This window comes from Macrosteles quadrilineatus, unplaced genomic scaffold (genome assembly GCF_028750875.1).
Source record: "Macrosteles quadrilineatus isolate MER2022 unplaced genomic scaffold, UCM_ALF_1.0 Scaffold_3__2_contigs__length_128488019, whole genome shotgun sequence".
NCBI classification, from domain to species: Eukaryota; Metazoa; Arthropoda; class Insecta; order Hemiptera; family Cicadellidae; genus Macrosteles; species Macrosteles quadrilineatus.
The window spans coordinates 79,787,592-79,906,620 of NW_026542596.1; the positions used below are offsets into that span (position 1 = coordinate 79,787,592).

General features: G+C 35.5%; 2 protein-coding genes across 3 annotated transcripts; one reads left to right on the plus strand and one right to left on the minus strand.

Moving 5' to 3' along the window:
* The first annotated feature begins 12,436 nt into the window (after positions 1–12,436).
* LOC128990606 (chloride intracellular channel exc-4-like) lies at positions 12,437–80,458 on the plus strand. Of its 2 annotated transcripts, none has more exons than XM_054413074.1 (6): positions 12,437–12,632; positions 68,882–69,024; positions 73,101–73,263; positions 74,816–74,990; positions 75,643–75,782; positions 79,345–80,458. In XM_054413074.1, the coding sequence occupies exons 1-6, from the start codon at positions 12,561–12,563 to the stop codon at positions 79,429–79,431; spliced, it is 780 nt and encodes a 259-aa protein (XP_054269049.1). In that variant the 5' UTR covers positions 12,437–12,560; the 3' UTR covers positions 79,432–80,458. The 2 variants fall into 2 exon arrangements, with proteins under 2 accessions (XP_054269049.1, XP_054269050.1); XM_054413075.1 differs by having other exon boundaries at positions 79,348–80,458.
* Positions 80,459–85,951: 5,493 nt separating this feature from the next.
* On the minus strand, positions 85,952–117,123 carry LOC128988923 (uncharacterized). The gene is made up of 12 exons (XM_054410704.1): positions 116,919–117,123; positions 109,804–112,606; positions 109,043–109,182; positions 107,784–107,928; positions 107,073–107,255; positions 105,745–105,872; positions 104,821–104,958; positions 103,827–103,954; positions 97,989–98,113; positions 97,013–97,293; positions 96,138–96,320; positions 85,952–88,478 (listed from the first exon to the last, which is right to left on the minus strand). Exons 2-12 carry the CDS (start codon positions 112,484–112,486, stop codon positions 88,053–88,055), a joined length of 4,560 nt encoding a protein of 1,519 aa, XP_054266679.1. The 5' UTR covers positions 112,487–112,606; positions 116,919–117,123; the 3' UTR covers positions 85,952–88,052.
* Between the last annotated feature and the right edge of the window lie 1,906 nt (positions 117,124–119,029).

The window sequence follows — 119,029 nt, forward strand, 5'->3', positions numbered from 1 at the left end:
TTTCAATATTGGATAATATATTGACGGGGAGTAAGGTGTTGAACGTGGGGAAACTTACCCTCCATGCGATACAAATGGGAGAAGGGGAAGAAACCAGAAAGTTAATGACCCCTGAACTTCTGTCTTGGGAACCAAGACTACTTTACAGAGTGCATGGTTCTCATGGATAGTATTACTGTAACCAGAGTGTTGATATTGACTTTTGGATCACGGCCACCTTTAACTCTAGGTAGAATTGGCAACGTCGCAAGTAGTCCTGTATAACGCCAGAGCAACAGAGCTGTTTAAGCTAACATGGCAGACAGGTGACGCTCTCTGGTTTGATCACGTGTTATTCATATTGTTGAACAGCACTAATGACAATGTTGCCACTTCGAACGCCGCGGCCTGGAGCTAAAGGTGGCCGTGTTTGGTTGCTGAAGTAGATGTTGCATCTAGATCATGTTTAAACAATATTCTATTCACAAGGAATTTAGTTGAATAACCAGCTCATAGATTGTGCAGCGGCCTAATTGTGATTCCCTCCTCAGTTTTGGTTTCTGTGATGAATGAACATTGAAGATACAATAATGTCTATATGATGCTGTAGACACAAAAAAATTGTATTTTTTATTGGCAGGGTTTAAAAATATAGATTATTCTACATAAATCAATAAATTACACCAGCGTGCTCTAATAGCTGTGTTCTATGTTTCGATTCAACTTACGTCCATCTTTCCTCTAAAGCTGCATCTTTAACATTGGGATGGAATGTCTACTTCTTAACCACAGACTAAAATCTCTAGCAAACATGTCCTCATAGTGATTGCAACATTTGTTGTTATCGTTATTTTACTAACCCAATAAACCTTGCAGATCCAGTAATGCATCTATATTACAGCAAGTACTTGAATAAGTGTAATAAAGTGTAGTAACCCACCTATAGTTTTCATAATTTATGTAAATTTACACTTTAATATTCAATAAGGAACAAACCAATTTTCATTTCCATTTCAGTAATATCTTTTGAATCAAACGTTTTCTTTAATTATGTTATTTAATTGATTTTTTCAAATGGAACGGAGAAGACTAACGGATGTTTCTATAACTACTAAAAATAGCAAGAATAAAATAAAACAGAATTATACAAACTTAATATTTTTAAGTTCATATATTTGATGGAAAACAACGGATATACGACGTAGGTTTGATCGGCTAAATATTAAAGAAAAAATAATTAAATTTAACAGTAACAGTTTATTATAGTCCAAAGAATTATCGTAAACTCTTATGAACACAGTATTGAGAAGATCTTAAAAATAAAGATGTATTTTACGTTTGCTAATAAACAAGTTTCTCATAAAATACCTAGTAATGGGTTAATACATACAAACAATTAATAAAATTCAATGCATTAATAAATTTTGCCAAAATCTTTATTCAGATCCCAGCAACCCTACAAGCAAACTTAAACACTCGTTTTCACCACAAGCAGTATCTCTGGAAACTTTTTGGGAGTATTGTTGAAAATGGGAGTAAAATTTTTAACTATTGAACGTTTTGATAACTCATTCTTGAGAAACTTTAGGACAGTTCTTACATCAATGTTAATCAGGGAGTGCTAAAAATTTAATTTGTTTGTATTTATATATTTCTTCTTATCAAACTTTCGGAACAGGTTTAATGGAGTTTGTCTCCTCGGCGTAGATAGTGAAAACTGCCAAAATACTTGCAAACATTGAAATAATTATGGGGCTTTTAGTGAATTTTCCTTTAGGGAAGTAGCTAATACCGTAGGTGACACGGCGAGACCTGGAGCTGGGACCAAGATATACTTTTTTTCATTTTAATGTCCTTAGAGGCAAAAAAAAACTATGTCCGCAAACGCGATAACTTGAGTGATTTTTGTCCGATTTTAATGACATTTGGTTTGAAGGTGTAAGGCTGGATAAACTTGAATCAGTTTGCGAACCAGCATGATCGGACCATGGGAACGGGGTTTTACTGAGGATTTTATTGGTGTAAAAATTTGATTTTCTAATTTTTGACCCTGAAAACACAAAATTTTTCAATTTTTATCTAGGCCCAGACCATTTTAAAGAACTAAAAAAAAATTAGAAAACCAAAGTGTTTTTGTATGGTTAACTTATTGGTTACGGAGAAAAGCCAAACAAAATTTAATTTAAATTTTCTATGTTATTCTTATGGAGAATATTGTAAAAAGTTGTAGTTTGCTTGTTTATGGAAATATTTTGATCAAACTTGGCAAATTTAATTATTTTATATCAGTTCAGGCAAATGGAAATTCGATTAAGTTAGTCTGCAGGTTTGCTGCAGCGCGGGTAATTTATTGTAAATAAATATAGGCTGAAAATGGTGTATGACACATTAACACAGTATGAATTCAAGAAACGTAAATTTATATACATTTTTAAATAGTACCCTAGTTGAATATACATTTTTATAAACTGAGTTTGTTTACGAACTGGTTAACGCTTAGCCTTTTCATGTGCTTAGTATAATCTGTTAAGGAGCTCTGGCTCTAACATAAACACATGTAAAATATTTATTTCACGATTTCATTACCGTTTAGTAATTGTATATCTTAAAAAATTAGCCCACGTGAATTATGGATTGACCATGGATTTAACATAATTCCTTGTAAACTATTCTTATGGGTTGGATGAGAACTATCCGTAGGTATGTCTCTATCCGGTCACTATTTTAGTTTAAAGTATTAAACTTGTATAGTAGTTTTTTTTTTCAAAATCCTGGTCTCACAAATATGAAGCTCTACCAAAGATAGTCAGACCGTTCGACGACTTATTTACGTAATGGTTAGTATTAGATGGCAAAACGTAACAACCATAACTTAACGAAATAAATTGTATTAATTTCAAAAATAATAACATGAATCAACAACTTGCGGTTTTTGTTGAGTGCCTATCAAAAGACCTTGACATGACTTAACTATACAACATAAATAATATTGAATAAATTCAACTGTGTTCCTAACTGTGGTCGCTGGTTCCTAAAGAGGAATTTACAATCTGTTAAAGACAATCCTGCACAGACACCAAGATAAACTACCTGGATCGTTTGTTAAAGTAACATTTGATTCACAAAGTTTAGTTAGTTTAACATGTTTGTAAAGCTCTTTATCTTAAACATGCACAAAGTAGCTTTGATACAATAAATAGCTAATTACCTAAATCGTTAATTTTGTTTCTACATTTAAGGATTTTGGAATACTGGATTTGATTCAACAGTCTATGATTCTGTAATTGCAATACATTTGGAGATGTTTTTATAACAATGTTAAGTACATTGTAATGATTTAACTTGCATTTTTCTTACTGGAAATTTCGTCGTATTGTAAATTTTTATGTATCTCGATTTACTGACCTATTGCTAGAAGAAGTCTATTTTACAGAGTCGTGTTGGAAAAATTACGAGAAGCTGATCTTTTTTCGTCAAAAGTATAAGGTAGGTAGTCAATTCAGTATGTGTAGATTATTAAAATACAAATTGATAATCATAGAAAACTGTATGTTTACAAAGGATTGGATTTCAGTAATATTTCAACATTTCTATTGCCTGAAAGTTTTAAATGTCAGGAAAAAATAGTAGCCTACCTCAAACAAAATTGAACCTAATATACACCTTACTAATAATGAAAACAAAACGAAAACAATATCCCGAATGTAGAGATGAAGTACAGGTGACGGCGACACATGGTGAAGAAGGGGGCGAGTTTTATAACTTTACACTTCACTGTGGACCTTCAACCTTCATATTGGACTGGGACTGATGATGGTCATCAGATGGACACCTTCAATATACAGGCTTGGTGTGATTGGAAAGATAATATACTTGATTCTCTAAAAGATAAGTAACTTAGAAGCCTAAACCCCCCTGGTTCAAGCGAGGCATATGTAATACATTTCTAACCTAATAGTGTCTATAAGTGATTTAGTTTACCACAAGTACAATTCGACCCCATTAGTCAGATGGAGACGGAAAGTATACAGTATAACTATAATGCCTGAGATACATCTGAGAGGGCTAGGATAGTTGTTGTGATGTTAAGAGGATTATTGTTAGAGCCTGGTCCCTATAAATCCCTGGTCAGTTTAATCAGATTTGTAAACCCAACTTTGAGATTGCATTATTACTTCTAAGGAATCGTTACATCGACTAATACAGTATATGACATGTTTAAGAAAAATATATTTCATCAAAACTTCAGTAAGCTTTGTATTTTGAATGAGTACCTACCCAATTCAATATTAACCCCTGCACTTAATTATCTACTTAAAGTACCTACATTGTTGTGACAGTTCTAACATTTTCGTTTTATTTTATCAATATCAAGAATCACTGCCCACTTTTATACAAACTCATAATTAGATTTAACAGTTTGGGCAGCAATAAGGGTCTATATACTAAAGTTTTATGATTCTATGATTTTATGATTATGAAATATAAGAAAACGTAAAGTAAAACTTCTGAAAACTACGATATACCATTCGATAGAAATATTAAAAGACTATCTTATACATGTACTTGTATTTCATTATAAATACGATTATAGCTATGCAGAATGTAAGCATATCATTTAGCAACTATATTCTCGGGTATGAAAAGAGGGGGAAGTTTATTTCGAAATCAAGTTCTGCTCGTTCTTTGAACGTGTTTAAAATGTTGGCAAACTTGTGTTCAAGCAGTGTGAACTCGTTAAACCTCTAACTTTCTAGATTTATTATTCACTACACAAAGTTCGCATTTTCTCGATGTATTATTAAAGTTAAGGAACATGAAACGAATCTTGACGAAGCCCTTATTAGAGTCAATGTATTCGAATTTATAATATCTTATAATCTAAAGGTTAGTTTGAACGTACACTGGTACAACTATTTCCATCTTTATTTTTTACTGTATATTTTTAATACGATTCGTAATGAAATTCAAAGCCTATCTCCTTTTGGTACTTTACTATATTAACACCTTTTACTTTGCCAATGGTGTATGTGTCTATGAAATAAATCTTCATGAGAATTGGAATTTTTCGTTTACTAAATTAATGGTAAAACGGTTTACTCGACATTAAAGGCCACACACATAATAGAAAATGTAATAACTGATAAGTAGATCTTTTATTTCTTACTCTAGGCACTAATGCCATACTTTTGGATTCTTCCAGTCCAGATATTTCAGATCTAATGGCGACATTTAAGTCATAAAATCACCCATTAAGAAAGCGAGGCACATATCTGAGGGCGTTCAAGAAAGATATATGAAACTATCTCTACAACGTTGCCTACAAATGTTACCATTCTTATCACATTATGGCTTTATGGAATGAAATACTTGTAAAATTATTTATTTGCACAACATTCATTGTTTTCTCTCTTAAGAAACAGCTAGTTCCAATCTTCATAATTTTTTAGATATTTAAAATCCTTTAGTTGCTTGAAGGACCTTAAATACAAATTTCAACACGTCGTACATCAAACAACCTTATTTTAAAATATTATTTTGGCCAAGGTTAAGTGGGCATATTTTTATTTTAATGGATATTTGAATTCCCCTCCCTACAGGGAAATCTTAGTAATATTCACCCTAACGGAAACTTACAAACTTGAAAGTTTACCCCAGCTACAAGTGAATGCCATCAGGCTAGCAGTTGATCCCTTCTTGAACAAAATACCTTCCTTCCATACTTCCCCTGAGCAAAGTATTGGTGGGCCCATTATTTAGTCCTTAAATATTGTTTTTATACACATTTGGTACATGATATAGGTAAAAAAGTTAAGAAAATCAATAAAGTATATAAACATAAGAATGGATAAGGGGTGAGTTTTGCTCTTGACTTTGGAGTTGTCATATATTTTGGGGGAGGGGGTCAGATAAGTAGAAAGTAGACCACTTTACTAATTTACTTTTTACAATTTCTTTTACACAAGAATAAAACAAATTTCGACTTCAAATAAATTTTATTTTGTTAAATAACAGTATGTAAACGAGAGTGGAAATAATGGTTTCAATTCCATGTTATTTTATCAATGTTTAAGAAAAAACAAACAACAATTTTTTGCAACAGTCGGCTACTTTTTGACTACTTGAAAACTATCAATACCAACAAACACAGATAGCTCAGAGGTAAGGTAGGAGGCTCACAAGACGAAGGTACTGGCTCGAGACCTGTCCGGGCAGAAATATTTTGTTCGTTTTTTTTATGAACTATTTAATCAATTTACTCAACTAATAATTATGCTTTTTATACTAAATCTTTATTATTTAAAATATTTAAATACATTTTTAATAATTTTTAATAACATTTATAAAATATAAAAACAAAATATTTTATTAAAATATTTTTAGGATACATTGGGGGTGGAATAGGATGCATTTTTAAAATACAGGGTGTCCCGGAACTCTCTACCAATATTTTAGGGCATTGCTCCTGGGTAAGAAACATACCAAAATATCATATTTTAATTGTCCGGAAGTCCTTAGTTACTCACATAGCCGCCATTTTGTTTTTTCCACTAATTAATTTGTTTCTGAAAAGTGGTTAAACATACGAAATTGAAACTTTACACAAACATTTATGACAACTAGACAAAGCTACCAAAAAATTATGACAATTTTTCAAATTCATAAAACAAAATGGCGGCCATTTAAAATTTTGTTTCTTAAATAACTCAAAAACCGTTGATTTTACCAAAATTTTAAACGGCTGCCATTTTGTTTTATGAATTTAAAAAATTGTCATAATTTTTTGGTAGCTTTGTTTAGTTGTCATAAAAGTTTGTGCAAAGTTTCCATTTGGTATGTTCAACCATTCTTTAGAAAAAAATTAATAACTGAAAAAAACAAAGTGGTGGCTGTGTGAGTAACCAAGGACTTCCGGACAATTTAAATATGATATTTAGGTATGTTTCTTACCCAGGAGCAATGCCCTAAAATATTGGTAGAGAGTTCCGGGACACCCTGTATACTTTAAGGATTAAAAAAAATTTTTTAAACATCCTGTGCTGTCTGGGATTGAATTTGACTTTTAGCAACTCAGGCGACAGTCTAAAAACCAATTCAAATTCTACCGTGATAACAAAACTTTAAAAGGGATTCAATTCCAACCACTTTAGAGGAGTGTTTCTGTCACTGAAGTAGACAAATGGACTCAGGACACAAAATGTCCCCTGGGCTTCCCCCTACGGTAGACTACTGGGGGATATTGGGATAGATATCACATTGTCACTACCCATGCAGTGATATCTATGTTTGGTCTTCTTTTTATTATCTATCTTTGTTGTATGTTTGACTGTAGTCAAAAAATGTTGGTGTTGTATTTAAGTAAGGATTGAAAAAATATTTATAAACAAAAACTACAGTCCTAACAATAGTATGAAAATAACAGAACATACTTAACAGGAATGTGTGACAATTTTAAAACTTTTGAAGGAATCACTTTATCTATCTTAGAATGCAGGTCAACGATGCAGGTATCCAATATTGAGCGCTATCATGCTACAAATACTGGATTAATATATTTTCGGCGAATTTCCCCTATAGGGAATAAGCTATTACCGTATGTCTCATGGTAAAACATAAATCGGAGACCAACTTTCTTAATCATTTTGAAGTCTCCAGAGGCCAAAAACACAATCTGTTCAAATACATAAATAGATACATAGATAGATGTTTAAGGTCCTATTTCGGTTACTAAATTCTCAAATCCTTCTCCCTTTCTTGCCCGCTGTGGTATGAAACATATGCTTGCAAACCCCCCATTGCCATAGCTAAAGTATAAATTAAATTATACTTATAAATTATAAATTAATTAAATTATATTATATATAAATTATTTGTCTAATAAGTGTTAAATAATGTAAGTTATGTGTAGTGTCAATTGACAAGTATATTCCAGTGATGAGTAACTGGCTGAATAATGTTTTAAATTTGTGTTTTATCCTGAACAAAACAGAACTGTATAGTCATAATAACAAATCTTTTAATGTGTTTGTGGTCTTTCACCACCATTTGCTTTACAGGTTAGAACACATACAAATCTACAAAATCTTTGGATTTGGAAAATGACAGTTACTGGAAGCCCACCCCAGGACGCAGATGTTCTGTTCCCCTTGTCCAGTAAAAGTTCAATCAAGAAGGGTTCCAAATCTCAGCCCCTGGATATATTTCAACTGCAGCTGTGTGTGGAAGTGTCCAATTATTGTTTCGCAATAACAGTTTTATTAGCTTCAATTACAAGAAAAACTGATTGTTTTAGGGGTTTGGTTCGATGGACTCATATAAGAAAATCTCTCTAATATACTTGCTGTTCAGTTATGTATTAAAACTGATAAAACATACTCCCTTAGTAGATTTCCCATCCTTATGGAACAGCTGAAGCCAATTTTATCGTTAGTTCTGTCCGGTGCACTGTAGATGTCGTGTTTTGCTTACGATTTGTATCGTGTTGTTTCAGTCAAAACCCCCGTTTAACCAAATAAAACGACATAATCATAAACAATAACTCATCCTCTAGCTATACAGGGTGGCTGAAAAGTAACTTAACTTTTTAACCATTTGAGATATTTGAAATCTGTTTGCGGCAACCTTCTTAGATATGAAGGGCTACAATTACTATGGTCAATTTTGGAAATTTTGCCCTTCAGTGGAGGTAGCTCAAAATTTTCAAATGACAAGTATATTCGAGTTTGGTATCATTTTACAGGTCTTGACGAAACATAACAGTTGACATAAAGAAAACCCAAATCGACCCACTAATACCAAAATGGCGCCCTAAAACGTTTCAAATCCAAATAACCACGAGGGTGGCTGAAAATTAACTTCCACCCCCCTTAACTTTTTAACTATTTGATATATTTGAAATCAGTTTGCAAAAACTTGTTTGGATAAAAAGGGCTACAATAATTATGGTCAGTTTTGAAAATTTTGCCCTTAGGGGTAGCGGGGGTAGGGGCTAGCTCAAAATTTTTCAAATAGCAAGTATAGTCGAGTTTGATATCATTTTACAGGTCTTGACAAAACATAACAATTAACCTTAATAAAATAGAAATCGGATCATTAATAACAAAATGGCAGTTAAAAATAACTTTTAAAAACCATTGGCTTAATCATTTTTAGCTGCTATTTTGTTATTAATAGTCCGATTTCTGTTTTCTTTATGTTAATTGTTATGTTTCGTCAAAACCTGTAAAATGATGCCAAACTCGACTATACTTGCTTTTTTAAAATTTTAGCCACCCCCTGGACCCCCACTACCCCTAAATGGCATTTTTTTAATTGACCATAAATTATTGCAGCCCCTTATATCTAAGAAGTTTGCCGCAAACAGATTTCAAATATCTCAAATGGTTTACAAGTTAAGGGGGGTGTAAGCTACTTTTAAGCCACCCTGTATAACCAGACAGTAAAGCACAAATCATCAAATTAACTCTAAAATAATAGAAACAAAATTTCGTGGACACTAACCACCAGTATCACCGGGTATGAACTTGACACGAAAAATGAGCTTCAAAATTTACTCTGGAATGGGAAGTTTACAAGACTTCCCATCCCATTTTAAATTTCGAAGCTCGTTTTTCGTGTCTAGTCCATGTCCGGAGGTTAGTGTTGACGAAATTTTGTTTCTATGAGGTTAGAGAATAGATTGAGGTTAGAAAATAGGTAGCTTAGAAAATAGGTTCAGAAACATGCTTGCCTAATTAATATATAGATAGATGGATGGATTTAATTTGACGAGAGGTCGTCCAGTGGTCGAAACTCGACCAAAAATATGTAATGTACTCACTTAACTATTTTCACCCCACACTGTAAATAAAACATGTGATTGGAGTTTCCTCCATTTGTTTTGATTTTCTGTTTATATTTCGTTGTTATTTTCGTTACCAGCATGGCAACGCATAAGATCCATGTTAATATTTTCAAATTTTTAAACTCATTTTTTGTGCTTATCTTTGAGCCTATTTAAATTTATAAAGGGATTCTGCACACCTACAGGAAAATAGTTTTCTAACGGTATGCGTAGATTTTCCCTACGATGAACACGAGCTGAGAAAAAAGGTTTTAAAGAAACATGCTTGCCTATTAATATATAGATAGATAGATACTGTTATTTGAGTGAAATCTGATGGTCGACTATAGACTGTTTACATTTCAACAGCTGATGAATATCTCTTAATAGACAGATTTAGGCAATAACTAAAATTAATAAACGAACAAAAAATAAATATAGATATTATAAAAGCATACAACTATAAATGATTAAGGAAAAAATTATAAAAAAACTTCGTTTGAATGAGACTTTAAATTAAAAATGGAATTTTTTTGCCTTTGAATCTTACCCCTCTGGGAGATGTTAACGTAATTGTGACAGGGACTTGTCAAAATGCACCCAGCACAACGCTTTCCAAAATTGTCGTCGTGGACCATGAACGCTCCAGTCAACCAGCCACCACCACGCACTATAATGACAGGAAGCCACCCCAACAACCTGCCACCTCAGTTAGAAGTCGGTGCACGGTCCTGTCAAAGTGCCACCACGTCAACTCGTCCCATCAACTTCTTCTTTTTGGTGGCAGATTGTCGGGAGGCACATTGTCTCGTTGGGTTGGTACATTTACGTGTCCCTGTCATTACTGTAATGACCTCACCCAGTGATGGATTTACCTAGTGGGGGCTGTAGAGTGTAGACCCCCCTTGGCTGTCCAATTTACACTAGATAAAATGGGTAATCTTCACTGAGAAGAATTAAAACTTATCTCAGGTCAACCATGACCGTAGACCGATTGAACAGAATTGCACTGGCTGATATTTATAAGGAAAGGGAAATCGATGTAGATTCCGTACTTGAAACAAAAGGTTATCTTCAAAATCCTTTTATTTTTTAGTCAATATTCTTGAGTCAAACCAATAAACCATAGCTTTTTTCCACTAAACTGTGGTTAATAAACAGTTAAAAACTACCTAAAAATGTGTCATTTTACACTTACATTTTGAATATTTTCTGGGGGAGGACCCCCAGGCCCCCCCGTATTTTCACCCCCCCCCCCCCCCAAACGCCTAGCCACCCCCCTTTTGGCAAAAGGGGGGTGACTAGGCGGCCTTTTGGCCTATCCTGGATCCGCCACTGCCTCACCTCAGTTGTTCAGTTCCCAGGTTGGATTCCACAGAAGGGTGCTATCCCTCTGTGTTTAGGCCTAAGGACCAAATTAACTGTAGATTTTTCAATTCTTTTTATTTTTAAGGATCATTAATTTCGTTTGTTTTCGATAGGGACTTTTTAGCTTATCGATTGTTGAATAGTAAAAGAATTAAATTGAAATATTTAACAGTATAGAAGAAAGCTCTCAATTAGGGAAAATGAAGACATATCTAAGCAGATCATTATCATTGTAGATTACAGTTATTTTCAATAAGGGTTTTGTCATAACATTATATACATATATAAAAAATACTTAGAGGTCTCTGATGTTATCCCTTTGCCTCTCCGTTGTCGAAAGTTTTACTTCTCTCTCCAATTTAGTTGCTCTTGATTTTGAGTAGTTCTTGTTCTTGCTTTCTTCTACGCTCGTTCTGTGAGTTCCAGTGTTGCCACTTTTAGGGTAATTACCCTTTTTTAGGGTAATTTACTGGTCTTAGGGTAAAGTTTAGGGTAATGGTAGATTTAGGGTAATTTTAGGGTAAAACTAAAAGTTGGCATAACAATGGTAATTTTACTAAAAACATGAAAAAAACTTCAAAATTTGGCAAAAAACGTTCATTACATACTATGGTCAAACCATCATATTCGATTCAACCGGTTTAAATCGATTGCTATGATGAATTTTTCATCAAATTATCCTAATCGATCTTATCAATAGTTGGGAAAATTATCTGTTTTAGAATGTATTCGATTCTACAACACGTTATAGGCCTAATAAAATATTAAATATTGTTCATTACTGGGTTTGATATTTAATTATGTGATTAAATTGAATTAAACTGGATTATTTTTTAAATTGTGTCAAGAAATTACTACTACGTATAGATTAAAGCTTTGGTGGTACCGTACTGTATTTTAAAGATATGATTGTCCAAAAACATTAGTAATGGGTCGATACAGTAAAAAATAAGATAGTTCTTGATTCGTTATTTTTCGTTATACGATAGAGCTGATCAATATCAACATTTTGTTCTTCTTTCGGGTGGTTTTTTAGAATCGAGTAAAATTTTATGAAGATTGTTTGATATTGGAACTTCATTTAGTATAATTAACCACCTTATGTAAGATTTATATGATTTTAACAATGTTTTATAGCATTAAACGCAAATATTAACATTTAGGGTAATTTTTAGGGTAACTCAAAGTAAATTTAGGGTAATTTAGGGTAATTTTAGCCCGCATTTAGGGTAAAATCGCAACAACGCGGTGGCAACACTGGTGAGTTCTGTCGTTCTGTCTGTGTTTTGTGCGCTTCGGCTTCCGAATAGCTAACGTCAAACATAAACTTGTAAACGGATTCTGTCGGTGACGTTGTGTATTTAGTGCTTTTATTTTATTGCAATTCAAAATGTCTGAGGATCACCATCAAAACGGCAACGAGGAAAACGGTGATGTTCCCGAAATTGAACTTATTATTAAGGTGAGTTGGATTTTAATAAGCAATAAAAGTAAACTGGAGGCGTTACAGCCAAGTTTTGCCAATGAACACTTATCATGTGATAGGCCTAGTCAGTTACCTTTACTAGCAATAATGGTATCAATAGCTGCATTTACTAGCAGCCTAGTCTACTTATAAAGATGTACAATCGTATCGTTAGAAGGTGTTAATAATAATTTTTGTAAGCTTTTTATTAGACATGATGTAGCCTAGGTTTAATGGCTATGGAGAATCGTAGTTGTTTATCACTTGTAGGCTTTATGGTAGTGACGTTCAATGATAGGCCTACGTTCCATGTGTGATGCCATTTAGGCCTACTTATTTCGATATAGGCTGCTAATATTTAACCTCACATGTAAAACTTAGCCTAGAGTCATATTGCTTGCTCAAGACTTGTCAGTCAAGTTTGTTTTATTACTTTTTGGGTGTTTAAGCCAGTTAGCTTAACCCACTAGATAAGACCGTTCTTCAAAACTTAGTAACTAGCCTACCGTAAGTTATCCGTTGTCATAAACAACCGAATGAAAAATTAATTGATAAACCGATTATTTAATTCCATATCTTGTTTGGTTGGTTAGGTTTCGTCAACCTAACTAACCAAACGATAATTGAATGAAATAATTGATATATCGATCCATATTTTCATTCGGTTGTTTTTGACAACAGATAGGCCTACAAAAGTCTACCTCTAGTTTTTAAAGAACTGTCCAAAAGTGTGTCTTAAAGGTCAGTTTATTAAACAGACGGCTGCACTTTACTTGACGTCCTACACTCATTCGATTGGTTTTTTTCGATTCGATATTTTCATTCGATTCTTTTATTCGATATAGCCTATCGTTTGGTTAGTTAGGTTAGGTTAAGGCTGCACTTTACTTGACGTCCTACACTCATTCGATTGTTTTTTTCGATTCAATATTTTCATTCGATTGTTTCATTCGATATATCGTTTGGTTAGTTAGGTTAGGTTAACCTTACCTAACTAACCAAACGATATATCGAATGAAGCAATCGATTAATCGATATACTGATCGATATTTTCATTCGAATGAGTGTAGGACGTCAAGTAAAGTGCAGCCTAGGTTAACCTTACCTAACTAACCAAACGATAGCCTATATCGAATGAAGCAATCGATTAATCGATATATCGATCGATATTTTCATTCGAATGAGTGTAGGACGTCAAGTAAAGTGCAGCCAAACAGACCTACCTACTTAATAAGTTAAAAAGACTAAAATAGGCTACCTAACTAAAAATTTAGCCTGACTTAATTTTCATGGATTTTAAGTTAATTTGATTTACAGTGTAAATCCTTTTGGTTTAGACTTTCACTTAATTATGCAGGGAATTTTATGTAACTTAAGCCCAGGCTAAAAATTTGAAAAAAGTGTCAATTCTTTTCTGGTTAAGATTACCAAGAATTTCCACAGGCATACATCTATAGTATTAAGTTATGTTAAGTTAAGTTACTGAACGTTCAGCCACTAGGGTAGGCCTACCTTGCTCTTCTCATTTCTTTAGTTAACCTCATTCGAAGTTTCTCTTAACTTAAGTTAAGGTAGGTGTCTTCTACTACCCTCTGAAAGAATTACGGCTCCTATTCCTCCAAGTAAATCTGCACCTTAAATTTTCTGTCGGCCAGAAACCCACAGATGTCTTACTTTAATGCTGTGTTCGTTCTCAACTGGGTAGACAGTTCCATAAATTAGGTAGGCCCTACCATCATAGATTTCAGGTAGACTCAAAGCTACCATGATAGCCATAAGTTACTCAGACATGATGATTGGCCTACATCTCATCTCATCTGCTCTTCTTAGTTGGAAAAGAACACATCCTGTCTATCATATCTATTCCAGCCTGAAATAACTTCTAGGATATACCAGAATTGAGTGCAGAAAGCTTGAAAAATAAATTCTACGCCCAAAAACGTTTCTGATCTTGTTCCTTCCATCATCATATTGGGTTACGGTATCATTAACATATAATGAGCCAATGTAAAGAAAGTTCTCGTAACCCCCGATAAGATGTTACGAGCCATTCTCATCCTTCTCTAGATGTTCGTCATGTTGTCCGTTGTACAGTAATTCCTTCCACCCACGCCATGGTACCAACGCGTGATTATGTGGGTCTTACTAGCATAATATTCACCTGATTAAATTTCGATTTTTCTAGCATACAGTAACTTAAGTTTTAAAACTCCTTCACATCGAGCCATTACTACCACAGTAACTTTTATCCAGTTCTATTCCTAGATATGCTATTTAATTTCCATTGTTCATCCCAATTCCATCCCACCCCATTTTTAGCTGTAGTCTTTAAACTTCTCAGATTTCTCTTCTAATTGAATTGCACAAAGTGCAGTCCGGATAATAGTTTTTCCGGCTAGACTGACGTACCGGTACATTAAAACTTGCTAACTTAAATTATGAACGTCTAATGTAGCCTAGGCCTATTCAATATAAGCCATTAAGTTAGTGGATGATTACCCATGCGTAAAAATAATAGGCCTAAAACTAGCATTGTTTTTTTTTTGCACAAGATCACTGGGCTTCAAAATCTTTCTCACAGAAATTTTTTTTCGGTACTGTCAACCACTTCCTGCCAATCCAGTCCAGTAAAACCGATGTGCTGATAAAAATTGTTTGGTTAAAAAAGGTATGCTACTTTCGCCGAGTGCCAATAAACTGATGTCAGGGTAAAAAAGGTCCGGATAAAATGGAGTCTACTACTAACTAGGCCTAGGTTTGCCGCATTAGGGAAGATAATAAATCTAAATATATAAAAGGCAAAGCCCTCATTAATTAATTAATTAAATTGCGTTTCTGTGTTTTGTATAGTGAATTTTAGTTGCTTAGTATAGCATAGGCCTACAATTAATTAACTAGCCAGAGTCGACAAAAATATGTCCATTGACAAGCAAGCTACGACCATTACTTTACTGTTTCTTATCCATTGAATGAAAATTTTATTGCGGTATGTTCATACCATTTTAATTGAAATCTGATTATTGTAAATTACAGACTGATATAAATCTGAAGGAATATTTGTTTTTGGTCTCTTAATTGATCAAACAAAAAAGTAAATTCGTCCTGGGACTAAAATTATGTCTTCCTGCACCACCTACAATCAGCTCTACCCTACAGGGGAAATTTGCTAAAAGTTATTGCCAAAAACTCTATTGTATCCTATTATTGTATTATTGTATCTTATTATTATTATTATTGTATCTATTGACATCCTCGTGATAAAATGTGTTGATAAGTCATTAAGGAAACCAAGCAGCCTTGGTCAAGGTCATTTTGGCCTCATGATATCACCAGACTCCTTATCAGACAGTTAGATTAAAGTCTCATTCATTCATTCATTGACCCTCCTAAAAGTCATTACCCTTATTTGTTTTTGACCTGGACAGTAAAATAATAGTGGAGGAAATATTTACTGAATTGTTTATGCATGTTATTAAGTCCAATTTTATTTAGTTCTTCAAAATGAAACCCCCATTAAAAATTAAATCAGCAGTGTGTACAAAGTTTTAATCTCATAGGATAGAAAAAATTTAAACCCTTTATAATTAGTATTAAAACTAGATTTCTGGCATAGGATGGATTTGGTTAAGTTGGAAGTGAACTAACATCATAAGCAACATTAGAATAAAAGTCCTTGACCGTTCAGTACCCGAGTAGCCTACTTACTTGAAAAACTAATAAGGTTAGGTATTGCTCACTTAAAATCAACTTGAATCACATTAAAAAATTTGTCAAGACCATCTTGAAGCACAGTGTTAGAGATATCCTTAGCTTTTTGATAGTTTAAAACTGATTCTAGCTATCGCTGCTCATTGGACTCATCAATCATTGATCTGACATAAAACCAACTTGCCTTAGTAACAAATCCTGTCATCCTTCTCTCTTCTTCGCCTTAGGTAGCCTATAGTTCACAACACAGTGTGTTGGTGTAGTACTTACTGTCATATAATAAACTCATAACACCTAAGTTTTGCTTTAAAGTGCATTTTAGGGATCTATATAAATTTCTTGAATGCTGATTAACTTATCCACAACAGTGTGATATTACAGTAAGTAGGTCTTATGTGAAATAATTTTACCCTTCTTGGTCTCCACAACAAAGCGACAGCGCCTCCATCTGTGTCTGTCCTCAGCATCTTCTTGAATTTCCAAAATTCTCTTGTCTTGCTAGACCTGATCCCACCACCTTGTTCTTAGTCTATCCCTGGGTTTTCTTCCTGCCACCGTTCACTTCAGGATGGGTGAGGTTCATGGACTCCAAATTTCACCAAGTCCAATAGAGTATTTAAATTAAAAATAAGATTATTTCACCATTTCACAAACTCCAAATTTCACAAACTCCATGCGTTCATGCGTTGTTAGCCACATGCCACGAAACAACATTGTGGATCCGTTACATTAAACTGTTTGCTCTTTAAATTAATACCATTGGAGTTTGTGAAACGATTATTTTAAATCTAGATGCTATTTGGCGTGGTGAAATTTGGAGTTCCTGAAATGCTCCCTTCAGGATGTTTTTCAGGTTTGATTCTTGTTTTCTTCTTAGTAGGCTACGTGTCCAATCCATCTAAGCACAGACTATAGAATAGTCTGTGATCTATGTCTCCTGCTTCTTAAATCTCTACCAGACTGCACGCTTTTTTAGAACTATGTTAATTCCTGGTTATGCCTTATCCTCCATTCACCATTGTCTTGTGTTGAGCCAAAAGTTTTCCTAATTTAGTAAATATAAATTGAGAACTCTGATGACTTTTTAGGCTCTGACCGTACTTGTGTTTTCTTCACTAAGCACCATAGATTGGACCCAGGACAGTTTATGGATGCCACTCGATATAATAACTGCTATTGCAGATAACAGAGAAATGATTATAGCACTCCCAACATCTGAGGACAAGCAGGTTCTGCCAGTTGTTCACCATGAAATGTTTTGACCCCAGATCAGAACCTGATGTTGAGTTACATTACTTACCACATGTTTAAAAGTCTGCTTTATCTGACAGCCTCGAGGCTTTGCAAAGGTTCTGTATCTGCAACACCTTATTTACTGATACTATTTTATTTTTATTAAAGTCTTATGGCTGTAGTTTTTATTATTTTTATAAGGGTTCAGATAATTAATAGAACATTAGTTAGATCTTCAAAATGTATAATTTACTTACTAACTACAATAAAATTTTATATTTTTTTAAAGAACCGATTAACAACTTTTTCTTCTTAACACATGCACATAATAATGTTGACATTAAAATGAAGGTAGCCTACATTAAATTACATTTACCTGTTGCATCCCTGTGAAATTAAGTATTATATGCAAAGGGTCTACGGACTAAAGAAATACTTCAACACCTAATTGATCGATTCCATTTGTCAAAAAAAATTAGGGAAGCTTTATATATATATATATTTTTTTTTTATAGAGTCACCATGTACTAGTTTCCCTTAAATTTTACAGTGCAACCAGCAAACAATGCATCAGATTTTGACCCAGGGTGGGACAAATCAGTACCTAGCTTTTTTCTGTAGATGGGCTAGATCATTCTTAGTGCATTTAAATATATTGTACTAACTTAATGCTCATTTTAAAATATTCGTGTTCCATGGCTTTATTTTTCTTAAACTTTTACCAATGTCCCAAAACATAATCATTCCGCGATTTCTTCAATATTTCAGTTTTCAAATCGATCCATTTTGTTGCTGGTGATCAAAGTCTATTAGTGTGTACTAGGCAGTGCAGATGATGTGATTTTACATTATCTTGATGAATAAGAAAATCATGCTTATCATTACTATCTGTAAATAAATATGCCATCAACTAGTTTCCCTTTTTAAATAGGCCTCAACCATTAGGCTCAAGTGTTTTACCTACTCCTATTTTTAATTTTTTAAGTCGCTTTGCGTAAATAAATATCGTTTGAATTTGTTTGTTACATTAAAAACTAATGATAGGGTAAAAACATCTTCAAACTATGTGTATTTCTTAAAATCCAGGATAGGGTGTAATGAATCATATTGACAGTTTCTGCAACAACTAGAAGGATACAGTTTTACCCTGGTTTTCCCCAGCAAAGCTCAGCCCTCACGTGCACAGGCTGGCAAGAAAGGAAGCCTCAGCAGAGTATGCAAGAGTAGAGCAACAGCTGATTGAAAGGAGGAGAAGAACGGCGGGGCAAAGGTCGCCACTTTCACGTTTACTAATTCAGCGTATAAGGAAACCAAGGAATCATGACAGGCTCTACCACCTGGCTGTGTGGAATGTTTTTAGAACTTTTTGCTTCATTTTGGAAATTGATTTGTAGAATAGATCATCATGTATATACTCATTTAAACTTTTCTATCTGCCATCACCCAAGATGTGTTCCAAATTGCGTGAAACATTGACTCCTTGTAAAATCAGTTGACGTTCTTTCCTTACTCCCAGCTTGCGTATAAGAGTAGAGGAGAACAAGGCGGTGCCTGGGGCCCTGCACAGTCGTATTTATTTATTATAAGGGGCCCGCTATTGAACTTCACCTTGGGCCCAACAATTTCTAGGGCACCCACTGTATAAGTGAACTTAACGAATATTCATAAATAAGATTTGAAACACATTTTTACCTTTCAGATATCTTACACGTATTATAAATTCATTGAATAAACAAATACCACTATAACAAAGACAAATAATTAATTTGGTCTAAATTGGTTGGAAAATGGAATTTATTTTTTTTATTTTTGAAACTGTTTCTAAAAAAGAGATATTATTTTGAAGGAAAGAAGATAAAAAATGAATTGTGATGATGGATACGAAGTAACTGTGAAATTACCCAATTTGGTTGTCGAAGTGGAGGATTGAGATAAAGTTACAGTACATAAATGACTAACTTTCAGGGATAAGAATTTGATGGAAAGTTCCCTGTGATAGTAGTAACCATGACTTGATGTCATACTTGAGGAAAACTTAAACAATGAATTATAAGTGTGTGGATCATATTTGCCAAAAGAATGGAGACACTGGAGCTGCTGTGTGTGGCGTTCATTCATCATTGTGCCTCGGGTTACTACAAGCTATGTATTGTGTATGGACGTTCCAGCTGACTCCTTTGACTCTCCGACAATAGCAACAACAAACAAAACACCCGAATGTGACCACGGACTGGTCCTTGTGACTACCTCTCACGTTACAACGACAAGAATACCTGTTGGGTAGAGTAAGGTGTAGAAACTGACCACAACATTAGTGTGTAACCATTGCAAGTAAGCATTACGAATTGTCTGCAAATTTCTAAATGGGTTTACAGATCCATTCAATGAATTTGGTCAAATAGAGTATTTATGGGTAAGTAAGTTACATTGCAAAGTAATCCCCAAAGATGTGTTTCAAGGAACATCAAATAGCTCATCAAAGTGTGTTAGGAGGGAGAGTTATGGTGATCAGAATTTACACATAGAGGATTTTTACTGGTCTTAACAAATTTTACGATATGTTTTTAGCGAACTTCCCATAAGGAATAAGCTAACACCATAAGTCTCATGATAATACACGTAGACCCAGGACTGATTTCCTTTATGGTCTTGACTCTAGAGGCCAAAAACAACATCCGTTAAAATTTATATATGTATGTGTGTGTATCAAATTGATCAGAAAAAATGATCAGATTTTGATGAAATGGTATAAATGTGTAAACCTAAATTTATTCAAACGAGTTGGCTAACTGGCATGATCGGATTATGGGAACAGGGGTTTATGGGGTGAAAATGTGTTTTTCCCTTGTTTGACCCTTGTGTTTTCCCTTGTTTGAAAACATAAAATTTTCTAATTTCTCTCTATACCATTTTGAAGAGCTTAAAACAGATAATTCATAATCTTGAAGAGTTTTGGTTTGTCAAAAAAAATTACATTTTAATTCCCATGTTATTATGGAGAACAACTGTTGTAGTTTGCTTGTTTATGTATATATTTTGATCAAACTTAATGGCAAATTTAATTATTTCATACTAAGGTATTAATATTTTCTAACAACAAACGTTATTACCCTCCCTGTAGCAGCAAACCTAGGTACTCGTTAAACGTAGGCCTAATGTAGTTGAAATGGATTTAATTGAAAAGAAAATCAGGAAAATGGAAATTCGTTCAGTCTACAGGTTTGCTGTGGCGGGGGTGCTGAGCAAGTATAATTGCAATATCAAAAGTTAATGATGTAATTCTTACTTTAAATATTAATATCACACTCATTGGTGGTGATAGGATGAAAAGTGCTGAAATGTGTTGCGCATGCGTGGTGCACGGAGATGGGCGCGGCGGCGTTGTGATCGTCGACGCCCCCCCCCCACGCCAATCGCCGCTCCCTCAGTATCACTTTCAGCAGACCGGAGAAAGTATTCGCACAATCCGCTCCCACCGTTTACAACACATTGTCTCCGGTCGCTGACAATGGAAATTAATAATGTAGTAGATTCTTGTCACGTCAACATACCGCTGATGTTACCCAATCGGTTGTATTACCAAAGTGCCGAACGTTATCCGGACAGTTTCTTGATAAAGTTGAATGTAACCAAGTTTTGTAGGCATATTTGGCTTCTGACCAAAGCTGTTTTAACGAATTTTCCCCTCACAACCTATGTACTCTGAGAGAAGATTATTTATATTTTTTGGTTCCCTATGAACATAGTCATAATTTTAACGTCTATATTTTCATCATCCGTCTTTGCTTTCCTTGAATTATTCCTGGTGTAAAAGGAGTTTAGGGAACACTGTCTGAATCCTTCAGATAATTACGATACATTGATTATTTAAATATTATCCATAAAATCCTTTACGTTAAATTTAAAATTTAATGGAATTGCCATTCGTGATTAGTATGCAAATTGTCAATGTTTCCAAGCAATACTGAACATTAATTGAATGCGATTTAGCCTATCGCTCTAAAGGTTTGCTGTCCACAGGGTGTCTAGTAGTCGGGAAAATCGGGAAAGTCGGGAATTAGTATTGAATTTCGAAATGGTCTTGAAAAGTCGGGATTTAGTCTTAAATTTGATTTCAAAGTCGGGAATTTTCATGATTTTGCCGCGATCGTCGTCTTGCGTTTACGTAACCGCGAAAGCCAATGATGATGATGTCTACACGGCCTCGAGAAATGTTCACGATTTTGCCGCGATAGTGGACGACGACGATGACGTTTCCAAAACCGCGGGAGATGACGATGATTTTTCCGTGACCGCGGGAGACGACATTGATGTCTACACGGCCGCGGGAAATGTTCATGATTTTGCCGTGATCGCGGACGACGACGATAACGTTTCCGTGACCGCGGGAGATGACGGTGATATCTAAACAGCCGCGGGAAATGTTCATGATTTTGTCGCGATCGCGGACGACGACGATGATGTTTCCGTGACCGCGGGAGACGACGATGATGTTTCCGTGACCGTGGGAGATGACGGTGATATCTAAACAGCCGCGGGAAATGTTCATGATTTTGCCGCGATCGCGGACGACGACGATGATGTTTCCGTGACCGCGGACGACGACGATGACGTTTCCGTGACCGCGGGAGACTACGATGATATCTGCTCGGCCGCGGGAAATGTTCATGATTTTGCCGCGATCGCGGACGACGACGATGACGTTTCCGTGACCGCGGGAGACGACGATGATATCTGCTCGGCCGCGGGAAATGTTCATTATTTTGTCGCGATCGCGGACGACGACGATGACGTTTCCGTGACCGCGGGAGACGACGATGATATCTGCTCGGCCGCGGGAAATGTTCATGATTTTGTCGCGATCGCGGACGACGACGATGACGTTTCCGTGACCGCGGGAGATGACGGTGATGTCTAAACAGCCGCGGGAAATGTTCATGATTTTTCCGCGATCGCAGACGACGACGATGTCGTTTCCGTGACCACGGGAAACGACGATGACGTTTCCGTGACCGTGGGAGACGACGATGATATCTGCTCGGCCGCGGGAAATGTTCATGATTTTGTCGCGATCGCGGACGACGACGATGACGTTTCCGTGACCGCGGGAGATGACGATGACGTTTCCGTGACCGCGGGGGAAGACGATGATGTCTACACGGCCGCGGGAGATGTTCATGATTTTGCCGTGATCGCGGACGACGACGATAACGTTTCCGTGACCGCGGGAGATGATGGTGATGTCTAAACAGCCGACGGAAATGTTCACGATTTTGCCGCGATCGCGGACGATGGCTATGTCGTTTCCGGGACCGCGGGAGACGACGATGATATCTGCTCGGCCGCGGGAAATGCTCATGATTTTGTCGCGATCGCGGGAGTTGACGATGATGTTTCCGTGACCGCGGGAGATGACGATAACGTTTCCGTGACCGCGGGAGATGACAATGACGTTTCCGTGACCGCGGGAGACGACGATGATATCTGCTCGGCCGCGGGAAATGTTCATGATTTTGTCGCGATCGCGGACGACGACGGTGAAGTTTCCGTGACTGCGGGAGATGACGATGACGTTTCCGTAACCGCGGGAGATGGCGGTGATGTCGAAACAGCCGCGGGAAATGTTCATGATTTTGCCGCGACGCAGACGATGACGATGACGTTTCTGAGACCGCGGGAGACGACGATGATGTCTAAACGTACGGTATGCAGAAGATTTCATGATCAAAAAAACCAAATTTGCTAGTTAGAATTTTTTATTGCTGCATTATTTCTTTACTTTAAAACACCACATTATTATAATAGGTACTACTTTATGACAAAGACAGGGGTTGGTGTAGTATTATTTAGAGAATTTGGTTAAGCTATAAAAATTGGTATCGGTATCAAGAATCGAGAATCATTTTGGTATCAACACCCACTTATTGTTGAAAAAACTAGTCTTGAAAAATCTGGAATTAGTCTTGAAAAGTCTGGAATTAGTCTTGAATTTGATAATGGAAATAAACTAGACACCCTGTGTCCACACCCAATTTGACTAGTCCAATAAAATGTTGAAACTATATTTCAAAAGATCTAAAGTATTTGCACTGAAGTCCGCTTTATTTTTCTTGCGTTGTGTTATTTTTCTTTCCCTAACCAGTGCACCAGTGACGTTCCGCTCTCCGCCCGTTCCTTGCCCAATTCTGCCGCGGGGAAAGGTAGAAGCGGTGGAACGATGGACCGAAGACGTTGGCAATAATTACAAGCATGACTGTACCGCCGCGAGCGTCTTCGCTGCTTCTCGTAAAAATAGACCGGTTCACCTTGAACTTCACAAGGCTGGTCCGTGTTGATGTCATGCGAAAACCACTCAACCTAACCCTTTCCATTAGGGTAACATTCCATTGAGAAAGTCACCAAGTGGTTGTGACAGCGGACACTGATGAGCGTAGAGTTGACAGGATATGTAAACAGGGTGACATTGCCAGTGTGGGTCACAGTCACACACGCTACTTTCACTGCTCTCTCTGCGGGATCAAAATGTCAACTCGCAGTTGTGTTGTCGCTTTCCTCGTTCCAGCACTAGACTGGTCCAGCCTCACTTGGTGCTGTGACTGACAGCTGAGTAACTCTGAGGTAACGGCCTACTTGGCTGGAATCACCAACGAGAACAAGTCTTGTACACGTGGGAACTTCCGTCATTGCGTGTGCTAATCCGCGGTTACACATGTTGAAAAAAACATAGGGAGCCATATCCAACAAACATTTATAGACATATCGGTCTTTGTTGACATTGAAATGCTTGGTTTGATCACTTTTCTGAGTTAGTGTATTTGGGCAAACTTAATAGGCCTATTACCAGATTCCACTACTTAACTCAAAATATCGTGATTTGTTTGCTCAAATATCAATTCACAGCTTGTATCTAACTTTTTTGTTGGGGCTGATTCGGCTTTGGTACTAGACACGTCACCCACATTGTGGACTTTTGACTTGACTAGTTGTGTTGGTGATTGCCCGCTTCATAGCTCGTCAAACTTACAATAGGTACCTTACTCGTCAAAGGTACCTGATGTACTGCAGCATCATGCAGAGGGGTCGCAGTATCCTCAGATTGTCCACACATGCTTTGATTCGTCTCTGTAAACTAAAGCTATGCTGTTGTTTCGTCAGGTGACAATTACATTTTACCATTTCAGTAATATGTTGGATTAGCTCCCAGTCTAACTGATCATGTTAAGAGGCCATCCTCTGAGACTAGGTGGATGACTCGACTTGTACCTATTGAGATTCTGACCCCAAGCCAAACTTTTCCTTTTTCTTTCATGCCGTTTCAGTAGTAGTCCACTAGCGCTGTACCAGGACTTGCCTTTCTTTAGCCTACCTCATCTACTTCTGCATTCCTGAGCCCGAATGGCATACTACGTGAATTTCGTAGGAAGGTTATACAGAATGGCCTCTTTAATGTGATTTTGTCAGTCAACACGATATCAAATATAGTTGGCTAAATTTGTTTGATCCTTCAGGGAGTTGTAACCTGTGCACCTTTCCATTAAATTTCACTTAATGTTCTTCATATTTGATCGATCAAATCCATGGGTTAGTTTCTATAAAACTGGAAGTTGGTGACTACTATTTTAAGAGAGCCGATAACGGCTCTACATGGAGATAGTCGAGCTCGTGTTCGTGTCCATGTTCACAAGACACGCGCTAACGAGAAGAGCCACATCAATTATCTTGTCAATTAACCACTGAGTTGCTGATGATGACAAGTTTCTTTGGCGGTTGGCTTCGTCATTGGTTGTAATTCAATGGGTTGTGTTAATTAGGTATTCATTGGACGGTTGTTTTGTGGTGTCGTTTCTATTAGTGTTTGCAATTGATAAGTCCTACCGGAGTGACACACACTTTCGACGTTTAGAATTTTCCAGTTTTCTTTAAATAATGTAAATAGGCTCTGTTAAGATGTTTGGTTATGAGGATAAATTAATTATGTGGTTTATATTTCAAAAGAACTGTGGGTTGCTAGAATTGTCATGGGATCTTTTTATATTTTCTCACCATTTCCATCACTAATGCTGGCCAAATAATATAAAAATCCAAATTAATCAAGGTTTTTGTATTCGAACGTTTCTAAGATGATTCTTTCTCTCATTCGTGCTTCTGACGAACTTAAGTAGTTGTAGAACTAAGGGACCACTGACCGTTACCTAGTAACTGGCAACAATTAGCTTGAAAAAGATCTGGTCAAACCCATGAGGAATAATAATTAGACTTTGATTATTTTTATTGTTATTTCAATCTATCCCAGATTGTTTGTCCTTATGATTATTACGCTTTATGTATATTTATAAGAACAGCTAACATAGCAGTTTTCATTTTTACTGGAGTCAGTAAAGGTAGTTATGTGAAGAATGCAAGTTACTAAAGATGTTTAAATATTCTTACTAACTATGTAAGCCGAAATAATTCACAATTTACCCGAATTATAACTTTACTGACAGCTAATTTCTTTCCTTTTACAGTCTATTTATTCCGCAATCACTAAAATATTTTTCCATTGTATTCTAGTTTCGGGTTGTAATGTTTTTTGGAATCTCATATAATAGTTTGATGAGTCAAAGATTCTTGTAAAATTCAGCTAATTTGGTGGTATTTACGTGATGCTAAGACAGGCACGACATTTGTATATGTATGAATCTATATATTAATTTGAAACTGTTTTTCTTTGTGACAGCTATTTTGAGAGAACGGCTTGGCGTAGAAACTCGGTAGAGGTGTCTAAAGAAAGGTCCTGGTCTGTAGATGAGCCATCAAAAGAGAAACATGGATAATTCCCTCGGGGCTCTGCCCCAGTGGCCTTTAAATTCCCATCCCATGTTATTCTTATGGAGAAAAACGAGGTTTTTGTCACAGCTAATTTGAGAGACCGGCTGGGCGTAGAAACTTGGTAGGGGTGTCTAAAGAAAGGTATTGGTCTGTAGGTGAGCCCTCAAAAGAGAAACAATGTAAATTTCCTTGGGGCTCTTCCCCAGAGGCCTTTAAAGTTCACTCTGCAATTTTCTTTACATTTCGACCATATGTATAATTTTTTACACTATTTTTTATGAACCAGCTGTTAATATTAAAATTGTTCAAAGGTTTACTGAAACTGTCAAAATTAAATGTTTACATTATTATTTATGATTTTAAAATGGATTCTCCACTGCATGGCAAGTTTTTTATAGTTTCAACAAAATGACGAATTAATGATACGTTTGAAATGATTTGTTCAAAAATCTATGTTTTATTGCTCTTAGAAAATTTTAAATTATGAAATAAGTGTGACTTATCAATTTCAAAGGAACATATTATAACTAACTATTCCTTATCGGGTTAGCTTATACATATTGTAAGGTTGGCACTCGCCTTTTTTCCTACTTTCATTTATTTTTAAATTCAAGAAAGAACACCTGAGATTCATTTATTGGTATAACAGTTTTTGATAATCGGGTTGAAAATTGTGTCATAGATAGACGTTGAGGATGAGAGCTGTGTTCAAGTTTTGGAATAGACTAACTACGGAGTCTATGGTTTTGGTAAAGTAGGTGAACTAATGTCAATTCAGGTATTTAAAAAAATGTGTACACAGTTTTTACTTTGATGTACACATGTAGCTAGGTTGAACAACGCATCTAAACCTCACTACATACAAAACATTCGGAAACACAACAGTGTCATCACATCTCATCGCATTTGCACAATTTTTTACCAATGCTGGACTAGGTTATGGATTTGGTTCCGCAAATGTTCAAGATTTGTGATAAAATTTCCTACAATTATGGTTCATTCCAATCCACGAAATACATGCACAGCTTTATGTGATCTATATGGCCAAGGCAAAACTACCCCATAAGTTAATGAATTATCAAATAAGAAAAGGATGATTACATACATGGGTCGATGTGGCAAGAGAAAGATTTAAAATTGCTGAGATCGAAGTAAGAATGTTACTGCTTTCTGGAGAATCAGATATTTTTATAAAAAAAAGATGAAGATTTACATCTTTTAAGATAAATCCGGATACAATCTGAATGATTTTCCTAAAGCAGATGGAATTAGTGGTTAGTAATAAATATTGACTCTTTCCGTAACATGATAGACTAATTATATGAACTCATTCTCCCATATAGTGAAAGTGGCTTTGGTATGAAACAAACTCATGAACAAACAATTATAAGACTCCTAAAAAACCTTTTGGGCAACCTAAAGCCGATAAAAAGAAAGGTAGGAAATATTGTGTTAAACGAATTCATCAATCACGTTTTTTAGGGAACACAATCGTCATAGGCCTACTTATTATTGCTTATCCTCCCTTCATATAACTAAGATTTTAATGACTTCACTCTATCCAACGCAGTTAGCAGAATTTACATAAAACCTCAAGATTAACCGTCGATTTCGACGGGGTTCCACTAGTATACATTATTCTAGTCTCATCGTCACTGTCATTTTAGTTTATTTATTACCTCGCACATTGTGTGCGACACATGGATGCGTAACAGCTGTTCGCTAGGGACAGATGTCAGACCACTCCTGCGAGTCGGTATAGATCGTAGAGAACTTGCGGTTGCGGCTTTCTTTTAATAGATCTGCACGAAATCTGGAGATTAATCTGGTAGAGAACCGGTTGTGTGACTTTGGATTTCTCCGCAGCATTCACTTTCTGCTGGACCTTCTCTTTTACTTCCCCGCTGTTCGTTGAGCGACTGTTTTTTGGGGGTTTGGTTTGAATCACATGGTACACCTTTAGTTGATTCCTGTAGTAAATTTTAGAAGTATGGTCTTTGAATTAGGAAGTTTTTTTTTTCAAATCAAAGATTCTATTAAGTTGGCAATCTAGATTTGTCCACCCGAACATTGAGTTTCGAACAACTAAGAAGAATGTATATTTTTTATGTCAAGCTCAAGTTGATAGGTTTATGGTTTAAGGTAACGTATGGCGAAGGCTCCTTCGCTTAGTTAAGTCTACTTTACCGCCAATTACTTTATGATTTACGAGTCACTTTAGAGATCCCATGTAAGGCATATCACCAAACTAGGAATCTATAACTTCCCTAGATAGTTATAGCAGTAAATATACTGTATTTCATGCACGACATCCCTTAAACAAATTTGGAAAAGTCGAAAGTTATCGAAAGGTTCTTTCTTTTAAAGAATTACGTCTTTCAAAATGAAAGTATTTTTATACAGTACCGTTTTGCCTTACACAAGGAATGGGTGCCAATATGTTTTTCAGGGGTGGTAAATCGGTGTCTGGTTCCACGGGTGGGAGGAAAAGGCTAAATAAAAGTCTATGCCTAGTGTAAAACCATTGTAAAAAGCTTTCAAACATTATATTTGTCACTCAAAAAGCTGTAGTAGTATTTAAAAAACCACTAAAAATGTGAAATTAGGACTGGCTTGCCTCGAAAAATGAACAGCTCTGTAGTAGATCCAGTATTTTCATTCAGCAAAGGTGGCACTGGAAATGTTTGAATGAAAAGTTTGGCATCGACTTGCACTTGCAGGGAAGCCGTCTAAATTGGCGGGAACGTTTGTGTTGTGTTGATACGGACCTAATGTAGTATTACGTAAGTCTTAAGTAGAAGTAGGCTAGACGAGTGCTGGCTAGAACCATCTGTTGATAGCTAATGTTTGAGACTACGACCAACACTTGCACTTATTTTGTGCAGCTCAATTCTTTATTTTATTTTCTTGCGAACTATCTTTTTGGTAGTATTATTAGAATAGGCAGTAGTAGACAATAGAGATAAGATTTCCCTCCAAACCTAGGGAATTGTCTTGATTGATTTTGGCATTTTGTACTTGTTGAATCTGTGTTAGTATACCTTGTTGTTGGTAGATGAATAAGTAAATGTCTTTAACATCATTCACGCCCACGCTTTGTAAATGATTTGTGAATTTTTATTTTGTGCTGTAAAATCACTGGGCTGCAGTCCTACAACATTCGGCGTGTCCCATATGTAGTTTTTTTATTCAAAGAAAACTTGGTGAGCCCGACGTATGTGCAAATAGAATGTGCTACTATTTAAGTTGTCTTTTGATTTTTTTTAGGCTAAGACTTATTAATGTGCACATATCATTTGTATCATGGGTGCCATTAAAGAGGTGCAGAAGGGCATAGTTCCTCCCGAAACAAATAACAAAAATCAGGCCATTTTCTCTATAAACCTACGAAGGTTTCATCACTAGGAGCGAAAGTAGCTCTTTTTGGTACGCAATCATGGTTGGCAATACGATTAAATACCAAAAAGACACTTTCGCCCCGTGTGATGAACAACAATTTTCATCATTCTGTGGAAATAACCTTCTACCCGTTACAAAATTAGACCACATTATTTGAGATTATACAAGTCAGCTTCTATGTTTAGGTCTACATTTCTGTTGTTCACAAACATAACTTTAAATATCGTATGATTGGCAGCGTTTTCATAATTTTATAATGTGCCACAAACAAATGTTGAGGTTAACGAGCCGAAAAAATTTCCTTATGTTTTCTGTTCCGAAGTTACCCGAAACTTTTATGACTTTGTGGACGATAGAGAAGTAATAGGCTGTTTTCCGGGCAGTATGATCTCGATGGAACATATTTTTGACTACAGTAGAATTTGTGTGCACATTCTTGTGCATTCCATACTCGTTTTTGAGCATTTACATTTCACAAATTTCCATGAAGAGGGTCTTCAAGATCCAATATTTTCCGGATCCCCCGAACTCGTTTCCTGTAAAATTTTCCAGATGTGTCCGTATTTTTCAGAACATTATTCATTGTCTGCGATTAAATTTTAGAAGTTACATTTTATTCTAGAATTAGCCTATCTACATCCACGTCCTGAGAATATAAACTCCTGGTAGCATATCTTAGTAAAACACACATTTTGTAGATGATAGACGTACACATCACCTACACGTAAGGCCTGCAGTATGACAGGTGTGTTCACACGTCGTCGGCTGTTTGACTATGACGTCATTAACAGCTGATCTCAGTTTGCCTAACCTACGTATATGCGCATTGGTGCTAGCCCATGTGTTAAACAGTTCGTGGTATTGGTACAAACACTTAGTGAGGTAGATACTAGCAATTGCTATTGGTTGATACGTGGTTCATTGGTACAGGATGGTTGATCAAAGCACCTTAGTTATGGATAGTTTGAGCAAAAATAAAATAAATTTCATTATTTCAATAACACCGAGTAGGTTTTTCTACTGGGTAGACCCTTACTGCGCCAGGACTAAATAATCCCTCTCTAGCAAACACCCGTACTGCGCCAGCACTAGTCCAGGTAGGCGAGGGGGCGCCTTCTGGTTAATCTACCTATTGGAATTTGGGATGTAAACAAACCACACACCCTTACGCACCATTGGTATTGCGAATGTAAACAAACATCACAGCTTTCGTTATTTGGAATTCATATTTTCAACTTTGTTTTCCCCACTTATTATTGGTCACATATTTTTATATTGTCGTATTTGATCCCCCTCCTGAAATAATTTCAGTTGTTCGTTAGTTGTCAACGTGAGGAGTTGTAGTTGTTATTTTGTTTCAATGTGTTTTTAGTTGTTGAGTTTCGTTTTGTTAGCGTTCTATTTATTTATTTGAATTAAAGTGTTTAGTTTTTAATCATGAAGAAAATTTTGAGTGAACGGGGAAAAACTTTGTTAGTTATATAGTTGAAAACTTATATAGTTACGTCAAAGATCACCCTAGAGCCAAAGATCGCCCTAGTGGTGGAGATGTCCAAATAACAACTTATTGTATTTTCTTTATACTTGCCGAGCTCTTTGTTAGTTTTTTTAGTTATTTATTTAAAGTCTCCATATACATACAAAGTTAAGAAAATTTTTTTAATGCTCTTAAGTCAGGAAAAATTGTTGAAATTAGTTTAAAGTCAGGGACATTTACATTAATTTTGCGGTATGGTTTGTTATGTTGAAATGAAATAGTTGCTGCAGAGATTAACAAAAGTTATGACAAATTGGTGGCATATTGTTATTACCATTTTTCTTATTTCATTTAAAGCTGCAAGTACATAGAATTTGTTTTTTACTAGGTATTGTTTTAGCAGATAACTAGTCATAAGACCTGTGGCTATGGAGATGGCAGAGGGCATATTAAGTAATGAAAGTTTTTTTACTAGAAAAACAGTAATATTTAAATATTAAGACCACTTACAGTTCAATTCATAAAATAACAGGCGTTGAAAAATTATTTAGTCCATTTCTATTTGAATACTAAACCTTGATCATACATACTTGGATTGATTCTATAGTACTAAGACGAATACTACTAATTTGATCACTTAGGTTAACTAGGATAATCCATAAATATTAAAGATTATATGTTTGCGGTCCAAAATGTTGAACGCATTCAAGGCAATGGACATACTTTACTAACCCAAGAATAAATAATAATTATTAATGTTTTTAATCGATTATCCGGCATAAATTAAATTAAACGAGAGCTAGAGCCCCGTGTTTGAAAACTCGACCGAACGTTTGTAGTGTGTTTGTAGTGTTGTTTTATTATAAATCTTTTTGGAAAATTGTATATTGGGAACTAATACACTTTTTTAATGTTTAAATGTATTCTGGAATATCATTCGCCTTCCCATTAATGTTAGCCTATATATAGTATACTTATAGAAAATACAAACTGAATTTCGACATATTATTATTTCTATTATGATTGTGACAGAATTATTCACTTCAAAAATCATAATTAAAATTTTATTCAATTATATTTTATTATACCAACAACTAGAAGCAGATATTAATATTTGGATCAGCATTGTTACTCAAGTTTTTATTTCAAGTAAAGTAGATTGAGTATTGTAGTAATAGGTGTTAGCACAAAATACAGTAGGCCTAGGTATTATGATTGTATAAGTCACAGAGTGTTTATAAATAAATGGATAAATAAGTTTGATTTGATTAACACACTGAATTTAGGTATACGGTATCACACTGAATAACTCATTATTACGACAGTTTCTCTCAGAACTATTATTACAAAGAAAACACCGCTCTGGCGCAGTACAGTTCTGATTTTAGGGGGTAGATTTAAGTGCTGGCGCAGTGAGGGCCTTCTACCTAGACCCTCTGGCGCAGTAAGGGCGCCCCGTTTCTACTTTCTATTGTTAATTCAGAAGCGTGTTAAATGCTTTTAGAATCCCCGGTTAGCGTTTTTTTAGCTATTAAAAGTTTCTTATTTGTTTGTTAATTTTACGTTTGCTTAAATCTTTGCTTAAAATATCGGAATACAATCAAAATTTTATCAAAAGACCGTTTAAGTAGTTACAATGTCAGTGAAATGATAATAATGAAATTTAAACGTAAAACACACTGCATAAGTTAGACATAAACGCGCATGATAATTTGCATGAAGTGACCAATAATTATGAAAAATGCATTAGAGGCTGTGTTTTTTCTGTGGTGTATCGTTTTGTGTAATCCTTAGTTTTTCCATAAACTTATTGAGTGATTAAATTTAAGTTTGTTGGCCACAGTGACAATAATCAATAGCGATGGATTTTTGAAGACGAAACATGTTGTTTAGCCTACGGGTTTACTGCGAAACGGTATTATTTTCTAATCACCAATAGACACAACAAATAAGCCATTTTCCGATCTTGATTTATGCTTGTGTTTTATGGGCTTAGAACCCGTCACGGCAATTAATGCCAGAGTATGCAGTCTGGGGACTCTCTCTGCGTTCCTGCCGTGGTATCGGCCCAGTCATGCCGTCATGCCGTGTGTCCAGCATCAATATTGTAGTTAATGACTGGTGGAACAGGGTTAGCATGTCTAGGTAAAAATGTATAGTTTCAAATTACCACTGTCTTGCATTGTGTTTGTTGATATGTTTATTATGCTAAACTGTCTAGTGACAAAATATTTACTTACAATGAGCTATATACCGTGTATATGAATCCATCTTAAAGTTGTATTGAGTCGAATCCGTTGGTGTTACGTAGACATGAATATATTTCAACCACACGCACGCAAACTACGTCTATTGCTGGGCGTAGAGAAATAAGATGTAGAAATCCTATCTTATTTTTGTGACTACTGACGCAACGCTATTTGTGGTGAAATATGTTAACAAATCATAACATTGTTCGTCTAGTTTTTCCGTCTTTTTGCCAGTTAAGGAATACAAGAACAATTTTACAATCTGTTGTTCTTATAAACAATTGGTCAATATGTTAGTTTTTATTGCCTTATCTCGGCGATTTTTCATTGTTTCGCTAAGTTGATTGTGAATTTATTCCTATTTTACTACTGTTGGGATTTGATTGCCGATGTATCTTCAACTTTTGAAATTAATTTCCCTTTGTTTGCTCTATTTTTTGTCTCTTATGGATGTTCCAAAAAATAACTTAAAATTTGTTTGTTAATATTTTGGTGACTTGCTTGAATGTTTATAGGAGGAATTACTTTACTAATCAGTGATTACACAATTCACTTTCAATTTTAGACTGTATTTTGGTAACAGATTGTGAAAGCAGTACATTCAAACATATCGCCAAACAGCTATTCAAGTTAACAGTTAATACGTTCGTTGGAAATTGTGACTACCATTCTTTGAACATAAGTAGTTTTTGTCCGATAGAATTTCTTTTCATGAACTTAATTTTTCTTCTTCCGTAGGCTTTCGGGGCTTCGTGGGAGTTCATGGCGGTGTTTTTCGGCGTCAACCGCATTGTCACTATACACTGATGCCAGAAGTTTCACCCTTAGAAGTGGTATCCTCAGTGGCTGAGCTATGTCTTCAGTCCTCAGCCTAGCCATTGAGGATGCCACTTCAAAGTAGGTTGAAACGACGTGGTTTCCTCCGAAAAGCACCACCATGAACATAACAGTTTCTTATACCATTTTACAAACTTTAATTTTTCCCCTGATTGCTATTGTTCGATAGTACTAAACACGAGGAACCTTGCTAACATACGTTATACATATTACATATTGTTTTTGTCAGTCAGTGTAGCACAGTCGCTGTGTCAGTGTCTCGCTGCAGCAGACTGCCAACAGCAAACAAGTCGGTGTAATGACCTAACGTCAGGTGGGGAGGTCTGGACACCGATCATAACAGATTATTGACCATTAGGTGTAAATAACACGTCTACCTAGCCACAACCTACCATTACGTGCTGATGACGGCCAAGTGGTAGCTGCATCTTCATATTAAACTGTGCATAAACGCCAACTCAACTTCTGCACCACAGAATGTATCGATGTTAGTTACGATAGTTCCCGATACATGGGTGTCCCGCGAAGAGGTTTAAACGTTTGATTTTATATTACCTGTCCATTTATGCACAGAACATGTTGAATACACAATTTATAAAGTAGGGTTAAAAAATATTGTGGGAAAATTTCAGCTCATCACTAACCCTTGTAGAAACAAAATGATGTCATATGGAAAATGGTATTTTAAAAACATTTAACTGTGTTTTTGTTCAACGTTAAAAGCCATTTCTCAACTTCAGTTAAAACTATACCGGAGAGAGTTAGGTTATGTTTATGTCTCAAGCGATAATCTTAAACAGCTGTTCTTCAACAATGAACTGAAACTAGTAAACAAATCAGATAAAAACTCAAGAAAAGGATTTTTATAGGAAGCAAATTGATCAAATTTTCCTTTATATCTTGTTTACAAAGGACTATCGCCCATTTTTAATATTGATTTCGGTTGCGCCAATCTTTTTTTTTTTTTTATGTTTCTCATAATGTTATTGATTATCCTAACATTTTTCTTTCAATTTCTCCCAATGTTATTATTTAAAGTCTCCGCCTATTTATCATGTTATTGGTTGTAAACTCTTATCTCCCATTATTTAGTCATACTTGTTCAGTTATTATATCGGTACAATAACTATACATCGCTGATTTCCCATGATTTTTAGTACGCCAACTTATTTTTCGTAATTTCTCCAAATTGGTCTATTATGGTATTTATAGCTACTGTTCAGCTATAAAAATGCTTGTGAGTGTAATTTCGTAAGCTATTTACAAGTTAAAAAGCTTTGTTACTTTTTAAGTGATTGGGTTGTATTTTTATGTTGTTAAACACACTTAAAAGATCCTACCCTTTGTGAAATTGGGTGGCATATTATATGTAAGTTTTAAATTGCATTTCTATGCAACCTAGGAATGAACTAATTTTTATAATTTCGTTTCAGGTAAATATCCTACTTGGTTTTGTTTGGAATGACTGTACAATCTGTAAGTATGTAATGTCTATTATCTTATCGTTTGTTGGCCAATTAAGTACTTTACCAACTGCATGGTGACACAGAAATAATTCATTCATTTAATGTCCTCGTAGGATTAAATATAAAAAGGTTGTCTCATTTACATATGTGTGTAATTTTTCGAGGTATTTTGGACCTTTTCCGTTAGTTATAGCATTATATATAAGTTGTGTGTGAGAATTTGTAATGTAAGATTTAGGTAATGCCTCGCTTCTTACCCAAACTAACCCTGGCCAGGTTATTTCGATATTCTAACATTTTAACGTGAGAAAATAATGCATCCTATGCTCTAATTTGTTGTTTTTTTTATCTAAACCATAAACTCAATTCGGTCAGTGAAATATCCGTTTTCAAATTATGTTAGCACAGTTTCCCCAACTTATAGAACAGTCTCCGAAAAATCAGAATAACCTAATTTACCGACTCGGTAATAAGTCTACCGAAATATCTCAGCGAGTATTAAGTATGGAAGTAATTGTAGAAAGTTAGGGTGTGAAATTTGTGATAATCACTGACAAAATGTCGCCGAGACATTTATCGACACAGTGTTGAGTCCTCGGTACTGACAATCAATGGTGTGTTGTGTGGAGAGGAGATCCCGCTGGGTGACCTACTGTGTTCTCAGTACCACGCTGGGTGTTAGTTTCTCTATCCTGCTGTTATAGTACGAGTTGTTTCAACTTTGGTCGCACTTTATTTTCTACAGTGATGTCTTTCTACAGTAATATCCTTTCTGAATTATTGGTTTATACGACAGAATAAAGACTTAGATGATTATTATGTGCGCTTGTACTCTGGTGTTACGTATACTTTTTGCAAAGTATGAAGAATTTACGTAATGACATTGCCTTCTGTGTACTGATGTGTCACTTTTCATCGTACTGAGTAACATTTTAAATTCGTTTATAACTTTAGACAGTCAAAACCTCAGATATGTAGGGTATATTTTCTATTAAGAAATTCTAAAAGCATGGACAATGTATTGAAAGGTAGGAAAGTGCTGAAAGAGATGGCTGAACGTGCACCACTGAAAATTTGTAAGTGTTGGAAACGCTCGTCCAATAAACTTCAAACGAACGATTTAAATAGCTCGAGCTGTAGCCTTTACCTGGAAATGAGTTTTGTTAGCTCTAAATTTGTTTTCGTGAGAATAATTTGTTTGCAGATTTCAAGCTACTGAAACCACAATATGTGTGTCTTGGTCTTTATCAGAATTTACGATTACTTGCTGATGAGTTGCCAATCTCTCAGATGATTTAATTATCTTTATGTCGATTTAAAAGGTAGAAGTTAATATATACATTTCGCTATTGTGATAACACGAAGCTCAACTAACTGTCAGGGTCTCGTGTTATCGAGGTGATTCTCTAGTTGTGGCTACACCAGTGTTGTAGGTGTGGCTAGTGAGGCACGTGCACTATCTGTTGAGAATAGCCCATACCTCCTCGACTTCCTTGTAGAACCACAACCTCTCTAGATACAAGTGTCACTTGTTATCAGGGTCTCGTGTTATCGAGGTGATTCTCTAGTTGTGGCTACACCAGTGTTGTAGGTGTGGCTAGTGAGGCACGTGCACTATCTGTTGAGATAAGCCCATACCTCCTCGACCTCCTTGTAGAACCACCGCCTCTCTAGGTACAAGTGTCACTTGTTATAAGAGGCTCGTGTTATCGAGGTGATTCTCTAGTTGTGGCTACACCAGTGTTGTAGGTGTGGCTAGTGAGGCACGTGCACTATCTGATGAGATAAGCCCGAACCTCCTCGACCTCCTTGTAGAACCACCGCCTCTCTAGGTACAAGTGTCACTTGTTATCAGGGTCTCGTGTTATCGAGGTGATTCTCTAGTTGTGGCTACACCAGTGTTGTAGGTGTGGCTAGTGAGGCACGTGCACTATCTGTTGAGATAAGCCCATACCTCCTCGACCTCATTGTAGAACTACCGCCTCTCTAGGTTCTACTGTCACTTCAGCTTGAGAATAGTCGTGTGAACAGTTTGACATTAAGCTTTCTCGTCCTTTGAATGAGAATTGTTTTTGCAAGGTTGATTGAACAAGATTAATTAGGCCCAGATTAATCATCGAGTTGTTCTATACCAGTTTAATATATTTTAAAATATCTTCAAGATGTAGATTTTACACATAATAGTGCCTAGCATAGGTTTAAAAAAATAAAAAAAAAATTATAAGGAACTTCCTTTATATCACAATTAATAGTTCTGTGTTGAGATGCCACAATGGTTCTTTCCTTGTTATCAGAACTAGCCCGGAAATATTTGAAATAATGTATGAAAAGATTATAAACATAGTATTTTTTTATTTAATTGCTCAGTTCGCTTTTTGACTGCTCAACTTCGGTCCTTTGCAAAAACAAAATTTTTCGTAACTGATCGCCAAGAACCCCAGACCAACGACATCAAACTGCAAAAGTTCTTAGTCTCAGCCTAGCCACTCAGGATGCTACTTCAAAACGTCTGGCAGTGAAATACAACTGAGAACGCGGTTGACGCCGAAGACCATCACCATGGATTTCAAAACTGCCAAGGTTATACCACACCCACCACACGGGCACAGCAGTGTGTAGGAGAAATCAAAAGTTGCCAAACGTTCTCGCGCCGTGGACCAGGTAATAACTTACTCTACGATAATTAGCTATCCCCAACGTCGCATCGTCGTCAATAGATATCCTCGGAAGTGTATAAAGCCTACAATGTACAGTGTACAGTACTCAGCCCCGGGACGGGACTGTGACGGGCGAGGACACGACAATAGACCCATTACCGTGCTAATTGCACCAAGAATGTGGAGGAAGAGTGAGCTTGAGCCGACAACCCGGTACAAGACATTACACGGTTATCGCCTACTGTTATACGCTGCCTTCACGTCACAAACCATAGACCCCAACAGTATTTTTAGCTTTCTGGATAAATTTGATTCACGTATAATAAACCTTTATCTAAGGATTCAGAGCTTGTAGTTTAGTGCCCCTATTTCTTCACGTATTTTTCACAACTAGGACCATAGCGGTATGAACATAATTTTGGTTTTGTGATGTTTGTTTAGTTGTGTGTTTTTAATGTCACTGTGTTAGAAATTAATCGTCAATGTTATTGGTTGTTGGAATGGTCTGTTTTTCGAACTCAATAATATGGTGTTTCATCACTGGAGCTTAAAGTGACTGTTCGATCCGAGGTAAAGTTTTAAGATCGAGGCGAAAGCGAGGTCGGAAAATGAGCGAGGATTGAAAAGACACTTTTTGCCCGTGTGATGAACTAAATTTTTAGTCAAATTGCACCATTATTTGAACAAACTATGTTACAAAACGAAATAGTCTTCATTCAAAAGTAACCTCAAAAAACTACTTCTAACTTGTTTAAAATTTAATTTTATAGGCCTAATGGAAACAAACAGCTGTTTTGTTAGTGTACATTATACTATCGATTTCTCAAACCACAATATAAGGCAACAATAACCAACAATCCATTAAACAATCGATACATACTTTCGTTACATGCGATTGTTTACAATCGAAATTTACAAATGAGTTGACATCAGCTGATTTTTACTCACTAGGGGCTAAAAACTATTTTTACTCTCTATTGGCTCTCACCGCGTTCACGTGCGTACATTGGTGCTCTGTCCTGAGATTTTTGTATTTCGCAGTTTCCATAAATGTGGATATGGAAAACCCAACAATCGTTGTGTTACTTCTGGCTCTTGACAGGATTGGGGTTAAGGAAGGATACGGGTTGGGGAAATACACAGGGTTGTGATGTTGATATCGGCCGTGTGCTGTGAAAGCGTTCGTCATCGCGGACTTTCTCGCACGTGAAATGCGATTGATTCACCTCCGTGTTGCTCTACGAGAAGTTGAGTTGTCGCTCTGATTGGTGTAAATCACTCTAGAATCGCCGATTTGTTGAGACTACGTGACCGAGCCTGATGTCTTTGTTGTCGATGTGATGGGGTTTTTAGATTTGTTCGGGAAGCGGAGCGATTGCCGTCCTATTCTTTGCCGTGGGTGTTATAAACATCTCTGTCAAAGCCATCAGGTAGGCCCGAGTGCCGTTTGACTCCCCAGAGCGTAAAGGATGATTCAGGGGAGGGGTATTAGTGGAAGGAGTGTAGTGGGCAGACGGAGACCAGTAAACTGGTCTACCCTAAAATCGATTGAAAATATCGATTTAATTAGTAAACCTTCATTCAATCTTTTTTCGTAATCAGCAATTTTGATTGGGTTAGGTTAGGTTATAATAGTTTCATTTTATACCTCAAACAAGTTTTGCTCATCCTGCCCCCCTGGTTGATCTTTCAACCCCCATACCTGCCACACCGTGGAACCGGTCACTGACACCTGGCTGGCACTCGCACCGCCAAGCCTAAGGCTGTAAAATGGCCCTCGTTTTTCGGCAATTGGCACTCGGCCCTGCACTAGTTTTTTCGTCAAGTTGAAATTCATAAAATTTATAGTTTTCATTGTTCATATGAAAATTTGGAGGGGGTGAGGGAATGGTGGGGGAAAGCTTAAGGTGGAGAATAAGAAACTTTTCGACGATGCAGATGCACGTCTTAAGTGGTTCTATCACAATTAATATCATTTTTTTACACTTATTACTCTTTAAACAACGCTAAATGCTCAAAATATGTATATTTCACCCAATTTACCACGGATAGATGAATTAACGTAAGCCTTGAAAGTAACCGTCGATTTCGACGGGTTCCACCTAGTATATTTGTAAACCTAAAAAAAACTTACTAAACCGTTTGTTTGAAGATTATTGGCATATTATTTATGTTTGAAAAAATATATTGAGAAAAACAAAGTTGTGTACTCCGATATTAAGCTTTTAACGAAGTTTAAATTTGATATCTCCCCAAGTACTAGTTTTAGAAAAATATTGTAAATATATAAGTTGTAGGAATCGTCCCGTTCCCATAGAGGCCGGGACTTTTGGGAAAATACACCTCTCGTAAGGTTCTATCACATATACAAAAGCCAGATTTCCACCATTTAGTTGCGAAGAAGGGCGTTTTTATTGTATTCATTGAATGGGCTATAACTATATTGGTTGAACAAAATAACATGGAAAAAGTAAACAAAAGAATTGCAACTACTCACATGTGTTTGAAACAAGCGACCTACAGTATACTAGCAAATTATTAAATACAGTAAAAAGGGAAAACATCTGTTGTTACTATTGAGCAAATATTGTAGATTATAATATAATGAGAAGTATGTTTGTGTTGGTTGATGACATAATATAGTATCAGTGACTTCATCGTATCGTTATATGTTTACCAGAGTTCCATTCCCTCAAATACCGCGCGGGCGTGTTTGTGTGAAATAGACGTGTGTGTGTGTGTGTGTGTGTGTGTTTGTATTCACCGAATAGTGGCATCCTTCACAGGCACACGGCCGTACTTTGGCACCTTCAAAAATTGTGGCACCTTTTTCAGGGTGCCACAGCTAATTCGATCATTTTTGAGGTTTTCCACCATTATTACGTCGTTTAAACATCACATGCCACAATTGAGTATTTTTGAACTCGTTGATGTGAGTTTAAGTAGCGCAGGTACACACCGAATTGTGGAACACGAAACCATACAGGTAGCTAGCGCGCCTCGCGCCGTCCGCCGGAACTATAACTTTCCTAATGCTACGTTGCCAATTCTCGCGCCAGCCTACACTCGAAATAGTGGCACCATGCCACAATTCAGTATATATCAACAGTGTGTGGACAGGATGCCACTTAATGAGCTGTAGAGCTTGAGCAGTGTGTAGAACAGTGCAACAAGCAACTAATAAACTAATAATACTATACTGCCACGTACTATAAAACAATTTAAGTACCATAAATAATATACTTTTGCTCCGAGTGGTGAACAATGTTTTACATTACAAATCATTTGTGTAGTAAATAATAATTTAAATTGATTTACCTAACCCGCCATGTTAAACTTCCCTATCCCAAGCGTGATGTATACAACTTCCTTACTTCTCGAGTGATATAAAGTATCAAAAACTCACTCGGTGATGTAAAGAAACCCATTTAAATAACATTGAGTGCTTAACTTAAAAAATATAACTCTATGGAGCCAACGATGTTCAACGCTAGAAATCAGCTGTGCGCTTGAATGTTATTATTATGCTTTAAAGTATTTTCCTACCTAACCTAGCTTTTGTTAGTAAAAGAACGTTACTGATAGAAGATGAGTGAAATGGATAATGAAAAATATTGTACGTAAACCCATGTTTATTGTCGGGTCAGGTAAAATCTTGTACGTTACACGTTACGCAAGAGCGTGCTGTTTACATCACTTAGGTGAATTATGCAACTCGCTTCCGCTCGTTGCACAACATTCACCTGCGTGAAGTAAAAACGCTCTTACTACACTTGTAATGTAAATAGCTATTACGCAACCATTAAAAAATTGATTTTTGTTTACAAACATAAATTGGTAACGTAGTTATTTTGTATCAATTGAATGTGTACACTGAAACGATAACAATGTTTGAGGTTAGAACGCTATATAAGTTGTCCTAGACTGCTTTTTTTTATCTTACAAACTATTTCGTGCTGATACATCTATTTTTTTTTTTTTAACATTTTAGTCATGTTGACAAAATATTTTGCAATTACATTTCTGAATCAGTCAGTAAAGGTAGATTTCGATGCATCATTGCTGAAAGTTATGTTTTGCTTATCACTCTCAGAGTATTCCAAAGACATCTAATGTTTCAATCCATGTTCAAATGTTATATGAGGTAAACATATAACCGAATCAATTAAAGTACTTAAATTAAAATACATATTATTATCAACACGCATAATCTAGTTCAGATTATAATATCATCTCACAATCATATTTGTAAAACCTACTGTGGTGTTTTAACCAGTCCCCACTAACAAAAGCATAAAATGAAAGGTCCTAAAGAGGTTAGCATTGAGTCATAACAAAAGTAGTTTAAAAAGTTGTAACCGTGATACTGTAAATAATTTGATATTGTTAGATATTATACGATCGTTTTACAATTTTGTCAATCTATCTGTTACTTTCATACAAATGTAATTTTATTATTCAATGTTTTGTTTTGTAGAACCTTTAGTATTCTCAACTTTATTAATAACTAGTAGAATACCCGACCTTCGTACGGGGTTGGCATATAAGTAGAACATGATCATTGCAGTGATGGGAGAGGAAACGGTCTAAGAAAATATGGTCTTTTAATTTATACGGTATCCTATAGTGTGGCACACATATACCTATAATAAAAGAATGTGTTTAATGGTATGCACTGTAAACGAAAACCTATCACAATAGTTCCAAACATGTTAATAGGACAATTTTCTAACATATTTTAGTGAAATTATAATCAGGCAAACGGGAATTGGCTCAGTCTATAGGTTTGCTGGGGCAGGGGGATAATATTACTGTTTACAAACAAATAAATCAAAAGAATATACCCCATAACTCAGGATAAGGGCCTAGGTTGATAGGGCAATATAGAATGTTGATTATTTCCTATATCCATTGAATTATTTATTTTAAAATTAATTATTATAAAAATAAATAAATAATATTACAACATTTCACAAATATTATAACAGACTCAGTATAGTTAGATCATAAACAAATGAAGTACTGTAACTGAAACAATCCTATAATAATGAAATTACATTAACATATGGTTTGACAGCTCCTTTAGGTAATGTTAAATAAATTCAGGCTAGTGACATCATCTATATATTAATTTGAAACTGGTTTTCTTTGTCATAGCTATTTTGAGAGAACGGCTGGGCGTAGAAACTCGGTAGGGGTGTCTAAAGAAAGGTCTTGGTCTGTGGATGAGCCATCAAAAGAGACACGTGGTAAATTCCCTAGGGGCTCTGCCCCAGTGGCCTTTAAAGTCCCATCCCATGTTATTCTTATGGAGGAAAATGGGATTTTTGTCACAGCTAATTTGAGAGAACGGCTGAGTGTAGAAACTTGGTAGGGGTGTCTAAAGAAAGGTATTGGTCTATAGGCGAGCCCTCAAAAGAGAAACGAGGTAAATTTCCTTGGGACTCTGCCCCAGAGGCCTTTAAAGTTCACTCAGCAATTTTGTTTACATTACGACCATATGGATAATTTTACACTACTTTTAATGAACCAGCTGTTAATATTAAAATTGTATTCAAAGGTTTACTGAAACTGTCAAAATTAAATGTTTACATTATTATTTATGATTTTAATTGATTCTCCACTGCATGGCAAGTTTTTTATAGTTTCAACAAAATGATAAATTTATGATACGTTTTAAATGTTTTGATCAAAAATATATGCTTTATTGCTCTTAGAAAATTTTAAATTATGAAATAAGTGTGACATATCAATTTCAAAGGAACATAATTATTCCTTATCGGGTTAGCTTATATATATTGTAAGTTTGGCACTTGCCTTTTTTTGCCTACTTTCAATTACCATTTATTTTTGAATTCAAGAAAGAACACCAGAAATTCATTTATTGGTATAAAAGTTTTCGACCATCGGGTTAAAAATTGTGTCATAGATGAGTACGTTGAGGATGAGAGCTGTGTTCAAGTTTTGGGATATACTAACTACGGAGTATGTTTCATCTAAGGTTTTGGTGAAGTAGGTGAACTAATGTCAATTCAGGTATTTAAAAAAAGTTCAAGATTTGTGATCAAATTTCCTACAATAATTATGGTTCATTCCATCCACGAAATACATGCACAGCTTTATGTTATCGATCTGGCCAAGGCGAAACTATCCCATAAGTTAATGAATTATCAATTAAGAACAGGATGATTAAATACATGGGTCGATGTGGCAAGAGAAGGAATTAAAATTGCTTAGATCAAAGTAAGAATCTTACTGCTTTCTAGAGAATCAGATATTTTTATAAAAATATTAAAAAAACTGATTTAATATGCTGATAAAATTCTGTATTTTTATGACCAAAGATGAAGATTTACTTATAAATCCGGATACAATCTGAATCATTTTTCTAAAGCAGATTAAATTAGTTGTTAGTAATAAATATTGACTCTTTCCATAACATGATAGACTAATTATATGAACTCATTCTCCCATATAATGAAAGTGGCTTTGACATGAAACAAACTCATGAACAAACAATTATAAGACTCCTAAAAACCTTTTGGGCAACCTAAAGCCGATAAAAAGGTAGGAAATATTGTGTTAAACGAATTCATCAATCACGTTTTTTAGGGAACACAATCGTCATACTTATTATAATTCTTATCCTCCCTTCATTTAACTAAGATTTTAATGACTTCACTCTATCTATCGCAGTTAGTTGAATTTACATATAACCTCAAGATTAACCGTCGATTTCGACGGGGTTCTACTAGTTATTTTAAATTTATAATCCTTACCCTCTCTGTTCTAATATTCGTGCAGTATTTAATAAGGTTTGAACCAGCTGTGTTGAATTGAGAAATCAAAATCAATTTGACAGTTAGTTCTGCTTGTTTACATTTTTAAACTTACTAGGTTTGTTCTTTGTTACTATGGATACCATCAATCAATATTTACTTTTAAATCTCTCATCTCATCATGTTTGAAAGCCCACGGGGCAAAGCCCTAGGTGAATATCGAAGCGGTAATTGTAGTTTATATTGTTGAAATATGATTTGTGTGAATAGTTCATTTAGGTATCACATGTGTTCTGTGTACAAATTAGTTGTCATGGATACCAGATGTGTTTTGTGGAAAGCTATGTTGTGGTTTTGTATCAAGTAAATCTTGTACCTAAAACACCTTTCTCTTTATCATTCTACATAATTTTAATTTAAGTCCATTTACAACAGGTTATGGGCCCAGGATATTTTATTCAGTGCTTCATTTAAAGAATACCAACTTCATAAGTTTGTAACAGCAATATGACTCAAAATTCATTACCAATTGAAAGGCTTAAAGGTCGTGAGAATTTTGATACATGGAAGTTTGCAGTACAAGCTTACCTGGAAGATTTGGATTTGTGGGACTGTGTATCTGGTGTAGAACAGGATAAGAAAAAGGACACTAAATGTCGATCAAAGCTGATCTTATTGGTTGATCCGGTGAATTATGTACATATTCAAAACACAACCACCGCAAAGGCAGCTTGGGACAATTTAACGAAGGCTTTTCAAGATGATGGATTAAGCAGGAGAGTTGGACTTCTCCGTATTCTAATAACTACAAAGCTGGAAGATTGTAGTTCTGTTGAGGAATACGTGAACCGCATAGTCACAACTGCTCACAAGCTTACAAATGTGGGTCTGCAGGTAACCGATGAATGGGTTGGAACAATCTTACTAGCTGGTTTACCCATCCGGTATGAACCAATGATAATGGGCATTGAATCTTCAGGCAATTAAGTCACGGCGGATGCGATAAAAACGAAGTTATTGCAAGATGTGTCTCCAGTACAACGTGATATGACTTTTGCAGGAACTGATTCTGCACTGTATGGTTCCAGTTCAAGAGAAACAGTTCACAAAGTGTATCAAAAGAACAGAAACACGAGTAGTTCGGACAAAAATGTGAAGAAAGGTCCGAGATGTTATAAATGCAATGTTTACGGTCACATCTCGAAGAATTGTACATCTACAAGAGAAGTGGGCAAAAATAACGTTAACTCTGGCAAATCTAATACGTCACTCTTTGCTGCATTTTCAATGCAACCGGGCGTTAATAATGAGTTCTTTTTAGACAGCGGTGCATCTTGTCATTTATGTGTTGACGCTAATATGCTTCTGAACGCAAGAAAAGGCCAAGCACTAACGATCACCACAGCAAATAATGAGACAATGGTGACTGATACCGTCGGTGATTTGGAGCTTCCAATATGTATTTCTGGTGAGGTCTCGGAAGCAAATGTAAGTAATGTACATTTTGTGCCTAACTTAAAAGTTAATCTTTTATCAGTGAGTCAAATTGTAAATAAAGGAAACTCTGTGGTATTCAATAGTGATGGAGCCAAAGTTTTCAATTCAACAGGACAGCTCATTGCTTCTGCTAGTTTAATAAACAACCTGTTTAAGTTGGATATGCCTATGAACACATCTGCATTATCCATGCAAAGCAGTGGCTTAACGCTCTGGCATCAGCGTATGGGACATTTGAATTTCGATAGCCTTACAAGATTAGTTGATGGCTTGGCTGATGATATCAACATTTCTGGTAGTAAGCCAGAAACTACTATTTGTGATATCTGTATGTTAGGAAAAAGCCATCGTTTACCTTTTCCTAAGAGTGAGTCTAAAAACAGTCATTATCTGGAGCTAGTGCATTCTGACTTGGTAGGTCCTATGGAAGTGAATAGCCTTGGTGGGTCTAGGTATATTTTGACCTTTTTAGATGACTACAGTCACATGTGTTTTGTTTATTTTTTAAAATCAAAGGACGAAGTCAATGGTCACTTTAAAACGTTCAAAGAGTATGCTGAAAAACAAACTGACAAGAAGATAAAAGTGTTGCGTACAGATAATGGTACGGAGTACTGTAATCGAAACTTAACTGAGTTTTTTAAGTCATCAGGTATTGTGCATCAAACTACATGTCCTTACACACCTCAGCAAAACGGAAAGGCAGAGCGTCTCAACCGTTCCCTCCTAGAACGAGCAAGATGTTTGCTGATAGAGTCTGGGCTTCCATCTAGTTTTTGGGCTGAAGCTGTGAATACTGCTGCTTACCTTCTGAACAGATCACCATGCAGGTCCGTGGAACCAACTCCAATACAAGTGTGGTCAGGTAACAAGCTTACTCTACAACATCTCAGAATTTTTGGTTGTAAGGCATTTGCTCACATTCCTGCCGAGAAACGTAAAAAACTTAGTCCACGATCTACTCCCTGTATATTTGTTGGTTATTGTCAGTTTAGTAAAGGGTACAGATTGTATGATCCTCAGAAAAAAATTACTTTCATATCTAGGGACGTTGCTTTTTCTGAAAATCAGAAGGGAAGTTATTTATTGAAAAATGTGAGTAAAGACTTTGATTTTTATGTGTTTCCCGAAACAACAGAAAATTTGTCTGATAGTCAGGACAGTACTAATGGTCAGACACTAACCGATCCACATGTGTCAAATAATGATGATGTGATTCCAACAGGATCCGGTGTAAACCGAAGTAACGACGATGTTACTGATGTTACTGACATGACCATTATTCCGGGCACAACAACTCGACCGCAGCGCGTCAGAAACCTCCCAGCTGCGTTGAACGATTATGTTACTTATTTCTCTGGCGAGCTATCCAATCCAATATCTCGCGAAGAAGCATTGAATAGTGAGTTCAAAGACTCTTGGAAGAATGCTATAGATCGCGAGTTTAAGTCTCAAATCGAAAATAAGACTTGGGAATTGGTCGAACCCCCAGCCTTGAGGAAACCTTTACACTGTAAATGGGGTGGTTTCAAATCAAAGGAAAATGAAAAGGGTCAGGTGACTTGTCAAAGGATTCGACCAAAGGAGGGGAATAGATTATGATGAAACATTTTTTCGACCAAAGGAGGGGAATAGATTATGATGAAACATTTTTACCTATTCTCCAACAAAGGCGCTTGACAGAGAAACATTCAGAGACTGCATTAAGTTCCAGGGATTCCACAAATAAGGAGGGTGTTGAAATATGATTTGTGTGAATAGTTCATTTTGGTATCACATGTGTTCTGTGTACAAATTAGTTGTCATGGATACCAGATGTGTTTTGTGGAAAGCTATGTTGTGGTTTTGTATCAAGTAAATCTTGTACCTAAAACACCTTTCTCTTTATCATTCTACATAATTTAAGTCCATTTACAACATATATGTATCCTAGGAGCTGTAGCTTCATTTGTGTGCAATTTGAGCATAGTCGGATCAGTATTTTTTTAGATTAGCTCATACAAACACACACACAGACACCCCCTCTTCTTTATAATAGTATAGAATAGAATAGAATATAGAATAGAATAGATAGATAGATAAACCTATTTCAACGTAGAATATCAGTTTTAGGAAATTCCTAGTAAGGTTGTTAGAAGTATATTGGCATCCGTGAAGTTTGTGTAATGTTTTTTAAAATCACTGTGGGATATATTTAACTTCACTTATTATTTATTTAATATGTTTCTACTTCTTGAAATTCTCAGTTAACTGGGAGGCGGAGCAAACAGTTTGTTCTAAAATGAACTTGAAAATTTTAAACAATCTTTTTCTGTTGGTTTACTTAAAGTATATAATGTTCTACTATGAATGCAAATCTTTAATATAGTCTAAATTTCCAGTCCCACCCTCAAAAACTATGATATTTAACAGTTGAATCTTTATAACGTATAAACACATTATTTTTAATCGGTCATCAAACTGATTCTTGAATTAGTAGTTGCAAGAGTACGCAAAACTGCAGAGAGTCCTTGAAAATGCTTGTGCAATGATATAGCTTTAAATTATAAAAGAAACCCTTCAAAAAATTGTATTAACAGGACCAGAGGACCAATATGCACATGGTATTTCATTTGTATAAGGCAAAAAGTTCAAATCATATTAACTTAAGATTGCCAATAGATTTTGGGTTTCCTTAAAACAATTATACAGTATAAAACTGTCTGCACATGTCAATAAAACTGATTTTATAAGAAATTGTAGATTCTTCTGTTGCTCTGTAGGCGACCATTTTGGTCACACAAGGAAGTCCAAACTTATATCTTAGTTTGAACAACGTCATCTTGATTTTACATTGCTCGAGATACATAATCGACACATAGGCTTTCAAAAAAAAATAAGTTAAGAAAGTAACTAGTGATGGACCGCGCAGACATAGGAACAGTCTAGACTTGCCTCTTACTGACGTTTTCCAAACGAATATAGAAGTTAGATCTACATTCTTCATTTTAGGCTTGAAATAAATTTGTTTGTGGGTAAGAGCGAATGAGTAAGCATGAACAATAACCCTTCTCCCCGACACGCTACTATACCACAGCATCTTACTAGCAGAGCTCAAGGTCATTGACGTAATTGTAATGAACTAAATTTAGACTTCCACCCCCCAATGTCACCAATGGGCCCTAAAGGTTGGTATGTAACAATTCATGACGGTTGAACAATGGCCTTTAAAATACGCTTTTAATTTGTTTCCTAGCGTTTACCTTATCTTAGAAAAAGTTAGTTAACAATAATTACAAAAACTTGTTGGGCGAAAGAAAAATTCTAAAAAGCTACAAATTAATTTATAATATATGTATCTATATCGTATTAAAGTGTGTTAAAGGTTTAGCGTTTGGTTTACAATGTAAAAATTTTCAAAGTCACAAGATGGTTTCTGAAACTCTTTATACAACTCTCCTTTATAAAAATTGAAAAAAAAATATCCAAGAAATTGAGCTCTTTAGCCACAAAATCCACCGTTTTTTTACTTACCTGACGAAGAAATAAAAACAGTAGCAGCCGACGAACTTTGTTATGTCATATTTAAAAACTCATTTAAAAGTACCGACTTTATTTCAAGATTTAAAATAGAAAATATAAACTTTTGAGCTTTTAATTAGAACCAATAGTGTCCTAGACTAATTGACATCTTTCACACGAAGTGTCAACGATTTACCTTTAGTCTAAATGTCAAGTTATTTTGAAGCTGGACATTGAGTTTTGGTGCCGTTTTCATTGGCATCTACCACTTCTAACCTGCACTAAGATGGCGGACCTGGCTTCAACTGCTTGTATGTTAGTTATATAGATGTGCTCCATCTATTGGTCTTATGTGATCGTTGATTTAAACTAACGGAATTCTGATGAAAATTTGATCATGGATTATTAGCAGTTTTGCAGGATGATTAACAATAGTTTTTTATTTTTTTTTTTATTTAAATTGCTTGTTAGTTGGCAACAAATCTTAGAGATGTGTATACATTTTTTAGGACAAAATTGAATTAGCAAATGTCATGGTAAAGAAGCGTACTAGAAAAAGTTACTGTCGCCTCATCCAATTTTTACAGCAGTCAGCTGTTGACATGCTAGGCGAGCAACCGCGACAGTGAGGACGGGGAACAGCTGATTTAATGTTCCTAGTTGGCAAATTGTCTGCTAGCTACTAACGTAGGCCTACACATGCATAAGCCATCAGCGGTAGCACCAGTAGCCTCAATGAATATATAAACACTTGTGGTAAGGTTTAAATACAGTAGTCAATGTTATTACTGAATTTGATACTATACATATTGTTACTAATATATGAAATGGAGAAAAACGTTACCTTAAAAATACAAAATTTCCCAATTTATATCCAGACCTTTTTAAATAGCTTAGAAAACAAATAATTTAGTATATCAAAGTGTTTTTGTACGGTTATTGGTAACAGGACAAATTCAAAAATTGTAAATTTAAAATTCCCTTGTTATTCATATAAAGAATATTGTAAAATGTTGTAGTTTGCTTGTTTATGGATATATTTTGATCAAACTTGGCAAATTTATTCAAACAATTACAAAACTATTTGGATCATGAACGGTACTCTAGTTTTCCCAAGGTAGGACACGTGAATTGGAATTTTTGCGTTACAGGCACAATGACAGTAAGAATCAAACAAACGTACAGATATATATACAAGACTCGTTTCGGCTATCTTATTTTAATACAACGTAGAAATAACCAAACACTTCATGAGTCTACGCAATGTACAGACAAAACAGTAAAGACTTTATAATCTTATAACTAACTATCTGCCCATGCTTCGCAACGGGGTGAGAATCTTTGGGTCTCTAATTCCACCGTAAAAAAATAGTATATTTCGTACCTAGGGCCTAAAGTGAGGTTTTGCCGACTCGATATCGGGTTTTAAGTTCGGGACGAAGTCGAGAACGTGAAACGATCGAGAGCTGCAAACCCATTTTCGCTCGTGGTACGAGCGGTTTTTTTTACCCAAGTATGTTTTGCAATATAACGTCCCTCTTATTTATGTGAAATATTTTGAGGAATCAGCAAAATCAAAAATAACAATAAATAGTTGTCTAGGCAGCTGTAACAAAAAACAAGTCTATTGCAATGCCATGGATACAGCTTGTGCATTTAATATACATTAATGTTTTAAGTAAATAGGCGAATAAGTGATTTTGCGGCCCTAGGGATGTAAACCCCTGCTCGGTCCCCATATGACGATGACAGCTGGCATGGCCAGCAAAACGTAACTTTCAGCCACCAATATAAACCAGCTAAATGTATGTAAAACAGCTAAAAACATCATAGTAAGGTGAAAAATTCGTTACGCATACTTTTACATTACCATGAATTAATTATATGCATACAGAAAAAACGGAGTCCTACTTATTGCGTATTTTAATGTAAACTAGTGGCTTGTAGGGACATAGTCCCTAAAAAGCTACGGAAAAGGAATTATTGTTGGAATATTTAAACAAACTCAGAATCAAATTATCTATATGTCAGGATAGGCCTAGATATCCCACTACAACATATCTTTTGTGCAAAAAAAACAAAACAGTTTGTTGTTTGTCTTTGTTTGCTTTTGTTGATAACGTTATGTTCAATAAAGAATTTGAATGATTCCTGAGTTTAACTGCTAAAGGCAGCAAACATGTTTATGAATAAATATTGGTTTATTAAGGTAGCTTTGGTTTTTTGGTTAATGCTGATAACAAGGCTTCCCCGATTGAAATACAGTATTGGAAATTGTCTTCGTCAAATAAGAAAAGGCAAAAAATGGTGTGTTGAGATACCCTACCCAGTTATTATTTCTAAGTATATGCTCATTTTGTAAAGGTTTAACAAAATTATTCTTAAGCAAAGGCATCCCATTGACAGAACTTGGACCTAAATTTGTTTGTGATCAACATTAAAAAACCACTATTAGCCTAGTGTAAGTATGTGGTGTTAATCCTCCTAAAGGTGCGATTGATTTACATATTCTACCAAAAAAGGGCCTAGTCAACGTCTAATTACCAACTATTTTGCGGCTAGTTAGCGTTCCATTACCCAGTTATCGAAACTAATCACGACATAAATATTTTTGGTTCGTTTAAATACCTGTACGAACCTACTTCATCTCTATTCCCAAATTGTTTTCTAAGAGTAACCGTTGAGGTTATTCCACTTCATACAAAATATTGATTAAACACTACAATAAATCTCAAAAATAAATGTTAGTAAATTTAAAAAAAAATTGGAATATAGTTATTTGTGTAACTAGTGGTGAAAGTGGCACTTTGCTGCACACGAGAGCAATGTTTACGCACGAGCCGCAGGCGAGTGCGGAATGATCTCGAGTGCAGCAAAGGCCTTTTTCACTCGTGTTACACATTATATTTTTCCTACAGTCACTATAAAGCATATAAATAATTAGTCTTTCAAACACTATACATTACGTTTTTAGGTTCAGCTGGCAACACAAATGGTGCCCTAGACAAAGTAGTACCCGCGGTCCGTATCACTCCGCTATTTTTCCTCGGCAAGAAATGTGCTCCGCGTTTTGAGAATATAGTTCCGTATGTTTTTGTAATTTGAAGTGGTTTCCACGCCTAAAAAAATGCTTTAAAGGTATTTTATTGTTTATTAAGATCGTAGGAATGTTTTAAAAACGTTTAAAAGTAAAGTCCAGAAAGTTCAGAAATACCGAAACTATAAACACGAAATGACAGGTTAAATCGTAGTTATAATAGTCAATCAGCTGCTCATAGTATTGATATCTTTAAGTGTTGCCAACCTATTTCCAAGCGTACACGGATTACGTGCATTAATAGAACCACGCTGTTTTGTGTTGTTTCGTTGGAATCCTGATGTGCGGCAAAGTATAAACCGTACGACAAAGTATAAACCGTACGGCAAAGTATAAATATGCAGCAATTAGCAGCTTTCTGTACTATAAACAGTACAAGGAAGCCAACTTTGTCGGGTGACTGTAGGAAATAGTTATTTGTGTAACTAGTGGTGAAAGTGGCACTTTGCTGCACACGAGAGCAATGTTTACGCACGAGCCGCAGGTGAGTGCGGAATGATCTCGAGTGCAGCAAAGGCCTTTGTCACTCGTGTTACACATTATATTTTTCCTACAGTCACTATAAAGTATATAAATAATTAGTCTTTCAAACACCATACAACACGTTTTTAGGTTCAGCTGGCAACACAAATTGTGCCCTAGAGAAAGTAGTACTCGCGGTCCGTATCACTCCGCTATTTTTCCTCGGCAAGAAATGTGCTCCGCGTTTTGAGAATATAGTTCCGTATGATTTTGTAATTTGAAGTGGTTTCCGTGCCTAAAATAAATGCTTTAAAGGTATTTTCTTGTTTATTAAGATCGTAGGAATGTTTTAAAAACGTTTAAAAGAAAAATCCAGAAAGTTCAGAAATACCGAAACTATAAACACGAAATGACAGGTTAAATCGTAGTTATAATAGTCAATCAGCTGCTCATAGTATTATTATCTTTAAGTGTTGCCAACCTAATTCCAAGCGTACACGGATTACGTGCATAATAGAACCACGCTGTTTTGTGTTGTTTTGTTGGAATCCTGATGTGCGGCAAAGTATAAACCGTACGGCAAAGTATAAACCGTACGGCAAAGTATAAATATGCAGCAATTAGCAGCTTTCTGTACTATAAACAGTACAAGGAAGCCAACTTTGTCGGGTGACTGTAGGAAAAATCTTTTACATATGTTTTGAAATAAAAACAAAGAAGATCTTCTTTTAATCTTGAATCGTTTCTTAAATCTTGAAAACAATTTATTTCAACTTTGACATAACTAAAAAGTCTTGATTATTAAAGGTAACGTTATCCCTTTATATAGGTAGTTGGTTTTATATAGTTTACATTAAATTGCAGATTTGACTGGCAAATGAGTAATCCAAATGTAAGCTTACTTGCTAATGATAAAATCACGATCAGGCTGGATTGAAGTAAACAAAAATCAGCAGTAAACGCCTTCTAATGCTATTCTTATGGAGAACATTGTACGTTATATCTAATTTTGTGTTAATATTTTGGGAATTTCACTATTTTTCCCGCCGTCACGGGATAAAGACCTTTAATTTGAGCCCTCTCACGTCGTTCTACGACTTCCCAGTCGCCCACAATTTTGACGCAAAGTTACGTAATTAATATATAGATTCCCATGAAACTGATAATTTACCCAGCACATTAAGGCCTTTATTCCAAGTATCTCAGTTCGTAAACCATACATACAATGTGACGATAAAATATCAACAAAATAGCATGTAGTTTTATGTAATCCTCACGACATTTCATTTGGTCCATTGACTTTAAACCCAATAATTGTAAAAATTATTGGAGCTTTGAAAAAAACTTCATATAAAATCCTTACACTAATAAAAGACGACGTCATGAGCGCGGGAAATGAGCTACAGCGGCTAGGGCATAGCCACATGAATACAGAACGGAATGAAGGAACTAGAACGGAGAACTGGCAACAGCGCACGCGAGAAGTAGGGGGGGCGCACACACCGCTCAAGCACTACAACGCATTAGTGGCATCCTGTCCACACACTGTTGATATATACCGATTTGTGGCATGGTGCCACAATTTAAAAACTGGAATGTTAGATGTTAAAATGGAGTGTTCATTAAAAATATCGATGCAGACATGTTTCTACCACCTTCCTTCGTCCACTGGTGGCCGCAGGTTGAAAGATGCCACAATTAGGTGTTTGCGAGTATTCGGTAAAACCCCGTATCTGTGTGTGTGTGTGTGTGTATTTACCAATACCAATACCACTTGTGTATTGTGTATGGACGGTTTCGTCACCAGCAACTGTTTGTCTGTACAGTGACATCATCAGACGGTAGACAAGAAGTACGTACACAGCCAAGCACAGCCGCATTTGGTGAAAATATGTAGTCGTTGACTCATTGCCATTTTCAATAAGAGACTCATTATTGTCAGGAATTCCCCGTCTGAAGAATTTCTAACACTTCTCTCTGTGGAAAGTCCTATTTTGGATTACATTGTTCGTTTCTGTATAGCAAAAGATGTACTTTGTCTGCTATTTGGTTCTGTAATTTATTGTAAAAAAATATTTCCCTATTAGAAACTATATTATTTGAATTAATCTTTGTGTAATCTTTGACAGCAAATCAAATGTAATGGGTACCAGCCGATTTTTGTTTGTGTAATTCCATTTGTTTACATTTTTAGTAAACTTACAGCGTAGTAAAACTAACTTAAACTAATTTTGAATTTATGTAATAGCGATAGCGTATAATTGCTCTCGTACTGTGGCAGAAATTTGATTGAAATTGAGAATGGCGAAGGATCCTTCGTGTGGCTGTGGTGCGAAATTTCTAACTATGAACGAAATTATATAGTAAATGGCTGCACTCGATTAGAGTGTCCAGTCTTCACATTCTGAACGAATTTGAACATCGATGACATAGGGCAAGGAGATAATCTCTTTACGCTAAATGTATTGGAGGTTTTTAGAGCTTAAATTATCCCTTTCGGCTAGCCGACGAAGCCGTACGGTGAATTAAGTTGGTTAATTCTCCAACCAACTGTCCTGTAAACATTTAAAACGTCAAACGCTAAGCTTCAAATAGCTGTAATGTACAGGATTTATTATACCTTTTGTAATATTTAGTACCATAACAGTTCTTAATATCCTTTACCCATTCTTATTTGATCTACAAACATGTTTAATTAGCTGACATACAGTATAGCTGTAGAAGTTAGCTCCCCTTGAAATGCAAGTGCCTATAGCTCAGTCCTCGAAAAGTGTTTAGTACCTGTGGGTTTGTTATTACCTAAAAAAAGACCTTGATCTTTGGGTTTAACAAATAAATAGCTGTATAACCTCCGGATCCCAGTCAGTAACAACTCTAAAATCTCATTCATTCAACATTATATTACTCATCTCTGCATTTCGCCCCCGGATTATGTGCTGGTCGCGTCATCGCTCGAAGATATTCCATTAGACTTATACCTTCCCTTCTAGTTGTGAACTATTAACACCTTACAACTTTGGTGTATTCATCACCAAGGGGCTGGGTTTTAAGTTTTCTATCACATCTCCGGCCTCTAGGTGCATTAATTGCGCCAAGCCCTTAAAGGGTCCCAAAAAAAATTCAAAGGGCCCTAGTGGGGGAAGTGATTTGCCGGCAGAAGGAATGTCCTTGTTTACGTGTCACCCTAACCTGACCTAGCATATCCTAACCTAACCTAACCTAACCTATCCTACTCAATTATACAGTCAAATACTTGGCTTTGGAACTGTTGGGTGGCTTCCTGGAGTAGTTGACGCAATTCAGGAATACCCGACTACCTGACTCAGGTCAGTTGGAGCAATGTAATGTCCGCCCGGCCTCTAGCATGTCGGAGCTCCATCTTCACATCTCCCGTGCTCTTGACTACCCAGCCTACATACATTGAGTGGTCCTGCATTGTGTCCCGGAGGTCTAGACCTCGCCTAACCTCTCGTCACTTTGGTCCTCGACTGTCAAACCCACGACTTCCGTTCTCCAAGGATGTCGGTTATTACAATAATTGTCGTATTTTCCCTCGCTCGGCCTTTACCTAAGTCCCCGACATTAACTGGAATTGTTTATCATAGAATTACCTCGTTATCGAAGTAAACATCGCTTCGGAAGTTGTTCAGAAGCGTTCTACAGTATTTATATTCGGTTTTGGTTAAGCTTTAAGGCGAAAACAAAGTTGTCCTCGCTTATTGCAGAACCCTGTAAACATGATGCCACAAACTCCCATAAAATTTCAATGTTCTGAAATGAGTTTATTGTTTTATTTTAATATATTATTAGTATTTTAGCGCACGTAGAAAAGTGTTGACACTCCAAAATTGTTTTCCTTGTGAGTATTTTATTTTATCAATTCCGCCACTAAATCAACATAAATAAGCGGTATCAGCCATCTGACACATATTTTCTCCCATAAGCTTCTCAACAAATTTTATCTTGGGGGTAAGTGATGGGATAAACTATGATATTTTATAGGGAAAAATCACAAAAGTTGTAATTACTTCTGAATTGAAATTGTTACAGCAATGGGGGGTTGCACAATGTTGTTTATAATTATTATAAGAACCATAACACATTAATCTTAATCAAAACCTGGTATTTTCCTAAAATCCGATTTATTTCATTTATGGGTTTTTATGGGGAAATAATATCTTCCCCATATATTCTTTTTTATTACAATAACTTCTAAACCGTAATTATTACGGAAATGGGGTGTGTACCATTTTGTTCGGAATTTAAGGGAACAAAACATACTAATTTTAATCAAAACCTGTTTTTTTTTTCTAAAATCTGATTTTTCGTTATTTTATGTGGTTTTTATGGGAAGCTACAATAACTTTGGAACCGTAATTTTAACAGAAATGGGATTTATACCATTTTGTTCAGAATTTAAAGGACTATAACATACTAAGTTTATATCAAACCACACATACACCCACACAGATATCACTTCGAAAACCACGTTTTTGGGTTCGGGGGGGGGGGGTAAATCGGTGTACTGGTAAGATCGGTGATCAATAGGAAATTCGAAATGTTAAGGGTCGGAATGACAAAATAATGCACCAAACTTAACGTACGCTGACTGTTTTGATTGCCCAGATATTACCTAATGTTCTGGTTCTTTCACTTATCTATAAATAAGTTGTCATAATACCATACCTAGTTAGTTTCTCAATTTTTGACAATGTTGTAGCATGTAACGCACTGCAGTATGTGACATTGGGCGGTGTGTAGTATACAGTTATCCTCATTATCATTTCATTTCCTCTGACGCCCAGTCCGCCTTTCATGTCGCTCACTGACCCGTTATCAACAAACTGTTATCACGCAGTTCTTTTACTGAACTAATCAGCTTGATGTGTTATGTTTTGTAGCTAAAATTAGACATTGTGTTTGATCTTTTTCCATATGTATGATTATAAAATCAATGAATGCCCGTTTTTAGTCGAGGCTATCGAAAGTGTGTATCAAGTGTGAGTCTAGTATGAAGTGCGCCATTCGTTAATGCCATTGGGTGAATGTAAATTTCATTAATGGTTTACAGATTTAGATGGCATTATCATCTACCATTATCACAACTGATGTTTTATGCATCATTTGTGACAATTAACTAATGGCTTGTCAGTGTTTGGTTTATTTCAAAAATAGGTTAGGTGAAGTTGTGGTAGACACTAGGTCATGACCGCTGTATTTTTTTGTCTTGGAGTCCCAAGAATAAAAACGCCGTGTGTGCTCAGCCTTCATCACACTGACAAGTGTCCGGTTTTCACGAAATTTGAATCACTCGTCCACGCTCGTCCATACTGTATAGAAGTTTCGTAGTCCATCCCTATCTGTTTAAGAGGCTAAAAAAGTCTCGTTTGTATATTACGTGTTTTATGTACTATATTTAATGATTTAACTTTTCATTTTAAAAGACAAGCAATGTTGCTAACTTCATTAATATTCTGCTCCGATCCGATTTCAAGTTTTTAGTCTTTATTCTCTGGAAAAAAGTCTGTTCGACGTTCAACCTTTTTTAACGTGTCCCATTCCAGTAATCTGACTTGGTGTGTTTTATGTTTTATATGAACAATATTCAGCGTTATATTGTAGACCCTGTACAAAATTACAGTTACAACACAGCTGTAAATGTAAGCGTCGACTCGTAGTTAAAAAAGTAACAATCGCTGACGCCGGGGTGAGTGACCCACAAACCTGGTCAACGCTGATGCCGATGTCCGGGTGCTGAGGTGCTGACCAATGATATAAACAACTCAGTAGCTCTTTACATCGTTAGTGCTGACGGAAGCTCGTCCACGTACTACCAATGCTGAAAATGTTAACTTTTAAAATCATGATTATAGCTAAATTTTATATTACTGTAGGCCTACCTTGAAAAATCTAGATTCACCTATTTCTTGGATGTTAAAGTATGTTGGTCATTTTCTAAAAACTTCTTTGGCATGGAAAATCTAAATGCAGACAATCAATTTAACGACAGTGTAACAATAACATATTTTATTTAATCGTCAAATATCATCGTATGAAACGTCCAGTAAAGAAATGTTACTCCAATTTTAGTTATATATGAGACGTACAATACATTATTTTCTCTTAGAGTACATAACTGCAACCACAGACAGTTCACATATACGAGACTTTTCACGGTATCATCTATTTCAATGATATATGTAAACCACGTTGGCTTGTCGTGACTTGAAATATGTAGTAAATCACACAAAAACTGGTCGTGGCCATGATTGGATTTTTGGACTACTCATGGTTCACCGTCCCCGCAATGTGAACGATGATGACTACGTCAGACCACGGCCTGTTAGTTATTATCGTTGATCGTGTAAAAATGAGGCCATCAAGAAGGTGACTTCGAGATTTTTTGTGGAAATGTAAAACAAAGAATGTAAAATTGTGCTTTAGTCATGAATCACACCGATCTTTGGTAATTAAAAATATTTCTCAAGCATTTTTCATATCGATAGTAATATCAATAAGTATACAAGTACGTAATATTTATCATTATGATATATAAAAAATACAGTTAAATCTATTGTTTGACAGATCATTAAATCCTCATCATTTCTGCAGTTTTAAAAATTCACTTGACTGGCAGTTCTTTTATCGTTGAGATTTCTCAACGTAGCTCAAGTGGTAATTTATCTACCAGTAGCCCAAAAATGGTGGTTAAAACGAGATTAAATTTTGACATTAATTAAATCTTTATCATTTCACTTGACTAATACAGTTGTTGTTTCTTTCAACCGTGTTCGAATTACGTTTCGCTTAATTTTACTTCTAGCCAATCCTCAGGCGCAACTGCAGAAATTCCTTCCCGTTATCACTTCCTAGTCATGTTTTCTGGAATGAAGTGATCGTGGAGTCATCGTTTAGGCACGCTCTCAGGTGATAAAGCTATTACAGCGGGCGGCGCGGCGCCGCAGTGTATCGCTGTAAAGATAACGCTGTTTTGTATGAGAACAAACACGGTAATTCTCGTCTCTCAGATAACACCAGGTCCATGGTGTCGTCATGACGACCGCTCCCTCGCCTCTGTATACAACCAGACAATACAGCATATAGCGGTGATTGTATTGTTAGTCACCGGTTGCTAAACTAACATTCCTCCCTGAGTAATGGAAACAATAAAATCACCGTAATCAAGGCCTTAAACACTCATTGTTTCTGACGTAGGTTGGTAGGTGATGCAGTAATTGTACCGTGTCCGGTGACACTGATCGCTAGTGTCGACAAAATTTTGTTTCTATTATTTTTTTTTTCATTCGTGCTTTACTGTTTGTTTATATAACTAAGGGACGAGTTATTGTTTATGATAAGATTGTTTTAGTTGGTTAAATGGGGTTCTAAATGACTGAAATAACAATAAACAATTTGGTTAACAAAATACGACCTCTACAGTGCACCGGACAGAACTAACGAAAATGGTCTTCAACTGTTCCTTAAGCACAGAGGAGAAATCTACTAAGGAAGTACTATCAAAGTTTGTTTTTCTTTAGTATCCTTGGCTAAATGTCTTCTTGATACCCTCTCGCTCTCACATTTGAGTGTTGTGTCCCAAGAAAACGTGTTTAAGGGTTACTTAAATATTGAGGCATTTTAAAATCTTGTAAGTTGTTCATGTTGAAGTACATCAAAATACTTTGATTAACATTCACCAATGTTTAGAGTTTCATCAACCAAACGTCTGTTAGAATCCAGTATCGTACTTTGAAATATAATTGAAAATTATTGTTTAAATTTACTCACACTATTATTTTATTTTAAGAAAGATTTCCTTAAACTACTGAACAACGTTTTCAGCTTAAAAAAACATTTTTTTTTAAAAGCCAACCAGTATAAAAAACTCGGTTTCGACAAATCTTGCATAATTTTCTTTACTATACTTCGTTGAAATTCAAGTCGAAGTCAGTTACTATAAAAAATAATCCTTCTTATTTTAAATACAAGACATGGCATTCCCTAATCAGATATTTCGTAAATCTTGTCCAATAATATTCATTTTGATCAACATTTATGTCAGATGAGCTAACATCAAACGTATTTAGAGAATGGTGATGTTATCTTATTTTGACAAGAGAAAGGGACTTTCTTTGATGGTTTCTAATTTAAGAATTGACCTATTTGTTAGCTCGCATAGGCAAAACAACTTGTGTTTTGGTTCTTAAGTAACTAATAAAGCTTTCACAACAGAACTACATTTAGGTAAGCAAAAACATTTACTTTCTGTCCCCCTTAATGTTGCTTTTACTGAACACAACCAACACGTTAGAGTATATTCGTTCTTGAATCATTATTTCTTTGCAACTAAAATAAAGTGCTTATTTTAACGCCTATCTGTGAAAACTGTCGTGGTTATTCACATAAATACACAATAGAGTGAGAATTTAACAATTTGTATCTGCCCTATCCAATTTATATTCCACACATACATTTACTGGCGGAAATATAACTAGGTACTGTACATATATCAAGACTTGTGGTTCATCATTGTATAAATATACCCATTTTCATGCGAGTTGTCTCGTAAATAGTGGTGATCGCGGCACTTCTATTCCGGAGAATTAGTTTAAAATCCCTACATTCTCTCATGTAGGCAATTTGCTTTAAGTGGTAATACCCCCATGTTGATATGTTGGACCCTTCTCTAAGGTAAGGATAATGTAGAATATGGAGAAAGGTATTGTTTTTGCCAACATTTTCTAGTTTGAGCTTTGGGTGGAAATATTTGTTTGGTGTATTGGTGGCGGGTTGGCGGGAAGGCGTGTACGGTCGGCTGCAGACAACGCCATGTGGTTGGAAGGTCATCATCCGCCCCTGGACCCACGTCATGTGCGATCTGAGGACTGAGGACTGCCTCTGACTGTACTACAGTATAGTGTGTACCTCACACATAACATTTACTCGATATTTTCAACCAGTAAAAATGTGTAACGTTAAGTCTAGAGTTTCCATCTTGGAAGGACTATACTTGTAGTGGCTGACAGATTTATCAGCTGACAGATGTTTTAAATAGTTTAATTGAATTTTGGTTGATATGAAGAGAAAAATAAACAAAGAGTCATTCTTTTAGGCTATTCAACCAAAGTGGTTCATTTTTATTTGCTCTAAACAATTATTTGTTAATTACTTTTAAAAGTATGATAAATTAAACAATAATATTTAGTGGAAACCTCTAGTCTTATATTTAAGGTATTTCTCCTATTTAAATGAGGTTCTTTTCACTAAATACTGTTTAAGGAACATAGAGCGTCCAGAATAGCTCTCCTTCTACATATTCAGCAAGGGCTTTCAGATCTCCTCCAATTGTTTCTTTTTCTATCGTCTTCGCCCTTCTTTAAGTTTCTCGGGCTATTCCTCTCGTTGCGGATCTCTTTGGGAGGCGTAAAACATCCATCCATTCTTCGCCATTCTCAGGTAGTCAAGGAAACCCGTACTAATATCACCCGTACTTCTATTTCATACAATAGTCGTGGACCTAGCACACAGCCGAATCAGGGACTTACCCCTTGGGTTTATGTTAACTTATATACCACTAAGTAGAGGTAAACCGTCCAGTTCTTTACCTTTGCTATCGTCAGGTACAGTCTCTGGCAGTGGCGGTTGTACCTGTACTGATTCTCCCACTTGTAGCCATGTTTAACATTCACCATTCGCTACGTTTCGTTACAAGAGGACCGTCTTTCTGTGCCGCCGGCGCCGCAACTCAGTATAGTTCGTGCCGCACTAACACTGTAATGGACTTTGACGAATCACTGCCACTTTTAGTGGAAATTCTGCTCGCAAACACTTTAATAACCTGCTTCTCTTTGGAGATTCACTAATGTATGGTCGAGCGCGGAACTAGGTTTGTTATGCCCCACCTTCACATCGTAGGACGCTAGTTCCAGCCCGGAACTGTTTTACACATTATTCAGGCTAGTCTTAGTGGGTTTTGGCATTATCACATGGATAAAATCCATTTGTGGTAGGCGGGATTTGAACCCGGTATCTCGAGCTCCGAAGCCCAGTGCTCTACCGTGGCTCTACCACTAGACCAGCTCGCTCTCCATGGTACTCAAGGCAAGGGACCTTATGCTAAACGTAAAGCCGGGTTTACACTATGTAGCAAAACCTGGTATATAGCAGATTTGTGTAACATCTAGCAATGTTATATAACATACTAGCTGTACCCGCGGGCTTTGCCCCGTTTAACTTCTTAATTTTCAAGATGAGCTCGTTCGCATGGCTCAATTACGTCCTGGTTGAAGTTCGTTCGCTACGCTCACTCACCTTTAGGTTGGAGCTCGTTCGCTACGCTCACTCACCTTTGGGTTAGAGCTCGTTCGCTACGCTCACTCACCTTTAGGTTGGAGCTCGTTCGCTGCGCTCACTTGCCTTCAGGTTAGCTCGTTCGCTACGCTAACTCGCCTCCAGGTTGAAGTTCGTTCGCTACGCTCACTCACCTTTTGGTTGCAAATTAGCTGTTGTCATAAATTTAAAAAAACATAGTGCTGCACCCTGTTTGTAATCCTTGTAACTTTAATGCTATTGAACATCGTAGAACAGAACCAACTTGTTTAATTGAAACAGCTGATAAGATTCATTAATTCCTTTTAAATATGAAAAATCATAAGGTTAACATAGGAAACTCCAGAGCCACTGAGGCGGAGCCCGAGGGTCCGATCAGAATAAAAACAACTTAGTTTTCCTATTTAATACCTAAAGAATCGGTGTGCCAAATTTCAGCCTCCTAGGTAAATGGGAAGTGGGAGAATTAGTGATGAGTGAGTGAGTGAGTGAGTGTGTCAGTGAGGGCTTTGCCTTTTATAAGTATAGATGCTAGAAGCAGAACAAGTTAGGTTTTCGTACGTCAAATGCGAGGTAACTCTCAAAACGGGAATTACCTGAAGTCTACATAATGTGTACCCTACTTTTAAGATAAGGCAACAACACTTTTTTCCACCAATAGTGCTGTAATCGATGATCAAATTGTAGTTTCCAAAACAGGCTACTATGCATATGTGAAACGATTAAGCTTAGAAAATAACTCTGCGGTGAAACATAAGTCTAGAGTGATCTTTGTTAAGCAACAAAACCACGATGAATAACGTTTAAATATCTTATCAACTATGTGATTAGAATCGTGCGTCGTGAAATATAGCATACAATAGTGTTCTAGAAAATGTTCATTGAGGAAATTAGGATAGTGTAGTTAGCTTATCAGTGTGGCGCGCGGTGCTGCAGTATTAGTGTTATCAGTATCTCGCCAAGGCCGCGACTCTGTGATAACAGCAGCTGTTAGCAGCTTATTGTCCTGTGTATGATAACAGCACCGCGGCCTTAGTACGGGAAACTAAACTAACAACAAACACCTTTTGTTGTAGCTACGGACTATATAACACAGTGTAAGCTACAGAATCTCAGCATCCTTCATTATCAAACCAAGGTGCATCAGTGCTTGCAGTAAATTTGAGTAATTATTCACATTGAAGCTGAGTCCCACCAAAGCACGAAACTGAAGTTATCAAACATTATTTTCAACGTGTCACATCAAGGGTGTACTAAGCCGAAATGACAATCAAAGCTCAATCAACCTCTGTTGTGGTTTTACAAAGCATAATCAATGTTCAAAAACAAGTGAGAACGCGAAAGAGAGAATGTGTTTAGGTTTGAATACATAGTTAATGGGAAGGCAAATTTTAACAGGTTCGTTCAATCCTTAAACTCAATTTTGTGTTTGTGTCTTGTAATAAATTAAGGCGTCTAATTTTAACTGAAAAGCGAAAGAATTGAATTTGATTTGATTTGTTCCGTGGTTAAATAAACAAAATAAGCAGACATTTTTATGCCACACTTTGCTCTTATGTACCCAATATGCCACAGTAAAGCATGACTAAGACAGCTAGTTAATAATCGACTTTAAATTTGCATTGTTATCAATCATTCCACGACTTGTCTTTACCTAATGAGCACAGTAAACGGTTCAGATATTGTGGAGTAATTTCAGAAATACTGTCCAGAAATAAATCAGACCATTACAGTAGGAGTTAAAGCATGTATTCGAAAAATAAGTATATATAGGTAACTTAGTTTAACTGAGCTATGGACATAGTGTTGTGGTACTATTTTAAAACATCTTTATCATATACACAACATGTTTATTGTTTAGGGCAACTAATTGTAAAGTACAGCATGTTTTCAAACACGTGTTTTGAAAAACTTAAATACTTAATAACTCAAAGAAGATATCGCAATGAGAGCCTCGTCCTACTATGCTATCTCTGACTACTGTTAGTGGGAGACCTACTACAGTCTTCATAATGTTGGGTGTTGCACATAAAGTGAAGATCTATTTTGAGTTGATGTACGTAGTCGATGGCAGCTGCAATGCCTTGACCTAGTGGCTCTGGTGACGTCACGGTGACTCATCACAGCCGGTATCCTGGTCTTCCTCTGTACAGTCCACGCCATCACTGACCGGGACTGTACTGCTGAACTCTGGATCATCATTTTTTTAATTTGTTGGTTATTGTTTTTTCGACTTCAAATGCGTCTTCAGTTGGAGATAGCTGCCAAACGTTTCGCCCGCTTTGACGAGGCGTCCTCAGTGGCTAGGCTGTCTTAATCAATATTGCTGATGACACGATTTACGGTTGACGTAGAAACCACTGTGGTTCTCTAGACTGTATATTTATCTGATTCGTCGAGTGGAGTTTTTACAAGCATTTTATCCGGATCGATATCTTGGTGGATTTTCAAACCTTCTGCATCTTCATCTACAGAATGTATTTGTGATCGAGTATAGATCACTTTGTTATTATTGCGAACGCTTAACACGATAATGAGAGTAGTAGACGAAGATTAGTGGATGACTTATGTGCTCTATCTAAGCTATATTGTTGACGTATACAAGCTAGTTGTTAAGCAGAACAGAAAAGGTCCAATGATAAATTTCCGATATAATCACATTTGGGTACGTATTATACCGACCACACCTAAAAATTGACTTTCAAAAGATTTTAATTAGTTTAAATAACAAAATCTTCCTAACCTAACCTAACCACAAAAAATAGTTTAAAGTTAAAGAAAAAGCTGGAAATAAAAGGGATCCATCTAGCTGCATTCTACATTTAACAGATGGAAACGTAACTCTTTAGTTCAAAGAAGTGAGTGTCTTAGTGTTTTGTCTAGTTACTGTGTAATGTATGCATATACAGTAGGGTACTAGGTCATGAACAGTGCGCCGATGACATTCACAGTGTTGTATTGAAGGACCAAGAACACCGGCTCGACTACTTTCACTCTCTTCGTCCTCTCATAAACAATACTGATCGTTTGTGTACTAAAATATATATTATAAACTAACTATAGGTTCTCTTTAAGTGTTCCACCTTCTTGAATACAGTCGTGAAGAAAATATCTTTAGCCTTTGCATTACATCGAAGAAAATCTTTACTGATAAAAGAGTTTTGCTCGCTTACATCTTTAACCAGTTAATTGCTTCCTACCTACCTAGAGTTGTGCATTCTTAATAATTTTAAAAGATGGCTTAGCCTCGCTTTAGGTAGGAGAAATAGTATATTTACTGATAAAAGTGAGTTTTATCTCACTTTTAGGTACATTTTACACAAGTAACTTGTAAACGGTGATATCATCTTTCAAAAGTTTAATCCCAAGCGTTGTATAGTACATTATAACTATTTTTGAGCAATAGGCATTTGATATTACAAATACTTATAAGTTCTCACAGCAAACAAACATAAAATAGGTGAAACAAAAAATGTTAGTTCAACAATGGATTGAACAATTGTGTTTCCCCATGAAGTTGAATGTATTGATTGAGAGCTGCTGAGTTAAGTGGTATTGTTGGGATCCCCAGTATGGCAATGGCTCAATCATATGATTCACATGGCTTTCCTAGTATCAAGACTTGGTTAAAGAATTAATAACGAAATTCTATATTCATTTTGTTATAGTGCCAAGCACATAGGTTAGCATTTCTAGACAATATTATTAAGAGTCTTATAATTTTCCAAGATAATTAAATTATGTGGGGAATATTTTCAAAACTTTTGGTCTGTAATTGATCATGGTTTTATTTGGTTAAATCAGTGTTATTAGATTATGCAATTTAAGAATACCCTAATAGTTTAGTTAATATTAGACACTTAAACACTAGTAAATCACTCATATGTCTAACAAAGTTAATAAACAATTTATATCACTTGCTCCAACACAATTTGTAATCAGCATTAGTACAAAAGAAAACTAATAATTTTACACCTACAAACCTTTCAGTTGTTTCATTGTTATGTGTATCATAACACAATATAGCTGGGTAGTAGATTGGTTATTAGCTAGACTAATTTATGACTGGTCTGATTCTGTCAGTAGCTTTTTGATAATTCCTACATAACATCATGGAAACCTAATTGTTTCTATGTGTACTAATAGTTATAGTTATCGCCTGGTAATTAAAATGTAGCTGGATCAATACTGAGAAAATTAGCAGCATTTGATGATTAAAAACTTAGCCCAGCTGACCTTTAGTACATTTTTCAATCCAAAGAAACAGCTGTTCTTAGTCAGTGACAAAGCTACATGAGGCATTCATAGTACGATCATCCTTCGCTCGTTTTAGGGTTGAAATACCCAAAACATATACCTATATATATATAGGGTACCTTCATTTTAGTTTTTAATAATAACAGAGAAGTAAGGTACAGAGGAAACATTCAACAATTAACGGGTGTATAGCACTAATTGCTTGTGTATATTACTAGTCACTGGTGTCTAGGGTAAAGTCCAACACAGTTCCCCCTCGCCCTCACGTACCTACTACAACTATCACAGTGGAGAAAGACACTGTGCCCTGTGCGATAGGTGCTTTCACACAGTGTTCGCTGCGGGGGCTCTTCCTTGCTCGTCACAAGTATATTTCCGGCATAACGTACTACAGATGAAAGCATTGTATAGTCCCATAAACCTGTTTACTTGTACCTTACTGATCAGTTATCTGAGGTAATAATTACATGTTGTATGTGTGTTGCAGGCCAGTACAATAGACGGTCGCAGGAAGGGAGCTTGTCTGTTCTGCCAGGAGTACTTCATGGACCTCTACCTGCTGGCAGAGCTCAAGACCATCAGTCTCAAAGTGACCACAGTGGACATGCAGAAACCTCCGCCGGACTTTAGGTGAGACAGGTCTCGTCACTCCACCATCATCACTTATAATTGAGACCTCAACAATATATTTGAATGCTAAGCAAAACGATGGATAAGAAATAAAACTACAGTGTTAAGCAATTAGAAATGATAGATGGTTTACTTTTACAGCTAAACAAAATATTCACAATTTGTTTTGTTTTCATAAGTAGTCATCAATGTTTCTCTTTAAAATAAATCAAATAATTTTGTTATTTTATTTCTTTCAAACAATCATGTGCAGCAAAATAATCTGTTTGTTTTTAGCGAATTTCCCATTACCGTAGTACTCATGGTAAGACCTGGACCCGGGACTGATTTACTTTTTTGTTTTGAGGTCTCTAGAGGCCAAAAACACCATCCGTTCAAATTTTTATATATGTGTGTCCGTTAGCACGATAACTCGAGAAAAAATTATGAAATTTGGTATTAACGTGTAAACCAACATTTATTCTAACGAGTTTGCAAACCAGCATGATCGCACTATGGGAACGGCGGTTTTATGGGAGTGAAATAGGTTTTTCACATTTTTGACGCTGAAACACAAAATTTAACAATTTCTTTCCAAACCATTTAGTAGAGCTTAAAAAAGAAACAAATTAATATTTCAAAAGACTATTGATAACAGCAATATTCCTAAAGTTTATAACAGCTGACTTAGTTTTGCTAATGATTTATTGTGAGTGAAGAAACTGAAGATGGAAGGATTTGTGATTTAATATAAAAAAGAGTTGATATTTAAAAAAATGTTCATTTAAATTTAACACAGTAATTAGTATTTTTTCAACTTCAAAATTGAAATTTAAAATGTCAATAATAAATTAAAAGATATGCAACTAAGGGAGATGAAGGTAAATCATGTATGCCAAGTTTTACTCAAAGATTTTGTCAGTTTTTCTCATATCAGCCTACACAAGATTTAAAATTAATCAAAACCAAAATGGTGGTATCCACTTCTTACCAGATTTAAAAGCCATAACTTAAACTTTTCTATTAAGGCTATAAAAGTTGAATTTTGTTTCTAAAAGCGTTGGCGGATGTGTTATCTATTATAAGTAACAGATGTAAAGATTAAAATGTTTCTATTTTGTGTCCTCTTCCCGTTGCAAAGCACGGGTACAACAGCTAGTAATTTGATAAAATTTTGAAAATACATTCATTTTTTACTAACTATTAACATTTTACAATAAAAAACACTTTTTTACCCTCCCTGTTACAGCAAACCTAAGTACTCACTAAACTAATTCTATTTAAATAGGGAATAGATGTGATATTTGGAGGCATTTTAGTGTAAATCAAATTAGGCAAATGGAAATTTGCTTAGTCTGCAGGTTTGCTGCAGACTTATTTATTTGATGTATGATTTTCCCTTGTATAATGTGAAGCATGGTCAAGAGTAGGATCATAAAGATGCTTGAAGCTCAAACGTGTAAACAATTGTTGTAAATTATAAATTCAAATAATAAATTAAAAAATTTACATTTTCCCATTAGCTTATCTAATATATGTAAAAGACCAAACTTGCTTCTTTATTTTATACTCAGTTAGATGTTGAGTGTAATATTTTTGGGAATTGTGTGAAGAAAAGTGAATACACAGTAAAAGTCTTTTCTGGGGATGGTTAGATAACTACTAATTTCTTTGGCTTACTATTACATGCTATTAGTTTAGACTAATATAGTCAATGATGTACCTGATTGCGCCTATATCTTTACTTCATGTCTAGCCTATGTGCTACTTGTTTCCGTAAGACATTTTAATCAAAACAGGTTTAATTAAAACAGCCTTCTTCCAAGGCTAAACTATGTACATGTTACATCACATTTTCCTTTTATGACTATTGTGCCTGTGGGAAGTTGATCTTCGCTATTTTCTATGACGTAGGTTGTAAAATATATTTTTTTAACTAACTACTTTATTGCTAGCTCTACCTTGTTTTAGCTCCCAACCTGCAACCATTGTGAAATACCAAAATAAAACCAGATGCAGGAATGTTATTAATTGGATTTTTATAACCAATTTGTCCCCTTTAGCTGTTTATATCCTTTGAGCCTAGGGATTCTTTATCAGTTTAGTTATGCATATTTTCCTCATCTTATAAATTCACAAACCCTATAAAGCATTTGGTGGACACATGCAGTATAGAAAATTAAAAAGATGCTGATAAGTTGTGGAACACAAAAACAATCCACCCATCTCATCGACTATCCCGAGCTATCCTTGCACCAGGTGGCCCTCTCCTACCAATCTTTGCCACAGAGTCGGGTGAACTCCTCATTAATTGTACACCAGAGCTGACAGAGACAGTTCAAACCCTCAATCAGCAATGCCTCTCCTGGCCGTAGACGTCTTGGACCTAACAGTCCGCAATTACAACGCTGGAAAACGCAAAGTACCAGGTTTACCTGTTGAAAATCAAGGTTTTATCCTCGTTACTCGAATTTATCGATCTTTAGGGGCTCAAATAGTTAAGCTTGTTGCTTACCAAATAGCTTAGCTTAGGCTTGGGTCACACTTGGCGACTTTGTCGCGGGGACAAGTGTGACACCGGCGACAGAAAAATAAACATGACCCGGAGCGTCTTTTGGTCCCGGCTAAAAATACGCTCCCCATATTATCTTACGGCTTAATCTTGCACTAGTTGATTGTACTTGTCATTACATTTAAAACATAGATCAAGTATTTAGTGTTGTTAGCTATGTGATTCTATTTCCTTTTTATTATAAAAGAACAACTTCTATAACCTCTAAACTGGTGTTGCTAAACAAACTTGCTGTTTTAGTCCTAGACAGCCTATGGATCCAAGGGGTTAAAAGCCGTGTTGACACAAGGCCAGTAGAACAGGCATTTTATGGGTCAGATTACTTGCCTCTAATGTTTTTCAAATTACCTGAGGCAAGTTAACCTGCCCTCCAATTAGCCTCTTGTAAACATGTCTTTAGTCCATAGTCCTAAGAAAAGTATTTTTCACCAGTGCAGCTACTGGAGCAAAAAGTAATTTTCTTTTTGCCATACTACACTGTTTTTATAGACTAAGACTTTTCATTCATGAAATTGGTCCGGAAAACAGCTGTTCTGCCTGCTTATCAAATGGTTTCATTACATACTACTGTACTGTAAAGAATTTTTAATGGACACCAGCTGATTATAATTGGAAATAACTCAACCAATTAATAAATGAAAACATAACCTCTCTTTGAAGTTATGAGTAGTGATTATTGATTCCTTTAGTCAGTGGGAAATTATAACAGATGTGTATAGTTTTTCTTATTGTTAGGTTAGTAGTAGTATGGCAAAAAATATTGTTCGTCACTCATCGAAAATGTATGAATGAATGAATGAAATATACGTTTATTTCCACATAATGTATACAGAAAGAAACATACTTTTTAATACAAAATATAATCATACAAAATATAAACTAAGGCTAAGAATAAAAAAGAACATTTCTGTATTAATTAATTTGACGATTTTATGAAATTCAGCAGACATAGGCAGGTGCTGCCTGTGCGTCTGCTGGGTTGCTATTTAATAATTGTGTAATTTAATAAATATGTTTACCGGAGTAGTAACGTAACATACCATTTATATAACAAATACTACCATAACAGTACAAGGTTTCTCTTAACATTTCTGTTAATTTCATTAAAAAATTTCATGCTCAGTCAAAATTTACACATTTTATTCGTGTTTACATGTTTGATCGTTGTGAATAAAAGTATTTAAACATCGGTACCAAATTAACACACATGTTTTGGATAAACTACAGTACAGTATTGCATTTTTTATTTGTATTTATAATATTACGAAAAATTATTTTTCGTTAATGGTCTCTGTTGCCTCTTTAGCGAGAACTCAGTCGAGCGGCAGAAATAAAGGACAGGCCAATCCTTTGTTTATCATAGGCTATCCAGAATTGAAATAATAAACTATCTTGATGAACTATCTTGTGATTTTTTAAACTTAGAATTTGGTTAGGAACTAACCAGTTCTTGCCAACAAATTTCTCTGTTAGTTATAAATATCTTAATTTTTCATTTTTTAAAGAGTTTGTATATGATTGACAGAACAAATTTTGAAGCAACGCCTCCACCCATTCTGATTGACAATGGGTTAGCAGTTCTGGAGAACGAGAAGATTGAACGACACATTATGAAGAACGTCCCTGGCGGACATAATCTGTTTGTGCAGGACAAGGAAGTCGCAACACTCATTGAGAATCTGTACAGTGTAAGTAAAAGTACATTTGGATACTAAAGTAGACGTCCCATCTATATGGACCAGCTGTGGCTGTAGCAATCTTATCATTTAAATACATACATTTTTATGAACACGAATTTTAAGAGTGGCTCACCCTTGATTGCACTTTCTCGAAATTTGGTTTTCTCCTTAATTTTTTTGTACTGAACTGTGATTTTTCATTTGTAGGCTTTAGTTTAGAATAAGCTATCCCTTAACATCGGTTAGTTCAAATGTTTACGTATTGGTAGAAATCAAGAATTGATTTCCACCCAATGATACTGGATATAGATTTAATAATTAATAGGGATTGGAATGTATCCCTCTATCAACATTTAATGACAACTGCAGTGAGATTTTTATTGGTTTTTATTTTCTGTTGGCTAGGAAGATAAGGGCTTATGTATTGTTGTTGTAATCTTTCAGAAATAAACACATCCATTCAATCAAAATTCAATGTTTTTGAATGGCTTTTCTAAGGGTTCCGTGTAAATAATTGAGCATTAAAAGTGATTTGGCTGTTAAATCTGCTACCATAAATTAAGTTTTAGCAACAATATTTTGGTGATAGTCATAAAGACTCTAGATAGATGCGCCATCAAAACTATTATAATCATACAAGCAGCTGGGGTCAGTATGATATGAGACCATCCAGGTTCTTTTGAGTCCATTACCTGCAGCGGGACCGTCTTGTCGTGTGATCAATGTCAATTTAATGTTTGTTTTGTAACCCCGGCGATGCTTATTTACTGCGAAACGTGTAGGTTGTTATCCTGATATCTCAAATTTGGATAACTTGACTGGGTATTGTATTATAATTATTATATGTATTTCTACAGTACAAGTCTTTTTGAAAGGTTACTTTTATAACATAATATTCTTTAATATTTATGTTATTGTATCCAGAGCTGGTAGGCCTATGCATAATGTGTGAGCAACCAAAAATGTAAAAGGCATATTTGTAAGATTTGTGGCTTCAGTTCGTTAGAATTAGAATACTGTACACTTAAAATAGCTGTAAGATTTTTCACAGCCACATAGCTCAGTGTCTTTGGCTGCTATGGTTGATTGGCTTACATTTCTGGTTCTAGCCTGCACTATCTTATCTCTGGAGTCACCACTGGCTTGCCTAAGTGACTTACAATGTCCTAACATCACCTAGATGTTCTAGAGACAAGCATTTAGATTGGAAACTTGCAACGGTTATCTGAAAAAGTGTAATCATATAGTAACAGTAGTTAAACCTTTGATTTCAACTGAAATCAAGTGATTGTTAGTTTAGAAATTATTGCTGCTTAGAGTATAGGAATGGGCAGGCTGCTTTATTCAAATAAAATATTTTAAAAACTCTGTTCCTCTCAGACGTCATCCAGTTTCAGTATTGGAAAGGGTGTTTCTCCCAATAGACGATGGACAAATGTTTCAGACATCTATGCAATTTTAGTATAGGAAAGTGTACTTCCTCCAGAGCAAAAAAAAACTATTTCATGGAGTTCTTAATGCTGATAGTTGAAATGTCTAATGGGATGTATTGTTTTGTCAGAAATTGAAACTAATGCTACTGAAGAAGGACGACACGAGCACCAACAGTCTGCTGTCCCACCTGCGCAAGATCAACGACCATCTGGGACAGAAGGCCACGAGGTTCCTCACGGGGGACACCATGTGCTGCTTTGACTGTGAGCTCATGCCCAGACTGCAGCACATCAGGGTAGCAGGTACAGCAACACGATAAAACTAGTTATCATTGAACATCTGCCAGAAGTGTCAAATATGTGCTAACCTCTCCACCAATGGCCGTTTTCACACTGCACGACACCGACACGACGCCGCCCCGGTGTTGTGGGAGTTGGAATCCTGTGTTACCAAATAAAACTGCTTACACATTGATATAATAATAACATTTCATGATGCTCAAATATTGATGCGATTTAGGCAATACAATATTTTTTGCAGGACCTATTTTTCTCAAGTTATGAAGAACATAATTGTTTACATTTTGATTAACTGTAAAATTTAATTTGTTTAGCTGTTTTCGTGAAGGTTGGGGGTGGGGCGGCAGCGCAGTGGGGGAAGAGCCATAGTCCGTCTCACTCCCACAGCTCGGTATCTCTCTCTCGCACCAATGCTACAAGGAGGACACTTTCTAACCGGCTAACCTATAGTATATAATTCACAAAACAGCTGTTGAGTGATTTTGTTTGAGTATTCCAGGGTTGCCACCCCTCCTGATTCTGTCGACGCCGTGATTCAGATCGCAGCTGTCAATAGGTATTTCCCTGTTGACCCTAGTTTTATAGGTAGTGTTTTTCAAATATCTAACAAGTAGACAGTTTCCCTATAGTTTGTTACAATAAGCAAGTGTTCTAGGCAAGTACTTCAGTGACTTTGAGATCCCGTCGCATCTGAAGCACTTATGGCGTTACATGTACCACATGTACCAACTTGACGCCTTCACCCAGAGTTGTCCAGCTGACCAGGACATCATCAACCACTACAAGCTGCAGCAGGTACACTTGTGTTGCATATATTCCATGTTTCCAATTAAGCCTATCACAATTATTTGTGAAGATATTTTCCTTATACATCAGCAAAAACAGGTTTTTTAATACATGCGTTGCAGGTCTAAAGTACCTCTTTTTCTTCCTAGGGAGTAAAAATCAGCTGTTGTATACTTCAGTAAGCAATTACATGTATCAAAATTATGTACCAATTGTTTTAATCGGTTGTAGCTTATTGCTGCATTCTTGTCAATTTAGTTTGACATGTTGGTAGTGTTAAAACCTGAGTGTGAGAACTTTACTTCTTTCTATTGTTTAGGTGAAGTGGTAGAACATTATGGCTATGGTAGATATTCTATACCGTAGATTATAGTAAACCAAATTTTCTCAAAACGTGTCCTCTCTCATTGCAAATGCAAAGCATGAGTATTTAACAACAATAAGTAGGGATGGAGGAGATTGGATTTTTAGTTCGAGACGAGACGAGACGAGATTTTTTATTTCTCATAAAATTTTGAGACGAGATCGAGACGGGATTTCCCTTCTCATACACAACAGGAAATACACGTTCAAAATTTTTACCTGATTTTGTAACATTGTTAGATGACTGTTTAAATACAAAAATAATGATAATAGGCAAGAATATTTACAATATTTTATTAAAAAACATCAGTATAACATTTTTTTATTAATCACGCCTAACTTATTAAAAATGCCTACGATTAGAAAACATAGTGATATCAGTTAGGATAGAGTTCAACTTATCCTAAAATAAAATAAATCATAAAATAAAAGCAATATTAATTTTTATAAAATAGTTACTTGTTTTGACTTTTTATAGTAATAAAACATTCCTCACACTGCTTACACTTAACAAAACTTCTCAAATGTTATCAAAGTAATAATATTTAAATAATTAAAGTAATATTTACATTTAAAGAATTAATTCAATAAGAACGCCTTCGCAAAGGAAACGCAACTACAACACGCTCCTGTATTGCGGCATAGACAAAAAGAATTAAATATAGACCGTCAGCTGTGCTGCGGTTACCATTGATTCTGGCGCACACCGCTGGGATCGCCACGGTAGTTACAGCGTACGCGCTACGTAAACTACAGCGGTGTGCGCCGGAACTTATGGTAACTATGGTAACCGCAGCACGGCTGACAGTCTATATTTCATTCTTTTAGTCTATGATTGCGGGTATTGCATTGACTTTCTGCAGGCGTTTTTAATTTTTAATTTTTTTTTTTTTTTTATTCTCGTCTCGATAAAAATCTCGGCCAAAAAGAAATCTTGTCTCGTGTAACAAGATTAAAAATTTCCCGAAAATTTCCCGAAATTTCGAGACTTGACCATCCCTAACAATAAGCATTGTATACCAACCCCGTACGAAGGACGGGTACTCAGCTAGTGCTATGATATATTATACTGCTATGTAATGCTAAGGCTATGATTATACTAGGAGGCTGGCGTCCCACTTTGAGCCGAAAATGACATGATTTGTGTTGGGATGCTAGCCTCTCGGATTGCTATTTATTTCAATGTTTTGTAACTTAAAGTGTGTTTTTAGTAAAATATTAAGAGCTTAGTACAACAAAATTGACCCAAGTTTGATAAAAATATTAACAAGCAAGTGACAACAGATAACAATTTAATAATTTCCATAAAAATAACATGAGAATTTTAAATTTATATTTTTTTAAATTTTATTTGTGGGTAACTAATTACCACATAAAAAAAATATTTGTTTTTAAGCTCTTTAAAATGGTCTAGAGAGAAAATGAGAAATTTTGTGATTGTGGGTCAACAAAGAGAAACCCCCTTTTTTAACTTTAAATAACCCTTAAATTGACCAAAAAGAACTCTAAAAAATGTGATATTTTGTATGGTAGTAACTTCTGACACCCTGTTATCAGAGATATCAAAAAGTGTCTGCATTTTCATAGAACACTCTTGTATAACTGTTGCAACTTTCAAAGTTCCTAAGATGTAACACAACTGATTTATTTACTAATCTAATGTTTAGTTGTCAAAAATCAATGTATTTCATTACATATTTAAAGGAGCAAAGCCCTCATCTAAGCCAACAATATACGTACAGTAGACTCCCTCTTATACGGACTCCTCGGGACCGAGGCCAGTCCGGATAACGGTTTTTCCAGTTAAACCAAAGTCCCCAAAAACTTGTTATGTAACCCAAATATTTGACTTAAATTTAGGAGAGTATTGTATTTAGACACATGATCACTGGTCTCAAATCTTTCACACGATAACAGTCGTTTTAGTACCACCCAATTCCTGCCGATCTAGTCCGGTTAAACCGATGTGCTGTTAAAAATTGTCCGGTTAAAGAGATGTCATTTCTGCCGAGTGTAGTCCAGTTAAAATGTGTCCGGATAAGAGGGAGTCTACTGTATTATGTAGTTTATGTTTATACAGGGTGTCACAAGAAAGTGTGATGGGCTATACAGGACCTAATTCTACATGCAAAAATAAGTCAAAAATGAAGAATCAATTTTTTTGGATTTCGGCTAAGTTTAGCCGTAATCCGCCATTTTGTTTTTTTGGGAAAATATTTATTATTTTAAAATACCTTTGAGATATTTTTACGAAACTTGGCAAAATTGTTTACACTATAGTAAGTAACATTTATAAAAAAAAATAATTTTTTAACTTTCCAAATTTCAAAATGGCGGCCGTTTGAATTTTTTAATGCCAAATTTCATGAAAACCGGTACCTAAATCAAAATTTTGTAAGACACAAAAGTTTTAGTATTTATTATGACAAATCCAACAAAACAAAAATGAATAAAATCGGTTCATAAATAAAGAAGCTGTATTTATTTTAGTAATTTAGACTGAAATTACTTAATACGTTACATAAACTATTACATTACATTTAATACATTTAAATATTAATAATTTCAGTCTAAATTACTAAAATAAACACAGCTTCTTTATTTATTAACCAATTTTATTCATTTTTGTTTTGTTGGATTTGTCATAATAAATACTAAAACTTTTGTGTCTTACAAAACTTTGATTTAGGTACCGGTTTTCATTAAATTTGTCATTAAAAAATTCAAACGGCCGCCATTTTGAAATTTGGAAAGTTAAAATAATATTTTTTTTTATATGTTACTTACTATAGTGTAAACAATTTTGCCAAGTTATAATAAGCAATTTTATATAAGTTTCGTAAAAATATCTGAAAGGGATTTTGAAATAATAAATATTTTCCCCAAAAAACAAAATGGCGGATTACGGCTAAACTAAGCCGAAATCCAAAAAATTTTATTCTTCATTTTTGACTTATTTTTGCATATAGAATTAGGTCCTGTATATCCCATCACACTTTTTTGTGACACCCTGTATATAGTAGTGGTACAGATATTTGTTCCAATAAAAATAAATGTTTGATATGAGGTGACCAAAGATCGAAAGTCCCAAAATATTAGTACTTATTTTGGGATTTAGACTTCCTATTATTGTTCTGATACTATTGACAAAGTTGGCTTTCAGCTACCATGTTAGAGCAAGATAAATAATAATGTAATGCTTTTTCAGCAGGGTATGAAGATGAAGAAACATGAGGAGTTGGAGACCCCAACATTCACCACTTCCATCCCCATCGAGGTGTCCGGAGAAGACTAACATCACTGCGAGCCGCAACGGGCATTGTTACTGCAGACCAACATTTCATTACTTACATTCTTGAGTAGATTATATTTATGTCATATTTTGTTTTAGGTTATAGAAAAAGCTTTATTATTGATATTTCAATACTATTTATTGCCACGGTTTATTAATGATTTTCAAAAGCGTGCCGGCAGAAGTTAAAGTGTTGTTTGACAACACAAAGCTTATTTATTGTAAGACTTTATGTGACTATGTGCATTATTCAAGTGGCCTTTTTTTGTACTCCTCATTGAAAAGTCTGATTAGAAAATGTCGACCAGTTTCAGTTGTAGTTCAGATTAATCATTAATTTTGTAATAATGTCCAACACAGGGCTATACTGTTGTACAGTGTTTGCCATTCTGCAGTGATAATGAAGGCAACATTTTTGTGAACTAAAAATCTGTTACCGGCAACTTTCACAAAACTTTGTATAGTGAAAATTTAGTTTAAGCAAAGCCATAACGCTGTTTTCATGCGGTGTAAATAGGCATGGCCAAGTTAAGTTTCTTGTTACTGGGTTGGCTGCACCGTTAATTCTTGTTACGAACACTAACTATATAGTTTTTTTGTTAATCAGCACCGCTTTGTATCTTCAGTCTCTGTCCTTGTAAATATTTCAAAACCTGCCACTGCAACTTTTGTTCAAATCATATTTTGTAAAGCCTGTAAATTAAAACATTTTCTACAATTTTAGATAACTAGCTAAAACTAAGGCAAAACTTAAAATGAACTATTTGTTAATTTTTAAATTTTTAACAGGGTCTTTTTTAGTTTTGTTCCTCAGTTGCAGGTTGTCAATGCTATTTAAATTTACATTTGTTATTGCCTGATGCATTAATTAAGGTATGTTTAATCATTAAATGGCAATAATTTATTATTATTTAAGATTATTTTTATTTGTGTATTTTTCACAAAGTACAGTTTATTTAAATTTGAAGGAATATATTTTAAGCTAATTGTACTGTCAAATTTTAATAAATTTTATTTTGATTTATTGTAATACTCTGTCCTTTTTTACCTTTTTGCTTGTAAAATATAGTGTTCCTGCAGTTATGAAACCAGCCAATGACTGTAGTCTTGCATATCCAAACTAAACATGCTGCGGCGAGGTCGGTTGCCAAAAAGGTTGGAAAAAAAGACATAACATTTTATCTAAGCGAAACCCAATCAAGCCACCATTTCAACTGACATCAGAGTAAAATCATAACTTCTAAATCTGAAAATGGTGGTTCAGATGCACTCACTACTGTGTTCAGTGCAGTCATACCAGTGGCGTAAATAACACTTTGCGGTGCGGGGGGGCCGAAGTCTGACTGTCACCGCTCATTCCAATCGCGGACAAATTTCTATCCTTGAACGTAGGAGACATTGATGATGTCTTCAAGACCGGAGAAAATATTCATGATTTTTCGGCAATCGCGGGAAAAGATATCACCATTTCCGTGACAGCGGAAGACGATGATGATCTCTACAAGACAGAAGAAGATATTCTATTCATGATTTTGCTTCAATCGCATAAAAACTTCTACTAGTGTCTTAACAGTCCTTGGAGCCAAGACGTTCTAACTTAAAAAAACACAAAGAAAATTTCTAATATCACAGTATACTAAGATATCTATATATAAAGCCAAAAGTACCCATGAACTTTTTTAGGAAACTACAAGTTACACCCCCATAAACCATATACTTAAAATATTCGTCATGACGAGAAACCTTGCGCAAAATTATCCATTATTTCTTAAATTGCCCTATAAGGTCGTAATTGCTTTCCATATACCTAATGTTAAAAATACCTCAGCTGTAAGTAAGTTTTGTTTATTTCAGCTTAACCTAACCAATCAATATTTTTATTAATACTTATGAAGTCAAACGGGGTGAAGCCCATGGGTAACAACTAGTTCATCTCTTTGGTATTTGAAAAAATATTTTTAGATGCAAAATTTTAATAACTCTTCAGTGGATGTTTGAAAATAAAATAGTTAAATTAACATTGCTCTTATGGCGGGCAAATCGAAGGTGGCTGTTGGCTTCCATGGACTCTCTTGGAAATCAATTCAAAACAAGAAAGAAAATTTCTAATCTCATAGTTTACTTGATTAGCCCAGGCAAATTAGACATATGCTCCCCAAAAAATCGTCTAAAGCTGGAAAGTGTTTTAATACCTTTTGGGGGTCCCAAATGAGACTCCTGTGAGTTTGCGACGGATTTTGACGTCTGCTTAAGTTTTGGGAGTCGAAAAACTATGAAAATTTTGTACTTTTTTCAGTTTATCGCTTATAACTCCTAAATAACGAATCCTAAGGAAAATTTTCCTCAAAGGTGTCTTTTAGTGCATTAAATTCCGCGTCGATTGATGTTAAATACGTCAAAATCGGCCGAGCCGTTTAGCCGCTGTAGCTTTTCAAAGTTGGGATATTTTTATCAACATGGCCAAAAGGTTGTTTATTTGACCAGTTTTCGGCTTACAGTTAACTCCTAAACGACGCATGCTATACAAAAATGCACCTGTAGTTAGTTTGGAAAACACAAAATTCGGCATAGAATTATGATTATGAATTACTAGATATTGGTTTATTCCATGGTTATTATCGAGTGGTTTATCCAAGAAAGTGTGAAGATAAGGGTAGCAAGACCCCCTATGTAATCTTAAATCTAATATTGTTATCTGGGATTACAAAAATTCTAGGATTCGTCCTAAGCTCCCATTTACACGATCCCATCTCTGGACACTCCAAAATGGTGTTAAGCGATTCTAATATATAATAAGATATTACAACGAGAAAGATTTTATTAAATATAGCAAAAATGTTATTTTTTAGCTTAATAAACTAAAGATGATAATGGGACAGATGTACATAGTTTTACTATGTATTTAGCCTATTAAATAAAAACTATTGGGAGTTAACGTAGATTTTACCATATAACTTTTCTACTTCTCATCATTGGAATCTCAAGAATAAGGATTCATTCTTTGCTCTTATTGGTCTTGCCACAAATGGTGACATTCGGTACCATCTTTTTCGTCAGATTTCGAATTGAGATAATCGTGCCCCTTGCAAGTCTTTCAGACAGTAGTGCATTATATCCCTGCATTTCAAAAGGAGCAAGATAATGTAAACCTTTTTTAACATGTACACGATCGTCGAGATAGGTAGACGGAGTTGAGAAGTTCTTTTCGAACCGGTGGATTAACCGTAGTGATGGGAGTTAACCTATTGGCGTTAATTTTCCATACCGTACCTATCTCTCTGAATTAAGTACACTTTTAAATGAGCTCTAAAGGATTGGTGGATGAGCAGTCCCTTTTGTTAGAATCAAAGTCAAAATTAGTTGAGTGTCTTCTAGAAGAGACCAACCCTCACTTGATTTGGATATTTTCTGTTCCCAACCATGTACTGTATAGGGCCAACCTGCTTCTGCAACTTCGCCAAGCGTTGTAACCCGTCAGAACACAGTGAGATCTACATTGATTGGAGTAAACAGCATGAGTAGTTTTAGGCTACATGAATAGTTAGATTTTCGACTCTTCTGCATCACGCTTTCTTCTACATCAAGCATCTGATCTAGTGTTAACAATCAATAGCGGTTAAATGGTGAAGCCGATCTTAATGAATTGGAAAACATTCTACCCAGGCGTTTATGCTCTTCAAACTAACTACAGGAACATTTTTTTATAGCATGCGTTAGAAAATGCAAGTTAAAAACTGAATGATGAATACAGGGATAGATCGTATATAATGGGTGGTTGGGATGAATCCTAGAATTTTCGGAACCCCAGAGAACAATATTAGACTTAAAATTACATAGGGGGTCTTCCTCTCATCACACCTTATTAGATTAACCTCTGGATTACCATCATGGAATAAACCACCATCTAATAATTCATAATCCATTTAAGGACAGGATCTATGTTGTTACCAATTTTAGTAAAATTTCCCAACTTTAACTTTAATACTTTTTTCAATGAAATGGCGACCATACAAAGTAGGTAACAATCAATTGCCGTTATTGATTAATAAAAAAAAAACATACGCAGAATTTTGTGTTTCCCAAACTAACTACAGGTGCATTTTTGTATAGCATGCGTCGTTTAGGAGTTGTAAGCCAAAAGCTGGTCAAATAATCAACCTTTTGGCCATGTTGGTGCAATTACCCCAACTTTGAAAAGATACAGCGGCTAAACGGCTCGGCCGATTTTGACGTATTTAACACCAATCGACGCGAAATTAAATGTACTAAAAGACACCTTCGAACAACATTTTCCTTAGGACTGGTAATTTAGGAGTTATAAGCGAAAAACTGAAAAAAGTGTGAAATTTTCGTAGTTTTTCGACTCCCAAAACTTAAGCAGACGTCTTATTTGGGACCCCCAAAAGGTATTAAAACACTTTCCAGCTTTAGACGATTTTTTGGGGAGCACACCCTATATTTGATCTAATTTGCCTGGACTAGATATAATTATAACCACTTTGGTGTTTGAAAAACTATTTTTGTATGACAATTAACTCTTCAGCAGCTTTTTGAAATGGTCCGAGGCCGCTAGCCTCCAAGGACTCTTAAGAGAGCTGCCTACACTACTTTATTCACCCCCATTTTACTATAACTAGCTGACATTTTCAAAATTTCTAATACACCTTCCCGCAACTGTCAGTTGGGAAATCGTTTAGTTCACCTTAGGTTATGGAAAGAATGTGCGAGTTTCTGACTAAAGTCAGTAGATCAACAATAATTTGATATGGTTGTTTTGTTACCAAAATTTGACGTTTGAGGCATTAGCATTTAACCTCTTGTAAAGGTCAAAATTATAAATAAATCCCTATAAATACTTGTCAGTGGGGCTAGTCCTTTCCTGATTGGTGATAGTGGCAAAGCTATCCTGGTAAACGGAAGGCTGTAGGCCGTCTCGGACCTAACCTATGGGTGAACTAGTAATAAATCCTCTTTTGGCAAAATCACTGTTGTCGAGTTATTCACCTCGCGGAATCGTATTCTAGTTTAGAGTATGCTAGGAGTCTTAAGGAGTGATACAGTAAAATATATCAATAGGATAGGATTATTGTACGTTTTGATTAAATTGACAAGAGAGATTTTATCTTGTGTTAAACTGCTATAGGCTGAATTGAACCTTTTGAAGCAGGTCTGTGCAAACTCGTGGTTAGTTGAGGATTCAAAGATTCAAAGAGGGGTTGATAAAACTACCGCCAAAGTTTGCTTTATAACATCAACATTCAGTTTTTATTTCCAATTTAAATTCAATTACTTTAATCCCAAGTGAGATCAATGATAGTAAGGTACAGTAGCACTGTTGGTTATCGTTCTGACTTCACACCTGATCTACACTACTTTTTTGTGTATGCAAATCTGTACCTGTGGTAAATTGTAAATTAAATAAATATCATTATTTTGAAACCTGGAAACTTCACAGCCTTTGCCGACATGAGCCGCTGACGAGAGTTTGTGACAGCTTTTCGACTATCACTACGGAATGTTGTTTTATACTCTTTAGCAAGAAACTTTTTTCAGATGAACCTTGCTATGTTTACATTGCAAACTAGCTTTTAGCTGTGCTAGAGGAACAGGAAAATAGAAAGATTATATTCACAATTCTATAATGTTTAATGATGTCGTTTCCATTTGTACAAGTGCATGAAAATACAACTGATCAAAAAGATTCATCAGGTAAATATTTTGTTTCAGAAAGAAATTCTTAAAATAAAGCATAATTGGTACAAAGTAATTAATAACGTCTATTATACATATTTACATTACGACACATATCTAGAAGTAAGCTTAGACAAAATTTTGTAGAAAACGGTTTACCAAAATATATAATTACATTATAGTTTAATCACTAGTACTAAATTAATCTTACTTATGTATATGTGGTGTACTATGATTGTATAGATTTATGAGAATTAACATGGGTAACGTAGCAATAGAATCAATAATATACACAACATACAAAACAACAATAGTTATAGATTCATTGAAATAAGATTTTTTCTATGTGATGTCTGATCTGTTTTATTCTATTCACTATTCAAACCGAACAGTTAGACAAATTAATATTTACAGTATTTACATAGCTAAACTTTTCAATTACCGTAGTTATAAACAAACTAACATAAAAAACGAACATCGTGTTTGGTTCTAGACGATGTTACAGGCAAATCATATAATGCAGGCATTCTATAGAATGACTAGGCAATATCTACAATGTCTGAAGCTTTTAGGCAAAGAATCAAATAGAATAATAACGATAGGATTTTATACACCTTGACTAGGCGTTGTGTTATGATGCCTAGGCTAGGCATTCAATAAAATGCCTGTAGAGGTGTGTCAGCGTCAGGCAAAGTATAAAATAAAGATGTTTCAAATTTCAATGTTAGTAAAAAAATAAATAACTTAAAAAGTAAATAATTTAACAGGATTGATTTATTTTGTGTATAGTTAGGTCAATTTATTATTTGGAAGTCTTAAAAAATTCTTCAGAATAATGAAATATTGTTTAAAGGGTTAGTTTATTTTACATTAGATTTATGCCAAACAAGAGAACAAAAGTATATAAAAAGTCCAACATCAGTGTATTTTATACTTTGCTTAACATTTTCAGTGCCAACAGGCATCCTATAGAATAACGAGGCAAAGTATATAATAAGCTCTATTTCATACTTTCCTGTTTATTTGAGGCATTGGTAATTCTATACAGTTGAACCTCTATAAGACAAATTTCAAGGGGTACGGGAAAAATTTGTAATATAGAGGTATTCTTAGTAAAGAGGGTCGTTTTATCGAGGTTTAATGCTGCTGTTATTCTTCTAATAGAGGTTTCTCCAAACAATGACTGAGGAAGGAGGAGGGATGGGTAGGGGTTTCATGTTGAGACAAGCTTCTGTTTGTTTTGAAAACTACGTACTATGGAGGTTAAGATTATGAGAAATTTGTCTTATAGAGGTCATGTTTGTTTTGTAGAGGTTTTGTGCTAAGAATATTCGTTGATTAGAGGTTAATCAGTCCTAGCCCATGTCACAAACAAATTAGTCTTATGGAGGTTTTTAACTTAATTACTATGTTGTATAGAGGTGTTTTTAGCAATGACCTAGCCTATATGAAAGTGTCAAGGGGATTTAAAAAAATTTGTCATATCGAGGAATTTGTTTTATTGAGGTTCGTACAAACGAGGTTCAACTGTAGAATGACTGGATTATATACTTTGCCTGTAACATATATATACATTACAAGTATCCAAATGTGACATTGTCCTGTGCACCCCCAAGTTTCAAAGATTACCAAATTTTACGTAGGAGGGCAGCAATGATTAATGTCTGACTTACGACTTACCTCAAATATTTCCATAAACATGACATTTACTTTATTTCATAACATAAGATTTAACAAATACTTTGGTTTGCTACTACAGGGAAGGTAAAAAGTTTGTTTTGACCAAATGTAATTAGTTTAGGATGAAATGAATAAAATTGGCAAAATTGATCAACATTTCGATAAGCGAACATAGAAACCTTAATGTACAGTTTTTTTTTTTTTTCTCTGTAATCTTAAATTGAGGGATTTAACACGATTATAGAATATGATGGTTAAATAAAGACTACAAGGATACAGGATATTTTCAGGATAGTTTCTCCTGAAACTTAAGTTTTACTTGCAATATTTCCTGTAACAACATAAACCTACCACCCCAAACAGTAAACCTTGTAGAAAATTATCATTTGTGTGGCTGAGACAAAAATACAAGTGGGTGGTAATTTTTAATAATTTAAAACCGACAAACAATTTCCAATAAAACAAAACAAACAAAAACTGAACTGATTGTGACCAACACATCACTAATATTGTATTAGAAGATGTGTTAGGCCTACAACATAAAATGTAAAAAATACTTTAAAACTATATTTTTATTAACAAAATATATAGTTCTTTTAAGTAGATTGCATACCTCCTATGAGTAACTTTTTAGAAGGTACATGTTATAGTGGCGTTTACAGGTACAGTAATAGTATTGATGATTCAATAGAAGTCAATGTAGCCTACATACATACTAACTTTTGTGTATAGCCTAACTTGACACAAAAAATTCAAAAGCTTTTGTTGGGAGTTTATTCCTCTATAAATAACAGATATATTTGACAATTTCAAAGAAAAAGAATAAATCCACAACTGTTTATTAGATTATATTTATGATGGTTTAACACCAGGGTGTGTTTTTAACGAACAAAGAAGCATGGGTGTTAAAAGGCTTTGTTACAAGATCCGCTACTTTTGACCAGGCACATTTAAATTTTAAAGCCCGCATCAAATCTCTGATCCTACAGTTATTTAGGTCGATTACAGTCTCAATTGATTGAAGTGTTTAATATTGTTTGGAATTGTAAAATAAATTACTGTAGTCATAAACTAAAGTAAAATAGGAAAATCCAAAATCGTCTACAATTTGACTGTCACATTTTCATCACATGACGTATCCAGTATGTCTCTAGTAGCTAACATTCAGCAATTGTACTGTTTAACATTAGATATTTATCTGTTATGTACATAATGATTGAATCACAGAAAGCTGAGCTGAACCAGTGCATGTTTTAAGACTCACATTGGACTCTCTCAATACTTACATCTTCTACAGGTGTCTCTACCTCGGCCACTTGCTCTGTAGTAGCTTGTGAACTTCCCTCTTGCACGATGGAGACAGAACTTCCTTCTTGCATGATGGAGACAGAACTTCCTTCTTGCACGATGGAGACAGTCACATCATTAACATCATCTTCTTTGCCAAAGGTTTCTCCTTCTTCTGCATCAGAGTCTTTCTCCACCTTTATTTCTGTTACGAACGCTTTTTCTATAACTACATCATCTTCAATATCCCCTTGTTCCGCAGCTTCAACATCCTTGCCTTGTTCTTCATTTGGTACTCCACCCGGAGGCTCTACAGGTAATCCTAGTTTCTTCTTTTTCTCACGCTCAGCTTTTTCAACATCAGCCCAAACAGTTCTCACTTGGCGGAAAAGCTGTAAAAGTTAAGAAAATATTAATACTTTTGTTGGGTATACATTTATGTTTTTATTAGGGATGGACGAGATTGGATTTTTAGTTCGAGACGAGACGAGACGAGATTTTTTATTTCTCATAAAATTTCGAGACGAGATCGAGACGGGATTTCCCTTCTCATACACAACGAGAAATGCACGTTCAAAATTTTTACCTGATTTTGTAACATTGTTAGATGACTGTTTAAATACAAAAATAATGATAATAGGCAAGAATATTTACAATCTTTTATTAAAAAACATCAGCATAACATTTTTTTTATTAATCACGCCTAACTTATTAAAAATGCCTACGATTAGGAAACATAGTGATATCAGTTAGGATAGAGTTCAACTTATCCTAAAATAAAATAAATCATAAAATAAAAGCAATATTAATTTTTATAAAATAGTTACTTGTTTTGACTTTTTATAGTAATAAAACATTTCTCACACTGCTTACACTTTACAAAAATTCTCAAATGTTATTAAAGTAATATTATTAAAATAATTAAAGTAATATTTACATTTAAAGAATTAATGAAATAAGAACGCCTTCACAAAGGAAACGCAACTACAACACGCTCCTGTATTGCGGGTATTGCATTGACTTTCTGCAGGCGTTTTTAATTTTTTTTTTTTCTTTTTTTTATTCCCGTCTCGGTAAAAATCTCGGCCAAATAGAAATCTCGTCTCGTGTAACGAGATTTAAAATTTCCCGAAAATTTCCCGAAATTTCGAGACTTGACCATCCCTAGTTTTTATGATAAGTTTAGTAATCAGGGTTGTCAGCAGGATCTAAGAACGAAATTCACACATTTTTCCCGGTTTTCCCGGCTAAAAAGTACGGAATTCCCGGCGTCTATTATACTTATAAGAACGGCACAACACAAGTTACACCTATCAGTAAATTAAAAAAAAAAAACAAGCCAAATTGCCCAAGGGACTACATAAGCCCCGACCGATGAAACGGTGAACACTTCGTGACACATAATTAATTAGTGACGCACTGATGGTCGGGCGGGTAAGGGGTAGCGCGGTGGGTCATTATGGGTGCCATTTTGATAACATCCACTCATAATACTATATTTGGCTAATAATTTGTTCAGAATTATCAGAGGTTATAAACTCTATTACCTTAAACATTAATTGATCAAGCTAGTACAGTAGGCTAGACTAGTCATTTGATCAGTTTCAAACTCAAATAAAGGCCACTCTTCTTACTTGTGTGTAATAATTGTTTAATAATGCTTATAAAAGGTTACTATAAGGTTGTATTACAGAGACATACGTCACTGCCACAAAAACTATTCTCTAATGTGAATGAATGAACTGAGTGTTTATTTAGTGTGAAGCCCCGCCCACCGTCTAACGGGACATGGGGTAGGAAAAGAGAAAGTTTGCTCTAAAGCCTGGTTCACATGCCCTCCCTTACCCTTGGCGTCAGTCGCTTGCAGATTTCCATTACACAAACGTTTCTGAGTGTTAATTATTTTAAACCACTGCAAATGTTTGAATTTGACTGTGATGAGGTCTAATAAAGTTTCCTCTAATTTATAAATAGGCTTAGGCCTACAAGTATTAATCTAAGTCATTTGACAGTTTTTGTATTTATTTTTAAAAGCAATTGCAGTTATACTTTTAAAAAACTACATACATCTTGACCTATAAATACTTTTTGTAAGGAGAGTCTTTTCTCTATAAGAAGTAAAAACGATCGTGGTCAAGGAATGACTGTGTTAAAACGGCACACTGTTAAATTTTACGAAAGTATTTTGACTGAAACCTGGTATTTTTTAAAGAGTTGTAGATTAAGTCGACGACGGTGGAGTAAAGTATGGCAATAGATAAGTTTTACTTTTAGCCTACAATAAAGATTATGTTTAGGGACTATAGAATCTCCAAAAGAGTGCTTTTATAAAACATGCCATAGTTGTATTTACAGGGTTGCCACCATAGTGGGATGACAAAATTCATGCAGAATTCATGGTTTTCATTGGCAGTTTGAAAAAATTCATAGTCAATGCGCTCACACAGGTTGTGGAAAAAAAACGATCTATTTTATGTAGCGCACTGTTCAGCAACATCGTCTGAGAGTGGTGGGATTAGGCTAGTTGAAAAGCCTACACCATAGATGAAGTGATGCCATTATCTGTGTTCATGCAGTGGTCACCTGAGCATCGTGCGTTTGTTATCACAGTCAAATTTAAAAAGTTATTATTCAGTCATTGCAACTCAGCGGCAGTTTGGTGCATTTTTTAAATTAGGGCGACGTTGATTCCGTCAAGTGGCACAATCATGTGGTGGAAACCAACTTTAGAACAATGGCATCTGCGTTTAAAAAGAAGCTGACAAGCCGTCCAAAGTCAGATCGGACGTCAGACAACTAACATTCGATAGAATACGTGCTGATGTGGTAAACAGTCCTCGTATGCCCGCTTGAAAACAAACATCTACTTTAAACATATCTGACCGCTCGGTTACACTAATTTTGAGGTTCGATCTTAATTCTTATCCCTACAGATTAATGTCTATTAATCTGTTCAATTTTGTTGATTAACCATACAGACAACATATATTTCACCGGAACCTCTTCATGTCGACCTAATTCAAAGAATGCATGGAAATGCCGCTGAGTTGAAATGACTGAATAATTACTTTTTAAAACGGCTCGATAACAAACACGTGTTGCTCAGGTGACCACTGCTTTATGAATACATATAACGTATAGGCTTTCTAACGAGCCTACCCCCACCACCCTCAGACGACCTGTCGATGAACAGTGTGCTGCAAAAAACAGATTTCTTTTGTCGCATTCTGTATAATTTTAACACAATTGAGTTTTGCTGATTTTATTGTTTTATTATGTGGCCAGTTTCAATTCCGTGTATGGTCTAAAACTTCTGTTTTTGTGGTTTAAGTCCCCATACCCCTTTAAACATACACGGGGGTAGCCCACCTAATGATCTTTTCAAACCATATACAGTCCTCGGGAAGGGTCAGCTGACATCAGCATCTAACCTACAAGAATTTGAATGAACTAAGCAATTGTTTCTGAACGTGGAAAATTCCCAGATGGTATTCTCTCTTGGTGTTCGTTTTTCTGAACTGTTTTTAAATATGAAATATTTTATATTTGGCAAATTTAATGGTACTGGTAGAATAATTTTTCCTGATTTTGAAAATTCATGGTCCAATAGACAGGAATTCATGCATAATCCATGCCTTTTTTCATAGTCACAAGAATTCATGCATAATTCAAGCTTTTCAAGGTTTTCATGGCTGGTGGCAACCCTGATTTAGTAACAAAAGTGTTTGACTATGTTCCCGATGATACCAAGAGTATAGGTTCGGCAGAGTGGATTCACTGTGAACCGGCCTGCCTGGCCCTTATGCACGACGTCACTATAACTTCCGTGTAGGGGTGTCAAAAATGGATCGTAACAATCGATGTTTTGAACCTGTCTGTAACTAACCTAGTTTTTTTATACTTAAATACTCATTATGCATAAACGAACACGTACTACATATCGGATCTCGAAATCACAATAAATTATCGATACCCTTCCCACCCACAATAAGCAAAGCACATAAAACGATGTCTAGCAATCGTCATTTGCTCCATTGAAACACGAAAGTCGATTGGCTGACATGGTAGTGCATTGTCGCCTCCTGACCAATGAGAACTGTTGTTACATACTTTTATTGTCAACATTCACCATTCGTTATAACATTACAAAATCTACATGGACTAAGGCTTATGATATTTTTCAATAAATGCATTGTGTCATAATAGCACTTAAAACTTCACTAAACTCTTTAATCAGGTAGATAGTACAGATAAATAAATATGGACCTACTTTTTGGCGCAATATAAAGCAAGCCTAACCATACGACGATGACGATGTTTAAGTTTAATGGTTGAATATTGCAGGGAGGAAACTGAACATTTCGACGTGTTTAGGTTATTTATTTTGTACTAAAAATAAAAATAATACATCTAAATGTCTGACTTATTGATACAGACATTGTTTAGTATAATTAATTTCGTGTTGGCAGGACATTCGCGCGCTGGTTGTCTCATGAGTTGAGTCTGACATCTTGAAACGTAGATTGTGTTGTGCAATGAGCTGAAGCTAAACAATGTCACCGGCACCGTCGCTGTTTTGAACTAGATAGTTTCTATGTTGGCTATGAAAATTGTTAACCGTGATTACAAAACTAATCGTGATTACAAAACTAATCGTGATTACAAAACTAATACTGTAGCTATAAAGTTAATAAATGGTAAAAAAATATTTATCCCTGTCGGGTGTCCGGTGTTATTGGAATCGACTTTTGACAATCGAGTCTTGGTACCGAACCGATACCAATGTCCAAGTGGTAACCAATGGATGGTGGTATCGATGACGATAATCGATACATCCTTTTTTAGAATCGAATTGAAATTTCAATACATCGCACTCGCTGCACACCACTACCTATCACTATCACCATCACCCAGTGTCAGCTGTCGCTGTCAGTGAAATGGATGACGCAAGCGATGCCTAGGTTGCCGATTATTATTAGGCCTAGTATGTCAATATTGAAAGGGGTTAAGGGATTAAATAAAACTCAAACATTTTCCTTTCTTATTATTTACTTGTCAAACATCAACAAAATCGGCTTAACCTCTACTACTCGACTCGAGTTGCGAGTATATTTAACTAAGTGCTTCCGGCGACCGGCGGCGTCGGCTTCCCGCGTAGGCCTATTCATGGTGGTAGGTAGTGTACATCCAACTTACCTTCTGGTTCTTCCGAACCATCGCCACTCGCCAGTAAACCGTAAATTTTGGTTTACTATAAAATCAATCAAGAAAGTATTGCAAAACGGTTTATAACTATTAAAATTACTTGAAAAAAAAAACTGTATTAACGATATCAATTAAATTCACGGAATAATACGATTTTCACGCATATTTCCCGGTTTTTTCACGGCTGTTAAAATTCACGCATAATTCCCGATTTTCCCGGAATTCCCGGCCGCTGACAACCCTGCAGGTATGTTTTTGTCTCCTTCAGCTAATTAATCTAGACATTCTAGCTAAACAGATTTTAAGTTAGCAAGAATCAAAGGTCCTAGTTAATAATAATCATTAACTAGGATTGTTTTTATAGCAGTGAAAGCCAGTTGAGCGGAGCAATCATGTTTCATGGTTTTTAATAGAGCAATAAATGAAAACATGTTTATAGATATTATACAAAATACAAATGTTCCCACACTCTGCACTGCTAGCCTTTACTACTTCCTTCACCAACTCCTACGTAGTGGACCTGTTTCCCTCTCTTCCTAGAGCATTTTAAGATTGCAGATAAATTAATCTAACTGCCACAGACGGTTCCCACACACCGCACTGCTGGCCTTTACTACTTCCTTCATCGCTTCCTATGTCGTGGACCTGTTTCTCTCCCTTCCCATAGCATTTTAGTATTTTAGACACGTTAATATAACTGCCCCAAATCGTTCCCACACTCTGCACTGCTAGCCTTTACTACTTCCTTCACCACTTCCTACGTCGTGGACCTGTTTCCCTTCCTTCCCATAGCATTATAGTATTGCAGATACATTAATGTAACTGCCACAAACAGTTCACACACTGCACAGCTAGCCCTCACTACTTCCTTCACCACTTTCTACGTCTTGGAAATGTTTCCCTCCCTTCCCATAGCACTTTAGGATTGCAGATACATTAATCTAATTGCCACAAACGTTTCCCACACTCCGCACTTCTCGCCTTTACTACTTCCTTCATCACTTCCTACGTCGAGGACCTGTTTAAGTTTGCCATTTATGAGATGAATTAATGAATGTGATTCACCGACAAATTGTTTGTTTAAGATAAAATGTTACAGTATTTTTTATAATCTTATTTAGCTACTTAAATCAAATCTGTTAAATACTGTACCTAAGAAAGTATGTTTTATCTATGACTGTACCAATTTGATCAGTGGTCTTTACCAAAATGTGACTTAAAATGTAAACCTAAGACTTTCTCTGTATTATTTTATCAGTGGTCATCATCCAAATTTTTTCCCTTTGTACTGTGTTTAGGTCGTGGCTTGATTTGAACATATGCTATGATTCTTTATTTTGTTTACATTTACATCGTTATTTTGTAACCATCATGGAAACTCATAAAGCCAATGTAAAAAATTAAAAACTTTGAGTTACTTTAAAATTATATAGGCATTATCAAACATTGAAATTGGTTACGTCCAAACCATCTAAACATTTGACAAAACAACTTTGGTATGTTTGGCTAAAATATTTTCAACCGTTATTGAGATTAAGTGTTATAAAGATTGCATTGAAGTTGATCCCAAAGAGCTTCGCTTAGCTCCGCTCAATAATCATTCCGAAATATTGCCGCCACAATTTATTACAAATGAATTAGTTTTTTTTTTTTTTTTTTTTTTGCAGCTCTTCAAAACTAGTACATATTTAACCACAGTACCTATAGATAGTTCTTAATTCATAATGAACTATTTAACAATGTTGCCAAAACAAAAGAATTAATAGCATTGAGTAACTGTATGGAATTAACCCATTTGGGAAGTGAAAAGCCAGAGTCTCTGTGAATTAAAGACTAGACTATTTATGTTTTTAGGTTAACTACAAGAAAACACTATATAGTAATCCAATGTATCAATACTTGTCAAAAACGTCAATACTATCTAAAAACTTCAATGTTTCGTAAACATGAGTAATGGATGTTTATCGTTACAACAGTAGTTATCACTACAGTAGTTTGAGTTTTAAGATTCAAAACCTTTCAGATTCAACAAAGAACGTTTAATATTTTTAATTATCAATCCGCTTACAGGTGTTCGATTCACACATAATTAACTTATTGACAAAATATTTTATTCCGCTGTTAATTTTTTTTCTAAATTATGTTCTTTCATATCTTTTACCATTTGAATGTTTTTCACGAATCGTCCGTTTTTAACCGAAATAAAAGCCAAAGAATAAAAATCTGTCTCCTACTTCTCGATGCTAGAGTAAAAAGAGGCAAAAAGTGTTAGGCCTGTGTGCAATCATTATTACACTCACTAACACTGTCAACTTCCACCCAAGCCAGACACTGTTTATACTTAACAGAAACCCCTCCACTCCAGCTAAGCCACACATTAGTAAGCTCCACTGCACATGTACAAGACTCGATAAAACGCATGTAGAAATACTTCAACACTAAACTCATCGGAGCAACGCCTTGGCCAACTAGGGTACCATGGCACAGTCGGCCGAATGGGTCGATTGTCCACTAAACGACATGACGACTCTAGTGCCCGCAGAACTAATTGAGCCCTAGTGGGTTTGCAGTGCGGATTTATCGCCATGAAATGCGGTAACGGAACACATGTGAGTCGTAGTCATTGGGCTAAAGTTTAACACCTGAACATAGATGGATTAGTCGGTAATGATCAATGAATGTGTTTACATGTTTCCTAACATAAGTCAAATTGGTTGGTTCAAATTAATAAAACCGAACAAAGTTTAGTTCGATATTAACATCAACTTAGGCCTACATCTAGCTCAGGTATGCAAAGAAATATAACAGTTAGCAAAAAACGAGTTAAATAACTTGTTTTCCTTTACCTTGCTCAGCCATTCCTCATCAGCCAATAGCTCATTGAGGATAACTGTTGTATCCTTTCCTGAATCAGTCTTGCGTTTCTCCTGAACTCTCTTAACACAATCTATATACATGATGTACTTCTGATGTACAAGCTTGTTGTACAGTTGCACAAACTTGATGCACTCCAGGCATATCATGAAATCCTGTACAAAACAATAATTTACTTGACAACAAAGTCAACTTGTTAAGTTAAATTATCTGGGTTTTAGCCCCATAAAAGTTTTAACAAGCAACAGAAAAATGGTAAGAGAATCCATTATGATCTCAAGATGTTGTAATTCTGACTTAAAAAAACAGAGAAAAGTATTGATTAATACTAGTAGGCCTGTATGTATAAGTATTTGTATTGATCAAAATTAAACAAATATAGACGTAGCCTAATGAGAATTAATTTTTACCGTAAGTTCTGATTTGGGTTATAAAGTTTTACTTGGATTCCCGATTTTGAACTTGACTTTAAGGTGTGGGATTAGAGATTCAAAATTTCTGGGTTTCAACATTACTTTAGTGCTGCACTTGTATTTAAGACATCAGATAAACCCACCGATCGCCCTAAGGGTACAGACTTTGCCAGTTTTACATTCGTATAAGATTGAAGCAAATCTGAATTTTATTAAATCATTCCCAATAGTATCAAAGAGTGAGAAAAAAACTTTGTTCTTTTCCCTACAATTTGACGTTTAAATCGTTTAATTATCTTGAATAGTCCCCGAGCAACGACTGTTTAAAATCCCGGCATTCTTTTATAAACACCCTGTACTATGAACTTTTTTTATTGAACTCGTTACAGCATCCAAAGTAACCAGTAGGCCTATTTTTTCATCTAGTAACTGACCTTCTCATTCCTGTTGTTCTCCACCTCGCATCCGTCCAGAGTGTTGGGGTTGTAGGGTTGGCCGTACAGTATGATCCTAGCATGCACCATGTTGCGTTCGCAGGCATCACACACTGGTACCGGTCCTGCCTTGAGATCAGCCAACACGTTGTAACACGGCCATGTCGTGACACTACGCTGCAACGCTGACTCTACCGGCCAGCCCACCGCAGCCACCAGCCGTACACGTCGCTCCTCCGTCAACCTGTCTATCACCTCCACGTTCTGAAGGAAGTACTCGTCTGTGACAAACACACCGGGATGTTATTTGAAGAGTGAAGATGGGTGTTCAAGTAGAATAGTTATAGTTAAATAGAATAAATTAAATTATCCTGGTAGATTCCTTGTGGCTGATAAGCTGGTTATCCAGGAACAATAGATATGTAGAATCAATTTCAGACCATCAGGCCTACCTAAGAACGGTCTTCAAGATCAGCCTGACACCTTTCTCATTACTAGACTTTGCTTGGTACAATAGCAGGGTTGGTACTAAATTTGGAAAATAAAATTCCCTGACTTTTCCAAATGAACAAAATTCCCTGACTTTTCCAGGTTTTCCCTGACCGTACCAACCTTGTGGATGTCTTATGGATCTGTCTCGTCTGGTCTCTTGCTTGAACGAATCAATGGATTCAACAAATAAAAATGTATAACCCAATGTTTTCCCAAAAGTTTTCTTAAGCTCGATTACATTCGCAATACACCAAGCATTTTGCATCATAAGACATTCTTTGTCAAATTGAATGTCTGCCAAATCACTCCGGATGAGTGAAAGAGAAGTATTTTGAACTGGAAACTTCTAAACAAACAGTGAGCACTTAAACCGCTCAGCTAAATAGTGAGTACCCTACTTTGACTTAAATTGAGTTTATCACCAAATTACTTTACTTTGACCGTGTGCAAAATATACAAAAAACCAAGAACTTGGCTAACTTACCTTTCTCAGCAAATATTTCAGCCAGGAAGTTAGCATCCAGTGCTTGAGAAATAAGAGTTTGAATGTAGACCTCAAAATTGTCCTGATACTTGGCTGTTTGCAGAAGAGAATGTTCCAAGTAAGCCCTGCAATGATCAATAAATACCATGAATGACAGTTCAATCCTATATGAAACACTATATGTGTGTGTTGATAGAAATACTGAGGACTTATATTTGTTATCAAGTCACTGAAGCTTGTAATATTTCATTTCATTTCATTCATTATTTAGTATTAAATTTTTTTATGTTAACTTCTATTCATACACCTAATAATCACTCCTCAGAAAGACTGTCCTAATATTCATTTTCCTAATCTATATAATTTCATTAATATGTTCAATTAATCATTAATAATATTCATTCATAGCCTATATTTTTTTTTACAAAGCCCACAACCTAATTATTTATTAAATATGTAAGAGAATTGCAATACATCAAAATTTCTTATAATATCATTTCAAAATTAGTCCTTAAGGAATCAAAATTTAAGAAGCAGTGAAAGTGATCCCATGTGTTCAACAATCAGTGATGTGAACAGTGAGTTTGAAAGAGAAGGAAGCCATTGAGAAGTTGAAATTATTAGAAGAAGGACTCAACATTTTTACCTAAGTTAAATCAAATTCATTTATCAAGAATCAAGTTCATTTCAAGTTTCAAGTTATATCATATAGTAGCCTAAACCTCAAGAGGACTCAACTCAATCATTATCTTCAAAATTAAGTATAACCTTTTCTTTAAACTCTTTTAAATTTTATACTAATTGGACTTACCTTTTGGACAACACCAAAATTAGATTTTCCATTGTTGAGATTGTGTAAATTTAACACTTTAATTAGGCCTATTTGGACGCTATTAAATTTATTAATTATCAGCATTCAAGCCAGCACGACACCCTACCCTGAGAGATGTCACATCTAAATTATTTGAACCTTTAAGTTATTATTCAAATTTATTTTTATTTCAATTTAATTTCAACCCCATACACCATTGTCAATCCTTTCATTGTAACGTCAAGCCTTTTCTCATTGCATGTTAATTGTTCATTTGTTTAAATAAAACCCATTTTGTAATCCATATCTTTATTAACTTATTAACTTTAAACATTTGTAGAATAGGCCTAGCCTAAAATGAATATTTTAAGGTGAGTTTACAAATTGGCGCACCAACGTGTTGGCTTGAATAGCTCATTAACTTTATTGCAATTCTCACCATAACTAGCCTATAAGTTTGTTAGATTTAAGAGTTTGCATTGTTAATTTGTCCCGTAATTGCCCCTGTTTCCCAAAATAATCAACACAACAACATCGCATATTTAATAACCACGCATGACCTAACACATTTCACATTAAAATGTCGGAAAATAAGTATAATTTAAGGCCTAAACGAAACTACGCGTCTCTGGATAGATTGTCGAGTTCTTCAGACGACGACGACATAAATGACAGAACACACGGCAGCCATTTTGAGCAACAAGCAGAACAACAACAAACCCGAGAAGAAGCCTCAAATTTCAACGACTACCAACCGTTCACCGGATCCATTGACCAATCAGACAGCGTTGATCATTCGACTTTAACCGGTTTTGTTCCGCCACCCAAACTGCCTCTTCTAGCCGAAACGCCACCGACCAAAAACACAGTGCCGTCGTGCCGAATGCAGCCGGACTTAAACGACGTTTCCCGAACCTCGACAAATGTGATATACGATATTGCAGACAGCCGTCGAACAGCTGATATCACTCAAACACAGTCTCAGTCCGTTCATAATGTGAATCACGAGCTCCTTATTCATTCCGACACTTCAACTAGTTCAACTGATGAATTAAACGTCACAAATCCTCCAGTACAGACACCCACAATCGATATGAACATGTTAGTTAACCTTATGACCAACTTGAGTAATAAGTTTGAACAAACCAGTGCTGAATTAAAGTCAGAAATAACTGCAGAATTAAAGTCAGAAATCCGTGAAACTAAAAACGAAATCCGTGAAACTAAATCAGAAATCCAAGAAATAACAAAACTGCAGATTAATCAAACTGAAGCTAAACTAATTCAAACCTTTAACAATAAAATAAACGAAACCTACCAAGAAATCCAAGCTTGTAGAAACGCATTTGAATCACAAATACGTGAAACTAGAGAAAGTCAAATTGAAATAAAATCAGAAATAAATGCCATAAAATTAACACAAAGTATTTTAACTGAAGAAACAGCTAAACTAAATGATCGGCTAATGTTAAAAATTGAAGACTCTCAAAATCAGTTGAAGCAATTTGTTGTTAATAGCATATCAAAACAACAATCTAATTCAGAAATAGAGCATAACAAATTCCAAGAACAAATAATCTCAACAGTAAAATCACAGTTAGAAGAACATAAATCTAATTTTGAGCAGAAAATAGAAGAAATCACAGTTAAAACACAACTTGACAATGAACGTAACTCAAAAATAAATTTAACTGCCCTACAAAATGAAGTATTGCCTAAAATCACCCTACAAACTAGATTAATTGAAACACAACAGCTCGAAATTCAAACTCTCAACCAAAATTTAATCAAATGTGAGTCTGAAGTAAACAACTTAAAGCAAGCTAACCCAATAAATGGACAAGCAGGTGCGATTCAAGTAATCTGTAGCGGTAATGAGAACAATGATCGTCAATTGCCGAAATTTAATGGACGAAGCGGTAACCCAATGGAATATCTGCGCAAACTTAAACGATATTACGAGAGAGGGATCGAAAGGAATATGAACTGCGATCAAACCGAATACCTTAAAGACCTATTGGAAACGTCATTTGAAGGACCCGCATCCCGATGGTTACAACTAATCAGATCAGACATTCTTGATTGGGACCATTTTGTTAAGGAATTTGAGTGCAAATATTGGAGTCAAGCCGTCCAAAGAGGAATAAAAGCCAAGATTGAGTCTGAAAAATATCGAGCTAATGGAACCTTGAGCCGTACGGAATATTTAACAGAACGAGTACTTTTATTGCAATCCATCTCCCCTAGTTTAAGTGAAGAGGAGATCGTATCATTATTGGCAGAGCGATTCGATCCAATCATCCAGGACAGTGTTAATGTGCAAAATATCACCACTATAAGAGCCATGGAACGACTTCTACAGAAGGATGACATTCGAGACGGACCGAAGAAAGTTAAGAGCTACAACAACAGTCACCAGAACAGCAGACCGTCTAGCCCTAACATACAGAACCAGCAACGTTACCATGATCGATCTACTAACCAACAAGCTTACGTGCCTAAGATGAACCGCCAGAACTACCAACACAGCGATAACCATGCACAGAACAACCAACGTCATTGGAATCAACAAAATTACCAATACAACGGAAACAATGGTAATGAGTACCAACAGTACCAACGGGCACACCGAGACAACAAACCATACCAGCGTGACCACTACCCGGACCGGAACTATGGCCAAAACTACAATTATAATCGGAATCATCCTACTAAGGAACAAAACCAAATATGTGCGATGTTTAGACAAAATCCCAACTTGTCTATTGCCCCGACTGCTCCACCCATGGATCCACAATTAAACAGCCACCATTCAAGTTCTCGTTTTCCACAATCTCCACAGAGGTCGGAAAACCACTCGTCGATGTAGGCTACGGCCGAGAAAGAGTTATGTTGCCATCTGATCCTTGTCGAAATACTTAATTATGTGATAAAAACAACTTTCTCTTAGAAGATGAATAATAAGATATTTAATAGTTTCAAACTTAATGAAGCCAGTCATCCTTGGAGTCTATGTACTATCCGCCCTTAAAATGGATTTGAATGTTAATACGAATGAAATAAATATGCAAATCAACAATAATAATGTTACAGTGAAGTTTAATTTGTGTCATCATGAAGGACAAATATGTCAAATAGTAGTTAATAATAATAGCCATAGGCCAAATAATAATATAAATGATAATTTTGATAATATGATGTACGATAAGTACCATAATAATATAATATATAATGAGTATGATAGCACAAGAAACAACTTCAGTGGTCAACAAAGAAATCCACTAAAGGACAGCACACTGACATTTGAGGAGATTAATACATACCGCCAAACACATCAAACTATTAAATAAAATGCAAAAACGTTTTCTCTGAAGAATGAAGATATCTTATTCAGACCTTATCACATATCTGCTTCAAAATGATCATAGAAGAGGAGATGGTAAATGGTGAAGAAGATCTCGGTAACATAAACTCTCAAAACATTGTGTAAATAAAATCCTATAATCAATTCATTATCATCAAGTGTATTAATTATATTTAGAGGAGATCGTCATGAACCTTAATCGCGAGTGCGTGTACCCTTTTCCCCATTTCCCAAGTGAAAACTGTGAAAAACATATCCTTAACATTGCTTCTATTGCTATTCCCCTGTGTCAGGTCATGAACTATCTTAACCCTCACTAATTTCCCCAGTTATGTTTGTTCCTGTGTTTATGTAAATTTATATTAAGAAGTTTCTAATCATCATCATCCAAAAATATCAATCATTTAATGTGACCCATAACTAGCTTTAAATATAATTCATACTAAATGATTCATGAATTCCATTTCATATTAGTTCGAAATTTGTCCTTCATTCCATATCATACAAATTTCTGAGGAGATAAATTGTAATATTTCATTTCATTTCATTCATTATTTAGTATTAATTTTTTTTATGTTAACTTCTATTCATACACCTAATAATCACTCCTCAGAAAGACTGTCCTAATATTCATTTTCCTAATCTATATAATTTCATTAATATGTTCAATTAATCATTAATAATATTCATTCATAGCCTATATTTTTTTTTACAAAGCCCACAACCTAATTATTTATTAAATATGTAAGAGAATTGCAATACATCAAAATTTCTTATAATATCATTTCAAAATTAGTCCTTAAGGAATCAAAATTTAAGAAGCAGTGAAAGTGATCCCATGTGTTCAACAATCAGTGATGTGAACAGTGAGTTTGAAAGAGAAGGAAGCCATTGAGAAGTTGAAATTATTAGAAGAAGGACTCAACATTTTTACCTAAGTTAAATCAAATTCATTTATCAAGAATCAAGTTCATTTCAAGTTTCAAGTTATATCATATAGTAGCCTAAACCTCAAGAGGACTCAACTCAATCATTATCTTCAAAATTAAGTAAAACCTTTTCTTTAAACTCTTTTAAATTTTATACTAATTGGACTTACCTTTTGGACAACACCAAAATTAGATTTTCCATTGTTGAGATTGTGTAAATTTAACACTTTAATTAGGCCTATTTGGACGCTATTAAATTTATTAATTATCAGCATTCAAGCCAGCACGACACCCTACCCTGAGAGATGTCACATCTAAATTATTTGAACCTTTAAGTTATTATTCAAATTTATTTTTATTTCAATTTAATTTCAACCCCATACACCATTGTCAATCCTTTCATTGTAACGTCAAGCCTTTTCTCATTGCATGTTAATTGTTCATTTGTTTAAATAAAACCCATTTTGTAATCCATATCTTTATTAACTTATTAACTTTAAACATTTGTAGAATAGGCCTAGCCTAAAATGAATATTTTAAGGTGAGTTTACAAGCTAGGTTCAAATAAACCAAAACATTTAAGTAATGGATACACTTATACACAATGGTTGCTTACACATGAGCTGTAGCCTAATAAATTTGAGTGACCAATGTTACAAAATAGAAAATTTTCTTTGGTGTAAGGATTTAAAAGTAACTAAAATAAATTTCTTGTGAATGTGAAGATTACTCACTGTTCGACAGCAGGATCGACCATTTCTGATCTGAGGAATCTGACAATGGTTTCTGAGCGACTTTGCACTATGAACTGCACAGGAACTTTCTGGTAAATGCCCCTGTTCTGAGGAGTCCATCCAGAGTACTGCAAAATAATGTACACTACTGTAACCATACCAATTGTGGAGGGAAAAACACACTATGTAGAAATATGTTCCTTAGAGTTCCTTCTTTAGAAGAGGCTTCTTCAGAAGGGAGAATTAAAAATTATAATTATTACACAGAATCATCCGATTTTATAGGTTTATGATCATAGGGACATGAGGTTAATTTTATATTAAATGATAACTCATAAAAATACCATTTAAATGCTCAATATGACCCTCTTAAGATATTCATCATATAGGCAATACTCAAATTTGTCCCACACCTTAGCTAGCATGTCTTGAGTGAGTGCGGTTCTTCAGTTTAACCAATGTTGTTGGAGGGATATAAACAGTGTCTTTTGAAAACTCCCACACAAACAGTAAGGTCCTTATGATTATTTGAGAGGATAGCAGGCTTACCTGAATGGGAAAGAGTCCAAACTGACATATGATCCTGGCTTGGTTGGCCATCCGTGCCAGTTTGGACTCTTTCCCATTCAGGTAAGCCTGCTATCCACTCAAAAAATCATAAGGACCTTACTGTTTGTGATTTGTTTGTGTGGGAGTTTTTAAAAAACACTGTTTAAATCAGTAGGGTGATTTCGACCATATTTGTTGTAATTTAAAACTATGGACCTAAATTAGTTGTTTTGAGTATTTTATCTTATGCAATAATTTCGTAGGAAGTATCTTGATCAAAAGCCCAGTGGCAAATGACGGCTATCTCCAGAATCAATCACTCTCAGAATTGGCCCGGCAACCTTTGGATTTGAAGGTAAGCACCATCCACTCGATTACCTAGTAAGTTAGGCCTAGCCACTTAATATTTCATGTTAAAACTAACAAGACATGTGTTGAAACTCACAGTAGAAATATTTCGGTAAAGCTTTTCTCCGTTCTGATCGAAGGACTCGTACTTTTGCAGCAGTGTTTTTCCGTCCACTCGCCACAGAGCTGGATATTTTTCTGTCAACTCTTCTTTCACGACAATGAACTCCCCAGACTAAAATGACATTCAAATTGCAGCTAAATCATTATACACATCACTTATATATAAGTAAATCATTAATAATTCAATAAAAAAAACTCAAAAAACTAGTTAAAAAGTTTAATTCTTGTAGCCTATATTTTAATCCACCATGGAATTGGTGTGGGAATGATGAGAAAATTCATGGTAGTAGTTCATCATACCAGCTAATTGTACGGTCCGAGACTTTATAGCCTTACGGGGTGGTTTTAAGCCTTACAGTGCATTCCGCAGACGTCGGAGAACAATCTGCAGAAGTTGGGAGGGAACGGCAAGACTCAACGGATTCTATAACATTTTAATTTATTTTAGAAACAGAATAATGGTGCAACAGTCAACGATTTCCTTTTGGCGCTCTTAACACTTGAAATAACGGCTCTTTTTAGAAGATGTTCAGTTATTCGGTATTTTCAATAATATGGTGCCAACAAAATCTTGAGCGTGCCAAACTAGACAAGTGTGTATTGTATTGTGATTGTGGGCAAACTAAATGGATGCCAATATTTTTCTCTTGATTAAGAGGTACAGTATAGTGGTTTGGATGAACAATTTAAAATGAACGTTAATGACAACATTTTGTTTTATGATAGGAGGGGTTCCTGATTGTGCAATTACTTAACCATCAAAAGAACAAAAACTAAATAAAAATATTGTCGACTTCATTTATGCTAATTGACTTCTGAATAACTGATCAAACACAGTTGTCGGATGCTAAAAAGTAGGTACTGTGAACAACCTAATTTGTCCTTTAGGCCTACTTACCTTAAAAGGGAAGTAATCTTCAGTGCCTAGAGTGGCATCAATTTCTTCCTTCTCCTTGGTTGCCTTAAAAGCTTTCACTGCTCTTCTGGTCTCCCTCTTACGAATTTTTTGGGAACTCTTCAATTTACCTGAAAATATCACAGCTTACACTTTTTCTATTCAAAATGTTAAGGATGAGCAAAGACAACCAACATATGATCTTAAATGTAGATATGTATTGTTTATAAATTTGCAGATATAGGGATCTGAGTGATTGTATTTAGCATTTGGATCAATCTCCCTATCTTTAGTGTTAAGCAATGTTTCCAACTTGCGTTGTTGTTAACTGATTAGTTATATTTCAATCTATTTGTTTTTGATATATTTTAATCCTCTACGAAATATAGGGGAAATCTCAGATCTTTTACTTGTTTAAAAATAAAATGATATCAAACCAGTACTATTTTTTCCAACCATCTTTTTTTGTTACCCGTAATGCATTGTAAAATGTCTACAATAATTAGTTATTTTGATTTGATTTTAGCTTATTTTTCCCTGAAAGTAAACAGCTATTAAGGCCTTGTAATACAACCTATGTTTAAGGCCAGCTTTTAGTTTTTGTTTTAAATTTTCTAGAATCACAAGAAAAAAAAGAAAAACCACTTTATTTGGATTGAAAGTACCTGGCAGTATATCTACCAACATGTGGACCACTATGAACCATCAACAACTGCATTACATGAAAAAGTGTGGTAGGGGAACCAATTCCAACATTACCGTACTACAAACGCGGATAATCATAGTTACATCACAAGAAACCAAATACAAGTTGAAACTAATAAGCATAAAAAATATATATTTTAAGCAAGCACCATCATACATTGTCCGGAATACAATTTTTTAATCAATTACCAATAAAAATAAAATATGAAACAGATGACAACAGATTTTAAAACACTCTAAAATTTAAAATTACATTTGACACAAAATGCTCTTTATGAATTCAAAGATTTGTGAGCTAAGCAATAACAGCATTGAATTAAAATGATTTAGGCCTATTGCTGTTTCACTAAGTATATTTTTGTTTTGTCCTTGAGAGATGCCCATATTATTTTGTTGTTTTGTTTTTGTGTATTATATTTGTCTTTTATTTGTGTTATTTTATGTAATGATCACTTTGACACCATTCTTGCATATACAATACATACTAATGAATAAAGATGTTTTGAATAGAAATTAATAGAATTGATTGCAAATTAACCTGTTTCAAAATAATAGTATAAAGCTCCTCTTGATAGACCCTACAGTAAAAAGTAAGTTTTACCACAAACCCTGGAAGGCTTGCATACCTCTGGCTGGGGCTGATTTGCAGCTGTCGCAACGCCATGTGCCGCGCTTCGAGCCCATCTTCAGCACTCGCTGCATTGTCTGCAGACTAAGACAACTGCAGTGGAACTGATTCTTGCAGCTGGAACATTTTACTGCATCTGTCGGGTCGTCTGCAAAGTTGCTGTTACACACAGGGCAAATACCTGGGGTCCAAAAAGTCTATTAGTAAAGGAATTTATATATATACTGAACTGTAAAATTCTACTTCATACTAGGAGTTTATTTTTTTAAATATTTTTCTGTCTTAAATATGTTTTTTTTTTTTACCGCATACGTAAATAAGGTAAGCAATTTGTTTGTCAGTGCACAGTATTAGTTGATGTGAAAGTTGATGATGAAGCCTATTCATCTAGGTAATATGATCAATGGCAAAAGAAGATTTCTGAGTATGAAGTTCAAAGACAACACTAAGTAACAAGCTACCGCTATAAGCACGTTCTCTCTAAATGCCATTTCTCTGTGGTAAGATAAATACGATATATGTAACTATAAGGTTGGAAATATAACAATAGAAACAAGACCGTTAAATTATCAATAATTAGAAAAACTTTCAGATTTACATTAAGTTACAACTGTCATTTCTCCAAAATGATCTGTCAGCAGTTAACAGTAACTAGTATCAAGACTATATGAAAGTAAAACTATAGTTGGTTGGTGTTACTACCACATACCAGACATGTCGACAACTTCAGCTTTTGGTTTAGACTTCTTTTCTTCATCGGATGACTCCAAAAACCGAGAACCTGACAATGCTTTAGATTTTCTTCGTCTTCCACTTCCAAAAGCTTTGCCATACTCATCTTCGTCATCAGAATCCTAGTGACAAAATCACAATCAGCAACAATAATATTAGTCAAATAGGACGCTAAGCTACTAATTAGTAATTTCCACAAGTAAAATTCTACATCATAAGACGAGATAATTGTAATTGAAGGTTGTTCAGCCAGTCATCTTTGCATTGTGTCAAAGTTATTGTTCCAGGAAGCAGAATATTGAAAGGGTGAGCAGTGAGAGACATGTTTTACTACTGTAAACATAGCCAAAATATGTTACTCCAAAATCATTCTAAAAATAACACAAGACTTGAAAATTGTTACTTGATACTTAACTACTGTTGTTTTAGACTTATAAATTTGATATTTTTCAAAGTTCAACTATATACTAACTGATATCTCCATGTTTCCTATGCCGAAGAGTTATTTTTAATAAGTTAGGCCTCATTATTGTTTTTATACTGATATTTTTATTAATGTTTTTTAATAAAAGATTTTATATCTTTGTCTATTATTATTATTTTTGTATTCAACCAGTCTGTCATAAATCAGTACCTAGGTATTTAAAAATGTTTAAAAAATCTGGTTAAAATGTGGAACGTGCATTTCCTGTTATGTATGAGAAGGGAAACCCCGTCTCGATCTCGTATCAAAATTTTATGAGGAATAGAAAATCTCATCTCGTCTCGAACTAAAAATCCAATCCCGTCCATCCCTACTTCTTGGAGAGGTTATGTTTTCGTTTATATCCTCTCATTACCACTGATAGTTACGCACATTCACTACACCTCTCGTTGTATAATTAATTAAATTGGTCTTTGATATGTTGACATTCAAAGCATTACAATTTTACTTCTTTTCGTTCAGTCCTTGTATCAACTGTAAATGATTTTTTTTTTATAAAGCACTTTCTTTCTTTTTTTCTTTCTTTCTTTCTTGAACCTCATTGGTCCTTTACTGCTTTAAAGTAAAAAAAAAACAACAAAAAAAACAATGTGAATGTGGTAAAGTGAATCTTTTCTATTTTAAGAACTGAGAATTGAAAAAAGCTAGTTTAAAAAAAACGGTTGAAGTCAAATATATTTTGTGCTATTCTGCAAACATTTCCAAACCATAAAAGGATAAATACTCAACTAATTAATCAGCTCCAATCTTACCTCATCTGGACTCCAAGCCTGGTCAGAATCAGAATTGCCTGAGAATAGTTCATCAAGTTTTTCATCGAGACTAGGAGTCTCTTTTGCTTTTCTTCTAGCACTTCTACGCGTAGGTACCGGTAATGGTTCTTGTGACTCTTCTGTAAAAGATAATCAGAAATCAGACTTTTAGGATAAGCTTTGTGTACGATATACTGATCAAGTGTCCCTGTTGCTTGAATTCTAGCAATTGCTAAGAATTACAGGCGTTAAGAAAATACTTTCACAAGCCTTATACTAACTGTAGAATCAAAATTCAAATTCCATCAAATTAAAGGGTCAATTGCATTTCAAGATAAAAATTTATAAAAATATAAATTTATTGGGTTCATTGTAAAAAAAAGTTTAGTTAGTATAATTTTTGTGCCGTTAGGTTTTTTCATTAGAAAGCAACCGCTTACAACATTTTAAATTTACCACTACGTTTAAATCCAATAAGATATGAATGAAATGAGATAGACATTATATGAAATCCGTGCTGGTATTTATAATAGTTCCATATAACTAAGTTATACAACCACATTCTGTTTCAGTAAATTAATGAAAAATGTATGGACATAACCACAGTATACTAAGTGTTAACAGACTCAGAGAATATAGTTCATCTTACCCATAAAATATTTTGTTAAATTTGTGAATATTATCTCATTTTTAAATGTATGTTTGGGTTCGTTTAATTACATTCATAAATTATGTCAACATAATTTTAATTACATTCTTACCTGATGAGCTCCTTTTTCTCTTCCTGGTAAGATGAGATTTCCTTTTGACTTTTGGTACTCTTTTACTAGATTTCTTTTGCTCCTCATTATCGGTTGCCTCTCTAGAAGCATTGTTTGAACTCGTCTTGTGTGCAACAGCTGGTATTAGATTATCATAATCCGTCTCCTCAGAGTCACTTGAGTTTAACTTCCTACTTGATGGATCTTTAGGCAAAGGAAAGTATCTCGGATCATCCACATCTTCTTCTACATCGCTCTGTATTGGCGGAGGTGTTTTGGATTTCTTTCTTGCCTTCTTTAATTGTTGTTTTTCTTGCTGAGGTTTTCTACTCATAGGTACATATCTGAGCCTGGCAGGCTTTTGTCTAGGAGGGGGGGACGATTCCTTCTCACCCTGAATAAATTTTAGGTAACTTTCCATGAAGCTGCTTTTTGGATTTGTATACAGCTTTACTGGAGGAATATTCATGATGGCACTATTTGGTTTTGGATTGGGATTAGGAGTTTCAGCTAAAAACCCTAATTCTTCTTCAACATCGGGAACAATAACTTTTGCAATCGGCGTGTCTTCAACATCAACCTTCGGTAATCTGTCATTGATGTTGTATTGGTTAGGATTCGTTGCAGAAGATTTACTTTGTAAGTTAGGGTTAATGTTCTTTTGATCTTGCGATTTGGGCATTTTATGAGAAGTAAGATAAGATATCTGGCCTCTAGAATGTGAGACATCGTGAGGGTGAAATGGCGCATTTGTGGGTTTTGAATCAGGATGTGGAGTGTTTTGAGGTGTAAATGTGGAGTTTTCTGGTTTCTGAGAGTTATGTTCCACGCCACCACTATTCTGTTGCGGTTGATTTAAATGAGCAGGAGGAGGAACTCTATTTGAAGGATCTGGTTGAGCAACTAGTATTTTACTATCAGTGCTCTTTTTCCTTTTTGATGGTGAGCCACAGTTTTTGATGGCAGGATTTGGGTTTTCAAATTCTACTTTAATATCTGTAGTGACTGGAGGGGGTTGACAATGCTGTTGTAGATTTTGCAAGTTTTTAACAATAGTCATGGGATCTCCCTTGATACTTTGATTGCCAGAGGCTAAATATTCTTGGTGCCTGTCTGTTACCATGTGAGATGTTCGTTGGTGCTGGATTGAAATATTACTGGGATTTGGAGAGACATCCGATGAATAATTAGAATAATTTTGACTTCTGAGTTGTTCAGTCCCATCCCAACACTGTTTTGGGGGAAACGTATCATTAGCATATTTTGGATCACCTCTTGTTATAACCGAGGGATGCCTGGATAAAGAAGCGTCTAAAGGTGACGTAGGGTTGAATTGAGGAGAAGGGTTTTGTCTGTAGCTTACATTTTGGTCAACGTGTTGCTGAACAGGTGAAGGGGAGGACATAGAAGTCATTGGACTGTGATACGCTGGATAACCGGTAGGACTAGTGACATGAGAGTCTAATGGACTCCTTTGTAAAGACGCATCAACACCACCGTGGCCTACACTAGACCCTGATGAATATCCAGCATCAGTAGAAGCAGTGTTCCTTCCCGCAGAGACTTGGGTGTATTCCGACTCAGGAGTTGACCCTCTGTACGCTCCAGTCTTCTGATGGTTCAACAATTGCTGTTGTAGTTGTGACTGCTGAGGAATACCTGACCTCGCCGGAGGTATTTTTGATGAAGATCTGTTTTGATTAGAGTCCATTACAGCAAAACTGATGGGAGAGGACTGTGTAGATTCATGCCCACTATCTCTCCTCTCAGTTATTTTGTTTGGCACAGAAGAGTTGCTCTTTGTCGTGGGGGACTGGAATTCACTTGACTGATTTTCTGATATTCTCGGTGGAAACGCTGCTACTGAAGCGTGTATATGGGACAGTGACGCATTGTAATCTTTAGACATATTAGCTGATGGCACCATCACATTTGGAACTTGAGTTTTGCTAGCAATATATTGGTTTCCAGAAATCGGAGAAGCCTGCTGATAGTATCCAGAACTTGTAACATTAGGGGTGATCGGTTTTGACGGAGGAGATTGCATTGGCCTTGTAGTGAGCCTTTTAGAAGTATCACTGTAACTCACAGCAGCTAGCTGCGAATTAATATGATTTAATGTCTGGGCTGCAGCAAAGTGAGCTGGATTAAAGTTCGAGCCCGTACTACTACCAACCACACTTTCATGTGGTAAAACTCCAAAAGGACTCGGCAATTGTGAATGAGAGTTACTCTGATGTGACCAAGCGATCGTAGTAGGTTGAACAGAACCAGAAGCTTGCTCAAAGAAAGCTGGATTTGGAGGGGGCAAAGGTTGAGGGTGAACAGGAGTGTAACTTTCCCTTAGGGAATCATTGTCTGCTGAAACTTGTTTTGTAGAGGCAATCACTTGTCTATGCTGAGCCACTGTTAATGCCTGAGGGTAATGAGCTTTCTGGTTGGCATGTAAGAAAGGGGAAAAGACAGGGTCATAACCCACTGGTGGGGGGGAGAGAAAACTGCTGGGAGTAAACGCTGGGGAGGAGGTTGGGTGAGCAGCTTGTAGCAGTAACGGAGAGGTGGTGGAAGGAGAGGGCCCTGGGTTGGTAGCTGCCAGGTGGTGGGGGTAGTCTCCGTTGCTGGCTGATCCTGTGAGACGATTGTAGCTAGCAGCGTATGCACTCCATGAACCAACAGGATCCATTGGTGATCACAGGTATAGTATTTCAACTGTCAATTTTTTTTCTTTTCAAAACTTGTGATCTTTTCATTATTAATAACAACGGTACAAGATTTTATGTTCTTGAAAAGTAGCTGGTCACATCTGGAAAACATTAAAAAAGTTATAATAGCATATGAATTCAAAACATCTTCTTACATACTTCTTCATATGACCTTCAGGAATATTTTTGGAGGCTCACAAATAAACTTGGGGTTGAAAGTACAACACACTTTGCATTGGTGGCTTATGGAGCAGGGCTATCGCTGCCATCAGAGGGTTCTTACATTTAGTAAACCTAGGGCAATAGTAGTAGGGTATGTAGGCCTACATCATATCACTCAATACTTTGTCTGCAGTAGAGTGTTAACATGAGTGCTGTCATTCAAAATACTACCTTTTATTATGTTCAATCTTTGATTAGATACATTATGGTGAAAACCCGCAAGCCAATTAATTTTATTTCAGATTTGTGATTTTTACAGCAAAAAGTTATGAGCGATTCCCAGAAAGACAGTCTTGCATTATTTACTTTTAAAAATTACCAAACCATTGTTCAAGATGAGGGTGGTAGACCTACTGGTAGATCAAGTATTGACTGACATCTGTATTAAGACCACTGGAACCCACCAGACACCAAATATTTGTGGTAAAAAAGTTTTTTGACAACCATTTTGTGAAATTGTTTTCTATGGTTCATGAAACAAACTTATACTCCACGCCAAAGCTGGTGGCGGCTGAGGGATTAGGACCGCCAGGTAGGACTACATAGGTCGGACCTGCTCACCGACCTGGCCGTCCTAATCCCTCAGCCGCCACCAGCTTTGGCACGAAGTATAAAACAAAGTTAAATTGGCTGTCTGTCAATAGTTTGTCAGTCACTAGACAATGCCTACCACTGGGACAGCAGGGTTGGTACTACATAAGGAAAATAAAATTCCCAGACTTTTCTAGGTTTTCCAGACTGATATTATACTCTTTCCAGGTACCTATCCCGTAAGTCAATATCAACTAATCAAAATCAAGAAATATAGAAAAAAATTTAAATATTTAACCTAGCCAATTTTATCACTCTCAGAAACAAAACTTGTTTCAAACTATACATATCGATTCCTCCCCCGTACCCATTACCTATCGATATAAAAATCAGTGCTTAAATGTCATTCTTTTTGCCAATAGTCATCACCCTGACTAAGACATGTTTAATGCAAATGTAGCATATATGTAAAAAAGTAATCTTTCAGGAGAAAAATTTCAGAATGTTTTCATAATTCCCTTTCCCAAAACCAACAAAATTCCCTGACTATTCCATGTTTTCCCTGACTGTACCAACCATGGATACAGTAATCACCACTCCTTTCACATCACTCCATTGTCGTAAATATCATAAATCTGGCAATATATTTCAATAGACTTGTGAATCTTCTCCAATACCTATAAATCTGATCACCGAGGAGAGCTTTTGGTGGGATTTGCCACGAGAGTGCTTACTTTAGAATTCTGCAAAAAAAATACAACGAGACATATACAGGCTACTTCATGCACGTACATAATGATGAACGAAAAAACTACTGAGTGTAGGAGCGATCTGGTGCTAAGACGGCTAGCAATAGCTCTCCCAAGTGGCGCCATTGAGAACGGGGGAAATAGAGCAAGACATTTGTGTTGGTGCCGTTTGAGTGCACTGGCCTCAACTCCCTGCTGTTTACTCTTTGTTTACTCTCTAGTTTCAATCTTATTAAAGGGTATGCATAGATTTTACAATTTTTATGTACTATTTTTCATATTTTACAAAGGCCAAAGTTAATTTGGACAGCTGTATTCATAATAAATTGAAATTCCACTGAAACGTAAATAATAGGCCTAACTCAAGCTAAAATTAGTTGTAAAAACTGTGAGTTTCCTTGATATTGCTCTTATACAATCAAAATAAACTCTACCGAGCCATGGCTCAGTCACCCGGTGGCTTACTAGAACCTAACTAAAAATTGAATAAAGAGTGTTTTTTATATAGGGTAGTAGTCCAAACCTTAACTTAAATGTTTGTGTTTGCTGGTGATTGAACCAATTTTTTTTCACGGAAGTTTAAAACTGTATGCACAAACAGTAGGCTAGCAACACACCACTTTTACTGAGAATTGACAAATTGTAATCTTGAAGCAACACTTAAGTAGGCTAGTCCATAAATTAAAACCTCCTTAACCGCCAGATAACTTATAATGCAATTATAACAGAACAAGATCATTTCATTCATTTGAATTGGCAATTAAAATGCTCAGCTATACACACAGATGTATAAATAGGCCTACACAGCTATAACAAATAACTTAGCTTTTGGAGCCTACACACAACTTACACCGAGCTGCGGGCTCAGATTAACCTATAAATTTAGACCTACCTTACCCAGATTTAACAAACTAAATTAGGCCTGATAAGATCCTGCAAACACCATAACTTTTATTCTTAAGAAATTGTTTTTACAGCGTAAACAACACCATGATTCAAACCTACAGGCTAGCCTAAACCTATATTTATGGAGTTGACAGCTGGGGAACTTTCTTGTTTTTAGAAGAAAAGGTGGCAAAGTTTAGGGGGTTGGAATTTTAATTTCAAAAAGGGGTTTTCAACCTTGAAAATTACAAAATATATATAGGATAAGTCATAGGTCTAACTTATAAGTTAACTTAGGTCCTAGTTGGTAGAAAAGTAAACGGAGAGTAAGTTAAAATCAGAAGTAGACCTATGTTAGGCATAACTTTAACTTAGGCCTATTTCAGAAAGTTCAGAAAACAAATCAGAAAGTAAACAAAGACAAAAGCAAGTGGTACCACTGCAACAAGCATGAAGTAATCTTTTATTCTGTATAAAGTATAACGTCATAATAAATTCCAACAGCTGATGAACAATTTTTGTAAATAGCCTATTTTTACGTAGCCTATTGTTCATGTGGCGGATCGACATAAAATGTCGATTTCTAAATCGCATATATATATACAATGTGAAAAGTACAAAAACGTTGTTTTATATACGCTCTTGTAGACGAAGCACAGTAGAATTCAATGTTGTTAGGCTGGTCACACAAATAGAAGCTTTTGATTTTTCAACGCTGAAGGAACAGAACACTTGTCATTGTCTAACCTAAAATGGCGGCGGCGGCGGCGCGAGTTTTTGTCTGATAAAGACGAAGTGTGGGTTTTATCCCTAATTTTAACAGTGTAATGTTCGTTTTAGTTTATTATTTTGTATTAGGCGAAATATTTATGCATTATTTTGCATACATATTTATACATGTGTGATCCAAAATAAGATAAAAAGTTAATGAAGTTTTGTGGGCTATAACAGCTGATCAGTTGTTTTGTTTACATTTTTGCTTTTGTGAAAACCAAATATTCTATTACTTATCTTATTTAGTTATTCTTATATAGAATGATATTATTGGCTTCAAAAAATGTATGGTTTTATCATATTGATTTATTAGTAGAGGGCATTTGTGGATCCATCAACGTGTAGTAGAAGAAATTGACGTTTTCCAATTTTTCCGTATTATTGCTAGTAATAAATCTATAAAAATAATTATTTTGTGTATATTATGATTTGTCTATGTAGAGGAATAAATTCTGAACAAAATGCTTATTTTGAGTTGTGCAATAAAAAATTACGTTACATGTGACACGTGTTTGCTTTTGAAATAAAATTTGAAAAATTTATAAAATTTTATTTTTTTTACTTTTTTCTAAATATCTACCTTTCTAAAATTGGTGTGTATTACCATTTTAGAATTCTACTGACTATGAACAATATATATATATGGTTCAATATTTTGCCGCAAAACGGCCAGCAATAGATTTTTTGTGGCGCGCGCACTACTTTTTGCCAGGTTCACACAAGTGTTGGAAGCACTAATTTATAGACTAGTAGCTGTGCCAAATTTGGTAATTTTAGGTCTTACTCTAAGTGTGTCTAATCAACGTACATTTGGAAAAGGTAATCTACCGCTATATGCAGCAGTTGCCGCCACTTGCCCGTATAAGTGGTGGGGGATTGGCTACACTGCCCGCAAAGCTTGCTGGATATACATAGCCCCTCTACTTCTATTCTGTGCTCTCTGGCCTAGGCCTAACTTACTGGTTATCACAAAGTGGTGCTAACTTACACCTTAAAAATGGTGTAACCGTAAATAAATAAATAAATGGGCCGAGGCTAGGCCTTTTCTGAAGTTTGGAAAAGTTAACTTATGTTAGCCTATGAAATTATTAAAGCATAGGCCTGTAGGCTACATACAATATTTTCCCTAGGCTACAGACAAGTACAGTTTGATTACCTATCTGATCAAAACACCCGAACTTTCTTTAAAGGCATCATTAATTTTGTTTTTATTAATAAAAATATATTTTTCAGCGGGTATGGTTGAACTTACCGAAATAGGTTAGTTGATCTTGTAAGTTATGCCCTTAAGAAACAATTAATGAGAGAAATTCTTGAAGTAGGCTAGGCCTATAATAGGCTCTCTCGACAAAATCAATATCCTTAAACTTAACTAATCACTGGCTAAGATGTAGAGAAACTTGGCTGACCAAAACATCACTAATATTAATATTGCATTGATCACTAACGATACCAGCGACGGCCATATTGGGTTTACGTTTTACTTTTACAAAATTCAACAAAAAAAAGGCCAAACAAAAGTGGCTCGAAAATTTTTTGTTTTGCTCATAGTATAAACCCGATTGGGGTCGAGTTCCCGCGAGGCTCAAAGGACGTTCCATGTTCCATGACTGACGTCATAGTGATGACTGATGGCACGTTTCCCATATTCCAGCTTTCCAAGAAGAATGTGTTGAGTAGTAGTAGTAGCATAGATAAAACATACTCCCGTAGGTAGTAGTATGTTGTCGACAGGTCAACGCTGGGCAGGTACCATGATAAGCATCTAGACTGCCATTGCAACTCCTAGGATCGGTAGGATCGTGGATCAGATCGAAAAACCCCCCACCACCGCTCAGTGCCGATGGCGTGACGTCAACCATTACTGCAACGATACGGAACTGAGTCATGAGCCTTTGTGGTGTAGTGGATAGCGTGTCGGGCTGATAATCTGAAGATGCCGGGTTCGAATCCCACCGGGAGCACTAACTTTTTGTCAACAATTTTTTCATATCAGCAAGTTTGGTTGGTTTGGTTAGGTTATGACAGTTTAATTTTATAATTAAAAGATTGTAAAATTAAATTTGAGACATTTATAATTTTATTTTTATAACAGAGCTATTTTTCGATTAGTAAACCTTCATTCGAGTTTACCATTATCAGCAAGTTTGGTTAGGTTATGATAGTTTAATTATATTAAATTCAAATTTAATCTACAAATTATACGTTTTGACAGCGACAGTGATACAGATAACAATTTTCCGCGAACAGTATGCTGATGCGCCGGTATGATTCGGAAGCGTACGACATGGTGGTGGGGGGTGATCTACTGATCTGATCCACGATCCTCCGATCAGTCCGATCCTCGGACTTGCACTGGCAGTCTAGACGCTAGTGAAACCATGTGCCCGAAAGTAATTTGTCCCTATTCAGACGCCTCCTCAAGACCTAATCCTATTATTGCCGTTTTGCTGGGCGCGTGATGGACTGCATCGACAGTGCAGTATGCCAATTTGAAATTTGTTATCTTGTTAATATCATGAAAACAAATGTCATATTCTGATGCGTCTTGAAATCCTGATAAAATTGACATAACACTAATATAAATTGGCCAATGTTTACTACAGTTTATAAGTAAACAAAAAACACTTGTAGCATATAAGATTACCTTAGGTTAGAACATTATATTTTTGTTATGTGCGGACCTTATTTTCTCAGTTACTATATGTATACAAATGATTAATTTTATGTTAATGTTTTGTAAACAGGTCTAAAATTTTATGTGTTGGAAATTAATTTTGCTATATTGATTTCCATCACACTTTTCCCAGGCAATAAGAAACTAATTCCTTAATTTGCTAATTCCTTTGCTTCTTACTGCCTAAATTTTGGAATCACTCACCAATTTATAGGCATGTTTAAAATTGGGCATATTTTTGTCCTGAATTCCAATTACAGAGGCTTTGCGGTAATGCATTTCGAATTGTAGAGGTTGACTTTGGATTTTGGAGGTAAAATTTTGAATTACGGCAACAAAATTTTAATTGTAGATGATGCTAAATGTAAGTGTAAAAATCACTTTGAACTAGCATACCCGTCCTTCGTATGGGAGGGGCTTATAAGTATAAAATGCTTATTGCAGTTATACTCGATCTTTGCGATTGCAATGTGAGAAGACACGGATTGAGAAAATTTGCTTCCTCAAATTTACGGTATGCTCTAGTATTACACATCTAGCCATAATACTTTAAATGTTTAAATATTTTTGATGCTACAGTATAATATATTCTGTTAATCTGTTTAGGCCTCAAGTAGTTGAAAAGTTTTTCTGGTAGTTGGAGCTAGAGGATACTATAGTATTTGAATATAGATTATTTAATTACC

Bases quoted from the DNA above. Each gene is read 5' to 3' on its own strand.
- LOC128990606 (XM_054413074.1), top strand. From the start codon at position 12,561: ATGTCTGAGGATCACCATCAAAACGGCAACGAGGAAAACGGTGATGTT. The intron at 69,025-73,100 runs GTGAGACAGGTC...TATGATTGACAG, and splicing joins AAACCTCCGCCGGACTTTAG to AACAAATTTTGAAGCAACGC. The intron at 73,264-74,815 runs GTAAGTAAAAGT...TTGTTTTGTCAG, and splicing joins TCATTGAGAATCTGTACAGT to AAATTGAAACTAATGCTACT.
- LOC128988923 (XM_054410704.1), bottom strand. From the start codon at position 112,486: ATGGATCCTGTTGGTTCATGGAGTGCATACGCTGCTAGCTACAATCGT. The intron at 97,294-97,988 runs GTAAGTTAGCCA...TGTTTGTCACAG, and splicing joins TGAAATATTTGCTGAGAAAG to ACGAGTACTTCCTTCAGAAC. The intron at 88,479-96,137 runs GTAAAGGAAAAC...TAACTTTTACAG, and splicing joins ATGAGGAATGGCTGAGCAAG to CTTTTCCGCCAAGTGAGAAC.